Source organism: Dama dama, chromosome 2, assembly GCF_033118175.1.
Source record: "Dama dama isolate Ldn47 chromosome 2, ASM3311817v1, whole genome shotgun sequence".
In the NCBI taxonomy this organism is placed as follows: Eukaryota; Metazoa; Chordata; class Mammalia; order Artiodactyla; family Cervidae; genus Dama; species Dama dama.
Window position 1 is genome coordinate 11,097,877 of NC_083682.1, and position 144,179 is coordinate 11,242,055.

General features: G+C 44.9%; 3 protein-coding genes and 3 pseudogenes across 3 annotated transcripts; 2 read left to right on the forward strand and 4 right to left on the reverse strand.

Annotated features, from left to right (window-relative positions):
• Positions 1-2,172: 2,172 nt before the first annotated feature.
• On the reverse strand, positions 2,173-11,102 carry LOC133066188 (pregnancy-associated glycoprotein 2-like). The gene is made up of 9 exons (XM_061157000.1): positions 11,050-11,102; positions 10,311-10,461; positions 9,364-9,481; positions 9,153-9,274; positions 7,725-7,924; positions 6,681-6,797; positions 4,232-4,376; positions 4,046-4,144; positions 2,173-2,325 (listed from the first exon to the last, which is right to left on the reverse strand). The coding sequence occupies exons 1-9, from the start codon at positions 11,100-11,102 to the stop codon at positions 2,173-2,175; spliced, it is 1,158 nt and encodes a 385-aa protein (XP_061012983.1).
• A 19,738-nt stretch (positions 11,103-30,840) lies between these two features.
• Positions 30,841-31,566, forward strand: LOC133066195 (small integral membrane protein 15-like). Its single transcript, XM_061157012.1, has one exon. It carries the CDS (start codon positions 30,912-30,914, stop codon positions 31,134-31,136), a length of 225 nt encoding a protein of 74 aa, XP_061012995.1. The 5' UTR covers positions 30,841-30,911; the 3' UTR covers positions 31,137-31,566.
• Positions 31,567-62,480: 30,914 nt separating this feature from the next.
• On the reverse strand, positions 62,481-70,312 carry LOC133066202 (pregnancy-associated glycoprotein 2-like; annotated as a pseudogene).
• Positions 70,313-74,627: 4,315 nt separating this feature from the next.
• LOC133067841 (serine/threonine-protein phosphatase 2A catalytic subunit alpha isoform-like) lies at positions 74,628-75,541 on the forward strand (annotated as a pseudogene).
• Positions 75,542-82,661: 7,120 nt separating this feature from the next.
• On the reverse strand, positions 82,662-98,027 carry LOC133067850 (pregnancy-associated glycoprotein-like; annotated as a pseudogene).
• An 8,013-nt stretch (positions 98,028-106,040) lies between these two features.
• LOC133066207 (pregnancy-associated glycoprotein 2-like) lies at positions 106,041-114,778 on the reverse strand. Its single transcript, XM_061157037.1, is given in 10 exon segments — positions 106,041-106,193; positions 107,900-107,992; positions 108,087-108,231; positions 109,683-109,799; positions 110,717-110,910; positions 112,200-112,318; positions 112,413-112,530; positions 113,583-113,693; positions 113,696-113,735; positions 114,726-114,778. Coding segments are annotated over 10 exon segments (1,143 nt in total).
• Positions 114,779-144,179: the final 29,401 nt, after the last annotated feature.

Sequence of the window (144,179 nt, forward strand, 5' to 3'; positions counted from 1 at the left end):
AGGTAGGAAGGCCAGAGGACCCCAAGTGGCAGAAGGAAATCATAAACTGCAAGTGGCAGATGTTTTTCCCTTCTCCGCACAAAATTCAAAGAGTCTTCTTTAAATTCTGTGTTGATGACGCCTGGTTCTACCTTGAACTAACCAAGTGTTTTTCTTATGGAAGTATTTTTTCCCCAAGCTGTGTTAATGAAACTATGTATTTACTTTGGAATCTGTCTTTCTTCAAAATGGTTTACATCTAAGACTAATTTTCTTTTTCTTTTCTCAAACCTTGGGCTGTAAATGGCTCATCCAACTAGTATTCCTGTTAATTGTTTTATGGCCAAAGGATGTCTCAAAAATGCGTGTTGTGGGAGAGGGGCATGTGAAACTCCCTCAGCGCTGAGGTGTCTGTTATCTGGTTAATAGCTTTCTAACAGACATAAAACACCTCGTTAAAAACTAGCAAGGGGGCACTCTTTCTGTCCCCTTCTGATGTCTATGTCAGAAGCTTTCCTTATCCCTATTATGCTTTAATAAAACTTTGCTACACAAAAAGCTCCAAGTAATTAAGCCATGTCTCTGAGCCCAGATCAAAATCCTCTCCTCCAGAGGTCACAAATCCCAGGGTAACACACAGCTCACAGCAGCAACCTTTCAATACTATGCATTGAGTTGGGTCTGTTTTCCACGTTACTTATTTTTTTGTTGTTTGTTTTTTCTCTCATCTTTTCTCTGCCTCTGACCTTGGTGTCCCCATCAGGGCCTCTGCCTCAGGTCTCCAGGTGAGAGAAAGTGAAGCTTCCACTCTTATAGTGTCAATCCATGGCAACTCGAACCAAATGGTTTAGAGCTCTACCCTTGAAGGAAGTCAGAAAGGCTGACGGCTCTGTGCACCTTGGGTCCCCCATTATATGAGTGGCATCCTCCCCAGCAGCACTGGAGGCCAATGGAGGACCCCAGAGGAGGGGAATGGCTCAGAGATCCACACAGGCCTGAAACTTGGGAAGTGGGACTGGAAAGGACACAGCAGGTATGGGTTGTAGAGAGCTGGTGACTGGGGTGGGAGGAGGAAAGGAAACCATCTCAACTTGAAGGACTTCACTGAGATCCCCCTGGAGCAGAAAGCTACTGCCAGTGTTCCTCTGAGATGGGGAGGATAGAAGCTATTTTTTTTTTTTTACCCCTTACCATCCCTCTGAAAGGGGGCTTCCCAGATGGCTCAGAGTTAAGAATCTTGCTTCCAGTGCAGGAGGCTTGAGTTCAATCCCTGGGCTGGGAAGTTCCCCTGAGAAGGAAATGGCTACCCACTCCAGTATTCTTGCCTGCAAATCCTACGGACTGAGGAGCCTGGGGGCTACAGTCCATGGGGTCGTACAGAGTCAGATATGACAGTGTGCAGGCACTGTAACCCTATCCATCTGGATGGGAAGTGGTGGAGTTGGTGTTGTGGTCGTAAACTCTTCACTTCTTTGGGGCTGTCTTTCCCCAGTTTCAACTATGTGGTTCTGGAGGAACCAGTCAAGCACACATAACCATCACAGGCAGGGCCAGGTGATGAATTAAACCAGCTATAGGACTCCATGCCCCTGCCAGGATGCTTGGTCCAGGACTGGACACGTGATCAGATGTGGTCCCTTCAAAGCACTCCCTTGAACCCTGATGTCTTCTGAGCTTCTTTCCTTACTGGTTAGCTGCCTTAGAGAGATAAAGGCGTGAGACAGGCAGCTTGAAACTCTCACTAGGTGTAGAAACCTGAGGGAAGAAAGCTGTCAGGCTAAGAGAGGCAAAGAAGAGAGAAGGGGAAGTGTGAGGGTGTCAAAGTGTGAGCTGATGGCTTCTGATTTCTTGGGTACAGTCCCTGAGATCTTTGGATCTGCTCCAGTTCCTGCATCCCAGATCTCCGGTGTCTTTTCAATAAGTCTCTCCTTTCTTGAAGCCAGTTGGAGTTGGGATCCTTTTACTTGTGGTTCAGACTTGATTCTAGATCCTTCCCAATTTTGATGCACCTCCCCAACCCAAACAGAAGCAGCCATTTGTATTAGCTCTATTGAGATGAAATCCTTTATTCTTTTCTGAGGACAGGGCTTGCATAGCACCAAACACAGTTCACCAGCATCCCTGGGTGGGAGTGCCCTAGGTGTGAAGGTGTCTTTGGAATGAGCCTGAGTGATTCCTGAAGCAGCCCAGCATTTACACTGAGCGAGCCAGGCCAATCCTATTGTTTCCCCGATCAAAAACTGTGAAATATGCTCTCAGGAAGATGTCACCCAGGACCCAGGTCTCTGAGGGGCTCATGTTTTCTGTGCCCCCATTAAAGGTTATAAAGCAGATGTCTTCAGAAATCTGGGGGAGACAAAAATGCACATCAGTCAGCATGAGCACTTACCTGCCACCCCCCTCAATATCCAGAGCAGAGAGCTTTTCCACTTTTTCCCCCTTTTTTGGGAAGAATCAAGTGGCTCTCACAGCAGCTGCAGAAGTGAGGGTATAGGAACAAGAAGGGCCAAAACATGTGGTTGCCATGACAGAGGGGTATGGGGAGGAGAGGATTAGGAGTTTGGGATTATCAGATGCAAACTAATATATAGAGACTGTAAAACAACAAAGTCCTACTGTATAGCACAGGTAACTGTATTCAGTATCCCGTGATAAACTGTAATGGGAAAGAATACAAAAAAGAGTAGGTATACATTTTCATATATATATAAAAAAAATGAATGACTTAGGTTTAGAGCAGAAATTAACACATTGTAAGTCAGCTCTACTTCAAAGTACTTTTTTTTTTTTAAAAGAAAAAGAATGGCCCATAGCTCCCCATCACACTCTGCTGTTTCTTTCCTTCTGACTCCTGCCCTCTTTTTTCCTCCACAGGGAATACCTATTCTTCTCCCCATTGCCCACAACCCATTCTTTTCCTAAAAAAATGTTAAATTTTGTATTGAAGGATAGCCAATTAACAGTATTGTGATAGTTTTAGGTGGACAGCAGTGGGACTCAGCCACACATATACATGTCCCCATTCTCCCCCAAACTCCCCTCCCGTCCAGGCTGCCACATAACACTGAGCAGAGCTCCTTGTGCTACATAGTAGGTTGTTGCTGGTTACCCGTTGTAAATAATATTGTCACAACGCGTTCTTTATGCTGCGCTCAGGCCGTCTAGGAAAACTTTCTGGTCCTACACTCACATCATTTGGCCACTCCAGGCTGGGTTGGGTGACTTACCCTGGTGCTCCCTTGGTCTGTAGCCCTCCTCACCCCTAATCTGCCCCTGGACCCCTTTGCACAGCCCCCGTGAATCCATTATACCATAGAATAGAATCCATTATAGATTTGCCTCAACCCAAGCAGGCTTCCTCATTCCTCCATGAGGCTGGGGGTTTAGAATTACTGCAATTCCCTTTCTTCAAAGCCTCCTTTGAGCCCATCAGCCTGCTCTGAACTCCTGCAGGGAGCTGACATGAAGCCTCCACCCTGTGCCGGGGTGAGCAGCCACTGTGCTCCTTTATTCACCTTAGCATCCAACCTCCCCACAGAGGGGTCGGTACCGCAACTCGCAGAGTGCGACGTTGTAGCCGAGTTCTAGCATAAGCATGTAATTTATGATCTCAATCTGGACACTTCTGTGTTGGGAAGGGGAGACTGTTAACCCCTATGGTTGGTCAGCACAACAGGACTGTCCTCAGCCAACCCACCTCCTCACTTGTTGTATTTCAGGGATTGCTAGAGCTGACTTTCCGTGTTCATGCATCTGAGGTCTCTGGTTGAACTGAAGCTCTGGGAAACCTGAGGCCCTCAGTGTTCCCCTCTGCTTGTGACTCCCACCGCGCCAGCACGGGGTGGTGTCTCCCCGGTTATTGCAGGAGGAGGGATGTCCCAGACTGCCCTTCACTCTCACGTGGTTGGTTTTGTGGGAGGCGCTGGCCCCGCCACAGGGGCTCAGCAGCATCTGAGGTGCAGCAATGATGTGACCAGGCCTGCAGAGGGCGCCCTCCTCCCAGCAGGAGCCCAAGGGTCCTGTGAGTCTGAGATTTGGGAACCAGCCCCCAGGGTTGTCCCCTCACCTTCTGGATGTAGTATCTACGGGACACTGGCAAGTCCATGCCATTGATGGTGAAGATAACAGGAGGCAGGGTCATGGTACGGTTACACAAAATCAATCGCTGTAAAAGAAAGCAGGAGAGAGGTTGATCCAGGTGTTCCTTGGTGTATGGGGAGCCCAAGAATGACTCTGTGGCATGACCCTTCACCTGCTCATTGTGGAGGGGGCTGGGGTTGACGCTCCTCTGGATGCTTCTGACTATGTCAGTTGGGCCAAACAAATATGAGCTCCCGACATCCAAAATGGCCTGACATCCGCCGGAACAAGCAATCACTTTTCTATTCATGGAGATGCTGAAAGACGGAGCGACAAAGCGGGCACTAGGATCACTCTGGAGACCCCCGTATCACTATCCCTTCCCTGACTCTTTCCTGAAGAGCTCTTTAGCTCTTGCCCTGACTCTGTTTTCCTTTTCTCTGGTCACATCATCTTTTTAACTTCCTTTCAGTTCTTACAGGCACCAGGCTCAGGGCCTGGGCTTGTGCTGGCGAGCTTCCTAGAACCTCATCCCCTTTGTTTAGCAAATTTCTCCTTATCTTCCAGGTTAATTGTCACTATGTCAGGAAAGTCTTCCCCGCCAGAGTAGATAAGGCTCCTGTCGTTGTCAGACTCTGTAGACTCTTCCTCATGTCTAGCATGTACCAAGGTGGTAATTCACTGTGTGTGAACTTCATTTCATGTTGTTTCACGTACGTCTGCCTCACTAGATGTGAGGCCAAGTTGGATCCTCAGTGCCTCCCTCAAGTGCCCAGCACACAAGCGATGCACAATGTATGATTGTTGAATGAATGAATGAGCGGTAGTGGGGGAGACATAGGCTGCCTTGGGAGAGTTTGTCTCCCAGCACTGCCCCCTCACCCGGCTCAGACCCTGAGGTCCCTGCCAGGGGAGCATGAGCAGACCCAGGGGCCTCCAAAGAGCAGGTGAGCTTTGGCCTGAGGCTATCACAGAGAATCCCATCAATTCTCGCCCCTTGTTCTCAGGCCATGCCTGGATCCCAGCTTCCTGATCAGGCACAGCCCCTGCCCCGCTGTGTGCCCGGCTTGGGCGGCAAGTAGCACTGGTTAGGTGGGGTGTCTCTTTTTATGCGTTGCTCTCAGGTCTCAAGACTGCAGCCAAACTTGCTCCACTGTTGTGTAACTTCTCTCTGAGGAGACCAGTTTTCCCAGTTTTTCAGGACTTTCTCAGCTTTTCAACTGGCAATTCTGTGTCCTGAGAACACCCTAGGTCCTGGGTGGCCCTGGTCAGTAGGTCATCTTAACACAATCCTGTTCAGGTTGGTGAAATTCCCCCTGATCCTCTTTTCACCACACTATAGAGTCCTCTAACCAGGCTCCCCATCTCACAGAACAGGAATGCAGCTCTCCCCCAGCTGCCCAGGCCTCTCTGGACCCTTTCAGGACCCTGGTCAGAGGCCTGGACAGCAGCTCTGGGGCAATTATGAACCCATGGGTGGTGTGTGTTCCTGTGTGCATGTTTGCATGCATTTGTGTGTCTCTGTGTGTTTATATGTTTGCCTCTGTATGTGTTTATATGTGTCTCTGTATCTGTTTTTACGTGTGTGTGTGGAGCATATGTCTGTGTGTGACTGTGTGTGCATTTGTGTGTGTACCAAAAGGAGTATGTCAAGGCTGTATATTGTCACCCTGCTTATTTAACTTATATGCAGAGTACATCATGAGAAACGCTGGGCTGGAAGAAGCACAAATTGGAATCAAGATTGCTGGGAGAAATATCAATCACCTCAGATATGCAGATGATACCACCCTTATGGCAGAAAATGAAGAACTAAAGAGCCTCTTGATGAAAGTGAAAGAGGAGAGTGAAAAAGTTGGCTTAAAACTCAACATTCAGAAAACTAAGATCATGGCATCTGGTCCCATCACTTTATGGCAAATAGATGGGGAAACATTAGAAACAGTGAGAGACTTTATTTTCTTGGGCTCCAAAATCACTGCAGATGGTGACTGCAGCCATGAAATTAAGAGATGCTTACTCCTTGGAAGGAAAGTTATGACCAACCTAGATAGCATATTAAAAAGCAGAGACATTACTTTGCTGACAAAGGTCCGTCTAGTCAAGGCTATGGTTTTTCCAGTAGTCATGTATGGATGTGAGAGTTGGACTATAAAGAAAGCTGAGCACCGAAGAATAGATGCTTTTGAACTGTGGTGTTGGAGGAGACTCTTGAGAATCCCTTGGACTGCAAGGAGATCCAACCAGTCCATCCTAAAGGAGATCAGTCCTGGGTGTTCATTGGAAGGACTGATGTTGAAGCTGAAACTAACTCCAATACTTTGGCCACCTGATGTGAAGAGCTGACTCATTTGAAAAGACCCTGATGCTGGGAAAGATTGAGGGCAGGAGGAGAAGGGGACGACAGAGGATGAGATGGTTGAATGGCATCACAAACTCAATGGACATTAGTTTGGGTAAACTCTGGGGGTTGGTGATGGACAGGGAGGCCTGGCATGCTGCGATTCATGGGGTTGCAAAGAGTCAGACACGACTGAGCAACTGAACTGAACTGAATTGTATGTGTCCATGTGCATGTGTGGCAGCATCATTTGGGGTGGCCCTCAGAGGGGCAGGCTTACCGGTCCACAGTTATCTGCCATAAGCCGGCTTGGGTCACCGGTACCCACTTGAGAGCTCCCTTGTGGTAGGCATGTTCCACCCCACCAAGCATCAGCAAGCTGCTCTTCTGCGGCCAGCTGAAGAGAGAAGGAAGAAGGGGCTTGTTGGAGGAGGGTAACACCAGCCACTGTCTGAGCGCTGCGCTTCTTCACCTGTCAGAGGCACTACTATGGTCTCCATTTTACACATGCAGAAACGGATGCTTGGAGAGCTTGTGTACCTGACCAGGGTCGGTCCCCATCTAATAAGTGTCACAGAAGAGGTTCGAAGCTGGGCAGCCTGGCTCCAACCAGGCCTGGCTCCGACCACCCATCCTTCTGATGAGGGCCTGGACTTTTCCAGCCACCTGGATGCTCAGATATACCCTCAGAGGACTTTATGCTGGAGGGGTCGGGCTTCCTCCTTGTCTAGCCTGTCATTTTTCAGGAAAGCTGATGTCTGAGGGAGCTAAGAACATGGGTTCAGTCTCACCCAGGGTTGGCTCTTCTTGCCTGTGACCTGTGCTGTCCATGGGACTTCAAGCTGAGCAGGCCACCCACCTCCACTCTCCCTGTCTTGAAATCCCTAATGTGTTTCAAACAAGGGGTTTCACATTTTCATTTTGTGCTGGCTCTTGCAAATTCTGTAGCTCGTCCTGGGTTCCCAGTGAAATGTTAGTGAGGAAGGAAACATTCCAGGCATCCTTCTCCTTCCATCCTTATAAAATTCATTAGCAAATCTTGTTGCCTTTTCCTCCAATATCCTGACACCTTCTATTGCTTTCCTTATTACCTCCACCTCCCTGGACAAAACTGCACCCTTGGATCCATGAGCATGGTTGTGTTCCAATGAAACTGTATTGATAAATACCCAGTGACGGGGCCAGTTGTGATCCTGGGGCCATAGTTCTCCTAGGCTAGACCATCTCACAGGAATATTCTGGATGAGGTAGTCTTTAATTTTTCATGCAATTGAAAGCATCTTCTAGTTAATTTGGAGAGAGGACTTGTCCAGCTCAGACTTACCTGCTTATGAAAAAGGCAAAGACAGGCTCAGAAATGATTCCGTTTTTATTCAGGGTGTCGAAGATGGGGGTGGTCCCTTGGATGGCGAGGCTGGGGTAGGCTAAGCCCATGATGCCATCAAAAGGTGCATGTTCCAAGGCCCCACTGAGCTGGTTCATGCTGAGGACAAATGTCTGTGACTTGGCAATAAGTCGCCCGATCTGTGAGACAGGAGAGTGTGCCCACGTAAAATATGGGAAGTGGGACTAGAACTGGGCATTGGGACTGTAGATGCCATTAGCACTCTAGAGAACTGAATCATCAGTTGATCTCAGATGGGGACATCAAGCTGGGACAGGAGTTTGGGTTCCATTTGTGTGGGGCCATGCATCTTAGCAATGCCTGCTTATCCTGCAAACACCATCTGAGTGAGTCAAATTGGTCTCATGTCTTCTGTACAGGTGGGGCAACCAAACTCAGGGCAGGACTGAATGGTTCCCCTCTGAGGATACAATGAATAGAGAGCAGAATAGTCTTCTCTTTGGCATCACTATGATCTGATGACAAACATGAACTGAATTCATTGCAGTGCATTGTGGATCCTGCGTCTGCACAGGAAGACAGAAGCCCATTATACAATATCTTTGGGTGGGTTCTAATGAACATTCTTCCTGGATATCAGGCTTTTGGGGATGTGCACACTTGTGTGTGAGTGCCTGTGTGCGTGTGAGACAGAGGGAGACAGAGGCCCAGACAGAGAAACACAGGGAGAGCATACTCAGGCACTGTGTGTGTGTGTGGCGGGGGGAGTGGGTGGGGCGGGGGCAGGACATAGTTTTTATTAGTCTCAAAGGCCCCCTAGAGTGAGAACCCTTTTATCAGTCCCATCTTACACCTGTGACCCCTGATTTCCCTGCCTGGATACCTGAATGCCTGTGCTGCCCCAGGGGCCCCAGATCAACTTTATCGTTTCCCCAAATCCCACTTACTTGCGTCTTGAAGGACAGCCAAGCTCCAACTTAAAAAATACATGAGCTGGGCAAGGCCCTCACTCTCTACACCTCATGTCCCTTGTCTTTATCCTGAGCTAATAATAGTACCTCCTGCCTGGGGATGTTGCAGGATAAAACAAGTTATTACCATGAAAGTGCCCTGTAGAGCCTGTGAATATAAAAGGGGGTGCTTCATTCCCCCTTCTTCCTACTCCAGCAAAATGCACCTTGGGTAATGGAGATGCGGGTCCACACCCCGAGCCTCTCTCTGGGGTTCATTGTTTTGGGAGTTTGTGTGTCTGCAGGGGCACTGTCTCCCCAGGGACAGGGCCCTGCTGGGCATGTGGCCAGCCATGAGGGGACTTTCAGAAAGACAGTCCCTCCCAGCTGCATCTATTTTACAGGCAATTGTTGCTCCCAGGACCAGACCTGACTGAGCCCCTGGTTCCCACATTACCCGAACCGTGTCAGTGGCAAGAACTCCCGTTATGCTTCCAGATCCATAACTGAGTTTGATGGGTTTCCCCTCGTCAGATTGGAAGCTGCTGGACGTCTTAGGGTTGTATCTCAAGTGTTTAGCTGCCGACACAATCGATGGGTATCAGTCAGGTGCCGGGAATGGAGGAGGGGGAGGGGGAGGACAAGATGGGTGGGGGGCTGGTACTCACAGCAGGAGGGAGCTTGGCAGTGGATGAAGGAAACCCACAAGTCAGACGAGCTGGTGTCAATGATGACACTGAACTCTTGAGGCGGTGTTCCAATGGTGATGTTGATGATGTAGGCCGTCTACAGGGGTCAGGGAGGGAGGTTAGGGCAGACTTGGCTGCCTGGCTACCCTCTGTTCATAGCGTTCTGCCTCCCTCTGGGCATCCCAAGGCCTGAAATCACTTTCCAATCGCCCTTCCTCACAGCCTCTGCTCAGAGGTCCCTTCATCTGAGAAGCTCTCCAGTCTCTTCTTTAAGGCCAACCTTATCACCTTCTTCTCCAGGTGGCCCTCCTAGTTCACCCCAAGCCACTCCTGCTAATCTCAGAGCATGCCCTGTCAACAACATGAGGGTGGCCCTTTTCTTGATATGTATTCAATTTTTCACTCTCTCTGGCTTGCCTATGCATTCTTGAACAAGAGATAAGCATCTCCCCCTCCTTTAAAAACTAAACAAAACAGTAGCTATAGTGTTAGACCTTTATGGAGTCACATGCATTAGGGGCTCAGTAAATTAGTGTCTTTTCTGGATCTGTGGAGGGTGAACTTTCTCTGCCTGGGGATTCACACTTAATTTGCAGTCGGCGTTATCTTTTGTTTGGCATGTCTCACCATTCATCTTTTATCAGTGGCTCACTTAGTTCAGAAAGAATAATCTCCCTGAAACTAATGCCACCTTTTTGACCCAGAAATGGATGTTTACCTACCAGCTGGTCATTGCTGGGCCCAGTCACCACAGACCAAGATTTGAGGATGAGACTGCCTTCTCCTCTGGGAATGGGTTCCTGTTCCCCACTGCTTCTGCCTCCTGCAGGAGCCCCAGCCCCAACATCCCACCTGGCACCTCCAGATGAGCCCCAGTGCTAGACCAGAGCCTCAGCTGTGGAGCACCATCCTCCCAACACACTCACATTCAAGAAGTTCCTCAGGGGATGAGATGAGAAGTTGTGGTCAAGAGTAGTGTCCTGGGACAGGCTATAAGATTGTTCCTCCAGGAAATGTTTTGCCATCATTTCTTCCAAGAATATTTCTTGAAGTGTCTTCATCTTCGTCATAGGGATTCTTTCACCGAGCATGGGGAAAAGGAAACAAAGAAATGTCAGTAACCAGGTATGACTGTTGTATCTGGCATTGTAATGGCATTGTGTATTTTCCAAGCATTTTTATGAGTGTCACCTTTTATCAGAATGCCATGCAAAGACATATCAAAGACCTAAGTCTGCATACAGGTTCTGTTGTGTAATCTTGGGTAAACCAGATGACCATTTGGAGCCTACACAGATGAAGACCCTGACACATACACACAGCAGAGGAGAGAGAGCAGAGAGAAGACCTAAAAGCAAATGCAGGAGAAATGCTTTTCTGTAGCACCACACCGACAGCTGCACAGGTCATGCACTGAACAGTTTCCAGGAGTGCCATTTTTATATGGGTCATGATGTGACTGGTACTCCCAGAGTTATGCAACTCTGTAGGCCTGCCCCATGAATGAGACCCATGACAATATTCTCATCAATAAGTGAGAGCTGAAATTTAAGACTGCCAGAGAATGATTACTTTCTCTTCTAACCCTGATGGATGGAAGAATAAGAGGACGAAAAGAGAAATCCCAGAAAGAGAGATGATGCCACTTACAGTCCCCATACTTACATGACTATGCACTCTGAGAGGGCCACCAGCCCGAGGAGCACAGGCCACTTCATGCTTCTTTCCTGGGTCCTAGTATTCAGGGAAGTTCAGGTTCTTAGCATACAGTGGTGGCCAAGAGCTCCTAGCTATATATGTTCTGACCTGAGATAATTGTCCCCTTTAGGCTACTAATGGATCTGATAAAGAATACCAAACTCTTGATAAAATCTTTATCTCTATCATTTTCTGTGGACATTGGATTAGACAATGTTGGGGTCCTTTAATGGGCCAGAACCTTGTGGTACAGAGTCAATGATAAGAAAATAAAAGAGAGAAAGAGAGAGAGAGAAAAAAAAAAAAAAGACCCAGGGACCTAAGCTCTGATGGAGCAAAGGTACTTTAATGATTTTAAAGAAACTTCTTTCGGGAATGATAGAGATCAGAAAACCGAATGTACATCAACCGTTACCAAGGGAACAAGGGGTAATGCTAGTCACAAGGTCAGGAGGCAATCCATATCTCAAGAAAGGGGAACGAGACTAAGCAGTTTTGTCCTAAAGAGAATGTTTACTAAAGGAGACCCAAGCCTGCCTCACACAATGACCTCAGTCCCTGGGAGCAGCGTGCTGTTCCACTTGAAGAGGGACAAAGGACTCATGAGAGACAGCACGTAGAAATCCTCCCGTCAAACATTCCCTGACAATTCCCCCTTATTTATTTATAATATTTGTAAGAAGAGTTCTGACCATCAGAGTTTATTCAGTTTTGACAATCTTTGCATGAAGGCAACAGTAGACAACAAATATAATTGTTAAGACAATCACCAAAATTATAGTTCTAGACCCAATGCTATGAGTAAGGCTTTGAAACCATCTATGTGGGTCTAGCCCAGATAATTGATCAGCCAATTGTTTAGCTAAAGTTCCACTTCCTACAAAGAGATGTTTTGACAAAAGCAAAAAACAAAAACCAAACAAACAAAAAAAGAAGTTTTGAAACATTAAAGGACACGTCCCCTCCTTTGCCCATCTGATATCAAGACGGGTTAACTAATCAATGGAAATCTAAGAAACTAATCTTACAGGGAAAGGATATGCTTCTATTTCTCCGGATGGATCCAACGAGCTCACATGACTTCCTCTTCAGAAGACTCAACCTAAGGGGGCCCCCAGCATTCAGACTAGAGATGAAACAGCAAAAAACCCAGGAAGAAAGAATTCCAATATAAGCCATGGCGACATTAAAAATTTCCAAAAAACGCTGCACCCGACGTCATCGACCTTATGATCTCCCTACTTGGGGACAGATAAATACCCTTACTAATTAAACTGAAAATCTGATTTCTCAACAGGGAATGCCTCAGAATCCTGAAAATATTTTTCTTCGCTATGCTTGCTTTGCTTGCTTTTGCTTCCCCCGCTCAGGCTGACCTGATTGATCACACTTACTGGGCTTATATACCTAACCCCGCTTTTTTATTGTAGGTTCTTAGCAAAATAGACAGATATAGAACCAATCATATCCACTAATGAGTCAACACATATGCCCCCTCCTTGGAACTTGGAGGGGCCCTCTCATTCTGAAGAAAAAGAAAAACTAATTAATATCGTTCTAGGTTATGAAATCCTTCCTTTGTGTATGGGCACAACAGAATTATGCATAAACATTAGCCGACAAACTTAGGCCTTCCCCTGCCTCCAAAAGAGGACTTTCTGATGCTTCTTGGATTACTTACTGCCCTTTCTTTGTCCATGAATCATGTTTATACTACTAAAACTTTAGGAAAAGAATTAAAGAAAAAACAAAAAACACTATGCAAAGGGTTTACAAATAAGAACTTTAAATATATTCCTGTTCATTGGGACAAATGTCAGGCCAAATCAGGAAAATTAATGTTTATAGCTAATCATACAGTTGTCAATTGGGGATCTCATAGTATGTGGTTATTGAACTGCTCAGATGATATTAACAATACTATGTATGATTATATTACTCAAGTAACATGGAAGGTTATTAATACTACAATGGAACATTACCATGACAGAGGACTTCTTGGCTAGCTTGACGATGGAATGGCCCCCACCTCATCCTCGAATCATCCTTGATAAACAGATTGGGCCTAAACAATGGGACATCTGAAAACTTGTTGCAAATACCGAAGAACTTGGGACTTGGACCAGACATTTCACAGGGACCAATCATAGCTATAGCAATTATTTCTTTTGCTATAATCAATCATATTTTATACAAGCCTATGTTCCACTTCCTTTTGTTGTAGCTATAGTATATTGTTAATGATATATTCATGAGGGAATTGCTGTCACATAGGAAGTAAAGCCTTGGCTACAAAATTTTGACAAATACTAGGACTGTTATGGAGACGGCAATGGCACCCTATTTCAGTACTCTTGTCTGGAGCATCCCAGGGACAGGGGAGCCTGGTGGGCTGACATCTATGGGGTCGCATAGAGTAAGACACGACTGAAGTGACTTAGCAGCAGCAGTAGCAGGACTTTTAAGCATATCTTGAGGTAACACAGTCTACTGAAATCTTTTATGAGGCCCGATATGATTAGGATAAGGGAGAAAGAAAGTGAATTTCTCCCGGTCTAAAGGGTGTAAAGGTATATTAAAAAAGCAATCTTGTGAATCAGTAATAATAATGTGCCAATTTTGAGGAATAGTAATAGGTGATGGGATCTCTGGTTGCAATGCACCCATAGGTTTCATAAAAGAATTAACTTTTTTAAACTCTGTTAAGAGACACCATTTGTTATATTTCCTTTTTATAACAAAAATAGGAGAGTTCCAAAAAGAGCAAGATTCTTCAATATGTTTCAATTTTAATTGTGTGTTTATAAGTTCTTTAGTAGCTTGTAATTTTTCTTTCATAAGGGGCCATTGCTTTGTCCAAATAGGCTCATAATTTTTCTCAGTTATTTTAATAATTGTTTTGTTTGTTAAATGAGCAGTGGCCCCTAGGAAAAATGTGGAATGTATATCTGAGTTTGCCATTGCATAAGTAAGTCCCTTCCTGTTAGATTAAGGGGTGCATCTATCACGTAAGGTCTTAATGTTGTAGGTTGGTCTATCATATGGGTAGATTTGAATATTTTGATAAATTTCTTGTACTTTGGTTTGAGAAATTCCTGCAATTTTGCAAGAGACCTTTTGTATAGGTCAGGATTTGGGCCACAAGTGTTTGGAAATAATAATAATATTAGATCCAGTGCCGAGGAGACCAGAAAATCTTTTACTATTAATTTTGATATTTATATTTGGTCCGACATATTTAAATACCAATGATGTCCATAAGGATTGTTTTTGATCTGTATTGCCAAATCTGCCTGTCCATACATTATTAGAGGAGTTAATAGAAATGTAAGGCAAAAGAAGTAATTGAGCAATTTTGTCCCCCCTTTTGAATTGCCATAGAATCTGAGCTGACATCATAATTTGAATTTCTCCTTTATAATTTGAATCAATTATTCCAGGGTGAACAGTAATTCCTTTAGAAGCCAAATTAGATCAGCCAAGTAAAAGACTGAAGGTTTGTGGGGGCAGGGGTCCAAAAAGTCCAGTAGGTACTCTAGAAGGGACTGCTTAAGGGTAAAGGAAAAAATCATTTAGGGCTGGTATATTAATGGCAGCACTGCTGGATGTTGAGGGTTTGAGGGAAAAGATAGAATTTGCCCCTGGTTTTTGTTGTAGGGGACCTGGGAGGTCCCCTGTTTGGAGTTTCCTAGAATAGGTTTTCTTTCAATATCAAATTTAAATTTACTGTCTTTGGCCAGTGCATTTCTCTATGGTAGCAAGGGCAAATTTTTGGAGGTTTTTTATTAGCCTTCTTAGAGCAGTCCCTTTTTAAACAGTTTTTATCTCCACATGTAAAGCATCCTTCATTTCCCTTTTTAAAAGGTAGTAGCCATTGTTTCAGCTAGTATTTGCACTTTTAAGTTTTTGATCCTAGATTGTGACAAGCCTTCAAATAATCAATAATAGTCCTAGTCTCACAAATTGCAGCTATAGCTCTTTGACATTTCTGATTTGCATTCTCATAAGCAAGTAATTTCTCTAGCTGTTTTTTGGTTTCTTCTCCGATTACAATATGGGAAATAGCAGCTTCTAATCTAGCTTAAAAATTAGCGTAACTTTTCATTAGGTTCCAACAAAGCAGAGACTTTTGGAGTTGCGACTGTTGGCAGAGGAGAAGCATTTGGAGCAGCCAGGGCAGGGCTAGTAAGAAAATTTTGAGATATTTTGTATTGTTTTAATTGGGCCTTTTGTAAAGTTTAATCATTTAATTTATATTTATGTAATAAGTGTTCTGTCTGTTGCTGAATATTGGAAGGGCTAGAATGTACCTTGAAATGGCAGAATTACAGCTTTAATAAGAGCCCATAGGGGCTAGAGATCAATTGGAATATTTTTTCCTTGTTTGGCTGCTCATTTGACATTTTCTTTGACCCAGAGCCATATTTCTAAATCAAAACTGCATTTATCAGGAAACTAAGGATTATGTTCAACTACTGTTTGAAGGCAAGCCTCTATTCATTGGCATGAAACCAGAAGTCCCTGAAATTTAAACAAATGGTGAAGTAAAGTAGAAAAATAATGGGGCTGGCCAGCCGTTTAACCCATGCCTTAGTACTTACCGACTTCAATAGGTCCCTGAGTCACTCCGCCTGATATGCCACGTATACCAGTGTCCCTATTTGGGCGCCATTTGTTGGGGTCCTTTAATGGACCAGAACCTAGTGGTATGGAGTCAATGATAAGAAAGTAAAAGAGAGAGAGAGAGAAAAAAAAAGACCCAGGGACTTAAGCTCTGATGGAGCAAAGGTGCTTTAATGATTTTCCTATGAGTATATATAGGCTGTGGCACAAGAAACTTCTTTCAGGAATGATAGAGATCAGAAAACCAAACGTACATCAACCATTACCAAGGGAACAAGGGGTAATGTTAGTCACAAGGTCAGGAGGCAATCCATATCTCAAGAAAGGGGAACGGGACTAAGTAGTTTTGTCCTAAAGAGAATGTTTACTAAAGGAGACCCAAACCTGCCTCACACAATGACCTCAGTCCCTGGGAGCAGTGTCCTGTTCTGCTTGAAGAGGGACAAAGGACTCATGAGAGACAGCACGTAGGAATCCTCCCGTCAAACATTCCCTGACAGACAATTCTCAGAATACAGAGATTTCTACTGTAACTTGTTCTTTGAGGCTTGAATGAAAAATTAAACTAAACAAAGAATGAGGAGATAAGCTGCTGCCAGCTTGGAGATAAAACACTGATAATAATATGATAAAAGTAAATGCTGGGGCCCATGCTAGACATTCATGATCTCATGTGATATTCCTAAGATGTATATGGCTGTCCTCAGTTGGAGAGGGGATTGCTAAAAGGGAAAGAAGTCACTAGCAAAGTGAAGACTTTAGGGGCAGCCCAGTGACATATGAGTGGCTTTAGGTAGTGGGACATTGGCACAGATCAGGGGCACCTTTGATGCCAGTCTGTATCAAAGATCTAGGCTGGAGTAGTACTGCAATTGCATGGTTTCAGTATTGGAAGAAATGTGATGCAGGCATCCACCAGATTCTTTATATCATCCAACAAACATTTAAGGGGAACCTTGTGTGCTGGGGTCTGGGTAGGATGTTGGAAAGTCAAAGTCGAGTAACACACAGGTGTTCATTATCCTAAGGAGCTAGCAGTCTAAGTCATTTCTCACAAACCCCTGGCCCAAGAGAAATGAATGATAGTGTTCAGTGGGCATCCTGGATACCTGGCATGACAGGCCTTTCTACTGGGAGCTGCCTCTCCTCCGCTCCAACCAGCAGCTTCCAGGCTGGAAAGCAGGGTGATTGGCTCCGTTTAGATTGACTACATTCAGAGAAGTCTAGATATTTGTGTACTATCTCCTGACTCAAATATGGACAATCTTATCTCTATCTCTTTTTTATTTTGGTTTTCAAAAACAAAACGAGGTAGCTACAGTTGGCCTCTGGGCCAGATACCTGGTGGTTGTCAAGTGGAGTAAAATTGAGCTTTTGTTCTCACCCAGACTGTTCAAGGACAAAGCTAGTGGGAAAGCTGAGCTCTACTAAATCAAGGAGATAAGGTGCCCACTCCTGAGGTCAAGGAAGATTTACCTGTCTGCACATGCACAAGAAGGCTTCTTGGGTGGAAAAGAGAGGAGACCTCACCCCATAATAAGTGTGGACATGCACCCATAGGCCTGTGCAGTGGGATCCATCTTAGCAAAAAGTCGTGAATGCATCTTGGGGAGGGTCCATGGACCAGTTAGGTGTGAAGAAAGAAAGAAGAAAACTGGCCAAGGGTAAACAAAGGCCCAGAAGGACTGTCCTATGTAAATGATTTCCTTCACCTCCATACGGCACTCCTTCTCACTCAGGACGCCCACACTCCTCTTTGGGTATCGCCTCTGCCTAGTTTTTGACGCACTGCACTCCTCTTCATTAGAGAAGATGCCCATGTCCTTTCCCTCTCTGTGGGTTTCTCTGCCTGCTTCTGAGGCGAATGGAACAACTGTTTTCCCACGGGCCCTCCATACATCGTGTCATGTCTCTGATAATAAAATTTGTACCTGATTTTACAGTTTTTGCCTCTTTGAAACATTCTTGCTTTCTAACAGGGGTAAGAGCCAGGACCACATTGCTTCTAACCTCTAGCTCCTGGTGGCCTAGTGGCTAGGACTCTTGGTGTTTCTTCCGTTACCCAGGTTTAATTCTTGGGCGGGGAACAAAGTTCTCTCTTCAGGACCGCTCACTACTCTTCCTCTGAGATCAACAGTGGGAGCCAAATGCCAAACAACTGTGTGCTGAATTCAGACTGCATGCTATGCAGGTTTTTATTTCTGCCCTAGAGGTGGGAGTAGTGAGGGGACAGAGAGGGGATTCAATTCAAGTTGGTTGATTGAATAAGAGACTGGATGCATATTACCTTTGTTAATTTTCCTTCCATCTGTAAAGAAGGATCAGCAGGGTGATGTAAACCAATAAATTTAATAATATCCATTTGTTGGGGACAAATGGATAGAATTCTACTTCCCTAATAGGTTCCATGTGAAATGAGCACAATTGTGCGGTAGTTTGAACATTCTTTGACATTGCCCTTCTTTGGCATTGCAGTGAAAACTGACTCTTTCCAGTCCTGTGACCACTGCTGAGTTTTCCTAATTTGCTGGCATATTGAGTGCAGCACTTTCACAGCACCATGTTTTAGGATTTGAAATAGCTCAGCTGGAATTCCATCACTTCCGCTAGCTTTGTTCATAGTGATGCTTCCTAAGGCTCACTTGACTTCACACTCCAGCATGTCTGGCTCTAGGTGAGTGATCACACCATTGAGGTTATCTGGGTCATTAAGATCTTTTTTTATAGTTCTTCTGTGTATTCTTGCCACCTCTTCTTAATATCTTCTGCTTCTGTTAGGTCCTTGTCATTTCTGTCCTTTATTGTGCCCATCTTTGCATGAAATGTTCCCTTGGTATCTCTCATTTTCTTGAAGAGATCTCTAATTTTTCCCATTCTATTGTTTTCTCCTATTTCTTTGAATTGTTCACTTAAGGCCGCTTTCTTATTTCTCCTGGCTCTTCTTTGGGACTCTGCATTCAGATGGGTAAATCTTTCCTTTTCTCCTTTGCCTTTCACTTCTCTTCTTTTCTCAGCTATTTGTACAGTCTCCTCAGACAATCAATTTACCTTGTTGCATTTCTTTTTTTCCTGGGGATAGTTTTGGTCATCACCTCCTGTACAATGTTACAAACCTCTCTCTGTAATTCTTCAGGCACTCTGTCTATAACATCTAATCCCTGGACTCTGTTAGTCACTTAAACTGTATAATCATAAAGGATTTGATTTAAGTCACATCTGAATGGCCTAATTGTTTTCCCTTCCTTCTTCAATTTAAGTCTGAATTTGCCAACAAAGAGCTCATGATCTGAGCCAAGTCAGCTCCTGGTCTTGTTTTTGCTGACTGTATACAGCCTCTCCACCTTTGTATGCAAAAAATATAATCAATATGATTTTGATATTGACTACACAATTGTCCTCATTTCCCATACTAGCAAGGTAATGCTCAAAATCCTTCAAATTAGGCTTCAAAAATACATGAACCAAGAACTTCCAGATGTACAAGCTGGATTTAGAAATGGCAGAGGAACCGAGATCAAATTGCCAACATCCATTGGATCATAGAAAAAGCAAGGGAGTTCCAGAAAAACATCTACTTCTGCTTTATTGACTTGCTAAATTCTTTGACTGTGTGAGTCACAACAAACTGTGGAAAATTCATAAAGAGTTGGGAATACCAGATCACCTTACTTAGCTACTGAGAAACCCATATGCAGGTCAAGAAGCAACAGTCAGAACTGGGTATGGAACAATGGACTGGTTAAAATTGGGAAAGGAGTACATCAAGGCTGTATACTGTCAAACTGCATATTTAACTTATATGTAGACTACATCAAGGGAAATGCTGGGATGGATGAAGCACAAACTGGAGTTAAGATTACTGGAAGAAATATCAACAAACTCAGATACACATATGACACTACCTTAATGGCAAAAAGCACAGATGAGCTAAAGAGTCTCTTGATGAAAGTCAAAGAAAAGAGTGAAAACCTGGCTTAAAATTCAACATTCAAAAAGCTAAGATCATGGCATCTGGTCCCATCACTTCAAGGCAAATAGATGGAGAAATAATGGAAACAGTGACAGATTTAATTTTTTTGGTCTCCAAAATCATTGTGGACAGTGACTGCAGCTATGAAATTAAAAGATGCTTGCTCCTTGGACGAAAAGCGATAACAAACCTAGACAGTATATTACAAAGCAGAGACATCACTTTGCCAACAAAGGTCCGTATAGTCAAAGCTATGGTTTTTCCAGTAGTCAAGTACACATGTGAGAGTTGGCCCATAAAGAAGGCTGAGTGCTGAAGAATTAATGCTTTTGAATTGTGGTGCTGGGAAAGACTCTTGAGAGTCCTTTTTACATCAAGGAGACCAAAACAGTCAATTCTGAAGGAAATCTTTGGATATTCATTGGAAGGACTGATGCTGAAGCTGAAGTTCCAATAATTTGCCCATCTGATGTGAAGAACTAACTCATTGGAAAAGACCTGATGCTGGAAAAAATTGAGGGCAGGAGGAAAAGAGGGCAAAAGAGGATGAGATGATTGTATGCCATCACTGACTCCATAGACACGAGTTTGAGCAGACTCCAGGAGACAGTGGAGGACAGGGAAGCCTGGTGTGCTGCATTCATGGGGTTATGAAGAGTCATACTTGACGAGTGACTGAACAGCAGCAATAGGATTCAGGCCTTGCAACTTTTTGTCTGCCAAACCAAACCCAGAAAGAGAAAACTGCAAAGTGTCTAATCAATCAAAGAACACACAAACAAAATACAAACCACTCAGAGCTCCTGCTCAGCCTGAGATGAACAGGGTTACCTCTTAGACTGTTATTCCATGCAAAGTAAAGGCGATGGTGCTTCATGGTTCCTTCTACCACTCCCAGGGCCTGGGTGTTTCTATGTGAGATCTGTCCAAGCCTGTCCTCTGCATAGAATATTGGGAGGCTCTCTGGTCACTAGGTTTGTATAGATGGGGCGCTGGGTCTTATCCCTCATTTTTGCACATTGTTAACATTCAGCTTTGGTGGTTCAGTCCCTACAGAGGGGATTTGATAGCGTCTAACACATGACACACACATATGCCCTTTAACTTAGCAATTCTACTTCTAGGGATCTATCCCAAAAATACACTGGCAAAAATACAAGTACCATATGCACAAGCTCTTCACTACAACACTGTTTGTAAAAGCAAAATATTATAAATATACCCAAACTGACCTTCCACTGGGGAGTATGGAGTAAGGCACAGGGCATCCCAGCACCTGGGTATGATGTGGATGGAGGGAGGAGTGGGATGCGTGAGACCCTCAGGGTACACTGTTTTCAGTTTTTTGAAAAAGAGGTACCAGAAAAGTGCTTACAGTTGTTGCTTTTACATACACATATATGTCTATTTTCAATAAGAAAAAGGGGAAGAATAAGCCTAAACCTACTGAAAATATAATATAGGGATGAGGGCCAGGGACAGAAGTGATTTTTCTTGTTTTATAGTTTGAGTTTGCAACGAAGAAAACGCGTTACAGGATCAAAAATAAATAAATACATCTGTAGAAGTTGAGAACAATTGACAGCAAATTAGCCTTAGTGTATCAAGTTGGTGACGACTGCACAGAACAAAATGTTATTTCAGTTCAGTTCAGTCGCTCAGTCGTGTCCGACTCTGCAACCCCATGAACCGCAGCACGCCAGGCCCCCCTGTCCATCACAAACTCCCGGAGTTTACTCAGACACATGCCCATCGAGTTGGTGATGCCATCCAGCCATCTCATCCTCTGTCGTCCCCTTCTCCTCCTGCCCCCAATCCCTCCAAGCATCAGGGTCTTTTCCGATGAGTCAACTCTTTGCATGAGGTGGCCAAAGTACTGGAGTTTCAGCTTCAGCATCAGTCCTTCCAATGAACACCCAGGACTTATCTCCTTCAGGATGGACTGGTTGGATCTCCTTGCAGTCCAAGGGACTCTCAAGAGCCTTCTCCAACACCACAGTTCAAAAGTATCAATTTTTTGGTGCTCAGCTTTCTTCACAGTCCAACTCTCACATCCATACATGACCACTGGAAAAACCATAGCCTTGACCAGACAGACCTTTGTTGGCAAAGTAATGTCTCTGCTTTTTAATATGCTATCTAGGTTGGTCATAACTTTCCTTCCAAGGAGTAAGCATCTTTTAATTTCATGGCTGCAATCACCATCTGCAGTGATTTTGGAGCCCCCAAAACGAAGTCTGACACTGTTTCCACTGTCTTCCCATCTATTTCCCATGAGGTGATGGGACCAGATGCCATGATCTTAGTTTTCTGAATGTTAAGCTTTAAGCCAACTTTTTCACTCTCCTCTTTCACTTTCATCAAGAGGCTTTTTAGTTCCTCTTCACTTTCTGCCATAAGGGTGGTGTCATCTGCATATCTGAGGTTATTGGTATTTCTCCCGGCAATCTTGATTCCAGCTTGTGCTTCTTCCAGCCTAGCATTTCTCGTGATGTACTCTGCGTATAAGTTAAATAAGCAGGGTGACAATATACAGCCTTGACGTACTCCTTTTCCTATTTGGAACCAGTCTGTTGTTACACATGGACATCACCAGATGGTCAACACTGAAATCAGATTGATTATATTCTTTGCAGCCAAAGATGGAGAAGCTCTATACAGTCAGCAGAAAGAAGACCAGGAGCTGACTGTGGCTCAGATCATGAACTCCTTATTGCCAAATTCAGACTTAAACTGAAGAAAGTAGGGAAAACCACTAGACCATTCAGGTATGACCTAAATCAAATCCCTTATGACTATACAGTGGAAGTGAGAAATAGATCTAAGGGACTAGATCTGATAGACAGAGTGCCTGATGAACTATAGATGGAGGTTTGTGACATTGTACAGGAGACAGGGATCAAGGCCATCCCCAAGGAAAAGAAATGCAAAAAGGCAAAACGGTTGTCTGAGGAGGCATTACAAATAGCTGTGAAAAGAAGAGAAGCAAAAAGCAAAGGAGAAAAGGAAAGATATTCCCATTTGAATGCACAGTTCCAAAGAATAGCCAGGAGAGATATGAAAGCCTTCCTCAGCGATCAATGCAAAGAAACATTATTTAAGTGGCTCTAAAACACAGAATTTGACTCTACATTCACAGTGGAATGTCTTCTAATGGCAAAGACAATAAAAAAATACTCTCTCACATCCAAAAGAAAACCAAAAACAAAAAAGCAAAATATTTGAGACTATCCACCACCTTATTGTTGGTGATGTTGCTTTTGTTATTGTGAAAATATCATATATGTGTTATTGGTTAAAGCAAGTCAGTAATTAGTGCTAATGTTCTGAAGCAAGATTTTCAGTGGATAGAAAAAAGTTTCAAGTCTAAAATGCAAAATGTTAAGTAAGGGCCCTATAGCCTAAAACTTGATAACATAAGTTTGTACCATTTAATTATTTTCCTTATTTTTCTTTTCTTTAAAGAAATCTGTACTTCCTGGCTCTGACGACTGAAAAGCCTAAGAAGAGATGGCGACTTGGTTACAGTGACTATCCAGAGGTCTATCATGGGGCCTCTAAATTCCATTTCCCACCTGAGGGTCCATGGAGTTTTGAAGAGATGACTGATTTCAGGACTGGGCCGGGGATTACAGTGACTATCCAGAGGTCTATCATGGGGCCTCTAAATTCCACTTCCCACCTGAGGGTCCATGGAGTTTTGAAGAGATGACCAGTTTCAGGACTGGGCCGGGGAATGAACAAGATAAGCCTGAGAATCTTGAAGGACCAGAAATTTGAGGGCCTTCAAAGATTAGCAAGAGTTGAATAAAAAGTTTAGGAATCCAAAAGTGAGACAATTTTAGCATCAGATCAAATCGATGTTAAAAATATTAAATATTAATTTAAACAATTAAATTAAATGTATAAAATTAAACATATTAAATATATAAAATTAAAATATAAAGCAAATTAAATATATAAAACAAATTAAATATATAAAAATCCAACATTTCCAAGTGTTAAAAGATAATACCTAATTTGTCACTGTGTCAGATTGCTAAGAATACCAACTCACTATTCTGGGCACTGGCTTTCCAGTGCTATCTTTGTTTGTGTGAAGCATATTTCATATAACTACAAAGATTTGAAAGAATGTTCTTATTCATTGAAGGAATCCAGGAATTAAATTCTGGATTGGTAGAAAAAAGAAACCTCTGTTTTGCAACATCCTCATGAACCAGTGGGTCTTGGCCAAGATCATCCATGGATGATAAAACCATAAGTGAAAGTGAAAGTTATTTCTGAATCTCTGCAACCCCATGAACTTTAAAGTCCATGAAGTTCTCCAGGTCAGAGTATTGGAGTGGGTAGCTTTCCCTTCTCCAGGGGATCTACTGAACCCAGCGATCGAACCCAGGTCTCCCACATTGCAGGCGAATTCTTTATCAGATGAGCTACCTGGAAAGCCATAGAATACTGGAGTGGGTAGCCTATCCCGTCTCCAGCAGATCTTCCCAACCCAGGAATCAAATCAGGGTCCCTTGAATTGCAGGCAGATTCTTTACCAGCTGAGCTACCAGAGAAGCCCATAAGCCCATAAGACCAAACCATAAGATGAAAGGTCAAAGGGGAAGTATAATGCATGCATGAGGTTGGCAACATCAGGACCCTCTCTATCTCAGCATACCTCAAAGTGAGGCAACTAGCAATTATGTCTTTTGAAGTGATGCCACAAGTAATGTATGGAACTACAAATCTTCCAATACAAATATTCCAGTTGGAACTACAAATATTCCAATAAAATTTGTTGAACTCAAGTCTGCATCTAACTACCAGTTTTTAAGAATTACAACTGGAGAAGGCAATGGTACCCCACTCCAGTATTCTTGCCTGGAAAATCCCATGGATAGAGGAACCTGGTAGGCTGCAGTCCATGGGGTCACTAAGAGTCAGACATGATTGAGCGACTTCACTTTCACTTTTCATTTTCATGCATTGGAGAAGGACATGGCAACCCACTCCAATGTTCTTGCCTAGAGAATCCCAGGGACGGGGGAGCCTGGTGGGCTGCCGTCTATGGGGTCGCACAGATTCGGACACGACTGAAGCAACTTAGCAGCAGCAGCAAATAAAGGAACAGAGAAGCAGTCCTCTAAATCAGCAGTCCCCTAAATCAGCAGTCCCCAGCTCTTTCAGCACTAGGGACTGGTTTCCTGGAAGACAATTTTTCTAGAGACCTGGGTGCAGGGGGTAATTTCTGGATGATTCAAGGTTATTATATTTCTTTTGAATTTTATTTCTATTTTTGTTATGTTGTGATATATAATGAAATAATTATTCAACTCATCATAATGCAGAATCAGTGGGAGCCATGAGCTTGTTATCCTGGAATGAGACTGCCCCATCTGGGGGTGATGGGAGAGCAATGGGAGCAGCTGTAAATACAGATAAAGCCTCACTCACTGGCCTGCTGCTCACCTCCTGCTTTGTGGCCTGGGTCCTAATAGATCAAGGACTGGTACTGGTCCTGGTATTGGTGTTGTGGACTCCTGCTCTCAACACAAGACATAGGACTTTCTATGAGACAAACCACCTAACTCCTCCCACATTTTAAACAAATAAATGGTTTAAAAAGGAAGGAGGAGACTTTCATTTATTGAAAGTCCTAGAACAACCAAATGTAACGTACAAATGTTCATCCTCTAGATCTAGATTCGAATAAATAAACTGCTAAAGATTTTTTTTAGAAGATTGGAGAAGTTTGTGGTTTTCATTCTGTCTGCCTTCTGATGGATAAGGATAAAAGGAAGCATCACTATGAACAAAGCTAGTGGAGGTGATGGAATTCCAACCGAGCTATTTCAAATCCTAAAAGATGATGCTGTGAAAGTGCTGCACTCACTATGCCAGCAAATTAGGAAAACCCAGCAGTGTCCATAGGACCTGAAAAGGTCAGTTTTCATTCCAATCTCAAAGAAGGGCAATGCCAAAGAGCATTCAAACTACAGCATAATTGCACTCATCTCACATGCTAGCAAAGTAATGTTCAAACTTCTTCAAGCTAGGCTTCAACAGTATGTGACTGAGAACTTCCAGATGTTCAAGCTAGATTTAGGAAAGTCAGAGGAACCAGAGATCAAATTGCCAACATCCGCTGGATCATTGGAAAAGCTAGAGAATTCCAGAAAAACATCTACTTCTGCTTCATTGACTACAGTAAAGCCTTGGCTGTGTGGATCACAATAAACTGTGGAAAATTCTGAAAGAGATGGTGCTGGGAGCCAACACACGAGACCCTACCCCTAACAAGGCCATAAGGGAGAAAACCTGACGGGCAAGGCGGATCAGGTTTTCAGGGATTTCGAAAAGCTGCCCCCAGCACTCACCTTAAAGATGATATCTGTCTTTCTGATGCCTGCCTCAATAGACTACTCCCTAATTTCTGTGACACAGGCAGGAAGGCCTTCCCGATCTCTTCCCAAATAAGAATCAATTTAGAACTTTAATCAATAAGTTTCCCAGGTGGTGGTATTTTATGAGATTATTCAGGGTGAAAGGAGTGTTTTAATTTAAACTCCTTTGCTGGTAGTTTGTTAGCCAAATGCATTTATGCTCTTGGTACTAATATGCATGATTGCTTATAATATCCTAATCATAAAATAGCATAAAGAAGCTGATTATATAAAAGCCCTAATAGACATAGAGCCTTTTTAAGGGGTAAAGGAGTCCTATTAGAAAACATAAGGAAAATTATTCTATAGGTGGTTATTGGGTTGAGATTTGCTTGCTGTGTTTTGCTTGCTGTGTTTTGCTTTTAATGTGCTAAGGTAGTGTTATAGAAACCATTGTTAGTATAGTTTAAGATCTAGAGAAATAAGGACTTAGCCCTAGTGTGGTAACAATGAGATGGTTGTTAATTGTCAGCCAGGAGTGCTAGGCAGAGGCTGCCTCACTGAAGCCGCAGAGTCTGTATGGGGTAAACTTCTTAGATAAACGCAACTGACAACTTTTGCAGAAGGGTTAATTTTTGTATTAGCAAGGATAAAATTCTACTCTGTACTATTTCCCTATGAGACTGCTACCATTCAGTTAAGGTCACCATAAAAACGGAAAACAGGTTTACATTCACCTGACCTGCATAAAATGTTACTGGCCCCAAGGCCAGAAGATCATGTGCTAAGAATTACTATAGAATTAGAAAGCAAAAAACATCCTGCTTTTCCTAAAACACAAAATGATGTAATACTAATCCTGTGTAATCATGAGTAAGCATCTTGTACCTTGAAAACGTTCTGTGAAAGGGTATAAAACTGATTGTCAAAAAGTAAAACACAGACTTGGCCCTATCAAGGCTAGTCTCACGTTGTCTTCTCTCTCTCTCACTGACCCCGTTCATCCTGAGGGTACCCCCTGGATCCTGCCGAGGCTGGACCCCGGCAAGTGGCGCCGCGAACAGGGACCCGAAGGTAAGCCCCCCCATTGTTCAGTTTTCGGGACGGCTAGGACCCCACTAGGGCGCTGCAGGCCCCCCTGCATAAGATAGGTAGGGTGAGGAAAGTGGGTAGGCTTTACGTTTCTTCTTTAAAACCCCACTAGGGTGCTACAGGCCCCCCTGCCTAAGAAAGGTAGGGTAAGAAAAGTGGGTACGTTTCAGTTTCCTTCTTCCCTACAGTTCCTTTCCTTTTTCTTCTTCTAATTACTAACAAAAATGGGTAACAGTGAGTCAAAAGAAAGGCAACTTTTTATTGGAGTGATATTGCAACTATTGAACAAGAGAGGTATTAAAGTGAAAAAGGCCAACATTCAATCCTTTTTCACATTTGTACAGGAACAATGCCCTTGGTTCCCAGAAGAGGGCACCGTTAACTTAGATACATGGGAAAAGGTGGGAAAACAGTTAAGAGATTATTATACTTTAAATGGACCGGAGAAGGTGCCCACCGATACCTTCTCCCTGTGGGGCATGATTAGAGATGCCTTAGATCTGACTCACGAATCTGAAAAAGTAAAAGTTAAGGGAAATGAAGACGATGATGGGTCCCAACCGAACTATCAACAGTTAAGACAGATGTTAGCTGCTATGAACACTGATAGTCATCCAGAAGGTAGGGATGAAGAAGAAAAACAACTTTCACCCCAAGATGAGGGAGATTTAGAAAAAGCAGAAACTCGTTATCATTCTGATAAGGATTGGCCTTTTTCTGCCCAAGACGCTCCTAAAAGTTTAAGAGATACATCTCCAACTAGGCCTTCTGTAAAATCCAATTCTAAAAACCCTAAAGTATCCGTAGAACGGGATAAAAGAGGCATAGAGCGATTTCGACCCCCCATGCCTCCCCTTCCATATAGGGGTAAAGACCTTTCCTTAGGTTTTTCACAAAGAAGGGTGCTTTCAAGGCCTGAGGATGATTTTGACCCCTATCTTGAGGCTTGCTTTCCTGTATTATATGATACAGATGAAGAAAGCCCCACTTGGGAACCCCTTCCAATTAAACTGATTAAGGAATTCAAACAGGCTTGCTCCTCATATGGAGCTATAGCCCCATATACCTTAACATTATTAGATGCTTTGGCAGCTAGATGGATGACCCCATATGATTGGAGGGCAATTGCTAAGGCTTGTTTATCCGGAGGACAGTATCTACTTTAGAGAACTGAATATGAAGATTTGGCCCATAAACTAGCTAGGGATAACTATAAATATGGTCCAAAATATATTGTGCAAGAAATGTGGGCAGGAATTAATGAATTTCAATCAGTTAGCAATCAAATGAATTTCGATAGAAAAGCTCTAGAACAAGTGACAACTTGTGCTCTCTGGCGTTCCTTGCCTCAAGGAAAAGAATTAACCTCTTCCCTACCTGACATAAAACAGAAACCAGAAGAGCTGTATGAAGATTTTATATCTAGACTTATTGAAGGAATCCACAGGGTCACTCCTAGTGATGGAGCAGCCGAGATCTTAATAAAACAGCTAGCATTTGATAATGCAAATTCTATCTGCCAGACCTTACTTCGCCCTATAAGAAACTCTGGAGATATAGGAGAGTATATTAAGCAGTGCGCAGATGTAGGGCCAGCAATGATGCAGGGCGTAGCCATAGCTGCAGCTATAAAGGGTAGCTCTTATCAACAAGCAATACAGTCCTTCTTTGCCGGCAAGGGCAATCCTCACAAGGGCCACTCAAACAGTCAGGGACAAAATACTAATCTAAATAAAACCTGTTTTTCCTGTGGTCAGATGGGACATTTCAGCCGTGCCTGCCCTCAAAAGGCCACCAATACTCCTTTGCTAAATTCTACCTCCCTACAAGGCCCTCGCTGCCAGAGGGGATACCACTGGGCCAAGGACTGTAGATCCAAGTTCCCTAAAAACGGAACCTTGTTAGTTTCTGGCCAACAGTCGGGAAATGGATTGAGGGGCCAGCCTCAGGCCCCGACAACTATTGGGGCAACGACATTAAACCCATTCATACCCTTCGTCCCATCACAGAACTCATCAGAGCAACCCCAGGCAGTGCAGGACTGGACCTCTGTTCCACCGCCACAACAATACTAACACCTGACTCCCCTGCTGTGAAAATTCCCACTGGTGTTCATGGCCCTTTGCCTAGAGAAACGATGGGACTATTAATAGGCAGGAGCTCCACGTCCTTACATGGGATCACAGTGATTCCAGAAGTCATAGACACAGACTATACTGGTGAAATTCAAATAATGGTGCCTCCCCCCACTAAGACTATTCAAATCTATAAAGGACAGAGAATAGCTCAGTTGCTGATGCTACCTTGTCATGCTGACATAAGAAAAGCAGCTTCAGCTGCCAAGCGTCAAGACGGGGGATCTGATTCAAGTGATTATGCCTTTTGGGTTACACAAGTTACTAAAAAAAGACCTATGAAAACAATTCTAGTTAATGGTAAAAATGTGACTGGCCTGCTAGACACGGGAGCAGATGTTTCTTGTATTGTGGGCAATGACTGGCCTAGTGCTTGGCCAACTCAAACCACAGCTAATGAGTTGGTTGGCATTGGGAGAGCACCTTCAGTGACAGAGCTCACAAATTTTACCTTGGTATGTAGATAAAGACTGCCAGGGACATTTTCAACCTTATGTGATTCCTTCATTACCTTTTACTCTTTGCGGGAGAGATATTCTTGCTCAGATGGGAGTTTTGCTGTATTGCCCAGATGAAAAGGTTGCTGCACAGATGTTACAGATGAATTATAATCCTTTTATGGGTCCGGGTAAAGATCAAGAGGGACAAATTGAACCAGTTGTCCCAAAAATAAAAAGAGAGAGACAAGGCTTAATATATCCAAATTTATAGGAGAGGCCATTGTTCTCGCTGCTGACCCCATAGTCTGGAAATCTCCTGATCCGTTGTGGGTGGAACAATGGCTCTTAAATTCAGAAAAACTTTCAGCAGCACGACAATTAGTGGAAGAACAATTAAAGGCTGGACATATAGAGTCTTCAAATAGTCCATGCAACATGCCAAATTTTGTAATAAAAAAAAAAAATCGGGGAAATGGAGACTCTTGCAAGATCTAAGAGCAATAAATGCCACTATGGAAGATATGGGAGCCTTACAGCCTGGCCTTCCCTCGCCTGTGGCTGTTCCCCAAAGTTACAATGTTATAGTGATTGATCTTCAAGATTGCTTCTTTAGGTTTGGGGGGTTCGAACCCGTCATCCCCGGCGAGATGTAGGGGAGGCGGGTGGCGGTCGGTGCCGTGGTTTTGCCCCGGTGCTCAGCGGAGGTGGCCACGGCGCGCCGGCGGCCCAGGGTGTGGCGGGGATGACCTCTGATTCCCGGGGACCGCCGGCTCTTCGAGCCCCGCCGGGCCCGCGCTCGCCGAGGCGGAGGGTGGGGGAAGCGTGGCCCCCGGCGCGGGCCACCAGGTAGAGTGAGGAAGGGTAGCGAGGGGAAAACACAGGAAAGGACAGTGCGGATGGCTGTGAGGTGCCCTCACCTTCAGGCGCCGTGCGGGTCTGATCCGAAGATCATGCCTGGTGGATCCTTTTCGGAAGGAAGAAGAATAATATTTATTCCTTAAAGTGTGGAGGGCGCTTGCACCTAGGGTCCGAAATTGAGGTGCACAGGAGTATATAGAATTTAAGCCTTCTCTCAGAAGTGTGTTGGTAGAGTTAAAAAAGAAGACAGCTAATCAAAAGTCATCTGAAATTGTGACTGGCTGATAATCCCAGGACAAAATTAGAGATCACTACTCAAGCATAAGCCTCCACGAAGATGTTTGATTTAAAGGCTTGGGCTGAGTATGTTGTGGAATGGGCTGCAAAGGACCCATATGGCTTCCTTACAACAGTTATTTTGGCTCTGACTCCATTGTTTCTAGCAAGTGCTGTGCTGTCTTGGAAATTGGCCAAGATGATTGAGGCCAGGGAAAAGGAGCAAAAGAAGAAACAAAAACGTCAAGAAAATATTGCAAAAGCTAAACGACTAAAAAAGAATTGAAGGAATGAACAGTCTGTGTGTCCAGAGGAAAATTGTTCAGAAAATTATGCATCTTTGAAAGGACCCATTAAGGTTTCTTTTTGGATCTTATGACAGTATTACTAAACGAAGTCTGAGTCTATGGAAGAATCATGTCAGTTCTCACCTGTACTGTAGCAGCTTTTCGGCTTCGGTATAGAAGTCTGTTGACAGTTACTGTAAATTGGCATTTATTATGCTACAGATTCTTTTAACTGACTTTCATTTGCCTTTTTGCAGCTTAGGTATGAATACTAAAATGAAAACATCCTGTGAAGAAAAGTGACTTTAGATTATTAACTCTATTCAAATAATGGCTTAAAATGTGGTCCTGTTCTGGACAGAGGAGATTAAGAATGTAAAAATCAAGAGTTGTTCTGAGCAGAAAAGCGTGGTTTGGCTTAAAAGATACATGGTGTATTAATTACCTCTCTTATCATTATTTCTTGGAATAGAATCATTTCTCATTTCCTCAAAGCAAAATAATATTATTCAATGAGTACTTCTCTATTTTCTGTATTTTTCTTACTTTAGCTTTTGAGATAATGGTAATTACCAGATAGTCTGCATTTTTAAAAATCTAATCCTATAAAGAATTTTCTTGTAATCTTGATTATGTAGAATACCACCTACTGGATATAATCATTTTTCTACTTATGAACACTGTCATTTTCTTAGAGTTGACTTGAGTAGAGGAACACTATGATTTAAAGCTTAAGAGCAAAAATGCCAAACCTGTAGTACCTTGGAACCAGTTTATTGTCACTTGTGCTAAGTAGAAATGTGAAGTAGTTAACATGTCTTATCAGATAATTTGCTGATTATATAGATACCACTTTTGTTTCTTATTCTATTCTTTGTTTTAATTCATGTGGTGGTGATGTCCTTTACTTTTTGATCAGACAGGTTCATGGTGAAAATTAAAACTTCAACTTTCTTTTAAGGAACTTTTAAAGAGTTACAGTTATGTCATGTGTCATAAATGGTAACAAAAGTCTTAACATTTGGAAAAATTTTGTTTGCATTGTATTAATTGTGTGAAAAAGGTGTAAATTATGTCAAAATGAGAATGTTCGAAATAAAGAGGTAAAGGATATTTCCTTTAGTTAAATAGTATAGTTGGAACATTTTCCTCTTTAACATGGCTTTTTTAAATGCATGGTTGATAATTTTGTTTTCAATAATTAATATCTTATTAATGTTTTCCTCACCTCTGATAATGAATTTTAAATTGCAAAAAATTGTCCAGTAGCTTTAATTTAAAAATGAAGCTAGATATTGAAATAAATTTGATACTTTTTTATAAAGAGAAAAAAAAAAAAAAGGTTTGCCTTTAGCCTTCCCTCAGAAAATTTTAGACAACCTCATCAGAGATTTCAATGGAAGTTTCTTCCCCAGGGTATGAAAAAATAGTCCCACGTTGTGTCAAAAGTTTGTGGACACTGCCCTACAAGGTATCAGGGAGAAACATCAGGATGTCTATCTAGTCCACTATATGGATGATATATTGCTAGCACACCCGGATAGGGTTTATTTACAGGAAGTTTTGATTAAATTACAAGAGACTTTGAATCGCTGGGGCCTAAAGGTGGCCCCTGAAAAAATCCAGGTGAATATGCCTATAACATATCTGGGAAGAATCCTAAGTAATGAAACAGTTACTCATGTACCTTTGCAGCTTAGAAAAGATAATTTGGTTACTTTAAATGATTATCAAAAGTTGTTAGGGGATATAAATTGGATTTGGCCCTTTTTAAAGTTGACTACTTCTGATCTTAAGCCTTTGTTTGACATTCTTCAAGGGGATCCAGACCCCACCTCTGCTAGAATGCTGACACCTGCAGCCAGGGAAGCCTTAATGAAGGTAGAAGAAGCTTTAGATAAAAATTATATTAAGAGACTATAGTATGGCATGGCAGTTTATAGTGTTGCCCACAGCTGTGGCCCCTACAGGGGTGCTAGAGGGTGGCAGGAGGGTCCCCTAGAATGGTTGCATTTACCTGTCACAGCCAAAAAGGTTGTGGCCTGTTATCCAGGACTAGTGGCTACTTTAATAATTAAAGGGAGACATAGAAGCATTGAAATGTTTGGAAAAGAACCATCTGAAATCATAGTGCCTTATAATAAAGAGCAACTAAATGCCCTTCTATTATTAAATGAAGACTGGCAGATTGCCATTGGTAATTATCCGGGAAAAATTTTACACCATTTACCTGCTAGTCCTTTATTAAATTTCCTCTCGCGACATCCGGTAATATTTCAAGAAAGGTATCAAGTTTCCCCTATCGAGGGGGCAATGTTGGTGTTTATGGATGGGTCTTCTAATGGAAAGGCTGCTATTGTCACCCAGGCTTCAAAAAGGGTCTTAAATACTGGGGAAATGTCAGCCCAGAAAGCAGAATTAACAGCCGTGATAGAGGTGTTCAAAGAGTTTTCAGATCAGGCTTTTAATTTGTTTTCTGACTCGCAGTATGTAGTTAGGTTTTTCCCTCAAATTGAAACGGCTGTTTTACCGGAAAATAAAACCACAATTTTTATATTGTTATCTACCCTTCAACAGCAAATTTGGAAAAGGTCAAAGCAATTCTATGTTGGACATATAAGAGCTCATTCTAATTTACCTGGACCCCTTCATACGTTTAACCAAGAGGCAGATTTGCTAACCCGAACCATAGTGACCAGTGCTTTTGAGGATGCTAAAGCTTCACATGCTATGCATCATCAAAATGCAACTGCCCTTCGATATCAATTCCATATTCCTAGGGAATCTGCACATGAAATTGTTAGGACATGTCAACTTTGCCCTACTTCAGTTCCCACTTTGCCTTTTGGGGTAAATCCCCATGGCTTACTATGTAATGTGCTTTGGCAGATGGATGTAACACATGTTCCTTCTTTTGGAAAACTATCCTTTGTGCATGTTACTGTAGATACCTTCTCCCATGTCATTGTGGCTACTGCCAGAACGGGAAAAGCCTATAAAGATGTAGTTCAACATCTTTTTGCCTGTTTTTCCTATTTAGAAATGCCAAAATCAATTAAGACAGACAATGCTCCAGCTTATACATCTAAGTCCTTTAAAAATTTCTGTGCCCAATTCGGTATATCCCACTCTACAGGAATTCCTTACAATCCCCAGGGACAAGCAATTGTAGAAAGGGCACATCAGACACTCAAAACACAAATCTCTAAATTACAGGAAGGGCAGTTCAAATAGTTCTCCACTCCACATATTGCAGCATGCCCTCTTTGTGCTCAATAACCTTAATGCTGATCAAGCCGGTTTAACAGCTGTTCCGTCCCTGGAACCCAGAACAAAAAGATATGAAACCTTTAGTAAAGTGAAAAGACCTCCTTTCCAGACTATGGAAGGGACCTGATCCCTTGCTAACCAGTGGGCGAGGGTATATTTATATTTTCCCACAGGGTGCTGACTTGCCAATTTAGATCCCAGACAGACTGACTCGCCATGTCGCAGTCCCCCAGACCTCCGGTTCCCTCGAAGCCTCAACCATAAAGGAGGAACAGCACTCCTCTGCCCTTGCCTCGGCCACTCACCTAGAAGGTCCAGCAGACTCTGAAACAACCGGCAATGGAGATCCCAGAACAAATGGAAACCACCAGGACGTCCTGCGAGGGCAACTCAACAAGCCTCCATACCCACATGGGGGCAAATTAAGTCACTCTGTCATCAAGCACAGGGAATAGCTTCCCTGCAGGGATCTTCAGTCTCTCCCAAAAGGGTTTTTATTGCCATGACTGTTACTGTCTTGTCAGGCAAGCACTATCTCTTCTACTTCAAAAAAAATACTGGGAATATTTCCCTGATCCCCCGACCTTCCAAGTAGTTACTTGGAACAGTGACCCTATACGGGTCAACACAGACCAGCCTCATCTCTTGGGAGGATCCTATACTTCTTATGATAAAGATCACTACCCCATCAATTTTAACTATACTTTTAGGGGATTAATGGATGATCTTCCCCTTTGCTTTAACTTCCCCCATAGTCATACTAGTGATCTCATCACTCCCTCTAAGGAGTTGCCTCCAAGAAAGCAATTCTGACAGATTCTCCAGCATCAAAATTTTCAGAGAAAACAGGAGATCAGCTGGTTTGTATATTACAGGCCCATATGCCCGGGGTCCTTGACCCCTATAAATCCTTGTTCCTTAATGCTCCACCAAAATATCCAAATTGTATTGATGTTGCTCCATCAGATGTCACGTGGAAAACTATAGGCAACCACCTTGGATATCCAGTATAGGAATCTTGTACTTATAATTCAAAAATAGATTATAGAGTACCAGGAGGTGGAAACTATTCGGTACAAGACTGGAGCAATCCAAATACAAGTCAGGATCTGGGATCTGTTTCTGACCATGTCAGTAGTTTTAGCAATTGGAAAAATGATTCCCTCCCTTGGCCATTGGTGCCCAGCAGATGGCATTATAATCAATTTTCCCCCCCCATGTTGTCCTATACAACTGAGGGTAAAACTTTTTGGCAACCAGAAATTTGGAGAGCCCTTGCTGCCACCTCCCTTGTTACTCTATCTCGGCCAGAGAATGATTCCACCTATTCTGTGCTGGCTTCTTTACCCTCCTCTTGCATTTTTTTTTGTTTACTAATGATTCAAAAAGGCTTCATATACAGATGAATTATTCAGGTGGACCAAATAGAGTCTACCATGAACAATGCATGCTTTCATCCTGTTTAACCCCTCAATATAATATTTGTTCTTTTGTGGTGCTTCAACGTCCGCCCTACCTTATGGTGCCTGTCAGAGTGAACGCCTATTGGTATGACAATTACGGTTTAGCCATTCTGCAACAACTACAAGATTTAATGCATTCCCGACGGTTTGTAGGACTACTTATTCTAGGGATTTCAGCTTTGATAACAGCAATTACCTCTGTCACTGTGGCAGTGATATCCTTGACTCAACAAGTACATACTGCTCAATATGTCAATGATATGTCAAAAATGTTTCTTTAGCTCTAGCTATGCAAGAGATTATAGATAGGAAATTAGAAGGAAAAATAGATGCCCTAGAAGAAGCAGTCATGCATATTGGAACTGAGTTGCAGGCTTTAAGGGTAAAGTTAGCATTATCCTGTCATGCCAACTATTGGTGGATCTGTGTAACACCCCTAAAAGTAATTGATACAGATTACAATTGGGAAAAGATTAAAAATCATATTTCAGGTGTATGGAATAGCTCCAGCATTAGTTTAGATCTTGGAAAGCTTCACGGTCAGATAAAAACCTTAGAACATTCCCGCCTGGACTTTACTGCTGCAGGAGCTGCTAATGATTTTTTTCATATCTTTTCTAACTTTATTGCTGGAAAAAATATCCTATCAACTATTTTCAGTTATGCTGCTGTAGCAGCCCTTGTTTTACTTTTCATTATAATCCTTCCTTGCATTGTCAGAACTTTCCGGCAGAGCACTCAGAAGCTTGCGACTGAGAGCCATCTGGCTGTCTTAAAAAGTAAAAAAAGGGAGAGATGCCGGGAGCCAACACACTAGACCCTACCCCTAACAAGGCCATAAGAGAGAAAACCTGACGGGCAAGGCAGATCAGGTTTTCAGGGATTTCGAAAAGCTGCCCCCGGCTCTCACCTTAAAGATGATATCTGTCTTTCTGATGCCTGCCTCAATAGACTACTCCCTAATTTCTGTGACACAGGCAGGAAGGCCTTCCCCGATCTCTTCCCAAATAAGAATCAATTTAGAACTTTAATCAATAAGTTTCCCAGGCGGTGGTATTTTATGGGATTATTCAGGGTGAAAGGAGTGTTTTAATTTAAACTCCTTTGCTGGTAGTTTGTTAGCCAAATGCATTTATGCTCTTGGTACTAATATGCATGATTGCTTATAATATCCTAATCATAAAATAGCATAAAGAAGCTGATTATATAAAAGCCCTAATAGACATAGAGCCTTTTTAAGGGGTAAAGGAGTCCTATTAGAAAACATAAGGAAAATTATTCTATAGGTGGTTATTGGGTTGAGATTTGCTTGCTGTGTTTTGCTTTTAATGTGCTAAGGTAGTGTTATAGAAACCATTGTTAATATAGTTTAAGATCTAGAGAAATAAGGACTTAGCCCTAGTGTGGTAACAATGAGATGGTTGTTAATTGTCAGCCAGGAGTGCTAGGCAGAGGCTGCCTCACTGAAGCCGCAGAGTCTGTATGGGGTAAACTTCTTAGATAAACGCAACTGACAACCTTTGCAGAAGGGTTAATTTTTGTATTAGCAAGGATATAATTCTACTCTGTACTATTTCCCTATGAGACTGCTACCATTCAGTTAAGGTCACCATAAAAACGGAAAACAGGTTTACATTCACCTGACCTGCATAAAATGTTACTGGCCCCAAGGCCAGAAGATCATGTGCTAAGAATTACTATAGAATTAGAAAGCAAAAAAATCCTGCTTTTCCTAAAACACAAAATGATGTAATACTAATCCTGTGTAATCATGAGTAAGCATCTTGTACCTTGAAAACGTTCTGTGAAAGGATATAAAACTGTCAAAAAGTAAAACACAGACTTGGCCCTATCAAGGCTAGTCTCATGTGTCTTCTCTCTCTCTCGCCGACGCCATTCATCCTGAGTGTACCCCCTGGATCCTGCCGAGGCTGGACCCCGGCAAGATGGGAATACCAAACCACTTTATCTGCCTCGTGAAGAATCTGTATGCAGGTCAAGAAGCAACAGTTAGAACTGAACATGGAACAACAGATTGGTTCCAAATTGGGAAGGAGTACATCAAGGCTGTATATTGCCACCCTGCTTATTTAACTTCTATGCAGAGTACATCATGTGAAATGCCAGGCTGGATGAAGCACAAGCTGGGATCAAGATTGCTGGGAGAAATATTAATAACCTCAGATATGCAGATGACACCACCTTTATGACAGAAAGTGAAGAGGAACTAAAGAGTCTCTTGATGAAAGTGAAAGAAGAGAGTGAAAAAGCTGGCTTAAAACTCAACATTCAAAAAAACTAAGATCATGGCATCTGGTCCCATCACTTCATGGTAAATATGTGGGGAAAAAATTGGAAACAGTGACAGACTTTATTTTCTTGGGCTCCAAAATCACTGCAGATGATGACTGCAGCCATGAAATTAAAAGATGCTTGCTCCTTGAAAGAAAGCTATAACAAGGCTAGATAGCATATTAAAAAGCAGAGACATTGCTTTACCAACAAGGTCCATATAGTCAAAGCTCTGGTTTTTCCAGTAGTCACATATGGAAAGTTAGACCATAAAGAAAGCAGAGCGCCAAAGAATTGATGCTTTTGAACTGTGGTATTGGGAGAAGACTCTTGAAAGTCCCTTGGATTTCAAGATCAAACCAGTCCATCCTAAAGGAAATCAATCCTGAATATTCATTGAAAGGATTGATGCTGAAGTTGAAGCTCCAATACTTTGGCCATCTGCTGCGAAGAGCTGACTCATTAGAAAAGACCCTGATGTTGGGAAAGATTGAAGGCAGGAGGAGAAGGGGATAACAGAGGCAGAAACTATAAATGGAGGTACAAAGTTTGTTGTAAGAGACACAGCACAGAGGGTGGGAGAGCCCACAGAGAAATGGTTTGTACAGATGAGATAGAAGCAAGGTGCACCTGGAGAGAAAGGGTGTGGGCAAGTGTCTAGTGAGTAGGAGTGTGGCAAAGAGGGGGTTAAGTTATTTATATGGGTCAGTTCTTCTGGGTCTTGGTCTTCCTTCAGGCCAATTACTTGATTTCTTTTTCCATACCTGACTCACCCTGGGAACCTCCCCTGGGTGTGCATGCACCCCTCAGCCAAGACGGATCTGGAAGTAAAGGCTTCTGGGAGGAGCAAGACTCAGTATTGTCATCGTTGTTAAGTCACTAAGTTGTGTCTGACTCTTTGCAACCCCATGAACTGCAGAACACCAGGCTTCCCTGTCTTTCAGTATCACCTGGATTTTGACAGGAGGATGTTGGAACCCACCAAAAAAAAAAAAAAAAAAAAAAAAAAGATACCCCATGTCAAAGGACAAGGGAGAAGCCACAAGGAGATGTTAGGAGGGGCACAATCACATTGAAGTCAAATCCCATACCCACCAGGTAGGCAACACACAAACTGGAGAGTAATAATGCCAGAGAAGTTCTCACACTTTTGTGAAGCTCTAGGCCCCACATCAGACTTCCCAACCTGGGGATCTGACAAAGGGTTTGGGAATCCCCAGGGAATCTGACTTTGAAGGTCAGTGGGATTTGATTATAAAACTTCCACAGGACTGGGTGAAACAGAGACTCTTGGAGGACACAAACAAATCCTTGCATTCACCAGGACCCAGGGGAAAGGAGCAGTGACCTCCAAGAGACTGAGCCAGAGTCTGGAGTTTTGAGGGTCTCCTGTGGCAACCTGTGTCAGCAGTGGCCTGCCTTGTGCATAGGGCCACTGGTAGTAGCAGTCCTGGGAGGTGTGTGTTGGCGTAAGTTCTTTTGGACTGTACCTTTAACTGTACCATAGAGCCTGTAGACTCCAAGCCTTGGCTGCCTCAGTTCAAACAACTAATAGGGAGGGAGAACAGCCCCACCCATCAGCAGAAAATCGGATTAAAGATTTACTGAGCATGGCCTTGCCCGCCAGAACAAGACCCAGTTTCCCCCAAGTCAGTCACTCCCATCAGGAAGTTTGCATAAGCTTCATATCCTCATTCATCAGAGTGTGGACAGAAGAAGGAAGAACTACAATCTACAGCTTCCAGAATGAAAACCACAAGTTTAGAAAACTAAGAAAAATAGTCACATGGATCACAGCTGTGTGTAATTCAACGAAGCTATGAGGCATGCCAAGCATCACAAATTGCCTGGGACTCTGATTGGAGACTTCTCCTGGGGACTCACACTGATGGAGTCTTCACCATCTGCAGTGTCACTGGTTGCAACGGCAGGGGGCCAGCCATGTGCCAATGTGTATACTGACTATTGTGAATGCTAGATTAGTAAACAAATGCTGTACAGTCATCCGGTGATCACATCACATCTGCTACCAGTGGTTACTCGGGAAGGTATTCAGGATGGCAAAAGGATGCCCTCCATCAAGTCTCAGCTACAGAAGCCACCTTTCCCACACCCCACCAACTGTGTATCTAGGAAACTCAGGATGATAAGAAGGTGGACACTTGCCCTAGATAGCTAAGGTGCATATCAAAGGAAAGATTCCAACATGTCCAGGCTTTTGCATCTTCCCATACATTGAAAGACTATTAAATTCCTTGAGATATTTAACTTCTTTTAATGAATAGCAATTTTTAATGTTCCAATTATCTTTTGTGTTGCAAAACTCCCATATATCCTGGCTCCTCTTTTCCCTCTTCAGAGTGGTACCTTAGATCTGAGAGGCTGCCCTTGGCTTGAAGTCCTCATACAGTTTGCCAAACTAAACAGGACTGTCAACTTTTAGTACGCGCATTTTTTCCAATGGACACTATCAAAGCATTTTCCAGGAGTGATCTGTATCACGGATACCTGTATCATGTTGGTATAAACAAGCCATAGGACCACAATGAAATATGAGGGGATATGGATGTGTAATCCAGGTTGAGTTTAGGATGAAGATTTGAATATCTGTACAATGGCACTAATGATACACAGGACAATGTAGAAAATGGGAACCAACACCAGGTCCCAGGGTGGGTTGGGGTGGGGTCTGATGTTCAAATCCACATTTAAGAGTGTGGGATTTATCCTGGGGGTGACGGGGATCTTTGAGAAGGTGAGTGAGATGTTAGATTGTGATAATGGAGGAGAACAAGGGAAAATGAGGCTAAAACATAAGATGTATACAAGAGAGTAAAGATGTGAAGAGAAAGGAAGTACATTAAGAGAAACTGGAAGCTGTAGAGAAGGGCCAGAGAAGACCCTTTGAACAGTGAATGAAGGCCATGACCTCTAGCTTCCATTCCTTCCTTTCCTTGAGGAAGGTGACTGTGGACAGAAATGTTGGAGGATTGTTTACACGGGAAAATCAAGACGTAGGTAGAGGTACAAGGAACAACTGAAAGTCTCTAAAAGTTTTTCACACACACACAAAAGGACTACGTTTATTCGGTGGTGAATTTTCTGAGTAGGATGAGGACAAACGTTAGATGGGAGGAAGGCAGATTTCATTTTAATTTGATAACAGCTTCTGTCATTAACTTACCCTTGTTATTCAAACTGTTTAGAAGGATGTTGAACAGATTGGGCTGTGTGTGTGGTATTCAAAAATGTTCACTTCCCTCCTGTTCTCAGACCCTAGGGAAGATGGCATGGAAAGGTAATACTTTAGGCTTAAGAATTGGGGTGGGAGTCAAGAGCTTTTGGTGTTCTACAACTGCATTGAAGAAAGCTCCCAGCTCCCACCCTTCCTTGTGGTTTGATGGCAAGTTAAATGAATTTAGAAGAGGAGAAATGCAAAAGGGTAATTGCTGGGGTGGAAAGGAGGAGGAAGATCTCTCTAGTGAAAGTGGGGTGGTCCACGCTGAGGCTGGTTCTTCTCCTCTCATGACTGCAGGAAGGGGCAGAACTTCTACTGGAGACTGGTGGGTACTGTAGTCTGATCCCTGAGCATGTAGCCTTCAGAGGAATTGGTGTGATCCCCTAGGACTGACTGCTGCTCCGCCTGGACCTTGGGAGGGCAGCTCTGTGACCTTCTCAAATGCAGAGTCCAATGGCATGCCACCATGTGGTTGGGGAAACTGGTATATGAGGGTGACCTCATGGTGTCTGCACAAACACCACCTTGTTTCATTTTCTTTCTGACACTGCAATAGTCTGGAAATCTCCAAGGATTCTATGGAGGAGGGAAAAGAGTGGGGTATAAATTTTCTCTGGCTTGAAGAGTGAGAAGATGGAACTTGAGTTATATAGATAAATGCGTATGACATCCTTCCAAAATGAGAGTGAGCAGAGCGTAGCACTTAAGAACATAGTGCTACAGCCAGACGAAAGAAAAGAAAGAAAGTGAAGTCGCTCAGTTGTCTCCAACTCTTTGCCACCCCATGAACTTTAGCTCACCAGGGTCCTCTGTCAATGGGATTTTCCAGGCAAGAATACTGGAGTGGGTTGCCATTTCCTTCTCCAGGAGATCTTCCAGACCAAGGAATTGAACCCGGGTTTCCTGCATTTCAGGCAGACGCTTTACCATCTGAGCCACCAGGGAAGCCCAGATGTCCTGCGTTCAAATCCCAGCTTATTCATCTACTAGCTGTGTGTCCTTGGGCAAGTTTCTTAGCCTGCCTGTGCCTCAGGTTTTCCCATCTTTAAACAGTGGATGACAGAACCAATTGAGTTACTGTGTACAGTGCTTCACATCTTGGTAAGTGCTATATGAGTTTTAAATAAAATTGTCAAATAAATAAAAGCATAATAAGAGATTTGTGAGCTTAGTTTTGTTTGAGGCAAAGTGACAACTATAGCCTGTGACACAACCTTTCACATAGTCCTAAGGAACTTTCCAGACCACCTGACCTGCCTCTTGAGAAACCTGTATGCAAGTCAGGAAGCAAGAGTTAGAACTGGACATGGAACAACAGACTGGTTCCAAATAGGAAAAAGAGTACGTCAAGGCTGTATATTGTCACCCTGCTTATTTAACTTATATGCAGAGTACATCATGAGAAACACTGGGCTGGAAGAAGCACAAGCTGGAATCAAGATTGCCGGGAGAAATATCAATAACCTCAGATATGCAGATGACACCACCCTTATGGCAGAGAGTGAAGAGGAACTAAAAAGTCTCTTGATGAAAGTGAAAGAGGAGAGTGAAAAAGTTGGCTTAAAGCTTAACATTCAGAAAACTAAGATCATGGCATCTGGTCCCATCACTTCATGGGAAATAGATGGGAAGACAGTGGAAACAGTGTCAGACTTCATTTTGGGGGCTCCAAAATCACTGCAGATGGTGATTGCAGCCATGAAATTAAAAGATGCTTACTCCTTGGAAGGAAAGTTATGACCAACCTAAATAGCATATTAAAAAGCAGAGACATTACTTTGCCCACAAAGGTCTGTCTGGTCAAGGCTATGGTTTTTCCAGTGGTCATGTATGGATGTGAGAGTTGGACTGTGAAGAAAGCTGAGCGCCGAAAAATTGATGCTTTTGAACTGTGGTGTTGGAGAAGACTCTTGAGAGTCCCTTGGACTGCAAGAAGATCCAACCAGTCCATCCTGAAGGAGATAAGTCCTGGGTATTCATTGGAAGGACTGATGCTGAAGCTGAAACTCCAATACTTTGGCCACCTCATGCAAAGAGTTGACTCATCGGAAAAGACCCTGATGCTTGGAGGGATTGGGGGCAGGAGGAGAAGGGGACGACAGAGGATGAGATGGCTGGATGGCATCACCAACTCTATGGGCATGAGTTTGAGTAAACTCCGGGAGTTTGTGATGGACAGGGAGGCCTGGCGTGCTGTAATTCATGGGGTCACAAAGAGTCGGACACGACTGAGCGACTGAACTGAACTGAACTGAAGGAACTTCATTAAAGAGGTTCGTGTGTGGGAGAGGTCAGTGTGTATGTGATCTGGTGAAGAGGGATGTGCAGTCAAGCACACATTTTGGCAGGGGCCACTGGTTGTTATGAGGAGCAGATGTCTCTGTTCATGATGTTAGTGCTTTTGTATATATGAGAATATACAATAAAATGGGCTCATAAAATCTTTTGAAAATATTTCTTTAAAGGCTTGTTCTGTCAGTTTTCCCAGAGCACCGATTGCCTCATTTCTGACCTCTGCCCTGACCTCCTTGCAGGGTGTGTTGAAAGTCAGTGATGTCAGTGGCTAGTGACTCCATCCTGGCAGTGCCAGACGGTGAGGGACAATGTGAAGTTGGCAAAATTAATCAGGTGTGATGGAGTCAAATTCTTACCTGTTCCACCTGCTGTATGTGAGGAGCTTGTTGATGACTTGGGAGCTGCCTCAGGTCATGTCATAATTTCAGGGAGCATCTGGTCCCATCTCTGTCTTTGCAGTTGAGGAATCAAGGCCAAGAGAGCAGACAGGACTTGACCACGGTTGCTCTAGACCCAGGAAATTTTGTGACAAACCTGGGACTGGAACTCGGGCAAGTTGGAGTCGTGAGTCAGCCTCTCATGAGCTGTGTGATCGCTGTCAGGAGCTATCCAGTTCTAGAATGAAGGTGCTGCTCTGTGTGTCTCCAGGCCTGAGTGGGACAAGTGGAGACTGACCTACAGCTGCTCTTGGGACTGCCTTGGACTGCCTGGAGGAGAGGCTGGTTTTTCCCCTCTCACATCTAGCTGGTCTGAGGGCTTGGGGAGCTTTGTTTGACCTCCTGGAACCTTATCACAGCTGATGCCAACGTCAGTGGGAATGCAAGTGTGAGGGGCTGCAGTGGGACGCCAAAGGGGACCCAAACTGAAGACTGAGCCCGACCTGTTTGGCTGTGCAGTTTATCAGCAATCCCACTAGTTTCTTCATCTTGCTCCTAAAAGCATAGATTGTGTGTGTGTGTGTGTGTGTGTGTGTGTGTGTGTGTGTGTGTGTGTAGGTGAGGGGGCAGTATGAAAAGCTAGTGTGAAATGGTCTCCATTGCTGTGAAAAATATTCCTACCTCCAGCTGATGACTCATCCTGGTTCATCACAAATGGTTTCTTGACAACAGAAACAGAATTCAGATCCTTCAAAATCAATCTTATGGTTACCAAAGTGAAAAGGTGGGGAGAGAGGGATAAAGTGAGAATTTGGGATTAATGTATAAAATTGTCTATCTATAAAATGAATAATCAACTAGCACCTACTGTATAGCACAAGGAACTCTAATCAATATTTGGTAATAACCTGTATGGGAAAAGAATCTAAAAAAGCAAGGATTCATGAATATGTGTAATAGAATCACTTTCCCATACAGCTAAAACTGATATAGCATTGTAAATCAACTATACTTCATTAGAAAAGAAAAATCAAATTTAAAAAGATTTCCTGTAGAGACCAGAAAGGGCTCTTGCCCTTCTTGGGATTCCTGATGTGACGCTGGAGAGGGCAGAGTGTGTATAGAACATCTTGACGTTATCTGATGTTTCATTATCTGAGGTTGCATTTTCCTTCACGTTGGTTTCCTCTTGCTTCTTTTAATAGTTGGGCTTCCCTGTTGGCTCTGTCTGGAAAGAATCTACCTGCCATGCAGGAGAACCAAGTTTGATCCCTAGGTTGAGACATTTCCTTGGGGAAGGAAATGGCAAACCAGTTCTTGCTTGTAAAATCCCATGGACAGAAGATCCTGATGGTTATCTTTAACTTGTCTAAGGAGGATCAAAGATTCATATGCAAGAGCTCTTATAAACTGGGTATGTTGAAAGCTCAGAGAACAAAGCCTTTCTCAGTTGATCTGGGCTGAACTGCTGGGCATAGTGTGGGAGCCAGGAGGAAGGACCAGGACTGAGAAACAGCTAGATGGATCTGACTTGTGTTCCAAAAAAGAAAAAAAAAAAAAAAAAAAAAAGGGCAAAGTCTTCACTGGAGATCTCCTGAGCACTGAATTGGGGATTATACATACTACAACGACTAACTTCTTTTGAAAAGCTCTTTTCCAACTCAGGTCCCATATTTTTCTCAATACTTCAGCTTCTTAAATATTTCATCTTTGTTAACTCACATTCTGACATACCTGTCTCACCTTCCTTACTCCTGTTCACATCACTTCTCCATCTAGTCCATAACAAGATCCAGAACTGAGGAGGTAAATGATACTTTCTAGAAGTGGGAAGAAACAGGATGAGTATTCCTACTGCAGTATTTTTTTTCCTGATTAAGGTCATCTGAAGGACTGAGTTGGCTAGAATATGGAGATCTCTTATTTCCTGTAAAATCCCAACTGAGAAAGTGACTTCCTTGAACCTGGGGATGGTGTGTTCAATTTTGTACCCACAGGTCTTAGCAGTACAGGGATTCAGTGAATGTATTTGGAGTGAATTAACAAGAGAAGAAAGTAAGGAGCTGCCTTCTCTTCCTCTCCCATTTTTGCCTGTATCAGAGTCAGCCTGAATAGGAATGACATTGTGTTTAATCGAGGCATGGTGTATGAGGACATAGGAGCAAGTGATAGGACACAAGGCTCATAGAGGGTGGGGAGGCTGAAAATAGCCTGAAGTGGAAAATAGGAGGAAATGAGGTTGGAGGAGCACCCTTTTCTAATGTCATCTGCCTCTCATAAGTGGCCCGAGCCCCAGCTCCCAAGGCCTGGATATTGGAAGGGGGTCACATCCTGGTGGGAAGGTGGTGGTTGTGGTCCCTAGAGGTGTGGGCTTGGGTTGTGATTTAACTGGAGATAGCGGTGGTGGCAGCTGTGGAGTCCTGGGATTGGTTGGGACGAGGACTGGCAACCTCTTCTTGCATGGCCACTCCTGCACGCCTCACCTTGCAGAGGCTGGTGATTGGTTGTGAGGAGCATGTGAGTCCCAACAGGCTCAGGCCCCCTGCAGTGGGAGTGTGGGTGTGGGAGCTCCACCTGAGCTCCCCACACAGGTCATGCCACCCATCCCCTACACTCATCACCATCACATTTACCCTCCTCCCTGGGCTTGAGCATCTTGCTAGTTACAGTTCTGCTGATCCTAGAGCCAAGTTGCCCATTGTATAGATTTGGAAAGAAAGGTAAGAGTGGAGTCTGACTTACCAGCAGGAGTCTAGCAACTGAGTGGATTCCGAGGGATGCTCTGGTCTGCAATACTTTGAGCTGTGCACTTCCCCAGGGTAGTGAAGATGTGGCTTTTCAGCCTTGGGTCTGCTCCTGGCCTGTATTCTTTTCCCAGCATCACTGACCAATCCCTAGTTCTTTGCCTGATCTCGGAAAGAAGCTTCCTAGCACCGTGGGATGAAATGGTCAGGAAATGCCTCCCAAGATATGGTCGAATTTATAACCCTGAGGGGCTCCATCCATTGCAAATTGGCACTTGCCATGGGCACTTGACATATACCTCTTCCAGGAACAAATCCTGCTGCAGCAGGTGATGATTTTCAACCCACCTGAAAGGAGTTCAGGGTGGAGAGCAGAAATGAGACACTCTGGGCTCAGGGAGAAACTGGCAGGACAGATATTCAAATAGATATCCTTAAGAGCCAATTTTATGAGCCCATCCCATAGAAAGAGAAAGAAGAATTAGGGTTATCAAAGACTGGGGGAAGGGAGGAAAGGGAGTTTATGTTTAATGGGTACAATGTTTCAGTTGGATAAGGAAAGAATTCTGGAGGTAGATGGTGATGATGCTTGTACAACAGTGTAAATGTATTTATAAACTTTAAATATTTAGAATGGTAAGTGGTAGCTCAGTCAGTAAAGAATCCACCTGCAATGCAGGAAACCAGGGTTCAATACCTGGGTCAGGAAGATCCCCTGAAGAAGGAAATGGCAACCCACTCCTATATTCTTGTCTGGAAAAATCCCATGGACGGAGGAGCCTGACAGGCTACGGTCCATGGGGTGGCAAGAGACGTACTTGACTTAGTAACTAAACCACCATCACCATATTTTACCATAATTGAATAAATGGACAGGCATTAAAAAATTAGTGCAGTGTATCTCTTATATATTTTTACTTTTGAAGTATTTGTGTCCATATATTTAAAGTGGATTTCTTACTGGCAGCATGTAGATGAGTTTTGCATTTTTTAAAATCCAATTTTACAGTTTCTGCCTTTTAAGAAATGTTTAGACCACATACTTTTAATATAAATATTATTGTAGTTGAGTTTAATTCTCAAGTTTCTTCTACTCCACTTCTGGTCTTCCCTTGTGGCTCAAGTGGTAAAGAATCTGCTTCCAATGCAGGAGAAATGGGTTCGATTCCTGGGTCTCTCTGATCCCCTGGAGAAGGGAATGGCAACCCACTCCAGTATTGCTGCCTAGAGATTTCTATGGGCAGAGGTGCTAAGTTGTGTCCAACTCTTTATGACCCCATGGGCTGCATACAGCATACCAGGCTTCCCTGTCCTCCACTGTCTCTCAGAGTTTGCTCCAGTTCTTGTCCATTGAGTTGGTGATGCTATCCAACCATCTCATCCTCTGATGTCCCCTTCTCCCTCTGCCTTCAATGTTTGCCAGCACTAGTATCTTTTCCAAAGAGTGGTCTCTTCACATTAGGTGGCCAAAGTATTGGAGCTTCAGCTTCAGCAACAGCCCTCCCAAAGAGTATTCAGGGTTGATTTCCTTTAGGATGGATTTGTTCAATCTCCTTGCAGTCGAAGGGACTCTCAAGAGTCCAGCGCCACAATTCAAAAGCATCAGTTCTTTGGTGCTCAGCCTGCTTTGTGGTCCAATTCTCACATCTGTACATGACTATTAGAAAAACCATAGCTTTGACGATCCAGACCTTTGTTGGCAGTGTGCTGTCTCTGCTTTGTAATAGCTGTCTAGGTTTGTCATAGCTTTTCTTACAAGGAGCAAGTGTCTTTTAATTTCATGGCTGAAGTCATGTGTGCAGTGATTTTGGAGCCCAAGAAAATAAAGTCTTGAGATTTATTTGAAATAAAATAAATAAAAAAGTGTTTCCATTTCCTCCCTTTCTATTTACCTTGAAATAATGGGACTGGATGCATAACAGAAACAGAAGAGGAAGAGTAATTAATATTTGTTCCAGACTTAGGAGTTTGCAAAGCCCTCTCAGGGACCCTTGCTTATCCCAGTAACACATGGGATCCCCATGGTGATCCCCAGTGATCATCACAGTACATGTTTTGCAGATGAGGAACTTGAGGTTATGTTACTTGATCAAGGTCACCCAGGTAAAGTGCTGAGGAGCCAAAGTGCAAACCCAGCACATCAGTCCCCATGTTGTATGTTTCTGCTCTGCACCCGGCGTGGGGGGAGTGGAGAGCCGGCACTGGTTGTTTATGCTGAAGCAAGGGGGCAAGGGGCACCGCTGGCCACCTCTAGGGCTGAACACCTTACTCTAATCTGAGTGCCCTCATGCTTAGCAAACGCCTCAACCTTGCACAGGATCTGATATCAGCTGAAACTATTTGTTGTTGAGCTGAACGGTCACACGATAGATCCTCACTCAGCAAGAGCCATCAATACCTCACGTTTTTCACCCCACAGATGTGGGATCTTCAGAGTTATCCTGAGCTAGTCCTCGCCCACATCCCTTCCCATCTGGGACATTCTTCGGACTCCCCTTTGGGGGTGGTGACTGAGGGCACCAGTCTGGCCTCCATCCACCAGATGTTGTGTAGTCATCTCTGGGCCTCACTCTCTTTCCATAGATTGAGTTTCCCGTGTTCGAGGTATGTGAGCTGGATCTCATCAAAAGAGAAAGTAGTGGAAAGAAGTTGAGGGCAAGAACACAAACAGTGGGGCCAGTAGCTGGAGACTTTGTGGCCCCTCCCCATGCTGTGGGAGCAAGGCCCAGGGTCTGTGCCTGGAAACTATGTTTTTGGTTCTGACACCTGTCCTGGGATCTGATCCCAGGCAGAAAAGCTCCAGGATGTACATGCCTGGTGAGGATGCTCACGGTCTTCCATGTGTTCTGCAAACCTGGGATCATGCTGTTTTGTATTCTGTTCTTTTCTCTCAATGTCCTAGTGGAACAATTTCTCATAACATTAAATATAATTTTCAGGTAGTTGGTTGCATGATGGCATGTGTGCTGTGGACATTTGAAGTTTATGATGTTGAAAGGCCTTGGGATGTTACCAATCTTCTCTTTATTTAGAGACTGTGAGGACTTGCTGCTTATTTAAGTTTGTGGCTGCTTCTGATCATCGCTTTAACAGAGAGAAGCAAATGGGACAAAGGTCATACATATATTTATGTCAAATCATCTCCAAAGAGATTGAACAAATTCACACACTTAGCAGAAGTGCTCAACACCTGGCGTTTTCCTGTTTTTTCTACCTTTTCTCTCACTGAAGGCTATAATTTTTTAGAATTAGAATTTGTAAAGGATAACAGTGGAAGGCAGGGTAAGATTGTTGCTTTGAAGATCAGAATTCATCCTCATGTTGCTGGCACAGGCTACAAGTATGAAGCCTCTAGACCAGGGGGCTCATTAATGGACACCAGCTTTAGCCTGATCTACGGGAGTACGGCCTGACCTTCTCCAGGTTTTATTGTGGAAGCAGCATGCTGAGATCATGTATGTCTCCTGACATGGATGCACCTGTGTATTAGTGGAAGCACCTACTAATTCACACATTCATTTAGTCAGCATGTACTTCTTGGGGGCCTACTAGGTGCCTGTCACTAGTGGTGGAGCCAGAAGATCGGAGGAAAGCTTCACTCATCTGTACAAAGAAGGTCATTTTTTGCTGGGATTCATGGGGAGGCAGTGAGGTAGCATATGTAATTAATCAGAGCCATTATTCTTACTCTTGGTGGTGGTTTCTCACCAACAGAAACATTGCTTATGACTCTGTGAAGACCACTGTGAAAATGTGTTTGAGAAACTGTTCACTGAGTCTCCGTTTAGCTCGCTTCATGATCAGTTCAGTTCAGTCACTCAGTCACGTCTGACTCATTGTGTCCCCATGGATGACAGCATGCCAGGCCTCCCTGTCCATCACAAACTCCCAGAACTTGCTCAGACTCATGTCCATCAAGTTGGTGATGCCATCCAACAATCTCATCCTCTGTCTTCCACTTCTCCTCCCGCCTTCAGTCTTTCTCAGCATCAGGGTCTTCTCAAAGGAGTGAGTCCTTTGCATCAGGTGGCCAAAGTACTGGAGCTTCAGCTTCATCATCAGTCCTTCCAATGAATATTCAGGACTGATCTCCTTTAGGATCGACTGGTTTGATCTCCTTGCAGTCCAAGGGACTCTCAAGAGTCTTCTCCAACATCACACAGTTCAAAAGCATCAATTCTTTGGTGCTCAACTTTCTTTATAGTCCAGCTCTCACATCCATACATGACCACGGGAAAAACCATAGCTTTGACTAGATGGACGTTTGTTGGCATGTACTGTTAAAAAGGAAAAGCAACTGGTTCTGCTCTCATATTTCTCCTCTTATCCACTCAGCCACTGTCCACTTTCTCTCCTCAAACTGATCATAATTCAGGACCATCCAAAAGGGTCTAGGGACACATAGCTGTGGACATAAGGCCAATCTGCACACAGATGGTAATTGTAGGGTTTAGGGGTGTCTTTCACAGGGTTTGGGGTGGCAAGACTGAAGTCAGTGCCCTTCTCATCACCCTATGACAGACTTTCCCTGTCCCCCTGAAGAGGAAGCCCCTCACTCCTCTGGCCCCCCTCCCACATGTTTATTGTTTTCTCCATCTGACTCTGCCCCTTGGTGTGGTTTCTTTATCTGTCTCCATGACTTGGTGGTGGTTCCTAACCCAGCTTTCTATCCCTGGGGTCCTCCAGAGGACCTAGCGCATAGTAGGTGCTCAGTAAATTTGTACTGTATGAAAGATGAGGAAGGAAGGGAGCGAGACATCACTTCTGCTGATGCTTGTCTTGCCTGAGTAAAGGTCCATATTATGTGTTGTCTTGGGGAGTGTTTCCCATTGCTGTTATTCCTTCTTGTTTCTTCTCCCTCTACTTCTGACACCTGCTCTTCCATAGCCTGGACTTTATATTAAGGTCTCCAGGTAAGAAGTGATGCTTCCACTCCATAAATGCCAAATCATGGCAGCTCGAATGAAATGGTTTGTAGCTCTGTCCCTGGAGGAAGCTCAGAAAGACTGAAATGCTCATTGCTTCATGGGTCCCCTGTTACATGAATAGCATCCTTCCCAGCAGCATTAGAGGCGAAGGGAAGGGGTGTGTTGGGCCCTGGAAGGGCAGGGGATGGCTCAGGGATGCTCATGGGCCTGTCACTTGAGAAGTGGGACTGGAAAGGACACAGCAGGTGTGGGCAGCAGAGAGCTGGTGACTGTTGTGAGAATATAAAAGGGAACCATCTTAGCTTGAAGGGCCTCACCTGGAACCTCCCTGGAACTGACGGCCACTAGCAGTGTTCCTCTGAGATGGGAAGAATACAATCTGTTTTTAACACCCCTTACCATCTGTCTGAATGAAGAGGTGGTGGACTTGGTGGGGTGTCATAAACTCCTCCATAATCTAGCACATCCCCCTGACAGTTCCTTTGGGACGGCTTCTCTCCACCTCCAGTCATGTGGTTTTGGAGGAAACTGTTAATCTCATTTGCTGGAAGCAGGGGTGACAGGGCCATGTGACTATGTAAAGTCAATCATAGAACCTCATGCCCCTGACAGGATAATTGGTCCAGGGCTGAACATATGATCTGAGTTGGGCCAATCATATCCATCCCAGGAATCTGATGCCCTCTGTGCTTCTTTCCATACTGGCTAGATGCTTTAGAGATATAAAGCCCTGGGACAGGCAGCTGCAGAGTCCTTCAGCAGGTGTAGAAGCCTGAGGGAAGAAAGCTGTCAGGCTAAGAGAAGCAAAAAAATAGACAACAAATAGAGGGAAGGAGAGAAAGACTGACTGATCTAATTTCTCAGGTCTAGTCATTGAGATCTTCAGATCTACTCCGATTCCTGTGTCCCAAATCCACAGTGTCCTTCCAATAAGTCTCCCATTTCCTTGAAGCCAATTGGAGTTGGGCTCCTCTCCCTTATGCTTCAGGCTTGATTCTAGATCCTTCCCAATTATGATGCACCTCCCCGACCCAAAGAGAGGCAGCCATTTGTATTAGCTCCACTGAGATGAAACCCTTTTTCTTTACTGAAGATAGGGCTTGCAGAGCACCAAACATAGTACACCAGCATCCCTGGTGGGATGGCCCTGCATATGAGTGTGTTTGGAGTGGGCCTGATTGATTTCTGAAGCAGCCAGCATTTATACTGTGGGAGCCAGGCTGATCCTGTAGTTTCCCTGATTAAAAGCTGAGAAGTATGCCCTCAGGAAGACTGTATCCAGGAGCCAGGTCTCTGAGGGGCTCATGAGCTCTATGCCCCCTTGAAAGCTGATAAAGCAGAGGTCCTGAGAAATCTGGGAAAGACAGAAATACACACCAGTCAGCCTGAGCATTACCTGTCACCACCTCAATACCCAGAGCAGGCAGCTTTTCCAATTTTTTCCCCTCCTTTGGAAAGAATCAAGTGGCTCTCTCAGCAGCTTCAGAGATGGGGATTATGAGAACAAGAAGGGACAAAACATGTGATTAGTATGACAGAGGGGGGTCGGTAGCAAGGATTGGGAGTTTTGGATTATCACATGGAAACTAATATATAGAGGATGTATAATCAACTAAGTCCTACTATATAATACTGGATTCTGTATTCAAGGCCCTATGATAAAATCTGTAATGGAAAAGAATATGAAAAAGAATATGTATACACACACACACACACACACACACACACACACACACACATCTGGTCCCATGGCTTCCAGGGATCATGGCATCTTGTCCCATCACTTCATGGGAAATAGATGGGAAGACAGTGGAAGCAGTGTCAGACTTTATTTTTTTGGGCTCCAAAATCACTGCAGATGATGGTTGCAGCCATGAATTAAAAGACGCTTACTCCTTGGAAGGAAAGTTATGACCAACCTAGATAGCATATTAAAAAGCAGAGACATTACTTTGCCAACAAAAGTCTGTCTAGTCAAGGCTATGGTTTTTCCAGTGGTCATGTATGGACGTGAGAGTTGGACTGTGAAGAAAGCCGAGCACCAAAAAATTGATACTTTTAATTGTGGTGTTGGAGAAGACCCTTGAGAGTCCCTTGGACTGCAAGGAGATCCAACCAGTCAATCCTAAGGGAAATCAGTCCTGACTATTCATTGGAAGGACTGATGTTGAAGCTGAAACTCCAATACTCTGGCCACCTGATGCGAAGAGCTGACTCATTTGAAAAGACCCTGATGCTAGGAAAGATTGAAGACGGGAGGAGAAGGGGATGACAGAGGATGAGATGTTTGGATGGCATCACCAACTCAGTGGGCATGAGTTTGAGTAAGCTCTGGGAGTTGGTGATGGACAGGGAGGCCTGGCGTGCTGCATTCCGTGGGGACACAAAGAGTCAGACATGACTGGGCGACTGAACTGAACTGATACACACACACATATATATAAAAACTGAGTAAGAGCATGAATTAGCATAATATTGTAAAGAAACAATACTTTAAAAAAATTTTTAAAAAAGAACAAGAATGGCCCATAGTTCCCCTCACACTCTGCTATTTCATTCCTTCTGACCCCAGCTGGCTCTTTTCTCTGCAGAGAATGCCTCTTCTTTTCCCCATTGCCTGCAGCCCTTTCTTTTTATTTTTTAAATTAATTTTGTATTGGAGTATAGCCAATTGACAGTATTGTGATAGTTTCAGGTGGACTGCAAATGAATTCAGCCATATACATACAGGTACCCATTCCTCCCCAAACTCCCCTCCCATCCAGACTGCCACGTAGCAGTGAGCAGAGTTCCCTGTGCTACACAGTAGTCCATTGCTGATTGCCCATTTTAAATGCAGCAGTGTGCTCAGCCCATTGTTGATACTGTTCTCAGGCCTTCTGGGAAGACTCCCTTAGCCTACACTCACCCTCTTTGGCCACTTCAGGCTGGGTTGAGCGACTTACCCTGGTTCTCCATGATCTGCAGCCCTCATCACCCCTAATCTGCCCCTGTCCCCCTTTGCACAGCTCCCCCTCCCCCAAGGAGGCCATTTGCATAGAATCCAGTATAATTTGCCTCAACCCAAGCAGGCTTCCTCATTCCTCCATGAGTCTGCAGGGTTAGAATTACTGCAATTCCCTCTCTTCCTCAAAACCTTCTTTGATCCCATCCGCCAGCTCTGAACTCTCGCAGGGAGCCGACATGAAGCCTCCACCCTGTGCTGGGGCTGAGCAGTCACTGTGCTCCTTTATTCACCTTAGCATCCAGCCTCCCCACGGAGGGGTTGGTACCCCAACTCACAGAGTGCGACGTTGCAGCAAAGTTCTAGGGTAAGCATGTAATTTATGATCCCAACCTGGACACCTTGGAGACAGGAAGGGAGACAGTTAAACTCTACGGTGGGACAGAACACTGGGACTGTCCCTGGTCACCCACTTGTCCCTTGTTCTATTTCAGGGATTGCTAGAGCTGATTTTCCATGTTTCTGCATCTGAGGGTTCTGGCTGAACTGAAGCCCTGTGAGGGCTGAGACCCTTAGTGTTCCCCTCTCCTTGTGACTCCCACCATGCTGGCACAGGATGGCGTCTCCATAGTTATTTCAGGGGGATGGGCGTCCCAGCCTGCCCTTTACTCTCAAGAGGTTAGTTTTGCGGGAGGCACTGGCCCAGCCAATGCCTGTGCTCAGCCAGTACCCACCCTCATGGTCCCCTCAGCTATGGTTATCTTAGAGTTCTCCACTCCTATATTTTCCATTTTTAAGACCAGATGGATTCTGTAAGATTATACTTTGGAACCTCTACCTTAGTACTAAACAGAAGTCATCTTTCCATAAAAATTTCCACTCAATTAAGTCCATACTGACTCGACTTCTACCTTTTCTGGAGGAATTTTACATTCTATGTAGCAGCAGCTGCAATGATGTGACTGGACCTGCAGAGGGCTCCCTCCTCCTAGCAGCAGTCCAAAGGGTTCTTGCAAATTCCGGATTTGCGAACCAGCTCCTAGTGTTGTCCCCTCACCCCTTGGATGTAGTATTGAGGGGACACTGGGTAGTTGATGCTGTAGATGGTGAAGACAACAGGAGGCAGGGTCTTGGTATTGTTACATGAAATCATTTGCTGTAGAGAAAGGAGGAGGCTGGCCCAGGTGATTCTTGGTATGTGGGGAGCCGGGAATTACCCTGTGGCATGACCCTTCACCTGGTCGTCCTGGCTGGGCCTGGGGTTGATGCGCCTCCGGATGTTGCTGACCGGCTCACTAAGGCCAACCAGCAATGGGCTCCCGGTATCCACAAAGGCCTGGCATCCATCAGAACAAGCAGAAACCGTTTCATTCATTATTTATTTATGGAGATGCTTAGAGAAAATGGGAAAAATGAGCACCAGGGTCACTCTGAAGTCTCCCCTGTGGCTGCCCCCTCCCTGCATGTCTCCTGAGCAGCCCTTCAGCTCTTGCCCTGACTCCATTTTCCTTTTCTCTGGTCACATCACCTTTTTGACTTCCTTTCAGTTCTTGGATGCACACTGCATTGTACCTCAGGGCCTGGGCTGGTGCTGGCGCCCTTCCTAGGAAACCCCTCATCCCCTTTTGTCTAGCTAATTTCTCCTCATCTTCCAGGTTCCTGATTAATTGTCACATTGTCAGGAAAGCCTTCACCTCAGACAAGATCAGGCTCCTGTATTAGTCACTCTCTGCAGCCACTTTCTCAAGTCTAGCTTGTACCAAAATGGTAATTCACTATGTGTGAGAGTTGTTTCACATACATCTGCCTTAGCAGAGGCAAGGGCAAGTTGGATCCTCAGTGTCTCCCTTTAGAGCCTGACACACAGTGGATGCATAATATATGTTTGCTGAATGAATGAAGAATACCCAGAGACGTGTATCTGGTGTCTCACCAATGATGAGTCAACCCACACAGTGAAGATGGAGGTCTCCAGGCAGCAGATGCTCAGAGCGGTGGTGGGGGAGACACAGGTGGCTCTTGGAGAGCATGTCTCCCAGCACTGCCCCCTCACTGGGCTCAGACACTGAAGCTCTGGCCAGGGGATGCCTGAGCTAGCCCAGCAGATTCCAAAGGACAAGAAAGCTTTTGTCTGATATCACACAGAATCCCATCAATTTTTGCCCTTCCTTCTGAGGCTACTCCTGGGTCCTAGCTTCCTGATTCTCTCTGACACAGCCCCTGCCCCACTATGTGCTCAGTTTGGGTGGTAAGTAGCATTGGCTAGGTGGGGTGTCTCTTTTTATGCGTTGCTTCCAGGTCTCAAGACTGCAGCCAACCTCTCTCCACTGCTGGGTAACTTCTCCCTGAGGAGACCAGTTTTCCTGGTTTGTCTAGGACTTTCTCAGTTTTTCAACTGGCAATTCTGTGTACTGAGAACCTCCAAGGTCTTGGGTAGCCCTGGTCAGTAGGTCATCTGATCACAACCCTGTTTAGGCTGATGAAATTCCCCCTGATCCTCTTTTCAGCACAACATAGGTTTCTCAATCCATGGTCCCCCACCTCACAGTATAGGGATGCAGCCCTCCCCCAGGTGCCCAGGACTCTTTGGACCCTTTCAGGACCCTGGTCAGAGACCTGGTTAGGTTCCAGGGTGCAGTTATGAACCCGTGGGTGAGGAGTATCTATGTTTGTGTCTCTGTGTGTATGTGTGTTTATATCTGTGAGCCTGTGTGTTTGTATGTGTGTCTGTAAGTGTGTGTATATGTGTCTCTATGTGGAACATATGTTTGTTTGTGACTGTGCATGCAATTATGTGTGTCTGCATGTGTACCCATGCATGTGTGGGGGCACCACTTGGGGTGGCCCCCAGAGGGAGAGGCTTACCGGCCCATGAGCATATGCCAGTAGCAGGCTTGGGTCACAGGTACCCATCTGGGGTCTCCCTTGTAGTATGCACGATCCACTCCGCCAAACATGACCACACTGCTGTTCTCTGGCCGGCTGAAGACAGAAGGAAGAAGGGGGCTGGTTGGAGGAGAGTAATGCCAAGCACTGTCTCAGGGCTGTGCTTCTCCACAAATCAGAGGCACTACTACCATCCCCATTTTAAAGATGCAGAAATTGAGGCTCTGAGGGATTGAGTACCTGACCCGGGTCAGTTACTGTCAAATGAGTGCCACAGAAGAGGTTCAAAGCTCTGACTACCCAACCTTCTGAAGAGTGCCTGGTCCTCTCCAGCGACCTGACTGCTGAGATACCCTCTCAGAGGACACCATGCTTGAGGGGCCAGGCTTCCTCCTCATCTAGCTTGTCGTTTTTCAGGAAAGCCAAAGCCAGAGGATGCTTTGAGCATGGGTGTTCAGGCACACCCAGGATTGGCTTCACTTGCCTGTGACCAGTGCTCTCCATGGGGCTCACAGCTGAGCAGACTCCCCATCTCTGCTATCCCTGTCTTGAAGTTCCTAATATGTTTTGACCAAAAGGTCTCATATGTTCATCTTGCACTGGCTTCTGCAAATTCTGTCACTGGTCCTGGACTCCCGGTGAAATATTAGTAACCAGGGAAACATTCCTGCCATCCCTCTCCTTCCTCCATATCAAATCCATCAGCAAATCCTGCTGCCTTTTCCTCCAACCCATATCCTGACACCTTCCATTGCTATCCTTCTTACTTCTACCCCCCTGGACCAAACTGCTGTCCTTGAACTCATGAGCATGGTTGTGTTCCAATAAAGCTTTATTGACAAAAACCCAATAGTGGGGCCAGATGTGATCCTTGAGACACAGTTCTCCTAGGCTAGACTGTTTCTCAGGAATATACTGGGTCTGGTGGTCTATAATTTTTCATGCAACTGAAAGTATCTTATTTTTTTTTTTGTTAACAATATATGTAGATGGTTTTAATGTTTTAAATTAAAATAGAAAGATATCAAAGAATATCTAAAAAATGAAAGGACATTCCATGTTTGGATTTGAAAGACTAATACCGTTAAGATGCCAATTCCCCCAAAATTTATAGATTAAATAGAATCTCAGCAGAGTTTTTTTTTTTTTTTCCAGTGGGTTTTGTCATACATTGATATGAATCAGCCATGGATTTACACGTATTCCCCATCCCGATCCCCCCTCCCACCTCCCTGTCCACCCGATTCCTCTGGGTCTTCCCAGTGCACCAGGCCCGAGCACTTGTCTCATGCATCCCACCTGGGCTGGTGATCTGTTTCACCATAGATAGTATACACGCTGTTCTTTTGAAATATCCCACCCTCACATTCTCCCACAGAGTTCAAAAGTCTGTTCTGTATTTTTGTGTCTCTTTTTCTGTTTTGCATATAGGGTTATCGTTACCATCTTTCTAAATTCCACATATATGTGTTAGTATGCTGTAATGTTCTTTATCTTTCTGGCTTACTTCACTCTGTATAAGGGGCTCCAGCTTCATCCATCTCATTAGAACTGGTTCAAATGAATTCTTTTTAACGGCTGAGTAATATTCCATGGTGTATATGTACCACAGCTTCCTTATCCATTCATCTGCTGATGGGCATCTAGGTTGCTTCCATGTCCTGGCTATTATAAACAGTGCTGCGATGAACATTTGGGTGCACGTGTCTCTTTCAGATCTGGTTTCCTCGGTGTGTATGCCCAGAAGTGGGATTGCTGGGTCATATGGCAGTTCTATTTCCAGTTTTTTTAAGAAATCTCCACACTGTTTTCCATAGCGGCTGTACTAGTTTGCATTCCCACCAACAGTGTAAGAGGGTTCCCTTTTCTCCACACCCTCTCCAGCATTTATTGCTTGTAGACTTTTGGATAGCAGCCATCCTGACTGGCGTGTAATGGTACCTCATTGTAGTTTTGATTTGCATTTCTCTAATAATGAGTGATGTTGAGCATCTTTTCATGTGTTTGTTAGCCATCTGTATGTCTTCTTTGGAGAAATGTCTGTTTAGTTCTTTGGCCCATTTTTTGATTGGGTCATTTATTTTTCTGGAATTGAGCTGCAGGAGTTGCTTGTATATTTTTGAGATTAATCCTTTGTCCATTGCTTCATTTGCCAATCTTCTGATTTTAAATGTTAGCAACTAACCTCTTTTTAAAAAAATTCCAAACAGAATAATGAGAGCCAAGTCTCCAATAACTGTGTGCTGGATTCAGGCTTAAGGCTGTGCAGGCTTTTAGTTCTTGGATAGAGGTGGGAATAGAGAGGGGATAGGGAGGGGGTTCAATTGAAAAGGAGTACGACAAGGCTGTGTATTGTCACATTGTTTGTTTAACATATGCAGAGTGCATCATGAGAAATGCTGGGCTGGATGAAGCATGAGCTGGAATCACAATTGCTGGGAGAAATATCAATAACCTCAGATACACAGATGATACCACCCTTATGGCAGAAAATGAAGAACTAAAGAGTCTCTTGATGAAAGTGAAAGAGGAGAGTGAAAAAGTTGGCTTAAAGCTCAACATTCAAAAAACTAAGATCATGGAATCTGGTCCCAGCACTTCATGGCAAATAGATGGGGAAACAATGGAAAAGGTGAGAGATTTTATTTTTTGGGCTCCAAAATCACTGCAGATGGTGACTGCAGCCATGAAATTAAAGGACGCTTGCTCCTTGGAAGAAAAACTATGACCAACCTAGACAGCATATTAAAAAACAGAGACATTACCTTACCGACAAAGGTCCATCTAGTCAAAGCTATGGTTTTTCCAGTAGTCATGTATGGATGTGAGAGTTGGACCATAAAGAAAACTGAGGGCCAAAGGATTGATGCTTTTTAACTGTGGTGTTGGAGAAGACTCTTGAGAGTCCCTTGGACTGCAAGGAGATACAACCAGTCAATTCTAAAGGAAATCGGTCCTGACTATTCATTGGAAGGACTGATGTTGAAGCTGAAGCTCCAATACTTTGGCCACCTGATGAGAAGAACTGACTCATTGGAAAAGACCCTGATGTTGGGAAAGATTGAAGGCAGGAGGAGAAGGGGAGATAGAGGATGAGATGGTTGTTTGGCATCACCAAATCGATGGGCATGAGTTAGAGCAAGCTCTGGGAGTTGGTGATGGACAGGAAAGCCTGGCATGTTGCAGTCCATGGGGTCGGAAAGAGTCGGACATGACTGAGCGATTGAACTGAACTGAGGAAAGCTACAAGATGTACATGCCTGGTGAAGTTGCTGCACTGTCTTCCATGTGCTCTTCAAACCTGGGATCATGCTGTTTTGTATTCTGTTCTTTTCTCTCAGTGTCTTATTGGAAAGATTTCCCATAACATTAAATACAATTATCAGGTAGTTGGTTGTGTGATGGCCTATTTATGATGTGGATTCTTTATGCTGAATGACTTGGGAAGTCCTAGATATTCTCTTTTTTAGGAGGTTCTGAGGATTTCATTCTTGCTTATTTATATTTCCTGGTGCTTCTGTTCACTGCTTTAAAATAAACTTTAGAAGAAAAATTGTTGTGACAAAGGTCATATGTATGTTTAGGACAAAACATCTCCAAAAAGATTTAAGAAAATTATACTCTTAAAGAAGTGTTCAAGACTTACCTTTTTGCTGTTTTTTCCTGCCTATTCTCTTGCTGAAGTCTACAAATTCTAGTTGATTTCATGGCAGTATCCATGCTGAGACCATACATGTCTCCCAACATGAATACAGCAGTGTGGTCTGGTGGGAGCATCTACTAGTTCACCCATTTATTTACTCATTTATTATTTTTTTTCTCTTATCTGGGTCTTCCTCTGCCTCTGACCCCTCATCCCTAGCCAGGCTCTCTATGTCAGATCTCTAGGTGGGAAAAAGTGAAACTTTCACTTGCAAGTGTCAAACCATGGCAGCTCAAATCAAATGGTTTGTAGCTCTGCCTCTGAAGGAAGCACAGACAGGCTGAAAGCTCTGTGCATCCTGGTCTCCTTTTACATGAATGGCTTCCTCCCCAGCAGCTCTGGGGGCCAAGGGAAGGGGTGTGCTTTGCCCCGGAGGAGGGGGATGCCTCTGGGATCCACACGGGCCAAAACTTGGCAAATGGGACTGGAAAGGACACAGTTAGTGTGGGTGGCAGAGAGCTGGTGACTGGGGTGGAAGGAAAACAGGAATCATCTCAACTTGAAGGGCCTCACAGAGATCCCCCTGGGGCAGAAATTCACTGCCAATGTTCCTCTGAGTTGCGGAGGATGGATAGAAGCTATTTTTATTACCCCTTACCATCCCTCTGAAAGCAGGCTTCCCCGATGACTCAAGAGTTAAAGAATTCACCTGAAATGCAGGAGATGTGGATTTGATCCCTGGGTTGGGAAGATCCCCTGGAGAAGGAAATGGCAACCCCTTCCAGTATTCTTGCCTGGAGAATCCCATGGACAGAGAAGCCTGGGGGGGCTACAGTTCATGGGGTCGTATAGAGTCAAATGTGACTGAGTATGCAGGCACAGCAGCCCAGTCCCTCTGGATGGGGAATGGTGGAGTTGGTGGTGCAGTCAGAAACACTTCCATGGTCTAGAACATCTTCCTGTCACTGGATCCCCAGTGTCCTTCCAATAAGTCCCCCTTTCCTTGAAGCCATTTGGAACTGGGCTCCTCTCACTTGTGGTTCAGACTTGGTTCCTGCTCCTTCCCAATCATTACACCCTCCCAGACCCAAACAGAGACACCCATCTGTTTTAGCACCATTAAGAGTGAAACTGTTTATTCCTTACTGAGAATAGGGCCTTGCAGATCATCAGACACAGTTCCTCAGCATCCCTGGGTGGGATGGCCCTACCTGGGTGTGTGTGTTTGGAGTGGGCCTGAGTGATTCTTGTAGCAGTGCAGATTTACGCTGCGGGAGCCAGGCTAATCCTGTTTTTACTCCAATCGAAAACTGAGAAATATGCTCTCAGGAAGACGTCACCCAGGATCCAGGTCTCCAAGGGGAACATGTTCTCTGTGCCCCCTTGAAAACTGCTAAAGCAGAGGCTCTTGGAAATCTGGGGGAGGCAGAAATACATACCAGTCAGCCTAAGCCCTTACCTGCCATCCCCCTCAATATCCAGAGCAGACAGCTTTTCCATCTTTTTCCTCCTTTGGGAAGAATCAAGTGGCTCTCACAGCAGCTGCAGAAGTGGGTGTATAGGAACAAGAAGGGCCAAACATGGTTGTCATGACGAGGGAAGGAGGAGAGGATTGGGAGTTTGGGATTATCAGATTCAAATGGTTAAGCAACAAAGTCCTACTGTATAGCACAGGGAACTGTATTCAGTATCCCGTGATACACTGTAATGGAAAAGAACATGAAAAAGAATGTGTATATATTTGTACATACATACAACTGAGTGACTTTGATGTTCTGCAGAAATTAACACAACATTGTAAATCAGCTATACTTCAAAATACTTTTTTAAAAAAAGAACAAGAATTTCCCACAATTCCCCTCACACTCTTCTGTTTCTTTCCTTCCAACTCCTGCTTGCTCTGTGCTCTGCAGAAAATGCCTATTCTTCTCACCCTTCCCCACAACCCATTCTTTTTCTAAAAGATTTTGATTTTGTATCACAGTGTAGCCAGTTAACAGTACCGTGACACTTTCAAGTGGACAGCCATACATCTACATGTATCCATTCTCCCCCAGGCTCCCCTCCCATCCAGGTTATTACATAACATCAAGCAGAGTTCCATGTTCAACACAGTAGGTAATTGTTGGTTATCCACTTTAAATAGCAGCGCCCACAACCTGCCCTTTATATTGTATTTAAGCCCACTGGGAAGCCTCCTTGGACCTATACTCATCCTCTTTGGCCACTCCAGACTGGGTTGAGTGATTTCCCCTGGTGCTCCCCTGGTCTGTAGCCCTCATCACCCCTAATCCGCCTCCAGATCCCTTTTGCACCATCCATTCCATGCAATGGATTGCATGGAATTCAGTGTAGATATCCCTTAACCCAAGCGGGCTTCTTCACTCCTCCATGAGGCGGGGGAGTTTAGAATTACTGAAATTTCCTCTCTTCCTTAATGCCTTTTTTTGAACCCATCAGCTTCTTTCGAGAAGGGAAGGGAGACTGTCAATCACTAGGGTGGGCCAGCACTCCCTCTTGTCACCTGTCTATTTCAAGGATTGCTAGAGCTGACTTTCTGCGTTCATCCATCTGAGGGCTTCGGTTGAACTGAAGCTCTTTGAGGTCTGAGGACCTTAGAGTTCCCCTCCCCTTTTGCCTCGACACTGCTGGCACGGGTTGTGTCTCTCTATTTATTTCAGGATGATGGATCTACCTACCAGACGGCCCTCTACTCTCCAGGGTTGATTTGTGGGAGGCACCGGCCCAGCCACAGAGCTCGGCAGCACCGTCAATGGCGCGGCTTGACCTGCAGGGAGCGCCCTCCTCCCAGCAGCAGCCCAAGGTTTCCAGCAAGTCCCAGATTTGGCAACCAGCCCGCAGGGATGAACCCTCACCTTCTGGATGTAGTATTTAGGGGTCCCTGGGAAGTCAGTGCCACTGATGGTGAAGATAACAGGAGGCGGGTTCGTGGCATCACTACATGACATCATTTGCTGTAAGAAAAAGAGGGAGAGTGGTTGGCCCAGGCGATCCTTGGTGTTTGGGGAGCCCAAGAATGACCCCGTGGCATGACCCTTCACCTTGCTATCCCCGATGGGGTTGGGGTTGATGTGCCTCTGAATTCTGCTGACCACATCAGTTGGGCCAATCAGCAATGAGCTCCCAGTATCCATAGTGGCCTGACAACTGCGGTAACAAGCGATAACCTTTCCGTTCATGGAGACACTGAGAGACAGAGAGAGGGACAAAGCAGGCACCAGGGTCAGTCTGAAATCTCTTCAACAACTGCCCCATGCCCGACTGTCTCCTGAAGAGACATTCAGTTCTGGCCCTGACTCTGTTTACCTTTATTCTGGTCACATCACCTTTTGGACTTCCTTTCAGTTCTTGAAAAAACTGGCTGTTTCGTGTCTCAGGACCTGTGCTGGTGGCCTTCCTAGAAGACCCTCATCCCCTTTCTATAGTTAATTTCTCCTTATCTTCCAGGTCCCAGCTTAACTGTCACTTTTTCAGGGAATTCTTCACCCCAGACTAGATCAAGCACCTTTCTTGATCACTCTCTGTAGGCCCTTCCTCATGTCTAGCACATACCAAAGTGGTAATTCACTATTGAACTACCGTGCGAGTCATTTCATCTCCATCTCCATGACTAGATGTGAAGGCGAGTTGTATCCTTAGAGCCTTCCTCAAGTGCCCAGCACACAACGGATGCATGAGGTATGTTTGTTGAATGAATGAATGAAGAACATCCAGAGACCTATATCTGGTGTCTCACCAATGATGGGTCAATCCATACAGTGAAGATGGAGGTTCCCCAGGGTGGTAGGTGTTCTGAGTGGTGGTGGGGGAGACACAGGCTGCCCTGGGAGAGGTTGTTTCCCAGCACCGCCCCCTCCCCCAGCTCAGACACTGAGACCCCCTGCCAGGGGAGCATGAGAAGACCCAGGAGGCCGCCAAAGGACAGGAAAGCTTTTGTCTGAGGGTATCATGCAGAATCTCATCTATTATCGCCCCTTGTTCTCAGGCTACTCTTGCATCCCAGCTTCCTGATTCAGTCACAGCTGCTGCCCCTCTGTGTGCCTGGTTTGGATGGTTGGTAGCATTGTTTAGGTGGAGTGTCTTTTTTTATGAATTGTTTTAGGTCTCAAGACTGCAGCCAACATCTCTCTACTGCTGGGTAGCTTCTCCCTGAGTAGATCAGTTTTCCCAGACTTTCAGGACTTTCTCAGTTTTTCAACTGGCAATTCTCTGTCCTGAGAACAATCTAGGTCCTGGGTAGCTCTGGTCAGTAGGTCATCTTAACACAACCCTGTCCAGACTTGTGAAATTCCCCCTGATCCTCTTTTCACCACACTGTAGGGTCTTCTAACCATGCTCCCCACCTCATGGCATAGGAGTGCAGCCCTCCCCCAGCTGCCCAGACCTCACTGGACCCTTTCAGGACCCTGGTCAGAGGCCTGGACAAGAGGCCTGAGGCAATTATGAACCCATGGGTGATGTGTGTATCTATACTTGTGTGTCTGTGTTTGTACATATCTGTGTGCTATGCGTGTTTATATCTGCGCCTATGAGTGTGTTTATATGTGTCTCGTATGTGTTTTTATGTATGTTTGTGGGTGGAGCCAGTGTCTGTGTGTACACTTGTGTGTGTCTGTCTGTGTGCATGTGTGGAAGCGTCATTGGGGTGACCCTCAGAGGGAGAGGCTTACTGATCCATGATTATCTGCCAGTAGCGTGGTTCAATCACTGGTATCCACTTGAGATCTCCGTGGAAGTAGGAATTGTTGACTCCACCAAACATCACCACGCTAGCGATATCCAGCTGGCTGAATAGAGAAGGATGCAGGGGCTTGTTGGGAGAGAGTAACACCAGGCACTGTCTGCGGGCTGTTCTTCTTCACCCATCAGAGGCACTACTATGGTCGTTTTTATTTTACACATGCAGAAATCGAGGCTCAGATGGACTGAGTACCTGACCAAGGTTGGTCCCATATACTGAGTGCCAAAGAAGAGGTTCAACATTGGGCAGCCTAACCTGGTTCCACCACCCAATCTTATGAGGAAGGCCAGATCCTCTCCAGCAACCTGAGTGCTCAGATATACCCTCAGAGGTCTCCATGCCGGTGGTCTGCCTTTCTCTTTGTCTAATCTATAACTATTCTGGAAAGCCAAGGCCCGAGGGCTCTGAGGGCATGGTTTCAATTTAACTTCACTTGCCTGTGACCAGTGCTGTCCATGGGGCTTACAGCTGAGCAGACCTCCAACTCTTCTATCCCTGTTTTAAAATTCATAATATGTTTTGAACAGGGGGTTCCACATTTTCATTTTGGACTGGCTCTTGCAAACTCTGTAGCTGATCCTGGGCTCCTGGTGAAATGTTAGTGAGGAAGGAAACATTCTCTTCATCCCACTCCTTCCTTCCATATCAAATTTATCAGCAAATCTTATTGCCCTTTCCTCTAATATCTTGACACCTTCTATTGCTCTCTCTCTTATCTCCACTCCCCACCCCCAACCTGGGCAAAATTGCTGTCCTTGAGTCCAACAGCATGGTTGTGTTCCAGTGAAACTTTATTGACAAAAACCCAGTGGTGGGACCAGATGTGATTCTTGGGCCATAGTTCTCCTAGGCTAGCCTATCTCTCAGAAATATTCTGGATCTGGTGGTCTATAATTTTTCATGCAACTGCAAGCATCTTACAGCTAATTTAGAAAGAAGACTTGTCCAGCTCAGACTTACCTGCTCAAGTAGAAGGCAAAGACAGGCTGAGAAATGACTCTTAGGTTATTCAGGTTGTCGAAGACAGGGCTGGTCCCATCGATGGCAAGGCTGGGGTAGGCCAAGCCCAGCATGCCATCATAAGGCCCATATTCCATGGCATCACTGGACAGATTCGTATTCAGGCCAAATGCTTGCCACGGGGCAACAAGGTCCCTGATCTGTGGGAAGAGAGAGTTCCCACATAAAGGTCTGGGAAGTGGGATTGGGCTGGAGTGCAGATCATTAGCATGTCAGAGAAAAACTGAGGCCTGGCTGTACTCTGACTAGACCTAAGATGGTTAGACAAAACTGGGACAGGAATTTGGGTTCCATTTGTGTGATGTTGTATATTTTAACAACATCTGCTTCTCCAGCAAACACCGTCTGAGTGAGTCAAATTGACCTCAACCTTCTGTACAGGTGGGGCAACCAAGATTCAGGACAGGACTGAATGGTTCCTGCCTGAGCATGCAACGAATAGACGGCAGGCTAGTCTTCTCTTTGGCATCACTATGATGTGATGACAGAAATGGACTGAATTCATGGCAATGCATTGTGGATTCTGTATCTCTCCAGGAAGACCAAAGCCCATTATACAATGTCACTGGCAGGGTTCTTATGAAAATTCAGCCTCGGGAAAGAGGCTTTTGCTGATGTGCATACCTGTACCTGAGTGTATGTGTGAGAGGAAGAGAGACAGAGAGACACAGGAGGAGTATACTAGGCACTTACGGGGAGGCAGGCCATAGTTTTTATTAGTGTCAAAGGTCCCCTGGAGTGAGATCCCATTTACCAGGCCCCTCCCACATCTGTGACCCCTGCTTTACCTGCCTGGGTGCCTGAAGTCCTGTGCTGTCCAGGGGCCCCAGATCAGTTTTATGCTCTCCCCAAAACCCACACCCACTTGAGTCCTGAAGGACAGCCAAGCTCCATCATTTGAAAAATTTGTGACCTGGGCAGGGCCCTTACTTGCTGCACCTCATGTCCCTTATCCTTATCATGGAGCTAATAATAATACCTCCTTCCTGGGGTTGTTTCAGGATCAAACAAGTTATTACCATGAATGTACCCTGTAGAGTCTGAGAATAGAAAAGTGGGTGCTTTATTATCCTCTCTTTCTGCTCCAGCAAAATGAACTCTGAGCTGCTCATGGGTGAAAGAGCTACAAATCCACATGTCTAGCCCCTCTCTGGGTTAGTTGTCCTGGGAGCTTGTGTGTCAGCAGGGGAGCTGTTTCCTCAGAGACAGGGCCCTCCTGGGCAGGTGGCTAGTCACTAGGGGATTTGGGGATAGACAATCTCTGCTAGCTAGTCCTGCATCTGTTTTGCAGGTAGCAGTTGCTCTCAGGGCCAGCCCTGACTAAGCCCCTGGTTCCCACGTTACCCGAACGATGTCAGAGCCAAGATATCCACTCATTCTCCCAGAGCCAAAGCTGAGGTTTATTGTCTTCCTCATGTCCTGGAAGGTGCTGGATTGAGTAGGGTTGAATGTGTTATGTGTATCTGCCGACAAGAGATGCATATCTGTCAGATGCCAAGATGGAGGAGGGGGGAGGGGGAGGACACGATGGGGAGGACCGGTACTCACAGCAGCTGAAACTTTGGCAGTAGACAGAGGCACCCACAAGTCAGATGAGCTGGTGTCAAAGCTGACCTGGAACTGTTGAGGAGGTGTTCCAATGGTGATGCTGCCAATGTAGGCCACATACAGGGGCCGGGGAGGGGAGGTTCACACAGGCCAGTCTTCCTGATCACCCCTGATTCCAAGAGTACTGCTTCCCTCTGGGCAAGGCAGGTCTCCAGAAATCACTTTCCAACCGTTCCTCTGCACAGCCTCTGCTCAGACCCGTCGCTTCATTTGAGAAGCTCTGCATTCTCTTCTTCAAGCCCCAGACTGAGGGCCTCCTTCTCCAGGTGGGCCTCCTAGGTCACCCCAGGCCACTCCCTCTAAACTCAGACCATGTCCTGTCAGCAACATGCAGGTGGCCCTTTCTTTTGACATGTATTCAATCTTTGCCTCTCTCTCAGCCTGGTCTGTGCATTCTTGAAGAAGAGATAAGACTATTAAAAAACAAAACAAAAAACAGAAACAATAGCTATAGTCTTGGACTTTTATGGCCTCACATACTTTTGGGGCTCAGTAACTTATTTCTGGTATCATTCCTGGATTTGCAGCGGGTGACCTTTCTCTACCTGAGGATTCACACTTGGTTGCAGTTGGCTATCTTTTGATTAGTCATGGCTCACTCTTCATCTTAACAGCTCACTTTGTTCAGAAAGGACAATCTCCCTCAATCTAATGTCTTTGGCACAGAAATGGATGTTTACTTGCCACCTGGTCATTGATGGGCCCAGTCACCACAGACCAAGATTTGAGGATTTGAGTGCCTTCTCCTCTGGGAATGGGGTCCTGTTCCCCACTGTTTCTGCCTCCGGCAGGAGCCCCAGTCCAAGCATCCCACCTGGCACCTCCAGATGAGCCCCTGTGCTAGGCCAGAGCACCAGGGGGCGCTGTGGAGCACCATCCTCCCAACACTCACGTTCAAGAAGTTCCTCAGGGGATGAGATGAGAAACTCTGGTCAAACACCAGAATTGTCGGACAGACTGTAAGCTTTTGCTTGCAGGAATTTTTTTGTCAGGATTTTTACCCTGAAGACTTCTTGCAGGGTCTGCTTCTTCTTTATAGGGATTCTTTTATTGAGCATGGGGAAAAGGGAAACAAAGAAGGGTTAGCAGTCAGCGGTATTACAGCGTGGCTGTCATATGATGGCATTGTAATGGCACCGTGTATTTTCCAAGCATTCTTATGAGTGTCACCTTTTATCAGAATGCTGTGCAAAGACATGTCAAAAACCTAGGTCTGCATACAGGTTCTGTTGTGTAATCTCGGGTAAGCCATCTGACCATTTGGCGCCTGCGCAGATGAAGACATAAATACATACACACAGAATAGGAGAGAGTGCAAAGACAAGCCCTTGAGGCAAATTCAGGAGAAATGGGTTGCCACAGCACCATACCTAGAGTTGCACAGGTTGTGCAGTGAACAATTTCAGGGAGTGCTATTCTTACATAGATCCTAACGTGACTGGCACCCCCAGAGTTGTGCAACCCTGCAGGCCTACCTCAAGATGCTTTCACCCCACAGTGCCCATGACGAGGTTCTCATCAATGGGTGAGAGTTGATCTTTGGACTGCCAGGGAATTACTTTCTCTTCTAACCCTGATGGGTGGAAGGATAAGAGGATGACAAGACAAATCCCAGAAAGAGAGATGATGCCACTAACTGTCCCCATACTTACTTGACTATGCACTCCGAGAGGGCCACCAGTCCAAGCAGCACAAGCCACTTCATGCTTCTTTCCTGGCTCCAAGGACTCAGGGAAGATTAAGTCCTGAGCTTGCAGTGGTGAACACAAGCTCCTAGTTATTTATGCTCCCACTTGCCCTAATTTGCCTCTTTAGGCCACTAATGGCTCTGGAATAAGGTAGGTCATGGGTGCGTGCTCAGTCATTTTGACTCTTTGCAACCTCACGGACTCTTCAGGCTCCTCTGTCCATGGACGTTTCCAGCCAAGAATGCTTCAGTGGGTTGCCATTTCATCCTCCAGGGGATCCTCCCGACTCAGGGACTAAACTTGGATCTCCTACATTGCAGGCATATTCTTTACCACTTTGCCACAGGAATTCTCATAAAATGTTTACCTCTGTCAGTTTCTGTGCACATGGGATTTGGAAAATTCTCAGATTACAGAGATTTCTACTGTAATCTCTTCCTTGAGGCTTGGCTGAAAAATTAAACTAAACTAAGAATGGGGAGACTCTTGCCAACTTGGAGACAAAACACTGCTAAGAATGTGATAAACAGAAATGCTGGGGGCCATGCTATACATTCGTGATCTTGTGTGGTCATCCTAGAGACGACATGAGATGTGCATGGCTGTGCTCAGTTGGGGAGGAGATTGCTAGGCGCAAAAGAGATCAAACAGCAAAGTGAAGACTTTAGGAGCAGCCCAGTGACATATGAGTGGCTTTGGGTAGTGGGACATTGGCACAGATCAGGGGCACCTTTGCTGCCAGTCTGTATCAAAGATCTAGGCTGGAGCAGTATTGCAATTACATGGTTTTAGTATTGTAAGAAAGGTGATGCAGGCATCCACAAGATATTTTATATCACCCACCAAACATATAAAGAGAGCCCTGTGTGCTGGAGTCTGGGTAGGACACTGGAAAGTCAAAGTCCAGTAACACACAGGTGGTCTGTATCTTCAGGGGCTAGCAGTCTAGGTCAGTTCTCACAGATTTATGGCCCAGGAGGAAGAGAAATGAATGGAAAGGCTGGGTAGATATCCTGGACACTGGACAGCACAGGTCCTACCACTGGGGGAAGCCTCACTTCTGCTCCAACCAGGGACTGGCTGCCACAATGGAAAGCAGGCTGGTTGGCCAAGTTTACGAGAGAAGTCAGAAATCTGTAAATTTATGTATAATCTCCTGATTTTTAAATGTTAGCAACTGAACTTTCTTTTTTCCAAAAAATCTAGTGTGAGCCAATTCTCCAAGAAATGTGCATACATTGTTCATTTGAAGGGATTCAAAAGCTGGAGGGATTCAGCTTTCAGACTGTGCAGATTTTTATTTCTGGCCTAGAGGTGTGAGTACAGAGGGGATAGAGGTGAGATCCAATTCAAGTTGGTTGACTGAGTAAGAGACTGAATACATATTAGCTATGTTAATTTTCCTTCCATTTGTGAAGAAAGATCAGCAGTGTCATATAAACCAGCAAATTCAATAATATCCATTTGCTGAGGACAAATGGATAGAATTCTGATTTAATTCCCCAATAAAATTCATGCCTTGAAACATTTTAACTGCTAAACCAAACATAGAAAGAGATAATTTTGAAGTGTTTTTATCAATCAAAGAGGACCAAAAAAAAAAAAAAAAAAAAAAAAAAATCTCGCAGAGCTCCTGCTCAGCCTGAGATAAACAGGGCTGCCTGTTAAACTGTGGTTTCAGCCAAAGTAAAGACAGTGGTGCCTCATGGCTCCTTCCAGGACTCCCAGGGCCTGGGTGTTCCTGCGTGAGGTCTAGCCAGGTCTGACCCTTGGGTAGAACATCGAGAGGCTCCCCAGTCACCAGGTGTGTATAGATAGGGCGCTATGTCTTAACCCATATTTTTGCACATCGTTTACATTCATTATTGGTTGTTCAGTCTCCACAGAGTGGATTTGACAGCATCTAACAAATGACACACACATATGCCCTTTAACTCAACAATTCTACTTCTAGGGATCTGTTCCAAAGATACACTGGCAAAAGTAGAAATCACCATATGCACAAGCTATTCACTACAACACTGTTTGTAAATGCAAAAGATTACAAACATACCGGAAGTGACCATTTGCAGGGGAGTGTGGAATAAGGCACAGGGCATCCCAACACCTAGGTAGGATGCGGGTAGAGGGAAGAGTGGGATGGGTGAGCTCTTCAGGGTACATTGTTCAGTTTTTTTAAAAAGCAGACCAAAAAAGTGCTTATAGTTTGTTACTTTTACATACACATATGTCTATTTTCAATAATAAGGAGGGCAAGAATAAGTCAAAAACCATTAAAAATATAATTTATGGATGAGGGGCAGAGAAGGTAGTGATTTTTCTTATTTTATAGTTTGAATTTGCAACCATATATATATGTTACAGGATCAAAACACATCTGTAGAAGCTGAGAAGAAACTAAGACTAATGAGCCTAATTGTATCAAGCTGATGACATAACTGCCCAGAACAAAACATTGCCTAAGTAAGTGGCTTTAAAATGCAGAATTTTGACTCTGTATTCAGAGTGGAATGTCTTCTAAGGACAAAGAGAAACAAAAACATGCCCCCACACCCAAAAGAAAACCAAAAACAAAAAAGCAAAGAAATTTGAGACTATATTCAACACCTTATTGTTGGTGATATTGCTTCTGCTATTGTGAAAGTATCCCATGTATGATATAGGTGAAAAAGCAAGTAAGTAATTAAAGCTAATATTATTCTAAAGTAAGACACTCAGTGGACAGAGGAAAGAGGTTCAAATATAAAACAAAAAAACTTAAGTGAAACCTTTCAGTCTTCAAACTTCAAAGCGTAAGTTTGTAACATTTAATTATTTTCTTTTTAAAAGAATTTCGTACTTCATCACTCTGATGGTTAAAAAACCGACTAATGATGGCAGCTTGCTTACAGTGATTATCCTGAGGTCTGACTTGTGAACCGTTTTCCACCAGAGGATTTTTGGATTCTTGAGGAGATGGCTGATTTCAGGACTGGGCCAAGAATTGTACAAGATAAGCCTGGAAATCTTGGAGGGCCAGAAAGTTGAGCCTTCAAAGACCAGTGAGGGCTGGACAAAAAGTTTAGTAATCCATATGAAGAGACCAAAAGTGGGACAATTTTAGCATCAGATCAAATAAGCTGAAATAAATTAAATACATAAAAAGCCAGGAGATCCAAATGCTAATAGATAACATCTAATTTGTCACAGTGACACATTGCTAGGGCACCAACTCACCAACATGGGCACTGAGAAAAGGAAGTAATCATCAACATTTATGCTATTTTTGTTTATATGAAGCATATTTCATGTAACTACAAACAGTTAAAAGAATGATCTTTAATTGAAGAATTTTAGGAATTAAATTCAGTAGGAGTGGTAGAAACATAAAACCGCTGTTTTGCAGCATCCTGGTGAATCAATGGATGTAGGCAAAGGTCATCAGTGGATGCTAAAACTGTAAGATGAAAGGCTGAAGTGTTTTACAATGAATGCATGAGGTTGGCACCGTCAGGACCCACTGCATCTCAGCATCTGTCAGAGGGGTGGGGGAAATTATGAGTGGTGCCATAAGAAATATATGGAAATATGTATAAAATATTCCCATAAAACTTGTTGAACTCAAGTCTAGATCTAACTCCTAGTTTTCAGGGAATTACATAAATAAAGGAACAGAGAAGCAATCCTCTAAACTAACGGTCCCCAGCTTTTTCGATACTAGGGACTGGTTTTCTGGAAGACAGTTTTTCTACAGATGGTGGTGGAGGGGAGTGGTTTCTGGATGATTCAAGGGTATTACATTTGTTGTGCACTTTATTTCTATTATTACATTGTGAAACACAATGAACTAATTATAGAACTCATCTTAACGCAGAGTCAGTGGGAGCCCTGAGCTTGTTTTCCTGGAAGGACAGTGTCCCACCTGGGGGTGATGGGAGAGTGATGGGGAGCAGCTGTAAATACAGATGAAGCCTCACTCACTGGCCTGCTGCTCACCTCCTGCTGAGCAACCCAGTTCTCAATAGGTCAAGGACCCCTACTGGTCCTTGGTGGTGGTGTTGCAGACCCCTGCTCTAAACGCAATACTTGTAAAATTCTATAAGACAAACAACTCCACCTCCTCCCACCTTTTAAACAAATAAGTGGCATAGAAAGGGAGGGGGAGATTACAGAGAGCAGAGTGTCAGGCCTAGAGAGAGTGGAGGAGGGCAGCGGCCAGTGGCTGAGCACAGAGGGACGAGCCAGAGGGCCAGCGCCAGCGCCGAGCAACCACCAGTACAGGCACAAGTCCAGTGGGAATCGGGTACCAGCGGGAGGAGCAAGGAGCGGAAGCTGGTTCAGGCAGGTGACATCATGGACGAGAAGGTATTCACCAAGGAGCTGGACCAGTGGATCGAGCAGCTGTCCGTGTCCCAGGTCAAGAGCCTCTGCAAGAAGGCTAAAGAAATCCTGACAAAAAAATCCAATGTGCAAGAAGTTTGATGTCCAGTCCCTGTCTGCGGAGATGTGAACGGGCAATTTCATGATCTCGTGGAACTGTTTAGAATTGGTGGTAAATCACCTGATACAAATTACTTGCTTGTGGGTGATTATGGTGACAGAGGGTATTATTCAGTGGAAACAGTTACTCTGCTTGTAGCTCTTGTGATTCCTTATCAGTGAACATATCACCATTCTTCGAGGAAATCATGAGAGGAGGAGACAGATTACATAAGTATGTGGTTTCTATGATGAGTATTTCAGGAAATATGGAAACGCACATGTCTGGAAATATCTTGCAGATCTTTTTGACTATCTTCCTCTCACTGCCTCAGTGACTGGGCAGATCTTCTGTCTACATGGTGGCCTCTCACCATCCATAGATACCCTGGATCACATCAGAGCTCTTGATCACCTATAAGAAGTTCCCCGCAAAGGTCCAATGTATCACTTGCTGTGGTCAGATCCAGAGGGACCGTGGTGATTGTGTTATATCTCCTCAAGGAGCTGACTACACCTTTGGGCAGGATATTTCTGAGACATTTAATCATGCCAATGGCCTCATGTTGGTGTGTAAAGTTCACTGGCTGGTGATGGAGGGATATAACTGGTGCTGTGACCGAAATGCAGTAATGATTTTCCGTGCTCCAAATTATTGTTATTGTTGTGGTAACCTAGCTGCAATCTTGGAACTTGATGATACTCTAAAATACTCTTTCTTGCAGATTGACCCAGCCCCTCACAGAGGCGAGTCACATGTTGCTCATAGCCCTGTAATGAAATTTTAAACTTGTGCAGTACTGCCATGAACCATATATTGATCTAATGGATATAGAAGAGCGATAGTAACTTCACAAGTGTCAGAGGATAGTTCACATTAAAAAAAACTTGTTTTCACAGGGACCAAAAAGATGTACCATATAAAAATACAAAACCTCTTGTCTTCAACAGCCGTGACCACTTTGGAGTGAACCAGTTCATTGCATGCTGAAGCGACATTGTTGGTCAAGAAACTAGTTTCTGGTGTAGCACCATTTGTAGCTTGCTTTCTCTGAGAGACTGCAGATAAAAAGAGGTAACCATTAACACTTCATGAATGCAATTTAACTTCCATTTAGCTATAGCTTTATTCAGCATGACTGTAGAAAAGAATGGTAGCAAACAATCATTGGAGCTTAATGAATATTAAAAAAAAAATAAGTACCAAGGCCTCCCCTCTACTTGTGACTTTTGAAACTGTTCCGTTTACTTTCAGGGATAGCATTTAACTTAATTGTATGATTTGTCTGCCCTCAGTTTATTTTCCCTTCTCAAATCTCAGCCTCATGTTGTTCTTTGTTACTGTGAGAATCTGTTGATTTGCAGTGTTTTCCATGATCAACTTGTGGATGAAGAACTGAAAAAGTCAAATTTGAATTGTATCAATGGGCAAGACTGGTGCTATTTATTTAAAAGATACATCAATTGATAAATTTTAGAATCTAGAATTCTAGGTAAAGTAATGAAAATCAAGGCCACTAAAAAGAAAAAAAAGGAAGGGGTGACTTTATTTATTGAAAGCCTTAAAAGAACCAAATGAAATATATGTATGTCTATCCTCTAGATCTTGATTTGAATAAATAAACTGCTATGGGACATATTTTTAGAGGACTAGGGAGATTTGAACATGGACTGAATATCAGATGTTAACTTTATTTGGAACAAAATAACATTTGTGGTTATGTACATTTTGTGAAATGATACCGTCTTCCTTGGGCTTCCCAGCTGGCTGAGTAGTAAAGAATCTGCCTGTAATGTAGGAGACATCAGTTTGATCACTGGGTGGGAAAGTTTCCCTGGAGGAGGGCATGGCAACTCACTCCAGCTTCTTGCCTGGAGAATCCCATGGACAGGGGAGCCTGGTGGGCTACAGTCCATGGGGTCACAAAGAGTTGGACACAACTAATGCAACTCAGCATGCACCTACCGGGTCTTGGTGTGGGGCCCTCATGACAGAATTCACGCCTTTGTAAAAGCCACCTGAGAACTTCCTCTCTTTCTCTCATTCTCTGTCTCCTTCCCTCCCTCTCCCTTTCCCATCACGTGTGAGGACACCGCAAGGAGACAACTGTCTGGGCCAAGAAGGGGGTTCCCACCAGGAACACAGGTGACCAGCACCTTGATCTTGGACATGTAGCCTCAGGTCTATGACCCCCTGGGTGGGCCAAGAGAGTAGTGTTGTAGTTCTGAGGCAGCAGTGAGCCGTGACATGAAGCAAGATCTTCATTCCCTGCCGAGAAATTGAACTGGGTAGCCTGGATGAGAACCAGGAATCCCAACAACCAGAACAGCAAGGGCTAGAGGCTAGAAGAAATTTTTCCTTGGATCTTTGCCCCCAGTGGAAAATGCCTTTATCACGGAGGCAGAAACTGTAAATGAAGGTACACAGTTTCCTATTAAAGGCATAGAACAACAAGTGCAAGAGCACATACAGAAATGGTTTGTATAGATGAGCTAGAAGCAAGGCAGAGATGCACCCCCGGAGAGAAAGAGTGTGGGCATCCCCCCAGTGAGGATGAGTGCAGTAAAGAGGCAGTTAAGTCATTTTGATAGGTCAGCTCCTCAGGGCCTTTGTCTTCCTTCAGGCCAATTATCTGGTTTCCTTTTCCACACCTGACCTACCCTGGGACCCTCTCTGGCTATGCACACACCCCTCAGCCAAGATGGGTCTTGAAGTGAAGGCTTCTGAAAGGAGTAAGACTCGTTACGGCCTGGTATTATCTCCGGAGACTTTTTACTCACAAGGAGCCTTGCTGCGCCCTTGTAGTGTCTCTGTTGTCCCCAAAGAGAGGGGCAGTGAGATCCCTCACTCCTCTGTTCAGAGTTGTCCTTCTCCTTGTCCTTGCAATGACTATTACCTTAAGGTGTTCACAAGAGACAAACACTGGCTCTTTACCCTGTTTCTGTAGTTACTTCCATTTCAGAGGACAAACAGGAGGTTGATTATAAATGCCTTAACTGGATCCCACCTAGCTCTTGTCTCAGAAAATGCTAAGTATCTAGGCTGAAGCCCACTTCTTTGGGCCGCACGAAATGCAAACAGGAGGCCAGGTGTAAATGTCTAGCCTGGAGCCCATCTATCTCCTACAGTTTTTGATGATGGATTACAGGGCTCATGATAGCCTGCTTTTTATTTTTGTTATGTTTGAAATCTTTTTTCTTGGTAATAAGTTTACAAAATATCCATTTTGAAGTGTCTGTCTTTAGTGATACCCTGCTGGGCCCAGAAAAGCAGACTCCACCAAGCCCCCACTGGCTAACTGGTTGGAGACCATCTGCTCATAATTCTAGCTCTTCTCCTGTCATCTGATCACCTGACCACACTCTTGACAACCCCCCATCCCCACAGTCAATTTAAAAATAAACCATGTCCAACTTAAAAATAAGAAACTGGGACTTTCTTAGCCATCTAATATTTAAGACTCTGCACTTTCATTGCTGGGGACACGGGTTTAATCCCTGGATTGGGAACCAAGATACTCTATGCCACATGGTAGCCCCCAAACAGAAATCCCTATGTCCATTACAAGATGTCTGGGGCTCTGATTGCAGACTTCTGGGGATGCAGACTGAAGACGGAGGCTTCACCATCTGCAGAGTCACTGGTTGCCTTGGAGGTGGGAGGGTGTGTGTTAATTCATGTACTGACTATTGTGAGGGCTTCTCTGATAGCTCAGCTGGTAAAGAATCAGCCTGCAATGCAGGGGAACCTGGTTTGATTCCTGGATCAGGAAGATCCACTGGAGAAAGGATAGGCCGCCCACTCCAGTATTCTTGGGCTTCCCTGATAGCTCCGCTGGTAAAGAATCCACCTGTAATGTGGGAGACCTGGGTTCAATCCCTGGGTTGGGAAGATCCCCTGGAGAAGGGAAAGGCTACCCACTCCAGTATTCTGGCCTGGAGAATTCTGTGGACTGTATAGTCCATGGGGTCACAAAGAGTCTGACTATTGTGAAAGAAAATTGTTGCCCACCATATCAGTAAACAAATGATGTTATAGCCATCCAGTCATCACATTGCATCCTCCCTCAGTGGTCAGCCTGGAAGGAATTTAAGATGGCTAAAGGATGCCCTCCATCAAGCCTTTAGCTACTGAAGCCATCTCCCACACCAGCTGTGTATCTAGAGGGGACTCAGAATGAGAAGAATGTGGATAATTGCCCTATATAGTAAAGGAAAGATTACAATGAGCCCAGGATCATACATTTTTCCATATATTGAAAAAATGGTTTAATTCCTTAACTTGAGATAATTGACATCCTTTGAAGAACAGTAATCTTTTGATGTTCTAACTATCTGGTTTTTGTTAAAAACTCCTGTATATCCTGGCTCCTTCCTCTATCTTTTCAGAGTAGTCCCTTTGGGCTACCTGAGAGGCTGCCCCAGGACTTGAAGTCCTCAGAAAGTTTGCCCAATCAAAGAGAAGCATCAGTTTTTAGATTGTGCATTTTTTTCAGTTGACACTATCAAAGCATTTGCCAGGAATGAGCTGTGTCACTCATTATGTTGGTATAAATAAGTTGTAGGACTACAGGAATTTTGAGGGAGTATGGAAGTATAAGCCAGCATGAGTTTAGGATGAAGACTTGAAAACTTGGACAACAGCACCAATGATACACAGGACAGTGTCGAAAAGGGGAAGCAAGACCAGGTCCCAGGGTGGAGTGGAGGGGCTTGTAGTTCAAGCTCATGTTCAAGGGTGTTGGGTGTATCCTATGGGTAGTGGGTATCTTGAGTAGGTGAATGTGAGAAGATCCTCTGGACAGTGAGTGAAGGTCATGGGCCTTAGCTTCTGATCCTTATTTCAGAAGTGGGAGAGTGGGCCAAAGTTTTGGAGGGTTGTTTACACTGGAAAATCAAGACGTTGGTAAGGGCATAAGAACCAAGCTCAAACCTCTAAAAGTTTTCCACAATAAAAGGACTGCATTTACTCTATGGTGAATTTTCAGAGTAGAATGAGGACAACAGTTAAATGAAAAGAAGGCAAATTTCACTTTAATTTGATAACAACTTCTATCATTAAATTACCATTGTTTTTCGAACCGTTTTCAAGCACCTTGCACAGACTGGGCTATGTGTGTGATATTCAAAAATGTCCATTTCCTTCCTGTTCTCAAAGCCTGGGGAAGAAGGAATGAAAAGTAAATATCTGGGTTAGGAGGGGGTGGGAGACAGAGCTTTGTGATGTTCTACAACTACATTGAAGAAGTCTCCCAGCTCCAACCCTTGCTTGGGTTTCAAAGGCAAACTTAAATGAATTTGGAAGGGGAGAAATGCAAAGAGATGGTTGCTGGGATGGAAACTAGGAGGATGCTCTTTCTAAGGAAAGAGGGGTGGTCCATGCTGAGGCAGGTTCTTCTCCTGTCATGTCTGCAGGGATGGGCAGAACTTCTGACAGGAAGCTGGTGGGTATGATAGTCTGATTGCTGAGCACATGCTGATCCCCTTGCTCTACCTGGCCCTTGGGAGTGGTACCTCCATGACCTGCCCAAAGACAGAGGGCACTGGTATGTCACCATATGGCTGGGGGAGCTGGGATATGATGGGGACCCACAGTGTCTGCACAGATACTACCTCCTTCATTCTCTCTTTGGCACCATGAGAAATCTCCAAGGATTCTGTGGAGGGGGGAGAAGAGTGGGGTGTATTCTGGCCTGAAGAGTGAGAAGATGGAACTTGAGTTATAGATAAAGTATATGACATCCTTAAAAAGCAAAGGAATTCCAAAAAAATCTGCTTCTGCATCATTGACTATGCTAAAGCCTTTGACTATGTGGATCAGAACAAATTGTGGAAAATTCCTAAACAGATGGGGATACCAGACCACCTGACCTGCCTCCTGATAAATCTGTATGCAGATCAATAGGCAACATTTAGAACTGACTGGTTCAAAATTGGGAAAGGAGTATGACAAGGCTGTATATTGTCACTCTGCTTATTTAACTTATATACAAAGTGTACGTCATGTGAAATGCTGGGTTGGATGACACTCAAGCTATAATCGAGATTGCTGGGAGAAATATCAACTACCTCAGATACGGAGATGATACCACACTAATGGCAGAAAGTGAAGAGGAACTGGAGAACCTCTTGGGTGAAAGAGAAGAGTGAAAAAGCTGGCTTAAAACTCAACATTCAAAAAACTAAGAACATGGCATCTGGTCCCATCACTTTATGGCAAATAGATGGGAGAAAAGTGGAAACAGTGACAGATTTCATTTTCTTGTGCTCCGAAATCACCGCAGACATTGACTGCAGCCACAGAATTAAAAGATGCTTGCCCCTTGGAAGAATAACTATGATAAACCTAGATATGATATGATAAACCTATTAAAAAGCAGAGACATCACTTTACTGACAAAGATCCATATAGTCAGAGTTATTTTTCCAGTAGTCATGTAAGGATGTGAGAGTTGGACCATAAGAAGGCTGAGTGCTGAAGAACTGATGCTTTCAAACAGTGGTGCTGGAAAAAACTCTTGAGAGTCCCTTGGACAGCAAGGCAATCAAACCAAAAAATCCTAAAGGAAATCATCCCTGAATATTCATTGAAAGGACTGATGCTGAAGCTGAAGCTCCAATACTTTGGCCACCTGATGGGAAGAATTGACTTAACAGAAAAGATCCTGATGCTGGGAAAGACTGAAGGCAGGAGGAGAAGGGGATGACAGAGAATGAGATGGTTGGATGGCATCATCAACTCGATGGACATGAGTTTGAGCAAACTCCAGGAGATAGTGAAGGACAGGGGAGCCTGGCATGCTGCAGTTCATAGGATTACAAACATTGGGACATGACTTCATGACTGAACATCAACAATAGTCACTGAGATCTTGGGATCTGCTCTGGTTCCTGCATTCCGAATCCCCAGTGTCCTTCCAATAAGTCTCTCCTTTTCCAGAAGGCAGTTGGAGTTGGGATCTTCTCACTTGTGGTTCAGACTTGATTTTCCATCCTCCCCAATTATGATGTACCTCCTCTACCCAAGGAGAGGCAGCCATTCATATTAGCATCATTGAGATGGAAATCCTTTATTATTTATGGAAACTAGGGCGTGCAGAGCTTCAAACACAGTTCCTCAGCATCTCTGGGTGGGAGTGCCTTACGTGTGAGTGAGTGTGTGTTTGGAGTGGGCCTGAGGATGGATAAACAACCAAGTATTACTGTGTAGCACAGGGAACTACATCAAACATCCCATAATAAATGATAATAGAAAAGAATATAAAAAATAATTATATATTTTGTAACTGAGTGGATTTTCTCTACAGCAGAAATCAATATAACTTTGCAACTCAACTATACTTCCATAAAACTTGTTAAAAAAAAGACAAAAAAGTCCGGTACTTCCACTCACAATCTGCTGCCAGCTTCCTTCCTGCCTCTGCTCCTTATCTTCTCTGAAGAGAATGCCTTTGCTTTTCCCTCTTCTACCACTCATTCGTTTTTATTTTTATTGCAGTATAGCCAATGAACTATGTTGCGATAGTTGCAGGTGGACCGCAATGGGAATCAGCCATACACATACAGATATCCATTCTCATCCAAACTTCCCTCCCATCCAGGCCGCCACATAACACGGAGCAGAGTTCCCTGGGCTACACAGTAAGTCATTGTTGGTTATCCATTTTAAATAGCAGTGCACACAGCTCATTCTTTATACCATGCTCAGGCCCTCTAGGAAGCCTTTAGGGACCCACACCCACACTCTCTGGCCACTCCAGGCTGGGCTGGCTACTTACTGTCCCACTCCCTGGGTACAGCCCTCATCAACCCTAATCTGACCCTGGCACCTCTTTGCACAGCCCCTGGGAGGGTCATTTGCATGGAATCCAGTGCAAATTTCCCGCACACCTCCATGAAACTGCGAGTTTAGATTTCCTGAAATGCCTTCTCATCCTCAAAGCCTCCTTTGAGCCCATCAGCCTGCTCTGAACTCCCGCAGGGAGCTTGCATGAAGCCTCCACCCTGTGCGGGGGCTGAGCAGTCACTGTGCAGCCTTTATTCACCTTCACATCCAACCTCCCCACAGAGGGGTCGGATACCCCAATTCACAGAGGGGGCCACCGGGGCTTATTAGCAAGGGGAATTTGCAGTGGAGGCCTGGGGGTAACCATGTGATTTATCATTCCAACCCGGACACTTTCTAGATGGGAAGGGAGACTGTTAATTATTATGGTGGGACAGTACAGAGGGACTGTCCCCATCCACCCCCGCCCCCCGCCGTCACACGGCCTATTTCAGGGCTTGCTAGAGCTAACTTTCCATGTTCCCGCATCTGAAGGTTCTGGTTAAACTGAAGGTCTCTGAGCGCAGAGGCCCTTAGCGTTCCCCTCTCCCTGTGCCCCGCGCCAGGCAGGGACGGGGTGGGGTCTCCACATACATTTCGGGAGGAGGGATGTCCCAGAGTCTTCTTTCCTCTCACGTGGTTGGTTTCCTGGGAGGCGCTGGCCCGGTTACAGGCGCTCAGCAGCGTCTGCAATGGTGGGACTTGGCCTGCAGAGGGCGCCCTCCTCTCAGCAGCAGCCCAAGGGTTTCCGCAAGTTCCTATTTGAGAACCAGCCTCCAGGATTGGTCCCTCGCCTTCTGGATGTAAGCTTGAGCGGGCACAGGGTAGTCTTTGCCATTGATCGTGAAGATGAGAGGAGGCAAGGTACTGATTTTGTTACATGGAACCGAGAACTGTTACAGAAAGCAGAGAGAGGTTGGCCTCAGCTGATCCCTGGGGTGTGGGGAGCCCAGGAGGGACCCTGTGGCATGACTCTTCACCTGGCCATCCTGGATGATCCTTGGGTTGATGAACCTCTGGATGCCAGCGACCAGGCTACTCGGGCCAATCAGCAACGATGTCCCAGTGTCCAGAATGGCCTGACATCCTCCAGAACAACCCATAATCGTCCCGTTCATGGAGATGCTGGGAGACAGTGGGACAAAGTGGGCAATGTGATCATCTGAAATCTCTCCCTTGGCTGTCCTCTCCCTGTCTCCTGAACAGTTCTTCAGCTCCTTCCCTGACAGTTTTCCTTTGCTCTGGTCGTGATACTTTCTTTGACTTCCTTGCAATTCTTGATGCCTTGGGCTCTTTCATACCTCAGGGCCTTGCCACCTGCTGTTGACCTTCCTATAAGAACCCTATCCCCTTGGTTGAGCTAATTTGTCCTCATCTTCCAGGTTCTACCTTGTCACTTTGTCAGGGAGGTCTTCCCACCAGACTAGATCAGGCTGTTGTCTTGGTCAGTCTCTGTAGATTCTTCCCCATGTCTAGCATGTACCAAAGTGGTAATTCTCTATGTGTGTGATTTGTTTCATGCATGACTGCCTTACTAGATGAGAGGGCAAGTTTCACCTGCACACAGCAGATTCATGATGTATTTTTTTTGAATGAATTATGAAATGAATGAGGAACACCCAGAAACCTGTATCTGGGGTCTGACCATAATAGGTCCACCCACACAGTGAAGATGGAGGTTCCCTGGGGCAGCAGATGCTCAGAGTGGCGGTGGGGGAGACCAGGCTGTCCTGAGAGAGGGTGTCTCCCAGCACCGTCCCATCACCCAGCTCAGACACTGAGGCCCCCAGCCACAGGATGCCCATGCTAGCTCATGGGGCTCTGAAGGACACATAAGCTTTGTCTTAGGATATCACACAGAATCCCATCAATTATTGCCTCTAGTTCTCATGCCAAGCCTGGATCCCAGCTTCCTGATTCTCTCTGTCACAGTCTCTGCCCCACTGTCTAAGTGGTTTAGGGGGTGCCTATTTATGGCTAGGTGGGGTATCTCTTTTTATGAGTTGCTTTCAGCTCTCAAGACTGCAGTCAACCTCTCTCCACTGCTGTGTAGCTTCTCGCTGAGGAGACCAGTTTTCTTGGTTTATCCCAGACTTGCTCTCTTTTTTAAAGTGACAGTTCTGTGTACAGGTCTTTGGAAGCCCTGATCATTTGGATAGCTTACTTAACACAACCCTGTTCAGGCTGGATGAAACTCTCCCTGATCCTCTTCTCATCAGTGTTGGGTTCCTTAAGCCATGCTCCACCCCCACCACCCAGCACAGCGGGTGCCACCCTCCCCAGCCTTCACAAGCCGCTCTGGGCCCTTCCTGACCCTGGTTGGTCTGGACCTGGTCAGAAGGCCTGACATGATCTTAAACCCATGGGTGGTCTCTGTGCCTATTTGTGTGTGTGTCTCTGCATGTCTGTGGGCATGTGTGTGTCTGTGTGTATCTGTGTGCCTCTGTGTGTTTATATGTGTGCCTATGTATGTATTCATATGTGTTTTTTGTGTGTTTTCAGGTACATCGCGTGTCTGTGTGTGACTGTGTGTCTGTGCGTGCACTTGTGTGTGTCTGCATGTGTCCGTGAGAACAGGTGGGAGCATCACGTGGGGTGATCCTCAGAGGGAGAGGCTTACTGCTCCATGGCGATCTGCCAGAAGCCAGCTTGGACACAGGTTCCCAGCTGAGCTCTCCTTTGTAGTAGGTGTGGTCCACCCCACCAAACATCACTGCGCTGCCATCCTCCTTCTCCCTGATGAGGGAAGGAAAGAGGGGCCCCATTGGAGGACAGTGACACCAGGCTCTGTCTGGTAGTAGTGCCCATCAGAGGCACTACTACGGTCCCCACTTTACAGATGTGGAAACTGAGGCTCAGGGGGCTTGAGTACCTGATTCAGGTCAGTCACCATCTGAAGAGTGCCACAGAAGAGGTTGGAAGCTGGGCAGCCAGGCTGGGCTTTAACCACCCAGCCTTCTGAGGAGGGTCTGGTCCTTGCCAGTGACCTGCGTTCTTAGAAATATCCTCAGAGAAACCATGCTGGAGGGGTCTAGCATCCTCCCTTGTCTAGCCTGTTTTTTTGTTTTTTGTTTTTTTAGAAAACCCAAAGCTCCAGGGCAGTAAGGGCATGGGTTCAGACTCACCCAGGTTTGGCTTCACCTGCTTGTGACCAGCGCTTTCCATGGGGTCCCACACTCAGCAGGGCCCACACCTCTGCTCTCCCTGTCTGGAAATTCCTAATACATTTTGAACAAGGGGGTCCCATGGTTTTATTTTGCACTGGCTCCAGCATATTGTGTAGCCGATCCTGGGCTCCCGGTGAAATGTTAGTGAGGAAGGAAATATTCCCGCCATCCCCCTCCTTCCTTCCATATCAAATCCATCAGCAAATACTGTTGCCTTCTCCTTCAATCTGTTTGCTGACATCTTCCATTGCACTCCCTATTTCCTCCGCTAGACCTAACTGCTCCCCTTGAGTCCATGAGCATAGCTGTGTTCCCCCAAAAATTTATTGGCAAAAGCAGTAATGGGGGCAGGTGGGTCCCTGGGTTAGCAGTTCTCCTAGGCTAGATTGGGCTTTAACCACCCAGCCTTCTGAGGAGGCTTCAAGAAACTTCTGGATGGGGTGGTCTATAATTTTTCATGCAGCTGCAAGCCAAGCATCTTACAGCTAATTTGGAGAGAGGCCTTGTCCAGCTCAGACTTACCTGCTGAAGTAGAAGGCAAAGACTGGTTGGCAAGTGACTCCTCGTTTCTTCAGGTTGTCAAAGACAGCAATGACCCCTCTGATGGTAAAGTTAGAGTAGCCCAAGCCCAGGATGCCGTTTATGGTGTATGTTCCATGAGTGCATTGCACTGCTTCCGGCTCAGACCAAAGCTCTGGTTTACCGCTACAAAGACTCCGATCTGCAGGAGAGGACATGGTACCCACGGAAAGGTTTGGGAACTGGATCTGGGTCTGGGCTGGGGTACAGATGCCATTAGCGCTGCAGAGAAGAACTGCCATGTATGGACCTCAGACGGTTGGACCAAGCTGGGACAGGAATTTGGGTTCCATTTGTGTGGGGCTGTGGATTTTAAAACATCTGCTCCTCTGAAAAACACCATCTGAGTCAGTCAAATTGGCCTCATGCCTTCTGTCCAGGTGGGGCAAGCGAGACTCAGGACAGGACCCAGTGGTGCCCCCTTGTGGACAAAATGAGTAGCCAGCAGGGTGTGCTTAGTCGTGTCCCGTGAACTGTAGCCCACCAGGCTCCTCTGTCCATGGGATTTTCTAGGCAAGATACTGGAACGGGTTGCCATTTCCTTCTCCAGGAGAGCAGGGTAGTCTCATCTTTGGTGTCACTATGATCTGGTGACAGAAATGGACTGAATTCATTGTAATGTATTGTGGATTCAGCGTCTGCCCAGAAAGACAGAAGCCCATTATACAAGGTCGCTGGCAGGGTTCTGATGAAAACTGTGTTTCAGAGATGGTCTTTTGGAGGTGTGTGTGCCTGTGAGAGAGAAAGAGTGAGAGAGGAGGGAGGGAGAGATAGACAAAACATCAGGTACTTTGGGGGAGGCAGGCCGTAGTTTTGATTAGACTCTCAGTGGCCCCCTAGAGTGAACATTCACTTATCAGGCCCCTCCCACATGTGTGGCCCCCTGCTTTCCCTGCCTGGATGCCCCTAAGGGCCCCAGATCAGTTTTATCCTCTTCCCACACACACACACACCTGCCTGAGTCCTGACGGGCCAGCCCAGCTCCACTGCTTACCGGATGTGTGACCTTGGCAAGGCCCTCGCTCTGTGCCTCAGTTCCCTTACCTGTATCATGGAGCTAATCACAGTACCTGCTGCGTGGGGATGTTGCCAGATTAAACAAGTTATTACCTTGAAGTGCCCAGTAGCGTCTGAGAATAAAAGTGGCTGCTTTTACCTCCCTTCTCTCTGCTCTCAGCAAAATGAAACTTGAATGCTCACAGGCAAGTCCACACCCCCCAGGCCACTCTCTGGGTTGGCCATTCTGAGAGTTTGTGTTCAGCAGGGGCTCTGTTTCCCCAGGGACAGTGTCCTGAGGGGCAGATGGCCATACCCTAGGGGCCTTTTGGGAGGAAGGGCCCTGCCAACTGGTCCAGCATCTGTTCTGTGAGCAGTGGTCACTCTGAAGGGCAGTCCTGGCTCAGCTCCTTGTTTTCCACATTACCTGAATGGTGTCAAAGCCAAGAACTCCCTCCATCCACCAAGATCTGTGGATGAATTTGAATTGCTGGTTTGAGGGGCGGAAGGTGGTGGATACTTTAGGGTTGAAGCAAATTTGTCTAGCTGGAGACAAAAGAGATGAGTGAGCTTCAGGTGCCAGGGATGGAGAAGAAGGGGAGGGGGAGGACAAAATGGGCAGGAGGGCAGATATACTCACAGCAGGAGGGACTTTGACAATAAACAGAGGGCACCCAGAAGGCCGATGAGCCGGTGTCAAACATGAACCAGAACTCTTGACTGGGCATTCCAATGGGGATGTTGCCGACATAGGTGAACTACCGGGGTCAAGGGCTTGTGGTTAGGGCAGAACTGGCTGGCTGGCCACCCCTGATTCCTGGAGTACTGCCTCCTGCTGGGTTTCCCATAGCTTCTAAAATCAGTTTTCAACCCCTCATCTCACAGCCTCTGCTCAGATTGGCGCCTTCATTTGAGAAGCTCTCCAGTCTCCTCTTCATACCCAGCATGAACACCGCCTTGCTCAGGAGGCCCTTTGTCCAGGTCACTCTGGGCCAGTTTCTCTAAACCAAGACCATATCCTATCAACACCATGCAGGTGGCCCTTTCATTTGACATCTATTTACTCTTTGCCTATCTCTCAGGGTGGCCTGTGCATTCTGGAAGAAGATAGGAGACGTTTTTCTAATCAAGAACAATGACTATATTGCTAGACTTCTATGGTGTCATATGCCATGTGTGTACAAAGGTGCTCCAGTTGTGTCTGACTCTTTGCAACCCCATGGACTGTAGCCTGCCAGGCTCCTCTGTCCATGGATTCTCCAGGCAAGGATACTGGAGTGGGTTGCCACCTTCTTATAGGGAATCTTCCGGACCCAGTGATGGAACCTGCGTCTCTTTTCTCTCTTGCACTGGCAGGCGGGTTCTTTACCACTAGCACCGGGGCTCAGTATCATTTTACTGTTGTCATTCTTGGATCTGGAGGCCGAATTTCCCCTGCCCACACTTTCACAGTTGATTTACAGTTGAATTTACGTTTTGATCATGCATGGTTCACCCTTCACATGAAACTCAATGACACACTGGGTTCAGAAAGAACAGTCTCTCTCGAACTCATGCCCCAACTTTGGCACAGAAATGGATGTTAACCCCCACCTGCTCATTGTTGGGCCCGGTCACCACAGACCAAGAGTTGAGGATGAGAATGCCTTCTCCTCTGGGAATGGGACCCCTGTTCCCACAGTGTTTCTTCCTCCTGCAGGAGCCCCAGCCCCAACATCCCACCTGGCACCTCCAGATGAGCCCCAGTGCTAGGCCAGAGCACCAGGGGGCGCTGTGGAGGGCCATTCTCAGAATACACTCACATGCAGGGGGTTCCTCTGTAGATAAGAGAAATCTGGATCAAGACTAGACTCCTGGGACAGTCTCCTGTAAGCGTGTTCCCTCTGGGAATTTTTCAGCAAGTATTTTTTCTGGAAGTTTCTTTGCATGGTCTTCGTCTTAGTTAGAGGGATTCTTTCACCGAACATGGCAAAAAGGGAACAAAGAAGGGGCAGCAGTCAGCTGTCCGTGTGAGTGTGACTGCCATACTTGGCTTTGTGACGGCACTGTGTGCTTTCCAGGCATTTTTATGACCATTTGGAGCCTCAGTTTCCCCAACGGTTAAAATGGTGCAATATAATAATCCCCACACTCCCACATAGAATGTTTGGTTCTCAAGTGAAATGATGGATATAATGTACCTGATATAAAAACACAGGAAGTCTCCACAATGACAGCCATTACCATTGCTGTTACCATCTCACTGTATTTTTCTCAAAGAAGCTCAGGGAGGGAGGTAGAAGGATTCTCATCCTCTTTTTACAAGGGAGCAATTTGAAATGCGGGGAGTTTGTGTCTTGGCTGTGGTCACGCTGCTTTTTAGAGGTAAAACAGCCTAGAGGTAGCTCTCCTGATCTTCCTCTGGGGCTCAAGCAGAAGAGAGGAGTGAGAGAGGAAGCCAGGAGATGGGGAATAAATTAAGGAAATTACGGTGCTAGAGAAGCAAGGAGGAATCAGAATAGGAAAAAAAAAAAAAAAAATCAGAGATCTCCACACATAGAGACATCCAAAGAATTGGAGAGATAGAAGATCAGACACACAGATAAGACATGTACACACAGAACTGGAGAGACAGAGGAGAGAAGACTTAGAAGCAAATGCAAGAGAAATGCTATTCCACAGGGCCATACCTACAGTTGCACAGGTTGTGCACTGAACAATTCCAAGGAGTGCCATTTTCACATAGGTCACCATGTGACTGCACTCCCTGAGTTGTGCAATCCTGCAGGCCAACCCCAAGACCCTTGAGCCCCTGGTGCCAATGGCAAGGTCCTCATCAATAAGTGAGAGTAGAACTTTTAGGACTTTCAGGGAATGATTATATTCCCTTCTCACCCTAACTGGATGGAAGAGTAAAAGGACAAGAAGAAAAAACATCCCAGAAAGAGAGATGATGCCACTTATAGTCCATGTACTTATATCATTACAAACTCTGAGAGGGCCACCAGCCCGAGGGGCCCAAGCGACCTCATGCTTCTTTCCTGGCTCCAAGTACTCAGGGAAGATCAAGTTCTGAGCATGCAGCAGTGACCAGGAAATCCTTGTTATATATGCTCTGACATGCCCTAATTTTCCCCTTCAGGCCACTAATGGATCTGATAAGAAATACTTAACTCTCGATAAAACTTTTTCTTCCATCAGTGTCCATGTGATATGGACTTGGAAAGTTCTCAGAATACAGTTTTTCTACTGTAATCTCTTCCTTGTGGCTTGGCTGAAAAACCAAACAGAACTAAGTAGGGAGACTCTTGCCAACTTGGAGACAAAACACTGCTGCGGAATGCTGTGCATTCTCAGTCAGAAGTCCTGATATTTACATAAAATCTCCTGGTTTTATATCTTATCAACTAATGTTTTCTTTTGTCTTTTTTTGAAAAACACAATGTGAGCCAAATCTCCAACAATTGTGTGCTGAATTCAGCCTTCAGTCTCTGCAGGTTTTTATTTCTGGCTTAGAGTTGGGAGAATAATGGGCACAGAGAGGAGATTCAATTCAAGTTGGTTGATTGAATAAGAGACTGAACACATATTACCCGTGCTAGTTTTCCTTCCATTTGTAAAGAACGTTGTTGCTATTGTTGTTCAGTTGCTAAGTTGTGTCTGACTCCTTGTGACCCATGAATGCCAGGCTTCCCTGTCCTTCATCACCTGCCTGATTTTGCACAAACTCATGTCCATTGAGTCAATGGTACCATCCAACCATCTCATACTCTGTCACCCCCTTCTCTTCTTGCCCTCAATACGATCAAGCATCAGGGTCTTTTCCAATGAGTCAGCTCTTTGCATCAGGTGGACAAAGTATTGGATCTTCAGCTTCAGCATCAATCTTTCCAAAGAATATTCAGGGTTGGTTTCCTTTAGGATTCACGTGTATGATCTCCTTGCTGTCCAAATGACTCTCAAGCCTCTTCTCCAGCATCACTGTTTGAAAGCATCAACTCTTCAGTGCTCAGGCTTCTTTATGGTCAAACTCTCATATCTGTACATGACTGCTGGAAAAACCATAGCTTTGACTAGATAGACCTTTGCAGGTCTCTGCTTTTTAATATGCTGTCTAGCTTGGTCATAGCTTTTCTTCCAAGGAGCAAGCTTCTTTTAATTTCATGGCTGCAGTAATCATCCACAATGATTTTGGAGCCCAAGAAAATAAAATCTGTCACTGTTTCCACTTTCCTACCATCTATTTGCCATGAAATATGGGACTGGATGCCATGATCTTAGTTCTTTGAATGTTGAGTTTTAAGCCAGCCTTTTCACTCTCCTTTTTCATTTTCATCAAGAGGCTCTTTAGCTCTTCTTTGCGTTCTGCCATTAGTGTGGTATCAGCTGTATATCTGAGGTTGTTGATATTTTCTCCCAGAAATCTTGATTCCAGCTTGTGAGTCATCCAGCCCAGCATTTTGCATGATGTTCTCTGCATAGAAGCTAAATAAACAGAGTGGTAATATACAGCCTTGACATATTCCTTTCCCAATTTTGAACCAGTTGGTTGTTCCATGTCTGGTTCTAACTGTTGCTTCTTGACCTGCATACAAGTTTTTCAGGAGGCGTGTAAAGTGGTCTAGTATTCCCATCTCTTTAAGAATTTTCCACAATTTGTTCTGATCCACATAGTCAAAGGCTTTAGCATAGTCAATGATGCAGAAGCAGATTAAAAAAAAAAATCCCTTGCTTTTTCTATGATCCAGTGGATGTTGGCAATTTGATCTCTGATTCAAAATCAATTTCTAAATCCAGCTTGTACATCTAGAATTTTTTGCTCACATATTGTTGAAGCCTATCTTGAAGGATTTTGAGCATTACCTTGCTAGCAGTTGAAATGAATGCAATTGTGTAGTAGTTTGAACATTCTTTGGCATTGCCCTTCTTTGGGATTGAAATGAAAACTGACCTTTTCCAGTCCTGTGGTCACTGCTGAGTTTCCCAAATTTGCTGGCATATTGAGTGAAGCACTTTAACAGTATCGTCTTTTAGGATTTGAAATAGCTCAACTGGAATTGTATCACCTCCCCTAGCTTTGTTCAGGGTCAAATAAACCAAGGAATTCAATAATGTCCATTTACTGAGGACAAATGGATAGAATTCTGATATAATTCTCCAATAGGGTCCACACCACGAAACATTTTGTCCCCCCAACCAAACACAGAAAGAAATAATTTTGAAGTGTTTTATCAATCAAAGAGGAGAAAGAAAACCACTGAGAGCTCCTCATTTGCCTGAGAGAACCAGGGCTACCTGTTAAACTTTTTCTAGCCCAAGTAAAGACATTGGTGTTTTATGGCTCCTCCCAGGATTCCCAGGGCCCGGATTTTCCTGCATGAGATCTATCCAGGCCTGTCCCCTGGTTAGGACAAACGGAAGCCTGGCCTGGTCACTGGGTGGATATAGTTTTGGGGCACTGGGTCTTACCCCGCACTTTTGCACATTGTTTAAATTCAGTTTCTGTGGTTCAGTCTCAACAGAGGGTATTTGAAAGCATCAAACAAATGACATACATGTATGACCTTTAACTCAACAATTCTACTTCTAGGGAATCTATCTGTAAGATACCTTGGGAAAAATACAGCAAACCATTTGTTGTTGTTTTAGTTGCTGACTCACGTCCAATTCTTTGTTGACCCCATGGACTTTGGTGCGCCAGGCTCCTCTGTCCTTGGGATTTCCCAGGGAAGGATACTGGAGTGGGTTGCCATTTCCTCCTCTAGGGGATCATCCTGACCCAGGGATTGAAACCGTGTCTTAGGCATTGGCAGGCAGCTTCTTAACTGCTGGGCCATCAGGGAAGCCCAAAGAAGCCATATGCACTTATAATAAATACTTATTTACTGCCATATTGCTTGTAAAAGCAAAAGATTAGAAACACACTGGAAGAGATCTGCTGGGGCAACAGTGAGTAAGGTACACGGCATGCCAACAAGCGGGTTTAATGTGAATGGAGGAGTGGGATGGGTGAGATGTTTAGGGTGCACTGTTTAGTTTTTAAAAAATGAAGAACCAGAAAAGTGCTTATAGTTTGTTCCTTTTATAACACATATATGTGTATTTTCAATAAGAAAGAGTTGAATAAAAAGCCAAAAACTACTAAAAGATGTGATTTATGGGTGTGGGGCAGGGACAGAAGTGTGATTTTTTTTTTTTTTTTTTGGTTTGTTTTATAGTTTGACTTTGCAACCATGAAAACACATTACAGAATAAAAAAATAGATAAATAAGCACATCTGTGGAAACTGAGAACACACTAAAATAAATGAGCCTAATTGTATCAAGCTGATGACATTGCTGCACAGAAAAAAAAAATATTACTTAAATGGCTTTAAAATGCAGCATTTTGAATCTATGTTAAGATTGGGATATTTTCTAAGGACAATGATAAAAAACCAAAAATTGCCTCCATCCAAAACAAAACCAAAGAAAATCCAAAACTAAAAAGCAAAGAAATCTGAGACTATATCCAACACCTTATTGTTGGCGATATTGCTACTGTTATTGTGAAAGTATTGTTTTTATGTTTATGTTTTTTATTTTATTTTATTTATTATCATTTATTTATTTAATTTATATATTTATTTTATGCTTTTATTGTTTTACTTACAGATAAGTAAGCAATTAATGCTAATTTTGTCTGAAGTAAGTCTTTCAGTGAATAGAGAAAAGAGGTTTAGGTATAAAACACAAAACCTTAGATAAAACCCAGCAGCCTTATTTTTAATGTTTAATTTTTAAAAATTAATTATTTTAAGGAGGATAATTACAATATTGTCTTTTTTCGGCCATACATCAGCTTGAATCGGCCACAGGTATACATGTGTCCCCCACATCCTAAACCCCACTCACATCTCCTTCTCCACCCTACCCCTCTAGGTTGTCCCAGAGCACCGGCCTTGCATGCCCTGCTTCCTGCATTGAACTTGCACTGATCATCTGTTTTGCATATGATAATGTATACATTTCAGTGCTATTCTCTCAAATCATCCCATCCTCTTCTTCTCCCACTGAGTCCAAAACTTGAATTGAAAGCATGAATTTGTACTAACTAATAATTTTTGTATTTTTAATTTTTAAAAAACTTTTTTACAGAAAATCTGTACTTTACAGCTATGACCACTACAAAGCCCAGAAGCGATGGCAACTTGGTAAAAGCTGCCCTCTGAGGGCCTAGCTGATGGCCTCGAAATACCATTTCCCAGAAGAGGTTCCAGAGATTCCTGTAGAGATGGTTGATTTCAGCTCTGGGAAAGCAATGCACAAGATCAGTCTGGGAATCTTGAAGGACCAGAAAGTTGAGGGCCTTCAAAGACCGGCAAGAGCTGGACAAAAACTTTAGGAACTGACATGAAGACACCAAAGGAGGGACAATTTTAGCATCACATCAAATAGACAGAAACAAATTAAATATTTAAGGATTTTCAAAAGTAGGAATTTCCAAAAGCTAAGACACAACATCTGATTTGCGACAGTGGCAGATTGCTCCAGCATCAACTCTCCATTCTGAGCACCGAGAAAGGGAATAATCATCAGTGTTTATGCTGCTTTTGTTTGTATGTAGTATATTTCATGTAACTACAAAGAGCTGAAGGAATGTTCTTTTTAATTAAAGAAATTTCAGGTATTAAATTCAGAAGGAGTGGTAGAAATAGGAAACACCACTCATCCTCATGAAAGAATGGATCTTGGCAGAGGTCATCAGTGGATGCTAAAACCATAAGACGAAATGTTAAAGGGGAAGTTTATAATGGATGCATGAGGTTGTCAACATCGGAACCCAATGCATCTCAGCAACTAGAAATTATGAGTCTCTTAAAGTGATGCCATAAGAAATATATGGAACTATATATGAAATATTTCAATAAAAATGGTTGAACTCAAGTCTAGACCTACCTACCAGTTTTCAGGGGGAAACACAGATAAAGGAACAGAGAAGCAATCCTCTAAACCAGCACTCCCCAACACTTTTGCCACCAGGAACTGGTTTCCTTGAAGATAATTTTTACACAGACCAGGGTGGCAGATTGGTTTAGGATGATTCAAGGGTATTATATCTATTATGGACTTTATTATTATTACACTGTGATACATAATGAAATAATTATTCAAGTCACCATAATGCAAAATCAGTGGGAGCCCTGAGCTTGTTTTCCTGGAACTAGACTGTTTCATGATGGCAGAGTGATGGGGAGCATCTGTAAATACAGATGAAGCCTCACTCACTGGCCTGCTGCTCACCTCCTGCTGTGCGGCCTGGTTCCTAACAGGCCAAGGACAGTACTGGTCCTGGTACCAGTGTTGTGGACTCCTGCTCTCAACGCAACACTTGCTCTAAACCCAATTGTATAAGACAAACCACTCACCTCCTCCCACTTATTAAAATAAATAGCATAAAAAGCAGGGTGCAGGGAGGGGAGGGGTGACTGCTATTTAGTTAAAGTCTGAGACAACCAAATGCAACATGTATTCCCATTGTCTAGATCCTTATTTGAATCAATAAACTGTTAAAATACATTTGTTTTCAGAGGATTAGGACAATTTGAACACGGACTTGATATTAGACATTAATTTTATTTGGAACAAAATAGCACCATGGTTATGTATATTTTGTGAAATGGTAATCCCTTCCTTAAAATACTTCAGCAAAAATGAATAAATAGTAAAAAAAATAATTTTAAATGAGGGTCTGTCTTCATTTTAAAAAAAGACCTGTGTAGTTGGTATGGATTGCATTGTGTCCACCCCCAAATTCAGATGTTGAATGCATAACTCTTGATGCGATGGTACTGGGAGCCAGGGCCTTTGGGAGGTAATTTGGTTGAAATTTTGGTTGGGGGCTTCTCTGGTGGTTCAGATGGTAGAGAATCTTCCTGCAATGCAGGAGACCTAGGTTCAGTTCCTGGGTCAGGAAGATCCCCTGGAGAAGGAAATGGCAATCTACTCCAGTATTCTTGCCTGGAGAAGTCCATGGACAGAGAAGCCTGGTGGGCTACAGTCCATGGGGTCACAGAGAGTTGGACATGGCTGAGTGACTAACACACACTTAGTTGACATGGGGTCTTTTTTTATTTATTTATTTGTTTATTTTTTCAGTGGGTTTTGTCATACATTGACATGAATCAGCAATAGATTTACACGTATTCCCCATCCCGATCCCCCCTCCCACCTCCCTCTCCACCTGATTCCTCTGGGTCTTCCCAGTGCACCAGGCCCCAGCACTTGTCTCATGCATCCCACCTGGGCTGGTGACCTGTTTCACCATAGATAATATACATGCTTTTCTTTCGCAACATCCCACCCTCACTTTCTCCCACAGGGTTCAAAAGGACAAGGGGTCTTAATGGTCGGGCCTTCGGATTTGATTAGCACCTTTACTGGGAGAATTACCTGAGAGCTTCCTCAATCTCTTCTTCCCTCTCTGTCTTTCATTCTCTCTCTCTCTGCCTCCCTCCTTACCTCCTGCCCCATCCACCACCATGTGTGAGGACACAGTAGTATGAGAACTGTCTGTGAGCCAAGGAGAAAGGTCCTAAGAATGCAGTTGGCCAGCACCTTGATCTTGGACATGTAGCCTCCTGGCTATGGCAGACTAACAGAGTATTGCTGTAGTTCTTGAAGCTGCGTGAAGAAATACAGGGTTCTTGTTACTATTCTTTATTTTGTGATGTTTGAAATCTTTTTGTAATCAGCAGTTTACAGATCGTTTACTTTGAAGTTTCTGTCTTCAGTAATACCTAGAGGACCCAAGACAAGCAGACTTGGGGCAGGCCCCCACTGCTTGAATGGTTGGAGACATAGGCGCTCACACTCCAGCTGTTCTCCTGTCACATGATCACCGTCCACCCCTGCCCTCCTCCCCTACTGCTAAGCTGCTTGGTCATCCACTTGGGACTTTGATGAGCCAGGTCAGGGCCTGGAGGTAGAAGGAGTGAGGATACTTTTAGAAAGAATGAACTGGGCATCTTCTCCCCAGTTTCCTCTCTTTAGGGCCATCTGCAGGTGAGGGAGAGGGCCTGGGTAGGGAGGGAGCCAAGGAGTGGAGCTGCAGGGATATTTGGAAGGGAAGAGGAATTCACAACCCAGTAACCAAGAGGAGGTCTGCTTGCTCAGGACCCAGGAGGGAAGGAAGAGGCACTGGGAAAAGAATGGTGCCTACCAGAGGGCCAGACCCACCTGAGTCTTCTGGTTAACCTTACTGGAGGTCACATCCTTCCTGCTGGAATTCCTGCTCTGGACATGGAAGGGATAGAGCTAACTTCACTGCTAATGAGTCATGGGGAGAGGGACAGCTTCCCCCAGGGGCCCTTTGATTCCACTCTAACTGTGGGCATCATCCCAGACTGGACAGTAAAATGGCAGATTTAAAGATTTAAATAATTCCTAATTAAATCCAAAGATATAAAATAATTCCTAATTTATCTAAGTGTCATGGCATGTATTGTACCCAGAGTTCCTTTATAAGAGGTGATTCATCAGCCTATCTTGGGTTTCTGCTGAGGAATCGAAACCTTCCCAGTTGGTAACTTCTGTCTTGTAACTACCTGATCTCATCCGACAGAACCCGGGTGGCAAAAACTTTAGTGGGCAAGGCCTTAAGATCCTCCATCTCACAGCAGCTGTGTGCCAACTGGTCTGTCACGCCCTGTTCTGAGTCCGTCATCACCAGACACTGCCAGGGGGTCATGGCCCCCTGACAACCAGATGTGGCCTCCAAGTCCTTGGCAACAGGTACCTCTCAGCCACTTGTCCACTAATTGGTACTGAGCTTCAGTCTGGAACAAGTGTTCTGGAGCAAGTCCAGTCCCCCTCATCCAAGTGATCAGGAAACTGAACCTTGGGGTGTATGACTTACCCAAAGGCTGCAGGTAAGTTAGTGAAGCACAGGGACCCAGGGCCTCTGGTTCTCAGGCTGAGAGAGTTCTGAGAAGGGAAAGAGCAGAGAAAGCTCAATTGTATCCACTGCTGGACAGCTCTCAGAGGTCTGCAGGTGCCAGAGTGGAAGTCTTTTCCCCTTGCCCCTCAAGTCCAGCTCAGCTTTTATCAGCAGACCTACTATCTTATAGCAGCAGGAAAGCAATACTGGGAGCTGGGTCTGCTGGGTTCCAGGCACAGTGGGGACGGCCCTAGCTGGACTGGCCTCAGGAGGCACTTCCAGGCGTTGCTGGACTCACGGCCAGTTCATCAGCCCCAGATCTCCTCCTCCTGGTTCACACAACACAGACCCTTGGCAGACTGGGTAACATGGACCTTCTTTCACAGTGAGGAGCACTTTTCTTGCTCAGCTCTCTGGCAACTTCAGATGCAGTGTCTTACTCTTTTTCAGGGAACCCCTGGCTGAGTGAAGTTGGTGGGGCTAAGACAAGTCTGGATGCAAAGGATATGTTCCCTCCTGGATGTTCAAAAAAGAGCTTGTAGCTTTGAAGTCCTTGAGAGAAGATGCAACCAGTCATGTTCTTTGGGGACTTTGCTTTATGGATCTGGTTGGGGGAAAAGGACAGACACCAGGGCAAGGCTGGGCATCCCTGTGTCCAAAGTACTTGTGAGCAGACTTCCAGCCACCAGACTACAGGGTCAGGTGATGATGCTGATCTCAGGCCACCTTCAGAGAAGGAGTAGAGGAAGGAGATTTTGCCCAGAGAGCAGAGTGGTCAGGGGGCCACAGGATCACACAGGCCAAGATGAGACAAGAGCGATTGTTTGTTTCTTTGCTCTATCTGTTCCCTGGAGTTTCCACCCCTGAGGACAAGCATACAGAGATGGTCAGTCACTGGTGGTGCCCCTGGCACCTGATACCCCTGGTAATAACTATCTTGTCTACACGGACTCAAGGCCCAGAGCCAACTCAGCCCTGTGTCTGCTCCAGGGTTTCTCTTCTGGGGAGGATGAGATGGCTCATTGCTGGTATCTCACTAGTGAAGTATGTGATGGGGTCAGGGTGGGTGACGTGTGGCTGAGTTCCAAGTGTGGAAGGAAGATTGGAGGTGGAAAAGTAGCCATTTATTAACCTTGGTTACCTTGGGCCTTTGCAGTGGCTATTTCCCCTTCTGTAATGTTCTTCTCCCAGTTCTTTCCATGGCTGGTTCCTTCTCAATATTCAACATCATCTCCAATGTCTTCCCCCTCAGGGAAGCCTTTCCTTGCCACTCCACTGTCCCAAACACAGGGCCTGATTCATTCAAGGAGACCTCAGACACTGATTGTATCTCCCTACATGCTTTTCATGAGCACCTTGAGAGCTTGAGATTGTCCCCAATTTACAGATGAGGAAACTGATATGAGAGTGGTTAAGCATCTCCCTGGAGGCCATAGGGCCTGTGAGTCGTAGATCCAAGATTTGAATCCAGGTTTGTCTGACTGCTAATTCCAGCTGTTCCTAGTCCTGGGCTTGGGGGACCAGCCAGTGATGCAGAGAAGACAAGAGGGTAGGGGAGAGAGGGGGAAACTGAGGAAGGATCTCATCTGTTAGGATATTCATTCTTTCAGTGAACACTTCTTCAAAGCGTTCAAAGCCTAACATGAAAATGCTCCCTGCATAGACGGAGCCTGGAGTGCAGGAACACCATTCAGACTGTGCCCACAATTCAGACACTGTGCCCAGGGATAAGATGGCCTGAAGCCCAGTGCATAATCTTTTCCCATGAACCTGTTTCCTCCAGAGCTTGTATGCTTGGAGTGCCAGCTTTTCCCATGTAGACTAGCAAGGGGCTTGTAGCCCAGGAAGCCAAATGTCAGAAAAGAAATGTGAGCAGCCTGTAATGGAGACATGCTCCCGGAGTCCTGGGAAGCTGAAGCCTAATGTTGCCTTTGATAGCTTGCGGTGAACGGTGCCACCAGATTCACGGTCTCCAAAGGAGAAGATTTAACTCCAGGACCAAAGACAGTCTCAGTCACTCAGAGCTTTGTGTACATTTTTATTAAAAGTGGAAGTGACAGGAAAAGATTCTGACAGACAACATCAAAAGAGGGCAGGAGAGTACCGCCTCACTAGTTTATTAAGCGGGGCCATATATACTTCTCCTGGTGGCTCAGATGGTAAAGAATCCACCTGCAATGCAGGAGACCTGGGTTTGATCCCTGGGTCGGGAAGATCCCCTGGAGAAGGAAATGGCAACCCACTCCAGTATTCTTGCCTGGAAAATCCCATGGATGGAGAAGCCTGGCAGGCTACAGTCCAACTCACTGTATACGTCTCAACTGGTTACTGAGAATAGATAAAAAAAATACCTCAAGGTTGTAAGAGTTGCACCAGACCCTTTCCCAAGGCATGCATCTTGAGATAACTTTGGCACAAGATTAACCAGGGAGACAGGCTTCTGGGCCTGGTCTCTGGGAGAGATATACTGTTGGCTGTGTAATCAGGAGGACAAGTCTTGAGAAATTGGTTTCCATGCAAGATATGTTACAAATATGATCATTATCACAGAGCCTAAGGAAAGCTTTTCCATGAGTAAGACTTTGTGCTCTGTGATCATTAGTTCCAGACCTAAAATAAGATCAGTTCTCAGGCAATGTATCTTTAAGGAAAGCATGGGCGTGAATGTTCACCTCCTTCTTAAAGGGCCCTAAGCTTTAACTCTCTCACCTTGGGTGAAACGTTTGGAAGGCTTCCTGGTGGAGGTGGCTACTGAGCTGTGTCTCCATGGATAAAAGACATTGCTGAGTGAGTGTGGGCAGAGGGAATGACTATTAAAGAGGGCGGCACTGGCATCCTACTGAACTCCTGGGATTGTCAGTCACTTTGGAAGCTTAGCCCTAAGGGATACATTATATCAATCAGTCTGGGCAAGTATGGGTGGTACAAAGAATGCACAGTTTAAAAATAGGAACTTGGGACTTCTCTGGTCATCCAGTAGTTAAGACTCTGAACTTTGACAGCTGGAGAAATGGGTTCGATCCTGGTCACAGACTAAGATTCTGCATGCCAAGTGGTGGGTCCCCAGAGTGAAATCTTTCTGTCATCACAAGTTGCCTGGGGCTCTGACTGGAGACTTCTCCTGGGGATGCAGACTGTTGGAGGCTTCACCATCTGCAGTGTCCCTGGTTGCTGTGGCAGGGGGAAGAGCATGTGTCAATGTGTGTACTGACTATTGTGAATGAAAAGTGTGGCCTGCCATATAAGTAAACCAAGGATGTTACAGCCAGCCAGCTACCACATAGCTGCCTATAAAGGTCAGCCCAGAAGGAATTCAGGATGGCAAAGGATGCCTTCCATCAAGCCCTCAGCTACTGAAGCCACCTGCCTCCCCACCAGCTGTGTATCTAGAGGGGCCTCAGGATGAGAAGAAAGCGAATACACTCCCTGGACAGCTAAGGTGCATATCAAAGAAATGATTTCAATGAACCCAGGCTCTTCTATCTTCCCATATATTGAAAAATGCTTCAATTCCCTAAGCTGAGATATTTGACCTTCTCTAATGAACAGCAATCTTTTAATGCTCTAACTCTCTGGTTTTTGTTGCAAAAACTCCTCTATATCCTGCCTCCTCCTTTACCTCTTCAGATAAATCCCTTAGAGCTATCTGAGAGGATGCCCCCGAGCTTGAAGTCCTCAGAAAGTTTGCCAAATAAAACAGAATTGTCAACTTTTAGGTTGTGCCTTTTTTTTTCCTGCTCGTGAACACTATCAAAGCATTTGCCAGGAGTGAGCTGTGTCACTGCTACTTGCTTTATATAACAAGCTGCAGGGCTACAGTGAATTATGAGGGAGTATGGATGTGTAATACAGCCTGAATTTAGGACAAAGACTTGAAAATCTGGACAACAGCACTAATGATACACAGGCCCATGTAGAAGACCACCTCCCAGGCTTGGCTGTCAAGCCTAATTTCAAGAGTGTGGGATTTGCGCTGTGTGTGATGGCGATCTCAGAGATTTTAGACTTTGCAAATGGAGGAAAGGAATGAAAAGTGAAGACTAGATAGCAACGAATAGAAGAGATGAAAAATGTTAAGAAGAAGGAAGTACATTAGGAGAACCCGGGAGCTCTAGAAACCGGGTGGGGAAGACTTTGGACACTGAGTGAAGGTCATGACCACTAGCTTCCAACCCTCCATCTGGCTGGGAAGTGGGAATGTGGCCAGATATTTTGGAGGCTTGTTTACATTGGAGAATCAAGGTTTTGGTGGGGGCATAAGGACCAACCTTCAAGTCTCTAAAAGTCTTTCACAAAAAAGGGACTCACTCTCTGGTGAATTTTCAGAGTAGAATGTGGACAAAAGTAAAGGGAGGGAAGTCAGATTTAACTTTAACTTGGTAAAAATTTCTGTTGTTAACTTACCATTGTTATTTGAACTGTACCAAGCACCTTGGTCCCCCTTATGTTTGTGGACCTTTGTTCAGATTGGTCTGGAGCCTGTTTCAGAAAGCCACATCCTTTGCTGTCTTCTGGGACCTGTTCTTTCAGAGTTCTCCCATATGTGCCTAATTGAGAGCCTGTCAGGGTTGTCTGGCAGCACTTTACAGTAATAGATTTTCAAAAGGTGTGAGAGTGCATGAGTTGGTGCTACCTAGCGGTGGTCTGGTGGGTTTTTTAGCACCTCCAGAAACTTTTGTGTTTGCTTCTTGTTAAACTCTTACAACCACCCCATGAGGTTGGTAGAGTTAGTCCCTTGTTACCAAGAAGAAAAGAATTAAGAGGCTGAATAATTTGCCCAAGGTCACATAGCTAGTAAAAGTCAAGCTGGGATTTAAATGAAGAATATTGGACTCTCAAGCCCTGAACTGTTTCCACCGCCTTTCACACTGTTTTAACTATTTAGCACTGGGGGCCATGAAGGTGAGAGGGTAAGAGGCAGGAAGGCCAGGGGTCTCCAAACGGAAGAAATAGGCTGCAAGTGGCAGACATTTTTATCTCTCTTAAAAGGCAGGAGGAAACAAACTAGAGATTTTTTTTTTCCTTCTCTATACAAATTTAAAAGGAGGTTTCTCTTCAAATGCTGTGTTGCCATGACACCTGGTTTCACCTGAAGCTAACTATCTCAAAAGCTTGAGTTAACCAATACAGTTTTTCTTATGAAAATGTTTGTCTTAAGCTATGTTAATGTACCCCAGACTTTGTCTTCAAGTTGGTTCCGCCAAATGGCTCAAACTACTCGACAAACCAGTATGTTATACTCAGATATTGTTCCCCTAATCTATGTAAATGAAACTATTTGTGTGGTAATCTGCCCTTCTACAAGATTCAAGTCAATCTTTTTATGGCCTGGGATAAATTATCTGGTGCCATTCTGCATTTTAAGACATTCCTTTCTTTTCATTAACAGACTGCTAGTGACTATATAATGTCCAGCTGAAGACTAGCAGCGGGGGCACTCTTTCTGCCCCCTTCTGATACCTATGTCAGAAGCTTTCTCTATCTCCTTTATACTTTAATAAAACTTTATTACGCAAAAGCTCTGAGCGATCCAGCCTCGTCTCTGGCCCCAGATTGAATTTGTCTCCTCCGGAGGCCAAGAATCCTGGCGTCTTATCATTCAGCAACAACCTTTCAAAGGCATCTTCAACTCTAATCCCAACTCCAGAATATCCATAGAAAGAAACCTAAGAAAGTCTCTCTTCTGGAGCATACAAGCCAACTTTTCAGATTGTTGAGGCAGGTCAATTCGATAGTGCTTTGGGCCAAGTGAGACGTGCGTGATGGGTGGTTTGCTTTTGGCATATGTTGTGGGAAGTTAGGTGACTGAATGTCTGGTTACTTGACTGTGTGGCTGGAATCATCCTGGGAAAAGAAACTTGATCAGGTCAACATATATTTCCTCATTAAGCAGCAAGCTTAGAGAGGTTTCTAAGACAACGGCAGATATTTTTGTCACAAGGGGAGAAATGGGTCCAGTTCCATATAACCCTCAGAGATTGAACTGTGCAGGCTGCCATGGTGAAGAAGGAATTCATAGGGCCAGGACTCCATCTCAGGCCTATCTGTGCAGATCATGCTCGGCTGCCTCTCCAGTGGACTCTGAACTCTCTGCTTAGTGCCTGTGGGAACGACAATGGAAGGATAAGACCCCCTCCAGACAGGGGAATCTTGAAGATCACCTCCAGGTTACTCATTGCCTAAGAGGAAACATACCGTAATCATCTCTGTCTCTGGACAGGTCATAAATTTTTTCCCGTATCTATCAGGATGTAATCACAGGCTTATCGATTATTAACTGGTTGGAACGTGACCACAAGCTTATTGATTATTAACTATTTGGAATGTAACTACGGGCTTATTGATTATTGACTATTTGAACACATAACACGTGAATGATGGGGTTATTGTAGTTGTATTTACCTTTCCTTTGTTTATGTAAGTCTCAAGGAGATTGGGGTGGTGGGTTTAGACACGTACACACGGGGTATAAAAGATTTTCACAAATGCTGGTCGGGGTCCTTGGCTAAGAGGAGACTCTGCCTTGGGCCCGCCGGTGTAATAAACTGCACTCCACTATCTGCATTGTCCTCTGAGTGAGTTTGTTTTCTGGAGAGCGTGGCTATAACAATGGTAACAGATTCTTGTGCTACCCTAGGAGATGTGGGAAACTGAGAAGCCAAAAGCCTTTAACTCTCTTTGCAGTGTGATTTCAGGCTTGAAGTAGTTGGCAAGGACAGGTTGGCTGGTAAGGGTGAGGAGGGGAGTAATCAGAGCCAGTGCTTTAGCTCCTTGTGGAGCTGGGAAAACAGAAGCCCCGGTTCAGTCAGAATTCCCTGTATTTCAGAAGTATTTCAGAAGTAGCAGTTATTTGCTTGACTCAGTACTAAGCCCCGTGGGTGTCAGGAGTCCCCTGAAATCATCAGATTGTCCCCCAGGAGGCAGAATAATTAATATTTGTTCACTGCTCAGCCAGGCCACTTGCCTATCCCAGGCACACATGCAATCCCCAGGTGGGATTATCATCACGATACCTTTTTTCTGGATGAGAAACTGAGGTTATGGGACTTGATCAAGGTCACACAGGCAAAGAGCTGAGGAGGCAAAGTGCAAACCCAAGGCACAAGTCCCCAAATAATGTCTTTCTCCTCGGTACCTGATGTGGGGTGAGGGGGTGGGGCAATGGGGTGGGGGTGGAGAGGGCCACGTGATCAAGTAAAGCCACAGTACCGCCTTCCCAGGTTGGTTGGTCCAGCCTGGATATATGACCTAAGGTGGACCAATCAGAGCCCTCTGTGATAACTAGATTTTTCAGAACTTCTTTCCTTCTGGGTTAGATACTTTATGGATACAGAACCCTGTGGCAGGCACCTTCAGACTCCCTCACTAGGTGTAGTAGCCTGAGAGAAAAAAGTTTTCAGGCTTAGATTATAAAAAATGAAAGAATGGAAAGAACAAGGGAGAGAAAGAGTGAGCTTGATGGCTTCTGATTTCTTGGATCCAATCACCGATCTTTGGATTTACTCTGATTCCTGTGTCCCAGAGCCCCAGGGTCCTTCCAATTTGTCTCCTCTTTCCTTGAAGCCAGTTGGAATTGGACTCCTCTCACCTGTGATTCAGACTTGATTCTAGATCCTGCCTGGTTATGATGCACCTCCCCGACCCCAGAGAGAAGCACCCATTCGTATCAGCACCATTGAGATGAAATGCTTTATTCTTTACTGAGAATAGGACTTTGCAGAGCAGCAAACACAGTTTTATCAGCACCCTTGGGCCGGAGTGCCCTTGGTGTGAGTGAGTGTGTGTTTGGAGTGGGCCTGATTGATTCCTGAAGCAGCCCAGCATTTACACTGCAGGAGCCAGGCCAATCCTGTTGTTTTTCCAATCGAAAACAGAGAAATACAACCTCAGGAAGATATCACCCAGGACCCAGGTCTCTGACCCTTTAATGCCTTCTGGGTTTCCTAGAATGTGGGTAAAGCAGACGTGCTCAGAAGCCTGGGGGAGACAAAAATACACACCAGTCAGCCTGCGCCCTTACCTGTCACTGCCCTCGACATCCAGAGCTGGCAGTTTCTTGCTTTTGTTTCCCTCCTTTATTGAGAATCAAGTGGGTCTCTCCACAGCTCTCTGCAGGTGCAGAAATGGGGGCCCATCCCAGAACAAGAGGGCTCAGGTAGACTGGTTTTCTTAAGGAAAGGGGCAGAAGGAGGGGAGATTTGGGGCTTTGGATCAACAAATGCAAACTAATATACAGAGGGTGGATAAACAACAAAGTATTACTATATAGCACAAGGAGCTATATTCAGTATCCTATGATAAACCACAGTGGATAAGAATATGAAAAAAATGTAAATATATACATGTAACTGAGTGAATTTGCTGCATAGCAAAAACCGACACAACATTGTAAATCAACTATATTTCAATAACATTTGTGAGAAAAAAAAAAAGAACAAAAATGGCTGGTAATTCCCCTCATTCTCTACGGCTTCATTCCTTCCCACCCCCGCTCTTTGTCTTCTCTGGAGAGAATGCCTGTTCTTCTCCCCCTTCCCCACAACCTGTTTTTTTTCTTTAAAAAATTTTTATTTTGTATGGGAGTAGAGTCGATTAACAAGACTGTGATAGTTTCAGATGGACAGCCAAGGGACTCAGCCACACACATACGGATGTCCATTCTCCTCCAAAATCCCCTCCAATCCAGGCTGCCACATCACACTGGGCAGAGCTGCATAGGTGCTACACAGTAAGTCATTGTTGGTTACCCATTTTAAATAGCAGTGCCCACAACTGGTTCTTTATACCATGCTCAGGCCCTCTAGGAAGCCTCCCTGGCCACTCCAGGCTGGGTTGGATGACTTACTATGGTGCTCCCCTGGTGTAGCCCTCGCCCACTAATCTGACCCAGCACTCCTTTGCAGATCCCACAAGGGGAGGGTGCATTTACTTGGAATCAGTGTAGATTTGCTTGTACCCAAGCAGGCCTCCTCATGCCTCCATGACACTGGGCTTTAGAATTCCTGAAATTCCCTCTCTTCCTCAAAGCCTTCTTTGGCCCATCAGCCTGCTTTGAGCTCCCATAGGGGAGCTGACATGAAGCCTCCACCGTGTGCTGGGGATTTGCAGCCACTGTGCTCCTTTATTCACCTTAGCATCCAACCTCCCCGCAGAAGGGTTGGTACCCCAACTCACAGAGGGGGCACTGGGGCTTAGCAAGGGGAAGTTGTAGCAAGGACGGGGTAGCTATATAATTTGTCATCTAAACCAGGACACTTTTGAGAAGGAAAGGGAGACTAGGGTGGGACAGCACACTGGGACTGTCCCCAGTCACTCCCTGCCTTTGTCACATGTCCTATTTCAGGGATTGCTAGAGCTGACTTTCCTTGTTCATGCATCTGAGGGTTCTGGTTGCACTGAAGGTCTCTGAGGGCAGAGGCCCTTAGTGTTCCCCTCTCCTTGTGCCCCTCACCAGGCCGGGATGCCGTGGTGTCTCCATATTTTTATCAGGAGGATGGATGTCCCAGACTGTCCATTATGCTCAAGTGGATGATTTTGTGGGAGGCAGTGGCCCAACCACAGGGGCTCAGCAGCATCTGCAATGGTGTGGCTTGGCCTGCAGAAGGTGCCCTCCTCCCGGCACCAGCCCAAGGGTTCCTGCAAGTTCCACATCTGAGACCCAGCCCCCAGGATTGGTGCCTCACCTTCTCCATGTAAGCTTGAGCAGGCACAGGGTAGTCAATTCCATTGATGGTGAAGATGATAGGAGGCAACGTACTGGTGAGATTACATGGAATCTGAATACATTAGAGGAATAGGGAGAGAGGTTGACTTCAGCTGATCCTTGGGGTGTGGAGAGCCAGAGAGGGACCCTGTGGCCTGACCCCTCACCTTGCTATCCTCACTGGGCTTGGGCTGAAGGAACCTGTCGATTTTGGTGACTGCATCACTTGGGCCCATCAGCATCGTCGTCCCGGTGTCCACAAGGGCCTGACATCCGCAGGAACAAGCAACCACCGTCCCGTTAATGGAGATGCTAGGAGACAGTGGGACAAAGCGGTCACCAGGGTCACTATGTAGCCTCCCCTACAACTGCTGCCTCCCTGAAAGTCTCCTGAACAGTCGGGGCTTCAGCTCTTGCCCTGACTCTGATTTCCTTTGCTCTGGTCATGTCACCTTCTTTGACCTCCTTGCACTTCTTGATGCACCAAGGTCTTTCATGCCTCAGGGCCTGGGCATGTACCATTGCCCTTCCCACACAATCACCATACCCTCTGTTGCGTTAATTTGTCCTCATCTTCCAGGTTTAGGCTTAACTGTCACTTTGTCAGGGAATCTTCCCACCAGACTAAATCAGGTTCCTGTCTTGCTCACTCTCTGTAGACTCTTCCTTGTGTCTAGCAAGTACCAAAGTGGTAATTCACCATGTATGTGACTCGTTTCATGTATGACTGCTTTACAAGATGAGAGGGCAAGTTTGACCCCAGTGCCTCTCAGCACACAGCAGATGCCCAATGTATTTTTTTTTTAATTAATGAATTAAGAAATGAATGAGGAACAGTCGGAAACCTGTGTCTGGTGTTGACCATTAATAGTTCAACCCACACAGAGAAGATGGAGGTTCTCTGGGGAAGCAGATGTTCAGAGAGGGAGTGGGGGAGATACAGGCTCCCTGGGAGATGTTGTCTCCTAGCAACACCTCACCTGGCTCAGACTGAGGCTGTGGCTAGAGGATGCCCAAGCTATCTCATGGGATGCAAAAGGGCACATCAGCTTTGTCTGAGGGTATCACACAGAATGCCATTGATTATTGCCCATTATTTTCAGGCCACACCTGGATCCCAGCTTCCTGATTCTCTCTGTCACAACCTCTCCCCGTTGAAACCAGCCTGTCTCCGCTGCTGTGTATCTTCTTTCTGAGGAGGCCAGGTTTCTCAGTTTGTCTAGGACTTGCCGTGTTTTTCAAGTGGCAGTTCTGTGTGCTAAGAAGTCCCGCCCGCCTGGTAGCCCTGGTCATTTGGACATCTTAACACAACCCTGTTCAGACTGGTGAGATCCTCCCTGATCAACTTTTTATCACAGTGTAGGGTCCTAAAGCATTCTCCCCACCTCACAGCGCAGCAGGTGCTCCCCTCCCTCCTCCCCCCAGCTGCACAGGCCTGTCTGGACCCTTTCAGGACCCTGGTCAGAGACCTGGTCAGGAGGCCTGGGGTGATTTTAAACCCGTGGATGGTCTCTGTATCTGTGTTTGCTTGTGGGTGTGTCTATATGTCTCCCTCTGTCTGTGTGTGTGTCTGTTTGTGTGTATCTGTGGGCCTCTGTGTGTTTATATGTGTTTCCATATGTGTTTTTAATGTGTGTCTTTTTGGGTGGATCGTATGTCTGTGTGTGACTGTGTGCCTGTGCGTGTACTTCTGTGTGTCTGCCTGTGTCCATGTGCAAACGCAGAAGCACCACGTGGGGTGGTCCTCAGAGGGAGAGGCTTACCGGTCCATGGCGATCTGCCAGAAGCCGGGTTTTGACACTGGTACCCAGTTGAGCTCTCCCTTGTGGTAGGAGTGGTCCACCCCACCAAACATCACCACGCTGCCGCTCTCTTTCTGGCTGTCGAGAGAAGGAAAGAGGAGAGCACCATGAGGACAGTAACACCAGGAACTATCTGAGGGCTGTGCTTACCCACCCATCAGAGGCACTACTGTGGTCCCCATTTACAGATGCAGAAATTGAGGCTCAGAGGGATTGAGTACCTGACTCAGGCCTGTCACCGTCTAATGAGTGCCACTGAAGAGGCTGGAATCTGAGCAACTTGGCTTTGACCACCGGCCTTCTGAGGAGGGCCTGGTCCCCTCCAGTGACCTGAGTTCTTACAGACACATTCAGAGGAACCATGCTAGAGGGTTTAGCACCCCTCCTTGTTTTGCCTGTCATTTTTTCAGAAAAACCAAGGCCCCAGGGTGGTCAGGACTCGGGTTCAGGGTCAACCAGGTTTGGCTTCACCTGCCTGTGACCTGTGCAGTCCATGAAGCCCCCCACTCAGCAGGGCCCCACCTCTGCTCTCCCTGCCTTGAAATTCCTAGTATGTTTTGAACAAGCAGTCTCACATGTTTATTTTGCACTGACTCCATGCAAATTCTGTCACTGGTCCTGGGCTCCTGGTGAACTGTTAGTGAGGAAGGAAACATTCTCGCCATCCTTCACTTATCTTCCATATCAAATCCACCAGCAAACCGAGTTACCTGTTTCTCCAACCCGTTTCCTGACACCTTCTATTGCTCTTCTTCTTCCCTGAGCCTTTCTGGACCAAATTGCTCCCCTTGAGTCCACTGTGAGCATAGCTGTGTTCCAAAAAACTTTTATTGACAAAAACAAGTGATGGGGCCAGGCGGGTCCCTGGGGCAGCATTTCTCCTTGGATAGACTATCTCTCAGGAATATTCTGGATCAGGTTGTCTATAACTTTTCATGCAACTGAAAGAATCTTACAGTTAACTTGGAGACACAGCTTGTCCAGCTCAGACTTACGTGGTCAAGTAGAAGGCAAAGACAGGCTCAGAAGTGACTCCTTGTTTCTTCAGGTTGTCCAAGATGGGGATGGTTCCTTTAGCTAACTTAGGGAAGCCCAAGCCCAGGATGCCATCAACAGGTTTGGATACCATGAGTCTTTCGTACTCCTTGGCCAGGCCAAATGTCTGGTTCATGATGACAAGGTTCCCAATCTGTGGGAGAAGAGAGTGTTCTTATGTAAAGGCTTGGAAAGTGGGACTGGGAGGAGATGCCATTAGCACTGCAGAGAAGAACTGAGGCCTGACTATGTCCTGCATTGACTTCAGACTGTTAGACTAAGCTGGGACAGGAATTTGGGTTCCACTGGTGTGGGGATGTGGATTTTAACCAACAGTAACTACTCCTGCAAACACCATCTACGTGAGTCAAATTGGCCTCATGCCTTCTGTACAGATGGGGCAACCAAAGACTCAGGACAGGACCCAATGGTTCCCACCTGAGGACAAAATGTATAGAGACAAGGGTAGCCTTCTCTTTGGCATCACTATGATCTGATGACAGAAATGGACCTAATTCATTCACTGTAATGTATTGAGGGTTCTGCATCTGCCCAGGAAGACAGAAGCCCATTATATAATGTTCTTGTATACAGGCATTGTTCTTATGAAAACTCTGCCTGGGAAACATGCTTTTGGAGAGGTTTGGGCCTGTGTGTGTGTGTGTGTGTGTGTGTGTGTGTGTGTGTGTGTGTGTGTGTGTGTGTATGTGAATGTGTGTGTGTGTGAGGGAGAGAGATAAAGAGTGAATGAGGGAGAGATAGGGAAAATAGTCAGGTACTTTGGGAGAGAGAGGCCATAGTTTTTACTAGACTCTCAATGGTCTCCCAGACTGAGAACCTGTTTATCAGGCCCCACCCACATATGTGGCTCCCTATTTCCCTGGGTGGATAACTAAAGCCCTGAATTGCCCCCAGTGGCCTCACATCAGTTTTATCCTCTCCTGAAACACTCCAAACCTGCTTGACTGGCCTGTCTGGCTAGCCCAGCTCCATTGCTTACCAGATGTGTGACTTTGGCAAGGTCCTTGCTCTCTGCACTTCAGTTCTCTTACCTGCGTGTATGATGGAGCTAATCACAGTATCTGCTATGTGGGATTGTTGTAGGATTAAACAAGTTATTACCATGAATATGCCCAGCATAGTCTGAGAATAAATGTGGGTGCTTCTCCCCTTCTCTCCCTGCTTTCAGCAAAATGAACCTTGAGCTGCTCATGGGCAAAGGAGCTGCAGGTCCACGGCCTAAGCCCCTCTCTGGGTTGGCCTTTCTGGGAGGCTGTGTGTCAGCAGAGGTGCTATTTCTCCAGGGACAGGTCTGAGGGGCAGACAGCCAGTCACTTAGGGACTTTCAGAAGGAAGGGCTTCGCCATCTGGTTCTGTGTCTGTTTTGTGAGCAGTAGTCACTCTCAAAGCCTGCCATGACTCAGCTCCTTGTTTCCAACTTACCCGAACGGTGTCATAGCCAAGAACTCCCTTCATCCATGCAAGGCCATAGGGGAGGTTGATAGACTGGTTTGAGGGGTGGAAGGTACTGGATGCCTCAGGGTTGAAGCGAATCATTGCAGCTGGAGACAAAAGAGATGAGCGTGTCACATGCCAAGGATGGAGAAAGAGGTGGGATGGGGAGTCCGGGATGGTCGGGGCTGGGGTGGTACTTACAGCAGCTTGGACTGTGACAGTAGACTGAGGCAACCCATGTGACAGATGAGCCAGTGTCAAAGATGACCCGGAACTCTTGAGGAGGTGTTCCAATGGTGATGTTTCCAGTGTAGAAGAACTATAGGGGCCAGAGGTTGGTGGTTAGGGCAGACCTGATTGCCTGGCCACCTCTGATTCCTGGAGTACTGCCTCCTGCTGGGTTTTCCATGTCTCTTAAAATCACTTTCCAACCCTCCACCCCCACCCCCCACCTGTCCCCTATCTCACAGCCTCTGCTCAGACTGGTGCATTCATTTGAGGAACACTCCAGTCTCCTCTTCATGTCCAGCGTGAACACAGCCTTGTCCAGGTGGCCCTTCTGGAGGTCACCCTGGGCCACTTTCTCTAAATTGAGACCATGTCCTGTCAATACCGTGCAGGTGGCCCTTTCATTTGACATCTATTCACTCTTTGCCTGTGTCTCAGGGTGGCCTTTGGCCTGCATATTCTGGAAGAAGGCAGGAGACATTTTTCAAATCAATAGCTATAGCATTAGACTTTTATATGACACATGATATGTGCGTGCTAAGGTGCTTCAGTCAGGTCTGACTCCTTGCAGCCCTATGGACCATAGCCTGTCAGGATTCTCTGTCCATGAAATTCTTCAGAAAAGAATACTGGAGTGGGTTGCCATGCCCAAGACCCAAGGGATCTTCCCAACCCAGGGATCAAACCTGCATCTCTTATGTCTCCACTAGCACCATGGTTCAGTATGTTTTTTTTTTTACTGGTATCATTCTTGGATTTGCAAAGGCTGAACTTCCTCTGCCTGGGGTTTCATAGTTGATTTGCAGTTAGCTTTGATTTTGATCAGACATGGCTCACCCTTCATTTGTAACTCAATGGATCACTTGGTTCAGAAATAGCAGTCTCCTTGAAACTAATGCCACAACTTTGACACAGAAATGGATGTTTACCTCCACCTGGTGATTGTTTGACCCAGTAAACACAGACTAAGATTTGAGGATGAGAGTGTCTTCTCCTCTGGGAATGGGGTCCATGTTCCCCACTGTCTCTGCCTCCTGCAGGAGCCCCAGCCCCAACATCCCACCTGAAAAGTCCAGATGAACCTCAGTGCTAGGCCAGAGCACCAGGGGGCGCTGTGGAGCACCATCCTCCCCAAATACTCACATCCTGCATGTTTTTCAAGGGGTGAGAAGTGAATTTTGGGTCATTGGCGGAATTCTGGGACAGTCTGTAAGGGTGTTTCTCCAGGAAATTTTTCAACACGTTTTTTTTTTTGGGAGAGTGTCTTGCATGGTCTTCATCTTTGTCAGCGGGATTCTTTCACCAAGCATGGGGATAAGGAAACCGAGAAGGGGCAGTAGTCAGCAGTCTGTGTGATACTATGACTGCCATACATGGCGTTGTAATGACAGTGTATTTTCCATTTTTATGAACAATTGAAGCTTCAGTTTCCTCAGTGGTAAAAGGTAGAATGTAATAATCTCTACCCCACCTATACAGAATGTTTGGATATTAAGTGAAATGAGGGATGTAATATACTTGATATATATGAAGTCTCAACAGTGACTTACCATAGCTGTGGCCATCCTACTGTATCTTTCTCAAAGAAACACAGGGAATAAGGTAGAAGTGGGTTTCTCATACTCTTTTTCACAAGGGAGGAATTTGAAATGCAGGGAGTTTGTGACTTGGCTGTGGTCACACTGCTATTTAGAGGTATAACAGCCTAGAAGTAGTACTTCTGATCTTTCTCTGGGGGCTCAAGCAGAAGAGAGGAGTAAGAGAGGAAGCCAGGAGATGGGAAATAAATTAGGAAAATTAAGAAGCTAGAGAAGTAAGGAAGAATCAGAATAGAAAAAAGAAATCAGAGCATTCTCCATGCACAGAGACTATCCAGAGAGATGGAGAGATAGAGAGATAGACACAGAGATGATGACACAGACATGTATACCCAGAAATGGAGAGAGAGCAGAGAGAAGACCTAGAAACAAACGCAAGAGAAATGCTATTCCACAGGACCACACCAACAGTTGCACAGGTTGTGCACTGAGCAATTCCAAGGAGTGCCATTTCCACATATGTCATGCTGTGACTGTACCCCCAGAGTTGTGCAGTTCTGCAAGCCTACCCCAAGAACCTTGGGCCCCGACTGCCAATGGCAAGGTTCTTATCAATAAGTGAAATTTGAACTGTAAGACTGTCGGGGAATTATTACATTCTCTTCAAACCCTGATGGGTAGAAGAATAAGTGAACGAGGAAAAAATCCCAGAGAAAGAGATGATGCCACTTATAGTCCCCGTACTTACATGACTATGCACTCTGAGAAGGCCACCAGCCCAAGGAGCCCAAGCCACTTCATGGTTCTTTCAAGGGTCCAAAGTGCTCAGGAACAATTGAGTCCTTAGCATGCAGAGATTGCCAGGAGCTCCTAGCTATATATGCTCTGACCTGCTCGAATTGTCCCCTCTAGGCCACTAATGGGTCTGATAAGAAATACCAGTTGCTCCATAAAATCTTTACCTCCATCAGTGTCCAAGGGGAGTTGATTTGGAAAATTCTCAGAATACAGAGTTTCTACTGTAATCTCTTCCTTGTGGCTTGGCTGAAAAACCAAACTGAACTAAGAGTGGGGAGACTTTTGCCAATTTGGAGACAAAACGCTATTGCTGAGTGCTGTGCTACGTCGCTTCAGTCAAGTCTGACTCTTTGTGACCCGATGCTAATAAGGTGATAAAAATAAATGCCAGGGGCCATGCTAGAGATTCCTGAGCTCATATGGTCTTCCTAGACATGTCATGAGATGTGCATTGCAGTCTTCAGTTGGAGAGGAGTTTGCTAGGAGGATAAGAGGTCAAATGACAAAATGAAGACTTCAGGGGCAGGCCAGCAACATATTAGTGACTTCAGTCAGTGGGACAGATAGCACAGATCAGAGGCACCTTTGATGGCAATCTGTATCAAAGAGCTAGACTAGAGCAGTGTTACAATTGCATGGTTTCATACTGGAAAAAAATGTGATACGTGCACCCACAAGATACTTTATGTCATCCAACAAACATATAAGGAGAACCCTGTGTGCTGGAGTCTGGGTTACATGTTAGAAATTCAGAGTCGAATAACACTCCTGCGTGCATGCTCAGTCACTTTAGTTGTGTCCGACCCTTTGTGACCTTATCGATTGAAGCCCACCAGTTTCCTCTGTCCGTGGGATTCTCAAGGCAAGAATGCTGGAGTGGGTTGCCATGCCCTCCTCTAGGGATCTTCCTGACCCAGGGATCAAACCTGAGTCTCGGGCATTGGTGGGTGGAATCTTAACGGCTGAGACACCAAGGAAGACCAAATAAACCATATGCCCAAGCTTTTCACTGCAACTTTGTTTTTCAAAGCCAAAGATTCAAAAGTTATCAGAAATGACCATCTACAGGGGTGTGTGGAATAAGGCACAGAGCATCCCAATAACTGGATATAGGTGGATGGAGGGAAGAGTGGAATGGATGAGGTGTTCAGGGTGCACTGGTTAGTTTTTTTTTTAAAAGAGGAACCAGAGAAGGGCTTAAGTTTGTCCTTTTCACAACACGTGTGTGTCTATTTTCAATAAGAAAGAGTTGAATAAAAAGCCGAAAACTACTAGAGGAGGTAATTTATGGATGAGGGGCAGGGACATAAGCAAGAGTTTCCTTGTTTTATAATTTGACTTTGCAACCATGAAGACATATTACAGAATCAAAAAACAGATCGGTAAAAACATGTGTGGAAACTGAGAACAAACTAAAATGGATGAGCCTTATTGTATCAAGTTGGTGACAAGCTGCTCGGAACAAAGCCCTGCAGTCTTAAAACTTGAATTGAAAGCACAAGTTTGTACCAACTAATTATTTTCCTTTATTTTTTTTAATGTTGATTTTTTTTTAGCAGAAAATCTTTACTTCATGGCTCTGATCACTGAAAAGCCCCAGAGGTAGCAACTTGGTAACAGTGACTATCCTGATGTCTAGCTTTTAAATACCACTTCCTTTAAATACCGCTTTAAATACCTTTAAATACCACTTCCCACCAGCAAATCTGGAGATTCCTGTAGAGATGTGATTTCAGCGCTGGGAAAGCAATGCATAGTGTCAGCCTGGGAATCTTGAAGGACAAGACAGTTGAGGGCCCTGAAAGACCTGTAAGAGCTGGACAAAAATTTTAGGAATTCACATGAAGAGATCAAAGCTGGGACAATTTTAGCGTCACATCAAATCGATTGAAATGAATCAAATATTTAAAAAGCCAGAAGTTCCAAATGCTAAGGGAGAGCATCTAACTTGTAACTGTGAGAGATTCACCAACTCACCATTCTAAGCACTGAGAGACGGAAATAATTTTCATTAATATTTATGCTATTTTTGTTTGTATGTAGCATATTTCACGTAACTACAACGAGTTGAAGGAATGTTCTTTTTAATTGAAGAACACAGTGTATTACATTCAGAAGGAGTGGTAGAAACAGGAGACCACTGTTTTGCAATATGCTCATGAAAGAATGGATCTAGGCCAAGATCATCATTGGATGCTAAAACCATAAGATGAAAAGTCGAAGAGGAAGTTTATAATGGCTGCATGAGGTGATCAACATCGGGATCCACTGTAGCTCAGCATGTGTCAAAGTGGGGCAAGTAGAAATTATGAGTCTCTTGAAGCGGTGCCATGAGAAATATATAGAAGTGCATTTGAAATATGCCAATAAAAACTGTTGAACTCAATTCTAGATCTAACTTCCAGTTTTCAGGGAAATACACAGATAAAGAGATAGAGAAGCAATCCTCTAAACCTGCAGGCTCAACATTTTTGGCACCAAGGACTGGTTTCCTGGAAGACATTTTTTCCCAAAACCAGGGTGGGGGGGATGGTTTCAGGATGATTCAGGGTAGTGCATCGATTGTGGATTTTGTCTATTATTATTGCATTGTGATATACAATGAAATAATTATACAAGTCACTGTAATGCAAAAACAGTGGGAGCCCTGAGCTTATTTTCCTGGAATGAGACTGTCCCATCTCTGGGTGATGGGAGAACGATGTAGAGCAGCTGGAAATGCAGATGAAGCCTCACTCACTGGCTGGCTGCTCACCTCCTGCTGTGTGGCCTGGTTCCTAACAGACCAAGGACTGGTACTGGTCTTGGTACCAGTGTTGTGGAGCCCTGCTCTAAATCCAATACTTGGGACATTATATAAGACAAACCATTATATAAGACAAACAAATCATGATGGGGCCCTCATGATTTCATTAGTGTCTTTAGAAGCAGAGTCACCTAAGAGATTCCTTGATTTCTTCCCGCCTCCTCCCACTTTTTAAATAAATGCCACAAAAAGCTGGGGAGTGGGAGACTGATATCTAGTTAAAGTCTGAGAACAACCAAATGCAACATATGTTTGCATTGTCTAGTCCATGATTTGAATCAGTAAACTGTTAAAATACATTTGTTTCTAGAGGATTAGGGAAATTTGAACATAGACTGGATATTAGATGTTAATTTTGTTTGGAACAAAAGAGCACTGTGGCTATATATATATATTGTTAAATGGCAATCTCTTCCTTAAAATATTTAAAATAAAATGAGTGTTTATTCATTCAAGCAAAGAATAATTATAAATGAGGATCTGTCTTAATTTAAGAAACAGATCTGTGTAGTTGCTATGGATTGAATAGTTTATACCCTCAGAGTCAGTTGTTGAATCCCTACCTCACAATGTGATGGTATTAGGAGGCAGGGCCTTTGGCAGATAATTTTGTTGAAAAGCCTCACTCACAGCAGGCCAGTGAGTGAGGCTTCATATGTATTTACAGCTGCTCCCCATCGCTCTCCCATCACCCAGAAATGGGACAGTCCCATTCCAGGAAAATAAGCTCAAGGCTCCCACTGTTTTTGCATTACAGTGACTTGTATAGTTATTTCATCATATATCACAATGCTATAATAATAGACACGAAATCCACAATAGATGTAATACCCTTGAATCATCCTGAAACCATCCCCCCCACCCTGGTTTTTGGAAAAATTGTCTTCCAGGAAATCAGTCCCTGGTGCCAAAAATGTTGGAGACTGCTGGTTTAGAGGATTGCTCAACAATTTTCCTGATGGTGGGGCCCTCATGATTTCATTAGTGTCTTTAGAAGCAGAGTCACCTAAGAGATTCCTTAATCTCTTCCTCTCTCTCCCTCTTTTATTCTCCCTCTCTCTGCCCCCCTTCTTGCCTCCCGACCCCTCTGCCACCAAGTGTGAGGACATAGCAAGATGAGAACTGTCTGCAGGCCAAGGAGAATGTCCCCACTAGGAACCTAATTGGCCAGCACCTTGATCTTGGACGTGTAACCTCCAGCCTATGACAGACTAGCAGAGTAGTGTTATAGTTCTTGACGCTTAGTGATAAAATAACAGGGTTCATGCTGCTATTCTTTTTTATTTTTGCAATGTTTGAAGTCTTTTTGTAATAAGAAGTTTACAAATTGTCTGTGTTGAAATTTATGCCTTTAGGAATACCTTGAATAGTACAAGAAAAGCAGACTTGGGAAGGCCACCACTGGCTGAGTGGTTAGAGACATAGAGCTCATTAGGCCAGCTGTTCTCCCGTCATATGATCACTGTTTCCCCACTCACTCCCACGCCACCCCTGCCCTCCCCTGGCTAAGGTGGATGTCATCCAACTGGAGATTCTGATGAGTCAGGTCAGGGCCTGGAGGTAGAAGGAATGTGGACACTATTAGGAAGAATGAACTGGGCATCCTCCTCCTTGGTTTTCCCTTCTTGAGTGCCATCTGCAAGTGAGGGGTAGGGCCTGGGTAGGGAGGGAGCCACAAGTGGGATTGCAGGGATATTTGGAAGGGAATGTAGGAGGAATTCATAACCCAGTAACCAAGAGGTGGGCATCTTGCTCAGGACCCAGGAGGGAAGGAAGAAGCACTGGGAAAAGAATGGTGCCTACCAGAGGACCAGACCTACCTAGGTCTTCCGGATAACCATGCTGTAGGTCATATCCTTCCTGCTGGAATTCCTGCTCTGGACATGGAGGGGATAGAACTGACCTCACTGCTGATGAATCACAGGGAGAGGGACAGCTTCCCCCATGGGTCCTTTGATTCCACTCTAACTGTGGGCATCATCCCAGGCTGGGCAGTACCATGGCAGGTCATCCTAAACATTTAAAATACTTCCTATTTATCCAAGCGTCCTGACATATAATTGCACCCAGAGTTCCTTTTTGGGAGGTGATTCATCAGCCCAATGTGGGTTTCTGCTGAGGGATCTACAACCTTCCCAGTTGGTAACTTCTGTCTTATAACTATCTGATCTCATCCCACAGAACCCGGGTGGTGGAAAGATCCAAGGTCCTCTGTCTCACAGCAGCTGTGTTCCAACTGGTCTATCACTCCCTGTTCTGAGCTCATCATCACCAGACACTGCCAGGGGATCATGGCATCATGATGAATAGATGTGGCCTCTGTGTCCTCAGCAACATACACCTCTGAGCCACTTGTCCACAGATTGGCACTGAGCTTTAGCCTGGAACAAGTGTTCTGGAGCAAGTCCAGTCTCCCTCATCCAAGAGATGGGAAACAGAACCCTGGCGTGTATGACTCAGCTTAAGGCTGCAGGTATGTTAGTGAAGCACAGGGATCCAGGGCCTCTGGTTCTCAGAGTGGGAGAGCTCTGAGAAGCGAAAGATCAGAGAAAGCTCAATTGTATCCACTGCTGGACAGCTCTCAGAGGTCTGCATGAGCCAGAGTGGAAGTTCTTTCCTCTTGCCTCTCAAGTTCGGTTCAGCTTTCATCAGCAGGCTTACCATCTTGTAGCAGCAGAAAAACAATATTGGGATCTGGGTCTGCTGGGTTGCAGGCACAGTGGGGGCAGCCCCAGCTGGAATGGCCTCTCGAGGCAGTTGTGCAAGTGTTGCAAGACTCACTGCCAGTTCATTAGCTCCAGTGCTCCCGCTCCTAGTTCATACAACACAGACCCTTTGGAGACGGGGTAACATGGACCTTCTTTCACAGTGAGGAGCTTTATCTGCTTAGCTCTCTGAGAACTTTGATGCAGTGTCTTACTGTTGCCTCAGGAACCCTGGGCTGAGCAAGAATGGTGATACTCAGACAAGCCTGGATCAAGGGATGTGTTCCTTCTTTGGTGCTCAAAAAAGACCTTAGAGCTTTGAAGGTCTTGAGGGAGGATGCAACCAGTCATGTTCTTTGGGGACTTTGTTTTATGGATCTGCTTGGAGACAAAGGACAGACATACTGGTCAAGGCTAGGCATCCCTGGCTCCCAGCTGATTGTGAGTTGAGTTCCAGCCACCAGGCTTCAAGATTAAGTGCTGGTGCTGGCCTCAGGTCACCTTTCGAGAAGGAATGAAGGAAAGAGATTTTTCCCAGCTAGCAGTGTCTTCAGGGGTCACTGTGACTATACAAGGGAAGAGGAGACAAGAGCCTTTACTTGTCTCTTGGCTCTATCAGGGCCCTGGGGTTCCACCCCTGAGGAAAAGGACATGAATAGCATAAGACTCACTGGTGGTATCCCTGGCACCTGATGCCTCTGATGATAAACCAGCTTATCTACATGGCCCTGGGCCCAGAGCTGACTCAGCCCTGTGACAGCCCCTGCTGTCTCCCCTTCTGGGGAGAATGAGATGGCTTGTTGCTGGTGTCTCACAAGTTAAGAATGTGATGAGGTCATGGTGAGTGGCTTGTGGAAGAGTGTGGAAGGAAGATTGGAGGTGGAAAAGTAGCCAATTGTTAAGTTTGGTCACCTTGGACATGTGCAATGGATGTTTCCCCATCTGAAATGTCCTTCTGCCAGCTCTTTGCATGACTGGCTCCTTCTCAAAATTCAGCATCATCTCAGATGTCTCCACCTGAGGGAGGTCTTCCTTAGCCACTACAGTGTCCCAAGCCCAGAGCCTGATCCATTTGAGGAGACCATAGACACTGAATGCATTTCCCTATGTACTTTTCACGGGCACCTTGACAGTTTGAGATTGCCCCCAATTTACAGATGAGGAAACTGAGTTGAGAGAGGTTCAACATCTCCCTGTGAGTGGTAGAACCAAGATTTGAATCTAAGTCTGTTCAGCTGCTAATTCCAACTGCTCCTTGAGTGACCAGCCAGTGATGCAGAGAAGACAAGAGAGTGGGGGATGGAGGGTGAAACTGAGAAAGGATCTCATCTATTAGGAAATATTCACTCTTTCCATGAATATTTCTCCAAAGTGCTCTAAGCCTAGCATGTGAAATGCTCCCTGCATAGATGGAGCCTGCGTACAGGAACTCCATGCAGATTTTGCCCAGAATACAGACAATGGGCCCAGGGGAAGATGGCCTGAAACCTAGTTCATAATATTTTCCTAAGATCCTGTCCCCTCCAGGATGGTATACTTGGAGTGCAGGCTTTTTCTGCTTGGGCTAGTGGGAGTCTTGGGCTCCCCTGGGGGCTCAGACCATAAAGAGTCTGTCTGCAATGCAGGAGACTTGGGTTTGATCCCTGGGTTGGGAAGATCCCCTGGAGAAGGGAATGGCTACCCACTCCAGAATTCTTGCCTGGAGAATCCCATGGACAGAGCAGACTGTTGGGTTACAGTCCATGGGGTCACAAAGAGTTGGGCATGACTGAGTGATTAACACTTAGGACTCATGACAGTCCATAATCCAAATGTCAGAAAGAAATATGAGCAACCTGTAATGGAGACCTCCTCCCAGTGTCCTGGGAAGCTGGTGCCTAATGTTGCCTTGGGTGGAACTTTAAGAAGGCTTCGTGGTGAAGGTGGGAACTGAGCTGTGTCTCCACGGCTCCATGGATAAAGGACATTGCTGAGTGAGTGTGGGGAGGAGGGAATGCCTATCAAAAACAGCAGCATTGACATTGTACTAAACTCCAGGGATCATCAGTCACCTAGGAAACTTAACCCTAAGGGATAAATTAAATCAGTCAGTGTGGGCAGTGTGGGCAGTATAAGCAATATACAATTTAAAAATAAGAATCTGGGGCTCTTCTGACCATCCAGTGATTAAGACTCTGCACTTTCACAGCAGGAGAATGGGTTCAGTTCTGGTTTGGGAGCCAAGATTCTTCATGCCACGTTGTGGGCCCCCAAAGAGAAATCCCTCTGTCCATCATTAGTTGTCTGGGACTCTGATTGGAGACTTCTCCTGGGGATGCAGACTGGTGGAGGTTTCATCATCTGCAGTGTCACTAGTTGCTGTGGCTGGGGAAACGGCATGTGCTAATTCATGTACTGACTATTGCAAATGAAAACTGTGGCCTGCCATATTATTAAACAAAGGATTAACAGCCATCCAGGCATCACATTATAGCTGCTTCTCAATGGTCAGCCCAGAAGAAATTCAAGGGGGCAAAAGATGCCCTCCATCAAGCCCTCAGCTACTGAAACCAATCCCCCAACCATCAGTTGTGTATGTAGAGGGGACTCAGGATGAGAAGAAAGTGGATACTTCCCTAGATAGCTAAGCTGCATACGAAAGGAATGATTTCAGTAGACCTGGCTCATTCATCTTCCCATATATAAAAAAATGCTTAAATTCCTTAACTTGCAAATCTGACTTCCTTTAATGAATGGCAACCTGTTGGTGTTCTGATGTCTTTTTTTGTTGCAAAAACTCCTATATATCCTGTCTCCTCCTTTACCTCTTCAGATAAATCCCTTAGAGCTATCTGAAAGGCTGCCCCCAGTCTTAATTTTCTCAGAAAGTTTGCCAAATAAAACAGAATTGTCAACTGTTAGTTTGTGCTTTTTTTGCTTTCCAGTGGACACTATCAAATCATTTGCCAGAAGTGATCTGTGTCACTGCTACCTGGTTTATGTTGGTATAAACAAGCCACAGGGCCACAATGAATTTTGAGGAAATATGAAAGTGTAAGCCAGCACAGGACAAAGACTTGATAATTTGGACAACAGCACCAATGATACACAGGACAGTGCAAAAGAGGGTCACCAAAACCACCTCCCGGGGTGGTGTGGGGAGGGCTGGTTGGTCAAGCCTAATTTCAAAAGTGTGGGATTTATGTTGTCTGCAGTGGGGAACTTTGAGTAGGTTAGTGAGTTGTTAGAGAATGGAGAAGAAGAATGAAAGGTGAAGGTGCAACAGTAGTGAATAGAAGAAATGAAAGATGTTAAGAACATTAAGATAAGCTGTAGAATCAGGGTGGGGAAGCCATTGGACACTTAGTGAAGGTCATGGCCACAAACTTCCAGTCCTCCATTTGGTTGGGAAATGGAAGGTTGACAGATATTTTGGAGGGTTGTTTACACTGGAGAACAACTTCCCTGATAGCTCAGTTGATAAAGAATCCACCTGCAATGCGGGAGACCCTGGTTCAATTCCTGGGTGGGGAAGATCCACTGGAGAAGGGATAGGCTACCCTCTCCAATATTCTTGGGCTTTTCTTGTGGCTCAGCTGGTAAAGAATTTGCCTGCAGTGTGGGAGTCCTGGGTTCAATCCCTGGGTTGGGAAGATCCCCTCAAGAAGGGAAAGGCTACCCATTCCAGTATTCTGGTCTGGAGAATTTCATGGACTGTATAGTCCATGGGGTTGCAAAGAGTCAGACACAACTGAGCGACTTTCACTTTACACTGGAGAATCAAGACTTTGGTGGGGGCATAAGGACCAACCTTCAAACCTCTAAAAGTATTTCACAGAAAATGGACTACATTTACCTTATGGTGAATTTTCAGAGTAGAATGACAACTTTTTGTTCAGTCACTAAGTCATGTTGGACTCTTTGTGACCCAATGGGCTGTAGCGTGTGAGACTTCCCTGTCCTTCACTATCTCTCAGCATCTGCTCAAACTGTGTCTGTTGTGTTGATGAGGCCATCCAACCATCTCATCCTCTGTCATCCTTCTCCTCCTGCTTTCAATCTTTCCCAGCATCAGTGTCTTTTCCAATCAGTCAGTTCTTCACATTAGGTGGCCAGAATATTGGAGCTTTAGCTTCATCATCAGTCCTTCCAATAAATATTCAGGACTGATTTCCTTCAGGATTGACTCGTTTGATCTCCTTGCAGTCTAAGGGACTCTCAAGAGTCTTCTCCAGCATCACAGTTTGAAACCATCAATTCTTTCATGCTCAGCCTTCTTTAAAGTTCAATTCTCATATCCGTACATGACCACTGGAAAAACCATAGCTTTGACTATACAGATCCTTGTTGAGAGAGCAATCTCTGCTTTTTAATATGCTGCCTAAGTTTGTCATAGTTTTCCTTCCAAAGAGCAGGTGCCTTTTAATTTTGTGGCTGCAATCACCATCCAGTGATTTTGGGGCCCATGAAAATAAAATATGCCACCATTTCCATTTTTTCCCCCATCTATTTGCCATGAAGTGATGGGACCGGAGGCCATGATCTTAGTTTTTTGAATGTTGAGTTTTTTTTTTCCATTTATTTTTATTAGTTAAAGGCTAATTACTTTACAATATTGTAGTGGTTTTTGTCATACATTGACATGAATCAGCCATGGATTTACATATATTCCCCATCCCGATCCCCCATCCCACCTCCCTTTCTACCCGATCCCTCTGGGTGAATGTTGAGTTTTAAGCCAGCTTTTTCACTGTCCTCTTTCACCTTCCTCATGAGGTTAAGTGGGGGGAAGTCAGATTTAACTTTAACTTGATAACAACTTCTGTTGTTAACTTACCTTGTTATTCAAACTGTATGCTAAGCACCTTGCCTGACTGAGGTATCGGTGATATTTGAAAATGGTGATTTACTTCTTGCTCTCAGTTCCTAGGGAAGAAGGAATGAAAAAGTAATACTCTTGGCTAGGAGAGGGTGGTAAACCAAAGGTTTGTGGTATTCTACAACTACATTGAAGAAAGCTCCAAGCTCCCACTGTTCCCTGTGTTTTATAGGCAGTTAAATGAAGTTAAAAGAATAAGTAAGCAAAGGAGTAAGTGCCTGGTTGGAAAGGAGGCAGAAGCTCTCTCTGGGGAAAGATGGGTGGTCCACACTGAGGCTGGTTCCCCTCCTGTGAGGTCTGTGGGAAGGGGCAGAATTTCTGACTGGACATTGGTGGGTACCATAACCTGATGGCTGAGCATGTGGCCTTCATAGGAAATGGTGTGATCCACTAGGTCTGGCCCTTGCTCCTCCTGGGCCTTGGGAGGGGCCCCTCCGTGACCTGACCAGACACAGAGAGCACTGGCCTGTCCCCATGCAGCTGAGGGAACTGGTATATGATGGGGACACCATGGTGTCTGCACAAACACCCCCACACTTCATTTTCCTTTTGACACCACATAGTCTGGAAATATCAAAGGAGTCTGTGGAGGAGGGAAAAGAGGGGGATATAAGTTCTCTCTGGTCTGGAGGGGGGAGAATATTGAACTTGAGCTAAATATGAAGGTATATGATATGAATTATAAAATGAGAGTGAGCAGAGTATAGCACTTAAGAACTCAGTGCTGGAGCCAGATGACTTGGGTTCAAATCACAGTTTGGCCATCTACTAGCTGTGTGATTCTTGGATAAGTTATTTACTCTGTTGATGCCTCATGTTCCCCATGTTTTAATAGGGGATAATAACAGAACCAAATGAGTTAACGTGTGTAGGGTGTGTCTATTCATGGTAAGCGCTATATCAGTTTTTTTTTTAAGTTGTCGATTATTAATAAAAAACACAATGTGAGAGCTGTGAGTGAAGTTTTATTTGGGGCAAAATGAGGACTATAGCCTTGGAGACAGCGTCTCATATAGGTCTGAGGAACTTTGCCAAAGAAATGTGTGTGTGTGTGTGTGTGTGTGTGTGTGTGTGTGTGTGTGATCCCAGTGCATATCTTTTCTTGATGAAGGGGGTACATGCAGTCATGAAAAGAATGTCTGGAGGTTGTAAAGACCTCACTAGACCTACTCCCATGGCAGAGGCTTGCTGCTAGTCGTGAGGAACAGATGTCTCCATTTTGTAGATATGAGAAGGTACAAGATACCAGGCTCATAAAATCTTTTTTTGAGAGTGTTTCTTCCAGTTTTCCCAGAGCACTAAGAGCCTCATTCCAGATCTCTGCCCTGAATGCCTTGCAGGTTGTGTTGAAAATCACTGATGCCAGTGACTGGTGACTCCATCTTTACTGTGCCCGATGGTGAGGGGCAAATTCTTATCTGTTCCACCTCCTGGATGTGAGCAGCTTGTCTGGGCCTTGGGGGCTGCCTCAAGGTCATGTCTTGGTTTGAAAGACAATCAGTCCATCTCTGGCTTTGTAGATGAGAAATCAAGACCAGGAGATTCTAAGGGACATGACCAAAGTCTCTGTAGATCAAAGGAGAGTGAGAAACACACTCCAGACCGAGTGAGGGCCATCTCAGAAGGGGAGAGTGGCCCCAGGGTGTGAGGTCGTCAGCCTTTATGCTCATGCTTGTGCTAAGTCACTCCAGTAGAGTTGGACTCTTTGTGACCCCATGGACTGTAGCCCTCCAGGCTCCTCTTTCCATGGGATTTCCCAAGCAAGAATACTGGAGTTGGTTGCAATTTTCTCCTCCAGAGGATCTTCCTGACCCAGGGATCAAATCCATCTCTTTTGTGTCTCTTGTATTGGCAGGTGAGTTCTTAACAACTGGCCCCACCTGGGAAGCCCTTAGTGACATTTCAGGGACTGGAAGTGAGGCACGCTGGAGTGGAGCGTCAGCTTCTTGCCAGCCGTGTGATGGCTGTGCAGGGCCATCCTGCTGTGGATAAAGGTGCAGCTTTGTGGGCCTCCAGGCCTGAGCAGGGCGAGTGGAGGAGATCTGACCTCCAGCTGCTCTGGGGGCTGTCTCAGGACTGCTGCTTGGAGTCAAGCCTGTTTTTCCCCTTCTGACATCTAGTTGGCCTGAAGGTTGTAGAGTTTTATTGACTTCCCGGAGCCTTATGACAGCTGATGTCATGGTCAGTAGGGATGAAAGTGTGAGGGGCTGTGGTGTGACACCAAAGGGACCCAACTAAAGACTGAACCTGGCCTGTCTTGGCTGAGCAGTTTATCAACAATCCCACCGGTCTCTGCATCTTGCTCTTAAAAGCACAGTTTGCGTGTGTGTGTGTGTGTGTGTGTGTGTGTGTGTGTGTGTGTGTGTGCATGTAAGGGGGATTAAATGCTAGGGTGAAATGGTCTCCATTGGGGTGAAGTGTACTCCTGCCTCCAGCTGGTGGCTCATCCCAGTTCATCAGAAATGGTTTCCTAAAAACAGAAACAGATTCAAAGTCTTCAAACAATCTTATGGTTACCAATGCAGAAAAGTGGAGGGAGATAAATTGAGTTTGGGATTAACATATACATGCGACTATACAAGGAACTACTGTATAGCACAGTGAACTCTACTCAATATTCTGTAGTAGCCTGTATGGGGAAAGAATCTATAAAAGAATGGATACATGAATTGCACAAGGGAATCAGTTTTCCATACAGCTATAACTAATACAGTATTGTAAATCAACTATACTCCAATACAAAATAAAAATTAAATAAAAAGGAAAGCCTACCTCTAGAGACCCATAGGGCTCTTTAGACTCGCAGGATTCCAGATATGATGCTGGAGAGGGCAGAGCGGGTACAGAAATCGACATTATCTGAGGTTGTGTTTTCCTGGCTTTGGGGTGCTTTGTCTTCTAGTGGGCACCTTTGACTCAACTTTGGAGGATTCTAATAAAAGGGCCCATAGACACCGGATTAGTTGTAGGCTCAGAGAACAAAACTTTCTCAATTGATCAGGCCGAACTGCTGGGCATTGTGTGGGAGCCAGGAGGATGGACCAGGACTGAGAAACAGCTAGAAGGAACTGATTTGTGAAAGGCTGTTGCTGAACCATGTAAAGATGCCAGGATTCTTGGCCTCCTGAAGAGAAGGATTCAATCTGGGGCCAGAGACAAGGCTTGATCGCTCAGAGCTTTTGTGTAATAAAGTTTTATTAAAGTATAAAGGAGATAGAGAAAGCTTCTGACATAGGCATCAGAAGGGGGCAGAAAGAGTACCCCCTTGCTAGTGTTAGCCATGGAGTTATATACTCGCTAATTAGTTATTACAGTGAATGAAAAGAATGTCTGGAGGTTGTAAAGACCTCACTAGACCTACTCCAATAATTTACATTTTAAGATAACAGGATTAGCCAGAAGGTTTTTTTCTAGAGACTGTCCTCAAGCAGGATACAGTATTGTTATATAATCCTAGGAATGTAGAGGGAAAAATGTTTGTCCTTTCTTCCTCCTTGAGAATTCCAGATTCCTCTCTTCTAGGGAACCCCTAGACTTCTTATCAACCTGCCTAGGAATTGATTCTCTCATCCCCCCCCTTTTCTTTTAGGAGAATTATGTTGCCAAGGGAAAGGGGCGTTGTTTTCATTCTATAACTACTTCCTGCTGTTTAGAGGCTTGGTCCCTAAATTGTTGAGGCAACATATTCTCCTAACCCTCATATTGAGGGTTTCTGATCCAGGGGCCCCAAGCAATAGTTGGAGGAGGCTGTGGCACTCATAGGAGCTTAGATAATCATTTGTAGATTAAAAGCTTTTAGACGGTTAGAAAACCCCATTATACAGTTACATACGTAAGGCAAAATAGTTATTAAACCAAGTTAAAATCAAAATGAAGTCAGATTATGCCCATAGTTACATCCGTACATCTAGGTTGTTAGATGTCATAAGTTTAAGAAGAGGCATCACATGTGATTGTTGTTGAAGGTATTTGCAGACTTGGAGAAAGTCTTTTCCTTGAAGTGGAGATGTCCACCATGGGAAGCCTTCCACTGATGAAGAGGGGAGTGCTCCACAGACTCAGCAGTTAGACTAATTGTGAAATGCAGTGTAGGAGTGAGCCCAGGACAGGAAGGCATTGTCTTGAGGATCACATGGCAGACTCAGGATTTTTGGAGTCAGCATAAGTGGGCTCACATAAAATATCAGGCCCATCTGAAAAGCACAAAGTCAGAGCATAGAAAGTAAAGACATAAAATGAAGTCACTTAGTTCTGGTCAGGGTGCCACCTCTTAACTCGAGTGTGATGTACCCACGAATCAATTCCTGGCACTTTGACAGCTGTAGGAGAAGAAAGAATAACCTGGTAAGGGCCTTCCCAGTGGGGCTTGAGGGATGGGCCCCCAGACCCCAGTGTTTTTATGAGGACCTCGGTTCCTGGCTCAAATAGAGGCTTGCTTGACTCAGAGGCTGGGTCAGGAGTCATCTCCCGGAGTTCTGTTAATGCCTGTTGAAAAGCTGAGAGCTGAGTTACATAATTAGTTAATTCCAAGGCTTCAGGGTCTATAACAATATCCATGCATAAGAAAGTCCTTCCATAAATACATTCAAAGGGGGACAGTCCCTCCTTTTTGGGGGGCAGTTTGAGCCCTCATTAAAGCTATGGGTAGGAGTTTAATCCAATTGTCCTGGATCTCCTGGATTTAATTTGCACAGATGTCTTTTGATAATGTCATTAGCTTTTTCAACCTATCCTGAGGATTGGGATCTCCAGGAACAGTGTAAGTGATATTCTATTCCCAGAGCTTTAGACACCCCCTAAGTTACAGCAGCTTTAAAGATGGAGCCGTTGTCACTCTGAAGGCTCCATGGCAGTCCAAACCTGGGGATAATTTCATGGATTAAAATCTTTATAACCTCCTTAGCTTGTTCACTACGACATGGAAAAGCCGCAATCCATCCGGTAAAATTATCCACCCAAACTTGTAAGCAAGAATATCCATTAGCTTTTGGCATATGAGTAACATCACTTTCCCAGTCCTCTCCAGGATACTTTCCACTTCGTTGTAATCCAGATTTTGCTAGATTTTCAGTCGTCAGGTTATTTTTCTAAAAAACCTCACACCTTTTGATAATGTTCTTTAAAGTTTTCATTACATTTTTACCTTCAAACAAACGAGAAGCCATTTGGTAAGTACTCTCTGCACCCAAATGAAAACTCTGGTGTAAACCCTTAAGAATATTCCATTGAGCACTTTCAGGAGTTATTAATCGTCCATCCTCAGACTGTAACCATCCGTTATCAGTAATCTTTGCTCCTCTTTTCTCATATCTTTCTAATTCTTCCTCAGTATATTGTGGTTTTCCCTGTTCCACAGGGCCTATCCAGATCAAATGTGTCTGTAGTGAGGGGGCTTCATAAAGTGCCGCTTTTCTGGCTTGACAGTCAGCCAGCTGATTATCTTCACCTACTTTATTCCCATCCCTGTTGTGTCCTTTGCAATGCATAACAGCTACTTCTTTAGGACAATATATAGCAGTTAAAAGTCTCTCGATCTCTCTGAAATGTTTAATAGGTTTTCCTGTTGCTGTTTTTTTTTCCCCTGTTGCTGTTTTAAACTGTCTTTCTTTCCATACTGCAGCATGAGCATGCAAAGTCAAATAAGCATACTTAGAATCAGTGTAGATATTTATTCGCTGCCCTTTGCTTAACTCTAGAGCTCGGGTCGGAGCCACAAGCTCCGCTAACTGGGCACTGGTTCCCTGGGGAAGAGATTCTGCTTCTAAAACCTGTTCAGCAGTCACCACAGCATAACATGCTTTACGCTGTCCATCCCAAACAAAAGAGCTGCCATCAATAAATATTTCCATGTCAGGATTGTCTAATGGTGCCGGAGTCCAGCCTCGGCAGGTGCCAGGGGTACCCTCAGGATGAATGGCATTGGCAAGATAGATAGATAGATAGATAGATAGAGAGAGAGAGAGAGAGAGACCAGACTGGGGGTGTGCAGCAGAGTCTGGCAAATCTTTATTTTTTACCGTAGCTTTTATATTCTAAGTTAGTACATTTTTAAGGGGAAGACAGTTTAATATTACATCGGCTTATCCTTCACGAAACCAGGGTGTTTTCTGCATACTTCTTTGTGAGAGTCTTGTACATTATCTTCTGGCCTTGGGGCCTATTGACATTTTATGACCTAGGTGAATGCAAAGCTGTTTTCCATAATCTATTCTTTAATGAACACAAAGGTCAGCCTTTTTGCAGAAGTTATCAGTTAAATTTATCTAAAAGGTTTACCACACAAAGACTCTGCATCTCTGGTGAGGCAGCCCCTGTTTAGCATTCCTGGTTAAAATGAACAATTCTAAACTCTTATTTTTCTAAATCTTTAACTATAACCACTTTTAGAATAATATTTTTAAGTTCTCTAATAGGGCTTCCTCACCCCCGCAGGGCTCTGTGCCTATTAGGGCCTCTTTTGTGATCAGGTTTTTATAGCTGTTTATGATTAAGGTGTCGTGAGCAGTCATGTGCTTTAGTACGCATTTGCCAAGCAGGCTAGAATGCCAGCAAAGGGGTCTAAAGTGAAACACTCCTTTCATCCTGGATAATCTTATAGGAATTTACCAGGAGTTTCCTTCTTCTCCTGTTCTATGTCTGCCAATTTGCCATAGTTTAAAGCCTTAGCACGTGCCTACTTGAGTCCTTTAAGAACACATCTGACAAAATGACTCTGATCCCATCTTCCTTTTGCTGTGTTGTAGTCCCAGTCTGGTTCTGTAGTTGGGACTGCCTGTTTTCCAGTGGGGAGGGTGGTTATCTCATCCTCCCTCTTCCCTACTGATTCATTACCAAACCATTCATCTCCATAAGCAACTGCTTTCCCCAAAACTCGAGTTTTTAGTCGGGAGTCAGCGTTTGCCCCAAGACATACATCACATCCTTCCAAGTAAGGTCATAAAACAGAGTAACACCTTTAAAAGCTCTAACATATTTTTCTGGGTCCTCTAAATAGTCTCCCAGATCCTCCTTGATTTTTTGTGTTTCTTGATAAGAAAAAGGCTTATTAACTCTCATAGACTGATTATTTTTCCTGCTGGGTGCTTCATGAAGAGGCAACAGTTTGTGTGGCTGTTCCTCAGTCTCTCTGGCTGCTCTGTGCATATGATCCCAGGGATAGATTGGAGAAACCTGCTTTTCTTTATCTCTTTGTCTCCTGTCCTCCATCTCATCTAGCTAAGTAGGAGGACAAGAGGGAGCTGAAGGTTTTACACCCAAATCTATACCCTTAGGACATAAGTATGGCATATTTCACAGAGAGAAAAAGGGCAACACATATGCTACTTCTACCCATTTCCTTTGTTTTCTACAGAACTGGTCTAATTGTAAAACAGTATTATACTTAAAAGACCCTCAACCAGCCACCGTTCACCGTCCTCCAATAGATACTGTGGCCATGCAGTATCACATAGGAAGACCAGGTGTGTCTTCTTCAAGCCCTGGGGATCAAATCTATCCCAGTTTTTCAGGATACAGTTCAAAGTAGTGAGGCTGGAATTCTTAGCTCCCCTCTGTAAGAGAGGAAAAAAAAAGCGACCAGCGCCCTCTTTCTACCAGAGGCATCCCTGCCTGCTCTAGATGGGGGTATAGACAGACTTTACACCAAAGCTTTTCTTTCCTGGTCGGACTTTGTCTGTCCCTTACTGACGCAGGCGACCTACTCATCCCTCCCGGTTCTACCACCGAGATGGGGTGGAGATGCACCAGGGGTAGACCTGATGGTATCCCTGACTGACATCCAGCTCCTCACCATTAAAACCTTGCCTGCCTCTGATGCCACCCAGAGTGCAATCAGAATAACCTTCCAGAATGCCTCCCAGGCTTAACTGCTGGGGGAAACATTCGTCACCTGAGTGCCTGTGCAAGACCCTGAGTATATTCCTGACCACAATACAACTGATACGAACATAAAACTGAGATGTTCCTTCAAAGCCTCACCACACCAGTATAAGAACCTCCTAAGTGTCACCACACCAGTATAAGAGTCTTTTCTGGTCCACTAAGAGCCAGCATTACCAAAAGGGGGGAAAATCCCCTGTAGTTCCTATCTGAGTAACCTTTAACCTCAGCGATGCTCTTGAAGCTAGAGCTCCATCTAGCTTCCAAACTTTCCATGCCTAGTGAGGCTAGGCACTTCCTGACTACCAATCCAAGTTTGGGATCTAAGTAACAGTATGCAGTAATGGCATAGATCACAAGTCCCTTGACAGTCTATGATCCGACAGATTAGGTTAGTACTTCTAATTCCAAGGAGTTATGAAATGGTCAAAGAGACTGAAAAGTTTGACGGAGAAAGGAGAGTTCGGTCCACACACTTTTTCCATTTCTGGTCGGTCCCTGAAGGAGACCCTGGGTGCCTCTTGGCATTGGCAGGTCGGTATAAACCCCCAGTAGGTTTCTGCCATAAGCCTTATGAGGTCATTGCGGAACCCAAGCAGGGCTCCTCACCTGCTTCGCGCAGGGCATTTCATTCATTCACACAAGCACACTGTAGAGTTAGTAAAGTACAGCAGAAAACGTGTTCGCTAGGAACACTAAGTTCGCTAAGAACTAGAGATCCAAGCATCCTTACCTTGTCCTAAAGAATTCCGGACGAGCCCCCAAGATGAAAGGTTGTTGCTGAACCACACAAAGATGCCGGGATTCTTGGCCTCTGGAGGAGAAAATTTCAATCCGGGGCCAGAGACAAGGCTTGATCGCTCAGAGCTTTTGTGTAATAAAGTTTTATTAAAGTATAAAGGAGATAGAGAAAGCTTCTGACATAGGCATCAGAAGGGGGCAGAAAGAGTACCCCCTTGCTAGTGTTAGCCATGGAGTTATATACTCGCTAATTAGTTATTACAGTGAATGAAAAGAATGTCTGGAGGTTGTAAAGACCTCACTAGACCTACTCCAATAATTTACATTTTAAGATAACAGGATTAGCCAGAAGGTTTTTTTCTAGAGGCTGTCGTCAAGCAGGATACATTATTGTTATATAATCCTAGGAATGTAGAGGGGAAAAAAGTTTGTCCTTTCTTCTTCCTTGAGAATTCCAGACCCCTCTCTCCTTGGGGACCCCTAGACTTCTTATCAACCTGCCTAGGAATTGACTCTCTCACTTGTGTTCTGAAAAAAACAAAACAAAACAAAACAAAAAAACCAAAAGAAAACCACAAAACAAAAAATGAAGTCTTCACTGGAGCTTTGAGGACTGAACTGGAGATGATACATACCACATGGCCCAGCTTGTTGTGAAAACTGCTTTTTCAAATCTTTCTCATTTCCTAGCCTCTTAAATATCTTGTCTTTGTTCCCTTACATTTCGACCCAACTTTCTTACCTTCCTTACTTCTGTAATGGCCAATAGGCACATGAAGATACTCAACATCACTTGACGTTAGGGAAATGTGAATCAAAATGACAATAAGATAGCGCTTCATACTCATCAGAATGACTATTGTTAAAAGACACTTGAAATATTGACAAAGATGTGGAGAAATTGGAACCCCTCTTTATATTGCTGGTGGGAATTTAAAGTATGCAGCTGCTGCGGAAAATAGTATGGCAATTCCTCAAAAAATTAAATATAGAATTATCATATGATCTAGGAATCCCAATTTTGGGTATAATCCTAAAGAAGTATAAGCAGAGACTCAAACAGTTATCTGTACTCCAACGTTATTGGCAGCATTCTTTACAAAAACCAGAAGTCAGAAACAACCCAAGTGTCCACCAATAGATGAATCTGTAAACTAAATATGATACATGCACACTGTAGAATATTATTCAGCTTTACAAAGAATGGAAAATTTTGACAACATGGATGAAATCTGAAGGAATAATGCTAAGTGAAACAACTCCATCACAAGAGTCTTCTTATTATGTAAGATTCTTGGAGTAGTTAAATTCATGGAGACAGAAAGAAGAATGATGACTGTCAAGGGCTGGGGGAAGGGAGGAACTGCAGTTAATGCTTGATGGGTACAAAATTTCAGTCTGGGACAATGAAAGAGTTCAGGGGGGTAGATGGCTGTGATGGTTTTACAGTAGTGTGAGTGTATTTAATTGCACAGAATTGTACACATGAAATGGTAAATTTTATGTTATGTATGTTTTGCCATAATCAGTAAATGGATAGGAATTAAAAGAATAGTGTGGTGTATCTCTTACATACTTTTACTTCTAAAATATTTGTGTCTGTGTATTTAAAGTGGATTTCTTGTAGATAGCATGGAGATGAGTTTTGCATTTTGTAAAGTCCAGTTTTACAATTTCTGCCTTTTAATTGTGATGTTTAGACTGCTTATATTTACCTTGAATATTAACATAACATCAGACATGACTGAGCAATTGAACAACAACAACAAACTATTTTCAATGAAATTCTAGCCAAAGACTTACAGGGATTGCATTTAAACCAAGGAGTCTTCCTTCTATATGTGGATGATTTATTTATTTATTTATTTTTCATTTATTTTTATTAGTTGGAGGCTAATTACTTCACAACATTGCAGTGGGTTTTGTCATACATTGACAAGAATCAGCCATGGAGTTACATGTATTCCCCGTCCCGATCCCCGCTCCCACCTCCCTCTCCACCCGATTCCTCTGGGTCTTCCCAGTGCATCAGGCCCGAGCACTTGTCTCATGCATCCCACCTGGGCTGGTGATCTGTTTCACTACAGATAATATACATGCTGTTCTCTTGAAACATCCCACCCTCGCCTTCTCCCACAGAGTCCAAAAGTCTGTTCTGTACATCTGTGTCTCTTTTTCTGTTTTGCATATAGGGTTATCATTACCATCTTTCTAAATTCCATATATATGTGTCAGTATGCTGTAATGTTCTTTATCTTTCTGGCTTACTTCACTCTGTATAATGGGCTCCAGTTTCATCCATCTCATTAGGACTGATTCAAATGAATTCTTTTTAATGGCTGAGTAATATTCCGTGGTGTATATGTACCAGAGCTTCCTTATGTGGATGATTTATTAATAGTAAACTCAGATTTAGAGCACTGCTTGTCTAACACCACCACAGTGTTCAATCACCTGGCCTGGTGCAGCTACGAAGTCTTTCTTGTAAAAAAAGCTTAAATCTGCCAACATCAAGTGACTTACTTAGGGTTCTAGTTACAAAAAGAGATCCAGAGCTTGTCAGCCAACCGAAAGCAGACTATCTGTAACTTGGACATTCCAAAAAGCCTCTGACAACTCTGAAGTTTCCTCCGGAAGCCTGGATTTGTTGCTATGGATACCAAACTTCAGGTTAATTGCAAACCTATTATACCATGCTTTGAAAGGTGCAGATTCTGAACACTTGATTTGGGCAGGAAATGAGACTTTAAAACTTAAGCTCACAACTACACCAGCCCTGGGTCTTCCTGACCTTCAGAAAGAATTCAAACTCTGTGTTCATGAGAGGCAGGGACTGGCCCTGGGGTACTCAAACAACCAGTGGGAACATTTGCTGACCAGTGGCTTATCTTTCAAAGTAGCTAGACACCACAGCCACCAGCTGGCCCCATTGCTTACACACAGTAGCCTCCACCTAAAATTTTTTTAAGAAGAGCAAGAATGGTTGGTAGTTCCCTTTACACTCTGCTGTTTCTCTCCTCCTGATGCCTGCTTTCTGTTTTCTCTGCAGAGAAGGCCTGTTCTCCCCCTTCCCCACAACCTGCTCTTTTTGTAAATTCAATTTTTATTGGGGTATAACTGATTAACAATATTGTGATAATTTCAGGTGGACAGCAAAGGGACTCAGCCATACATACACATGTATCCATTCTCTCCCAAAATCCCCCTCTCGTCCAGGATGCCACATAATATTGAACAGAGTGCCCAGTGCTACACAGCAGGTCGTTGTTTATTACTCATTTTATTTTATTTATTTATTTATTTTTATTACTCATTTTAAATAGCAGTGCCCACAACCCATTCTTTCTACCACGCTCAGGTCCTCAAGGAAAACTTCCTGAACCCGCGATAACCCTCTGTGGCCACTCCTGGCTGGGTTCGGCAATTTGCCCTGGTTCTCCTCTGGTATGTAGTCCTCATCACCCCTAATCTGACCCCGGAACCCCTTTGCACAGCCCCCAGGGGTGCCGTTTACATGAAATCCAGTATAGATTTGCCGTGACCCAAGCAGGCCTCCGTGAATCTGGGATTTTAGAATTACTGAAGTTTTCTCTTTTCCTCAAAGCCTTCTTTGAGCCCATCAGCCTGCTCTGAACTCCCACAGGGAGCTGACACGAAGCCTCCACCCTGAGCTGGGGCTGTGCAGTCACTGTGCACCCTTTATTCACCTTAGCATCCAACATCCCCACAGAGGGGTCGGGTACCCCAAATCACAAGGGGGCACTGGGGCTTAGCAAGGGGAAGTGGCAGCCGAGGCCTATGGTAACAATGTAATTCATGGTTCGAACCTGGACACTTTTGAGATGGGGAGGGAGACTGCTATCTCTAGGGTGGGACAGCACACTGGGACTCTCACCAGCCACACCCCTTGCCACTTGGCCTTTTTCAGGGACTGCTAGAAATGGCTTTTCATTTTCATCCATCTGAGGGTTCTGGTTGAACTGAAGCTCTGTGAGGGCTGAGGCCCTTAGTGTTCCCCTCTCCTGTCACTCCCACCACGCCAGCACGGGGTGGTGTTTCCACATTTATTGCAGTAGGATGGATGTTCCAGACTGCCCGTTACTCTCAAGTGGCTGGTTTTGTGGGAGGCAGCGGCCCAGCCACAGGGGCTCAGCAGCATCTGCAATGGTGTGTGTTGGCCTGCAGAGGGCGCCCTCCTCCCAGCAGCAGACCAAGGGTTCCTGCAAGTCCCAGATCTGAGAACCAGGTAGGTGGCGCATTGGTAAAGAATCCACCTGCTAACGCAGGAAACCCAGGAGACGTAGGTTTGATCTCTGGGTTGGGAAGATTCCCTGGAGGAGGAAATGGCCATTTACTCCAGTATTCTTGCCTGGAAGATCCCATGGACAGAGGAGTCTGACGAGCTAACGGCCATGGGGTCACAAAGAATCAGACATGACTGAGCAAACACACACACATAGACACACACACACAGACACACACACACACACACACACCAGAGTTGGCCTCTCACCTCCTGGAAGCAGGCTTGAGTGGGCACAGGGTAGTCGATGCCGTGGATGTTAAAGATGACAGGAGGCAGGGTCCTGGTGGTGGTACATGAAACTGAGAACTGTTGGAGAAAGAGGGCGAGAGGTTGGCCAAGCTGATTCTTGGTGTGTGGAGAGCCCCAGAGTGACCCTGTGGCATGACCTTTCACCTTGACAGCCTGGGAGGATCAGGCATTACTGAATCTCTGCAGGATGTTGGTGACCAAGTTACTTGGGCCAAGCAGCAACAAGGTCCCAATATTCACAATGGCCTGACATCCACTGAAACAAACAATAACCATCCCATTCACGGAGATGCTGAGAGACAGTGAACAAAACAGGTACCAGGGTCACCTTGACGTCTCCCCCACGACGGCCCCCTCCCTGACTATTTCCAGAACAGCCCTTCAGCTCTTGCTCTGACTCTGTTTTCCTTTGCTCCAGTTACATCTCGGAGAAGGCAATAGCATCCCACTCCGGTACTCTTGCCTGGAAAATCCCATGGACGGAAGAGCCTGGTAGGCTGCAGTCCATGGGGTTGCTAAGAGTCAGACACGACTGAGCGACTTCACTTTCACTTTCATGCATTGGAGAAGGAAATGGCAACCCACTCCAGTGTTCTTGCTTGGAGAATCCCAGGGACAGGGGAGCCTGGTGGGCTGCCGTCTATGGGGTCACACAGAGTCGGACACGACTGAAGCGACTTAGCAGTAGCAGTTACATCTCCTTCCTTCCTTGCAGTTCTTGAATGCACAAGGCTTATTTGTGCCTCAGGGCCTTGATACGTGATAGTTGTCCTTCCTAAAAGACCCCACCTTTTGTCTAGTTACTTTGTCTTCTTCAAGGTTCCAGCTTAACTGTCACTTTGTCAGGGAAGTCTTCACCCCAGACTAGCTCAGGCTCTGTCTTGCTCACTCTCTGTAGGTACTTCCTCATGTCTAGCATGTACCAAAGTGGTAATTCACTATGTGTGTGAGTCGTTTCATGTACGTCTGCCTTACTACATGTGAGGGCAGTCTGTATCCTCAGTGCCTCCCTCTAGTGCCCAGCACACAGGAGATGCAAGTGTATGTTTGTTGAATGAATGAATGAGAAACACTCAGAGACCTGTATCTGTCATGTGACCAATAATAGGTCAACTCACACAGTGAGGAGGGAGGTTCCCTGGGGCAGCAGATGCTCAGAATAGTGGTGGGGAAGACACAGGCTGCCCTGGGAGTGGGTGTTTCCCAGCATTGTTCCCTCACCTGGCTCAGACACTGAGGCCCTAGTCGGGGGAGCATGAGCTAGTTCATGGGACTCTAAAGGATAGGTAAGCTTTTTTCTGAGGGTATCACACAGAATCCCTTCAATTATTGTTCCTTATTCTCAGGCCACTCCTGGATCCCAGCTTCCTGACTCTCTCATGTCACAGTCCCTGCCCCACTGTGTGTCCAGGATGGGGCGTGGGTAACGATGGTTAGGGGAATGTTTCTTCTTAGGAGTTGCTTTCAGTTCTCAAGACTGCAGTCAACCTGTCTCCACTGCTGGGTAGCTTCTCCCTAAAGAGACCAGTTTTCCCAGTTTGTTTTGGAATTTATTCTTGTTTTTAAACTGGCTGTTCTGTGTACTGAGAACACCCTCGACCCTGGATAGCCCTGGATAGTTGGTCATTTTAACACAACCCTGGGTATGATTTCATGCAAGTCTTGGAGAGGGAAGATGCAGCCTGTTCCCGCAGGCAACTCTGGAACACACGTTGTGCTTCAGAAGTGCCCCAACCCAAGGTGGGGGAGCTGGGCTTCTACGTTCCCGTCAGCACCTACCTCTCAGCCTTCAACTGATGGCCACCTGGTATCTATGGGCCCTTGTATTAGATCCTCAAAAGAAATATCAAAAGTGATACTAGAAGCCTAAGCACACCAAAGCATTGGAAAATGCAACCTCAGATAATATCAAGGTGCTCTACACCCCCTCTGCCTTCTCCAGCATCATATCAGAACCCCACACAAAAAAAGAGCTCCTTCTGGTTTCTATAGGACTCTTTTCAAAATTTTACATTGGAGTATAGTTGAGTTATGATCATTTTTTCAGTTTCAGTATACAGTGAAGTGATTCAGTTGTACATATACTTGTATCCATAAAGATTCTTTTCCTTTATAGGTTATTACAGAAAATTGAGCTTAGTTCCTTGTGCTATGCAGTAGGTCTTTGTTGATTACTTATTATATATGATTGTGTGTGTGTGTGTGTGTGTGTGTGTGTGTGTGTGTGTGTTATTTGCTCAGTTGTGTCCAACTATTTGAGACCCCGTGGACTGTCAGGCTCCTGTCAGGCTCCTCTTCATGGCTGTCCATGGCAGCCTGTCAGGCTCCTCTGTCCATGGGATTTCCCAGGCAAGAATACTGGAGTGGGTTGCCATTTCCTTCTCCAGGGGATCTTCCTGACCCAGGGATTGAACCTGGGTCTCCTGCATTGCAGGCAAATTCTGTACTGTGTTAGCCACAGGGGAAGCCCCATTTTATGTTTAGTAGTGTGTATATGTTGGGGCTTCCCAGGTGGCGCTAGTGGTAAAGAACCCACCTGCATTGCAGGAGAACTAAGAGACACTGGTTCGATTCCTGGGTTGGGAAGATCCGCTGGAGAAGGAAATGGCAATTGAGGTTAATCCCAAACTCTCAACTGATCTCTACTTTTCCCCTTTAAAAACCATACATTTGTTTTTGAAGTCTGTGAATCTGTTTTTCTTTTGAGGAAAGCATTTCTGATGAACCTGGATAGGCCACTCCCTGGAGTGGGATGCATTTCAGCCCAACGGAGAGCATTTCACCATAGCATTTAATTCCCCCCTCCGCTCCGCCCCACCAAAGACACACACACACAGACACATTGTTATCAGGAAGATGCAAGGACTGGTGTGATTGTTTCTAAACTTCCCAGGCCACAGTCCAACTCAAGTTGGGGTCCCCTTTGGTGTCACACTTCAGCCCCTCACACTTTCATCCCCGTTGACCTTGGCATCAGCTGTAATAAGACTCCAGGAGGTCAAATGAAGCTCCCCAAGCCCTCAGGCCAGCTAGATGTCAGATGAAACAAACTGCCTCTCCTCCAGGCAGCAGTGCCAAGGCAGCCCCCAGAGAAGCTTGAGGTTGGAAAGCCACCGCTCACCCAGCTCAGGCTTGGAGGCCCACGAGGATTCATTCCACAGCTGGACAGCCTCACACAGTGATCACACAACCCCTGAGGGACTGACACCCCGACTCCAACTTGCCTGAGTTTCAGGCCCCGGCTTGTCACTAAAGTCCCCTGTTCTACAGCAACCTTGGCCAGGTCCCTTCTGCTCTCTTGGTCTTGATTCTTCATCTGAAAACAAGAGATGGAACCAGATGGTCCCTCACATCATGGCATGATCCCAAGGCAGCTCCCAAGGCCCAGACAAGCTCCTCACATACAACAGCAGGTGTAACAGGCATGAATTTGAGTCCAAAACACCTGATTAGCTTTGCCAATGACACATTATTCCTCGCCACCTGACACTACCAGGATGGAGTCACTGAACACTGATGTCACAGACTTCCAACACATCCTGCAAAGAATTCAGGGTGGAAGTCAGGAGTGCTGCACTCTGTGCTCTGGGGAAACTGACAGAACAAGCCTTCAAGGACATGTTTTCCAGAGGTTTTATGAACCCTGTTTCTTGCTTCTTCTCATATCTAGAAAAGCACTAAAATCATTAATCTAGACATCTATTCTTCATAACAAACATCAAACCTCTGCCAAAATGTGTGCTTGACTGCATGTACCCACTTCAACAGATCACATAGCCGCTGACCTCCCCCACACATGCACCTCCTCAGCAAAGTCCCTCAGAGCTACGTGAGAGATTGTCTCGCAGGCTATAGTCTTTGTTTGTCCCAAATAAAACTTAACTCACGACTCACATATTGTTTGCTTGTTTTTTTTTCACTTGACAACTTCATATAAAATGGATACAGCATTTACCATGAATACAATACCATGAACACATATTAACTTATGGTGTACTTGGGTTATTATCCCCTGTTTAAAAATGGGCAACATGAGGAGCAGATAGGGTAAGTAACTTGCCCAAGGACACATAGCTAGTAAATTAAAATTTCCAAATATCACACATATCCCTGCCTGCAGTTTGAATAATAATGACGTCAGTGACAATGATGATGCTTTTGAACTGTGGCACTGGAAAAGACTCTTGAGAGTCTCTTGGACTGCAAGGAGATCCAACCAGTCCATCCTAAAGGAAATCAGTCCTGACTATTCATTGGAAGGACAGAAGCTGAAGCTGAAACTCCAATACTTTGGCCACCTAATGCAAAGAACTGACTCATTGGAAAAGACCCTGATGCTGGGAAAGATTGAAGGCAGGAGAGAAGGGGATGACAGAGGATGAGATGGTTGGATGGCATCACTGACTCAAGGGGCATGAGTTTGAGTAAACTCTGGGAGTTGGCGATGGACAGGGAGGCCTGGTGTGCTGCAGTTCATGGGATTGCAAAGAGTTGGACACAACTGAGCGACTGAACTGAACCGAACTGATGTTAATGACAGTAGCTGCTATCAGTTTAAAGTGAAATTTGCCATCCTCTCATTTAAACTTTGTCCTTGTTATGCTTTGATAATTTCCCATAGAATAAGTTTAGGCATTCATTTTCACGAAAAACTTTAAGAGACTGTGAGGTAGTTTCTTATGCTCCCACAGAAGTCTTAATTCTCCAGTGTAAAAAACCCTCCAAAATATCTGTGTGTCCATGATCCTGCTTTCCAATGAAATGGAGAGTTGAGAGCTAGTGGCCCTGACCTTTACTCTGTGTCCAACGGCTCCCTTGGCCTGGTTTCTACAGTTAGGGTTTTTTTTTTTTTTTTTTTTTTTAATGTACATCCCTCCTCTTAATATCTTTCATCTCTTGTACCCATGTGATGTTTTAGCCTTACTTTCCTTTTTTCTCCTCCATACCCCATAGACTAACAGCTCACTTGCCTACTCAGAGATCCCCATCACACACAGAATAAATCCCAAGCTTTTGAATATGATACTTGAGCCTCCCCCACCTCCCCTTAGACTTGGTCTTGGTTCTCCGTTTTCTACATTGCCCTGTGGTTCTATAGTGTTGTTGTCCACTATAGAAGACTTTGTCCTAAAGTCACCCTGGATTGTGCATCCACACTTCCTCAAACTTCACTGTTGCCCTGTGGTTTGTTTATAACCACATAAAGTGGATTATCAGTGGCACAGTTTACTCCAGGCAAATGCTTTGATAATGACTGAAAAAAAATGCACAACTTGTAAGTTGAGAACTGTGTTGTATTCAGCAGATTTTCTGAGGACTTTAAGCCAGGGAGACACTCTCTCAGATACTTCCAAGGGGCTGCTCTGAAGAGGTAAAACCCCACCCTCAAAACCTCATCTCGGCAAATTACCTCCCAAAGGCAATAACTGCCAATACCATCATATTAGGAGTTAGGGATTCTACACCTAAATTTGAGGATAGATACAATTCAAATCATAACAACTATACAAATCTGCTTTTTAAGAAAAATCTAGACCGTTATTTAAAGTTTTTTTTGCCTGTTTATTCATTTTTGCTGGAGTATTTTATGGGAGAGACTACCATGTCACAATATATACATGCATATATAACCACAATGCTATTTTGTTCCAAATAAAATTAGCATCTAATATCTAAAGTTAAAATTTCCCTGATGCTCTAAAGCATGTATTTTTAACAGTTTACTTATTCAAATCAGGATCTAGAGCATGTATACATATGTTGTATGCTGTTTATTAAGATTTTAAAGAAATAAGTCTCATCCACCTTTCTTGTTTAAAAAGTCAGAGGACGAAAAGATTCTCCCCCGTTAGAGAAGGAGG

Excerpts from the sequence above, each read along its gene's own strand:
- LOC133066188 (XM_061157000.1), bottom strand. The coding sequence starts at position 11,102 with ATGAAGTGGCCTGTGCTCCTCGGGCTGGTGGCCCTCTCAGAGTGCATA. Across the intron at positions 4,145-4,231 it reads GCCCCCTCCACAATGAGCAG|CGATTGATTTTGTGTAACCG; the intron begins GTGAAGGGTCAT and ends TTTCTTTTACAG. Across the intron at positions 2,326-4,045 it reads GTAGATACTACATCCAGAAG|ATTTCTGAAGACATCTGCTT; the intron begins GTGAGGGGACAA and ends TGTCTCCCCCAG.
- LOC133066195 (XM_061157012.1), top strand. The coding sequence starts at position 30,912 with ATGTTTGATTTAAAGGCTTGGGCTGAGTATGTTGTGGAATGGGCTGCA.